The following is a 120,938-nucleotide window of genomic DNA, read 5'->3' on the forward strand; positions in this document are numbered from 1 at the left end:
TACCAAGTGACAACATTGCAATAAGCTTTCACATGTTTAAACAACTACACTAACACGGCAGCAGCACAATGAGAAGGGTTTGCATTTTTCTATATGTTATTCCTGCGGTTTTTGCCACAAACACAATTTTCTCCAAGTTAAGAATCCATTTACAAGAGCTCACTGATGTCAAAGTCTTTTTTACTCACTCGGATTCCTAAGCTGCCAACCCTCAGCTGTGTATGTCTCCCTACTGAAAAAGTAACAGTCTGGATATGTCTGCTGAACACTTGCAACATTTGCTAACTCTAATAAATTTACTTTGGGGGGAGTTGGAATATATTTGTCAGCACTTGTAACATATACTATCACGAGACATAAAACTAATTGGATACTTAGAATCTTATGTGCCAGACGTGCCTTTTGCTCCTGTGTGTTTAGCCTCCAAATGAGTATTGTGTAAACATGAGAAAATGATTAATCCAGACCATTAATCTGTTAGGTGTATTCTGGATTGAATTCTGTTCGAAATCGTCTTACGTAATGTAAAATAAAAACAAAAAATTGGAAGTATGCTCAGATTACACTGCATGCTTGCATTCACTGGAATTCAAACAATGCATGTACCTTGCTATTACGACTTGTCAGTGCCTTTTTTGGCACAGTGCAAACTTACGAGTAGTCATTCTATTCTTGATGTGTCACTGAGATAATAACCCAGAGCCTTATGGTGTTTCTTCGTGCATACAAGGTTTGACCATCATCTCCCCCCCCCCCACCTATTCAAAGGACTGAAGAAAAGACAAGTCATTTTAAGTTAGGCAAAATGAAAGACAAAAGAATAACTGATAATGGGAGGGCAATTGTTGTGAAACTGCTGATAAAATCCTGCAGAAGTAATTAGCTGATGGAAATCAAATGAGTCTTGTGTGAGGCAGGCAGGGATCATAGCGTACATGCTGTGGATGCCAACAAACAGCAATGCCATTCGACAGATGGATCAGAGCACTCCTGACCTAAACTGGGCTAAAAGCTCATGGTCACGTGACTAATGGATTAGTGTTAGCCCAGCTGAAGGAGGAGGTGGTTAGCAAGCATGTCACCACATGCTTCCTGATCACTTCCCTTTGAATGTGTTTCCCCTTTCTCTTTCACACTAAATCTCCCCTCATCCCTGTTTGTCTGTAACTGTTATTACTACATTACTAAATGGCTGGGGTCACGTTCATTGACACACAGTTGGATCACAAGCAAATGAACTTCTTACCCTCTTTCCATTCACGTAATTCTTCGGCGCACTTTCTTCCTCTGTTCATAGTGACAAGAAGCTCCACGCTTATCACAATCATTAGTGTATAATTGACATCTTTGACACCTCAGCTCTGACTCACCAACTCAAATCAAAACCACTGCCCTATTATTCTCATTTCCAGCCACTCATGAGGTCAATGCTTAGAACAAATCCTTTGTGATATCCTTCCTAACTAACCTCACTACTTACGTTAATGTTTTTTCTATACTTGTATGAAAGTGGGGATGGAAAAAGGGAGAGGCAAAGACAAGCTTAAGGATGCTTTGACCACACAGCACAGTTGGCTTACAGGACAAAACACTGAGTTTTCCTGTCTCCCCTGCTGCCATCCCTCTTGCATCAGGGGTTCCTGTCAGGGACGGCGTGTACCAGCCAACTCATGCCTGGCCAACATGCCATATTTCCATGTCAACTGAATGTCTTCCTTTCCAAAGAAACTTAGGAAAAACTTCCATTCCTATGCACAATGCACAGGAGCAATGTAGGGAGCAGGCAGCATAGCACAGTTCTTGCCAACAGGGTTAAAGGCTAAAAATACTGACCACTATTTCCTGCAGACTGATTGAATTTTTTTCCATGACTGAAAGAGCAGAAATGGAAAAATGGCTAAAAATATTACAATTAATAGAAATAATAATAATAATAATAATAAAACTAAAACTGACAAGGAAAATAGTCTTGAGTCATACACTGAGAGGTGTAAACATCAACAACATATGAAATACCAAAACACCCACAAATTATAAACATAAACAATTCATATCTCCACTTCCCTGCCTTTAGGGTTATGTTTTGAAATTGTTCTTTCCCAAATGCAAAGGAGCTAAAACGAGCTAAACAATTATGACAACAGCTGCTCTTTCACCAACTGATTCTAAAAAAATCACCTCGAGCCAATTTCTAAATTAAAATGAGGCACAAGCTACCAACTCCTGCTGCTGTATTGAGATGAGAGAAGTCAAAGAGAAGTCAAAGAGTAGTCATAGCGTCTTCCAGAAGACATTATCACAGAAGGATGGTGGCATTATCACAAGGCTCAATTACTCCGAGCCACAAGAAGCAAAGGCAATGTCATCCAAGTTGTCAAGAAAAAAAATGTTACAGGTTTATCGAAGGCAAATATTATGAGGTCTTACTGGAGCAACAAAGTGACAAAAGATAAGGGGATGGTATAATCTTTGCAGCTAAGCTCATCTGCAGTTCTTGAAAATGACACAAATACAACAAAGAAACAGTGATATTTTAATGTTGTTTGTAAGACGCACAAACTGTAGACTTGGTACAGAAGGCATTCCTTTAGCAGCTTTGTTTTGACCTTTAAGCACTATCCTTTCATGCTTTTGGGAAATTAAATATCAACAGGAAAAGCAAACAGTGACAAAATGTTCTGTTTGACAGCAACAATTGGGAGAGCTGAAATGAATTATGGAGGCACGCTCAAAATGTCCTTGCACCTTTTAAATTTGTAACTCAATTTTTATGTGAATATGGCAGTTAGTACAAAGCTGGCATAGAGCACTTATGTTACAGAGCAGCTCTTTCACCTATTTTCAATCTAGTCCTTGCATCTGACCATTTTCAAAGTAATGTGTTGTTGTTTTTTTTTGTTTTTTAAGCCACTTAACACTGACCTATTAATCATTCAAGCATAAAAAGGCACCTAACTCAAGGGATGAACCAGTGTTGCATCTACACATAACAAACAACTTAGTTAAATTATACCTTTGGGTACTTTGTTACTAGCAAAGTGCCTAAAGTTTAATCCCACTTTTTTCTTTCTTCAACACCAACAAGTTGATTCCCAAAGAGCTATTAGCTATAAACTTGGTATATCTCTATGTGGTGTGCAGTGTGTCTTAAAAAAATTTGAGGAAAACAGATAAGTGCAAGATAAAAGGCATGACAGGCGTAAAAAAAATTACTGAAAGCAGATGATGTGTGAAGTGTCCACAGACATCAGGAAAGCACGGTGGAGGATAAGTCATGGTTTGGCACTGCATTTAAACCAGTGGTGCTGGGGATCTTGTCAAAATTAATGGGAATTATGTCATCATCAGATTTTGATCCACTATGCAATACCATCTGGATTGCATCTGACTGGAAAATGCTTCATTTTTGAACATGACAATGATCCCAAATACACTGCCAATGCAGTAAAAGCATACCTGAATAGAAAACACACACACACACACACACACACACACACACAGTGGAACACTATCAGTCATGGATTGGAATCCCGAGATCGTGGACATCAACATTATTTACGCAGTGTGGGATCATCTTCTAAGAGAATGGAACAAAAAGGCAGCCAACATTCAAAGAAAAGCTTTGGAATAGTCTTCGAGAAGCTTGGAGAATTACTCCTCAATACTATGTAAAGAAATAAAAAGAAAGCTGCTTAAGAGAGTTCAGGCTGTGTTGACGAATAAAGATGATCATACCAAATATTGACTTTCAAACTCAGAACTGTTTTTGCTGGGGGGGGGGTTGTTTTCTTTTTGCCTTATGTCTTATGCACTGTGATTCCATTTATGTTTGCACGTTTCAGGAAATTGCTTCACCCATTTCCTTAAAAAAAAAAAAAACAACAACAACAACAACAACAACTTAAAGAAATGAGGGGTAGCTCAAGACTTTTTTTTTTTTGCTCAGTAATATATGCGAGGCTGGAAGAGATAGTTGACCATAGACAAAACTTAAAGCTAACCATGACCGCGCGTCAAAGCCTGCCATTACAGCAGCGAAGATGAAATGGTTGCTTGCCATAAATAGAGCTTTACACCTTTAACAATATACAGGCATCAAAAAGAAAGGGGGGGGGGGGGGGCAGAGATAATATGCTGAGTAGTAGGTCAAGATGACAGCAAACTCACTGGCTCGACAGAGACGCTGTCAGCCCGAATTTAGAAATATTACTGGGAATGTTCGCGCGCGCAGGGGGACCTGCCTGTTGATTCATCCGCGTTAATAAAGCCCCAAAAATTAAAAAAAAAAAAAAATGTGGAAAAGTAGCCTACTCCAGCACAATTCATATCACTGCCATCCAAATTGATTCACAACGTCTGCAGACGGAGAAGCGCTGCCGCACTCGCAGTTTGTTTACAAAGCGCTGTCACAATATTCTTTCGCAACGGGCACCTTCAGTGGGACAAGGCGAGGACATTCACCTCTTCGGGGGGAGAAAAAGAAGCACATTCAAGCGAATTAAACTGTCACACTCACCTCTGTGGATCGACTGAAGTTGCTGTCCTTTTTCATAAAATGTGGGGTGAGGCTGCAGAGACGTGTGCAACCTACAACATGGACCTCTCCGTCAGTCAGTTCCCAACAGTTCGCTTCACAGTTCACTGCGCGCTCTCTCTCTCTTTCTATCTCTCCCTCTGTGTGTGTGTGTGTGTGTGTGTGTGTGTGCGTATTTCTCGCTCGCTGACAAACCACCCACTTCCGGCGGTTCTTGCACGTCTGTCAAGAGTAACAGTTTCTACTGATTTCTGCCCTGATGACGGATTTCGGGAGGTTCTGAAAGCGTTTTGACATTTAGTAAATACACACATAAAATAAATCAGTTACAGCTGTGTTCTCCATGTTGAAACTTCAGATTTGTTATTTTATGTGCATGTTTCATCGAGTCCGATTTTATAGCTAGGGTACTCAACACGGCGTTTAATTTCAACTTTGGAACAATGCTTTGGGTCACGGTACATATTGGATGTAAAGATCGCCTGCCTAAGAACCAAAAATACCAAAGGAAATAACAATAATAATCAGAGCTCTTCTCTGCTGCACATTATACGTGCAGATCCGTTGGTTAGATTTTGCTTAATCTCCCACACGATAATAAGTCTCCCACAAATTGAAGAATGGCGACACCTGCTGGTGAGAATTTAGCATAACGTTCTAAAAACAGCAACAACAAAGCGAAAGAAACTTAAAAAAAAAACCCCGTATATATTGTTTGCATCATTCATAGCTGTCTGTATTTTTAGTATAAGGGCTTAAATGAATATTTAAATGTACTTTTCTGAAACTAAACTGCCCCGTACTTGACTAAATGTTTCTTTATTATCAATTTAACAGGCTGTGGTCTGAGAGGCTGAGACAAACAGGAGGTGGCAGAGACCAAAGATAAACCTGCCACAAATAATTAGAGGACAGTGTGGCCTCGGGGAGCCATCTAACAGAGAGCCACACATTATTGTGTGACACTAAATAAAGAATACGGTAACATCAAGTGAACAGTTGCTCATCACTGAAGAACAAACACTTGTTCATTTTAAGTGTATCATAGCTACTTTATTTATCTCATAGATAAATAAGAAGTACCAAAATCCATATATTCATAGGTTACTGCATGTGAAATACTGTCTTTCAACTACTGGTCTGAAAATGCTGTGAAAATAATGTAGAAAAACCTTTAACATTTAAGTCATTCAGTTCTTTCCGTGTTTTTAATTCAAACAAAAAAAATAAAAGAAGAAGAAGGAGGAACTATCAGATAGTCTATCAGCTATACATTGATGAATACTTCCTTCTTAAACATGATTTTTTTTTTAAATCCAGTACATTAATTGTAAAGATGTATTCTTTACCTATGACTTAATTTGAAAAATTCCAGAGTTTGCTTTTCAGTTGTAGCTGAATATAATCTGAGAAATCCCCTGTGATGCTGTAGAAATTAATGGCTTCATTTTTTCACCTGCTTGTCAGAGTGTCATCATTTTTAGCACTCTCTCTCTCTCAGACACACACAGCAGCCACCACACATACAGCTTCATTGATTCTCCAGATTGACTGGCTGCGGTCCAGAATTGAAGGGTGACAGTTGCTTCCTGAGACAGCTGAGTCAGCAGCTGCTGTCGGTAATAGCTCTACATCGTAACACCCCCTCATCTCCTCAAACCAGCCTGTGTTCATTTCCTATCCTCAAGGCTAACCAAATATACACAAGACAGAAAGTAACCGAGTGTGACAGCATGGCAGAGACTTAGTGATCTAGAATATACCTCCTTCCTTTGTTTGTTTTGCCGTCTCTCTCTGTTGTCATGTATTTGCAATTGGGCCCTTGGGAATCCAGGCGGCGGCAGGGCTGTTGTTCACATTGGTATTGTTACACTTGAAGATGCAAACAAAACAATGTGGGGTTTCCAGGCAGGGAAATCCAGCAATCATGTGCCGAGAGATCGTTCATCAAAGACAGAGTGAAAAACTCTCATATTGAAAATGGGAAGTAAAATAACAGCTCATCTCTCATGAATTCACAGAAGTCTTTTTTTATGGCTGTATAAATGTACAATAGGTTGCTGTTTGTCACAACTGTTAAAACCTACCTTGGCACAGTTTCATTAAAATATGTTCAGCCCTTTTTAGAATGGTTGCCTAAGTTTTGTCTTATTTATTCATAGTGACAAGCAAATAAATACATCTAAAAGAAGGAAAGAAACATAAGTTTAAATATTTTGTACAGCCTAATGGTTGTTTCGGATTTATTCATGTACACTAACCTACTTACACTCAATAAAAGAGTTCATCAAATGCACTTCGTTGTGTTTTTTTTTCTTCATCAGAAGAGGGTTCAGCTGTTTCGTGGAAATTTAAAACACTTATTTATTGTCTTTTTTTATCTGGAGTTTGTCTTTGTTTCCTATGTTATTCTTGGTTTTCCTTTAATACTGGTACACTTTGAGTATATTTTCTGCAATGACGTCTCACTTGTTTGTGGGCCTGAAGCAGTTCCTGGAATTTTAAAGCCAAACTTATTGGACATTGAAATTGACTCGTAAACATGTTTTACACGTTTCCACTGTGTTGGGTGAGTTTTCTCTCTTTATCTGTAGTAGCTGGACTCATCAACTTTGGCTTGTGACTGTTTGAGTTGAGTTGAACACCATTAATCTAAACCATTGATAAATAATGTTTATATCAGAGTCTGTCCCTACCATGTGAAAGTTTCAGCAGTAAACAAGACTCATCAGGCCAATCTTCTGTTGCCCGAATTGTAGCCATGCTTCCCTGTTTTTCATGGGCAGGAGTGGCACTCAGTCTAGTCTTCTACTGTTGTGGCCCATCTGCCTCCAAGTTTGATGTGTTATGTGTTATGCATCGCTTGATTTGGTGATCACTTGAGTTGCCATCGCCTTCCTATTAGCTCAATGTATTGAGGGTATTCTCCCGTGACGTCTGGTATCAACAAGATATTTTTGCCCACAGAACTGCTGCTCAGTGGATATTTTCTCTTTTTCAGACCGCTCTGTCTAAACTCTCGAGATGAGTGTGTGTGAAAAATCCCAATAGATCAGCAGTTTCTGAAATACTCACATCAGCATCTCCTGCAGCAGCAACCAAGAAACATTCAAATTTACTTCCTTCCCCAATCTTACGCTTGATTAACTAACTTAACTTTAGTAGGTCATCTTGATCATGTATATCTGCCTAAATATACTAAGTTGCTACCATCTGATGAGCTGATTAGATACTTGCATTAACGAGCAGCTGAACAGGTGTACATAACAAGGTGGCCAGTGAGTGTGTACAGCAATAAGAAAACTAAAAACAATACACAATTCTATAATGAAGGGTCTCTTTCATTTTCACAGCAGAAATATGCTTACCAAGGTAGAGAGAAATCATATTTGTTAGTAATTATAATAAGATTGAACTCTGTTCTCTTGAAATGTCCCAAGTTAGAAAACTCTGACCTACAACCAATACACACAATAGTAGTACAGTGAAACACACACAATTCAGTGGAAGTCAGCAGTTACTAACGCCTGCTTTTTTATTACACACATCTGTGTGTACTCCACATTCCTTCAGTCCTTCAAGATTGCTTTTATAGCTTACCCAGTCGATGCAGCATATACGTCTTTGTAAGTGCCCCAGTAAACTTATTACAAGCAGTTTAGTTCATGATTAAAAAACCTAAAGTTTAATTACAGAACAAACCTTTACAAAACACTAAACTATCAGTATTTCTGAATCTGTCATGGTCATGGGTCTGTGACCCAGTGTTTATGTGTTTTTTGGTTTAATTCATATTCTTTGATTTAGTGTTATTCGTGGTTCTGTTTCCTCACTCTTCCTAGTTTAGTCATTTGCATTTCTAGTTTTTAGGTTCTTGCTCATTGAGTCTGTTCCCTTTTGTGCTCTGGTTGTCCCGTCTGTGTTCTCCCCAGCCCGTCATGTCTCTTGCCCTTTCTGTCTCTTCAGTCTGTCTTGTACCCATGCCTGTTTCTCCCTCGGTCCCAGTGTCAAGCCCTTGTCTCTTACTCTGTAATTCAGTGTGTTTCCTGTTTTATTTTGACAGTCTCTCATCCTGTGTTCAGTGAGTTCAGTTTCGCTTCCTCCCTCGCTCATTGTGTCTGATTACTTCCAGCTGTGTCCCCTCCTGTTTTCCATTCTTTCCTTATCCTCTGCGTAATTATGTCCTCCGCCTTGCTCTGCTTGTTGTCGTGTTGCTCACGTTGCTGTGTGTCTCCATATCTATCTACATATATATATATATATATATATATATATATATATATATATATATATATATATATATATATATATATATATATATATATATATATATATAACTCGCTTATGCACACTCGGGGGCGTCTCCCATTTCGACCTCGGGACTTCCAGGCCATACTCGGCACAGATATTTTTGTATACTATGACAGCCACATTGTTTTGGGGTTCCATGTATGCCCCGCCTGCTAGCATCTTGCACCCTGCTTTTATGTGCTGGACTGTCTCAGGAGCATCTTTACACAGCCTGTCTTGAGGCGCCGGTATATATTAGGTTATTTAGCAACAGATAAGTAAGCTTTGAAAAGAGCATCATAGAAAGGCAGAATGCCTCAGAAGCAAAGACGGGAAGAGGTGTACAAATCTGCAGAAAAGAGCGTCAAACAATTTTTGAAATTGTCAATTTCAGAATAATTTCCCTGGATGTGAAATTGTGAATACTTTTAATATCTTCATAAGATTGCAAGAATCTGGATAAATTTGCATACCAGATTCAGTTTTGGATCCCTCTGATCTTCAGGCCCTCAGGCAGTACTGCAATAAAAACAGACAAAATTCTGTGTTGTAATCACTGGAATAAGTCCAGAAATCATTGTCTGTGAACACAGTTCACCACAACATCCATCTTTTTGGAACGAAGTCTCATTTAAAATAGACTGAGACAAAGTGGGAAATTGCTCTGTGGTCAGATAAATCAAAATCTGGAATTGTTTTTGGAAAAGAACGTCATATACTTGAGGAGAAGGATCATCTAGTTTTTTATCAGCGCTCAGTCCAAAAGGATACAGTTTTGATGGTAGCGGAGTAAAAGGTATAGACGGGTTTTAAAGCAACATACGTTCCCATCCAGACACTGGTTTTTAGAGAAAGCCTTACATATTTCTAGGTGTTTGTAGGTGCTGAAATGGCCTGTGTCCAGATGTTTCACCAAGTGAAAAAAGTGATGTTTTATATATTCTACTGTGAATAAAATGACTTTAAAAGATTGAATTGTTACTTACAATTTACACAGCAACCCAATGTTTTTGGAATTGGAGTTGCAGAACTGATCTGACTTTATTGGACAGATCAAAGTGAAAAGTATCCTTTCAAGTCTATGGTTATATTACTTGACTGTTTTTAGCGCCAACCTTTCTTTATGATCTTTTTTAGAAAACCTCTGATATTTCAGCAAGGACAAAGTGCCAAGTGCTTCATTTTTGGCACAATAACTGTGTGGACTTCTCAAGTGTAAGTGTTATTTTAGTTCAGGCAGGTGTGTGATGTGTAAAAAGGAGTTGGTGAAGGTTAAGCATAAAAATATCAGCTACAGAGATACCTGCAGCACTTCTCCAGGATATTAAACACCTGTCTGAAGCATTGTTCACACGCAATATAAAACATAAATAAAAGTAAAAATAGGGTAATGACACCATCCATTGTTACTGGCTTCCTCAATTAGTCTTATGCAATTAAGATGGTGCTTTAATGAAATGAAGGAGCTTTCCATGAACTATAAAGCAACTGTGGACAACTTACACTCATTTATAGATCAGCGTAGGCTGTTTTACTGGCATTCCTCCTTCAAACACAAACAACACTACTGGCTGAGGAGTAATTCATTAAAATGGTTTATTTACATTTTGAGCACAACGCCGTTTTCTAGTTCTGTAACTCTTGCTGATAAAACTGCCAAACTGACAGCAGATTTACACTGTGGCAATAACAGGTGCAGTTTTGAGTTGTCTATTCCACTAAAAATACCACGCCAAATACTTAATGACCCCACCACGCATTGCACCCTGTGGTCTGACACCAAAATATCACAGTTACACAAAGCAAAATCATGTTGTGAAGGTCTACAGAGGGATTGCTGCTTGTGCTAGTCTTTCTGGCACCATTAATAGGAGCCTTCACTACAAGACAAAGAAACATGTGGCTTAAATTGTACAATATTAAAACGAAACATTTCAAACCGTGAGCTGACAAAAACTGCATTTCATAACTTCTCACAATGCTAAAGGAGGAAAAAAAACTTTACATGAAAATAATTTCACAATTGTCAGAAATTTCTTGTCTCTTTACACACCTCGATTGGCTGAAACAAATACAAGAAATATTCCAATTTGTGTAAAAAGCATAATGAAAGAGAAACCGTTTTATACAATCAAGATAGGGTGAAACAACGACACCATGCTGTGTTTGGCAGGGACACTGAAAAAGCCTAGCTTATACAACAATTACTCTCATTACATTTTGTCATTCAAATAAAAGAAGACATTATTCATAATTTTTCTAAAAGTAAACAACCTATAACTCGTGCTTAAATGTTTAATGTACTTGAAAAAAAAAGAAAAAAGATCTATTAATTATAAGGAGAACCATTAAAAAAAAGAGTAAGTGCCAATTCTGTTTCAAAAGAAAACCTTCCAAGACCAACTGCCTTCCCTATTGTGTGAAAGTGAGAAATTTTTTTACATAGAAAAAGAAACAAACTGTACAGGCACACTATGTGTGGAGAGAAAAATGAATCAAGAAATTCTCTAACATAATATGAAACCCAACAAAGAAGGAAGTGGCTGAAGTACTCGATGACTCTTTTCACATAGGCGATGCTACATCCATTTCCAAAGTGAGTGAATCTGCAGATTAAATAAATAAACAAGAATAAAGCAATTAATATTTCAGCCGAATGAAGTACATTTATGCTTAACGATTAGGTCTTATAGTAAGAACATCTTTTGAACATAAAGACATTTTGGCAAGTCCTTTCAAAGGGTCTGACACATGGTTGTAAAGATAAATAAGTGTTTGGGGGAGGAGGTAAAGCCCTGGAAATGTACAAATACAAATGTGTGTGTTTGTAGTACATGTAAGTAGACTCACCCATATGCCCTGGAGTAGCTTCTGCTTCGTTGTGCATCAGGGAGTCAAGGGTCCGGGGTGACATGGGGAACAGGTCACTGGTGTTTCCAGAGTTTGTGCTGTGAAAAACAAACAGAGTAAAGAGCATAATATTAAGTACTATGCCTGGCGATGGCTACACAAATCAAATATGAAATACTATCTGTGGTAAGAAAAGTGATGAGGAAATGTGATGCAGCTATCAGAAGTTAAAAAAAGGAGCTGTGATTCTGCTTTGATAAACAAAAGATTGGTTATTGAGTAAATAAGTCACTCCTGTCTCATCTCACTCTGGCAGATGATTTAGCATTGCCTGTGCACACAATCACTGCAAAAGAGCAGGGCAAGGGATTTTGTTTTTAAATGTATATAAACAGCATAGGTCATTAAATGCATTTTTTTTTTTTGCTTTAAATCAGGCAGTACTGTGCTCAACTGAACAGAAGGCAAACTGAACGGATGTTAATGACAACTAAGGATCAAGTGGATCGAACAGGCCAGAGTCTTTTGTTAAGGCTTCACAAAAAACAAAGTCCCCTTTTTGTCTTTTTTCTCCCACCAAACTCACTTCAGCCGTGTCCATTTTATCATGGAACTGATTTTGAATGTTTTACCTTTTTATATTATTTGAATCACTTGTCACTCAAACTATTATGACATCTAATTCGGACCGTTTAAGCCCCACAAAATAATGTGGATGAGGAATGATAAAGAAATGCCTGCAGGAAACAAGAGTATGGGGTGAAATAAGTGAAAGACTAATGAAAGGCAGGGAGCTACTTTTGTATTAGAACTAGGAACAATGTCTGTATGTTGGACTCAAAAATAGGAATTATGTAGGTGAAATTACTACCCATCAAACACACAAAGTGACAAAATGCACACACAGCCCTACATGCCAACTCCCCCCGAGTGGCCTACCCTGGGAATCCGTTCCCAAGCAGTTCACTGTCCGGCAAGTCCATGAAGACGGAGGGACACCTACGGAGACAGGTCAGGATCTCACTGAGCAAACCTCACCATCAAACCTACTAATACAAGGCGGATGACCCGTTTCTACATTCCCCTCGTGTCAGTCAACCTCACTCTATAAAACTCACCTGCAGCTAACGTCCAACTCCTCTGCCTTTCTCATTTGTGCTCATCTCAGACATTCAGGAAAGATTTGATGATCGTCAATAAATATTAATCGTGAATACCAAAAATTCTAAAATGGGAATTCCGTTCATGTTGTTTCCCTGCTAACTGGTAGAATTACAAATTTAGAAGTTTAAAATGCTTCTTTGTGCTTCCTTTCGTTCATCCTTAAGACTTTAATGTATATTTTGAGGTCTAAATATGGTCTAATAAACAGCAACATCAGTTGTGATTAGGGATGGGTATTGTTTAGATTTTGCCCCACTGTTATCAGTACAGTGAACACCTCTTTGAAGCGAATGCTCTAAACCCTAACCATTTGAGATTAATATTAATAAACAAATCTACGATTACACAGTTAGCTGGGTTGTGGTTCCTTTTTACAACTTCTCCATTATTCTATACTGAGTTATAATGAACTCTATATGTGAGCTCTTTGCTGCTGATGTATTGGCATATCTGCTTTCTTGTACTTACGGTAATGAGCACTTTCCATATCATTTCTAGTGAAAACGAATGCTTACATTTCCCACCCCCATCACTAATACTCTATCTGTGGGTGTGTGTGCACAGTTCTGGGGCTTCCCCTGCCCTTCATTTATAGATTCCAAGGAAGAGAGCTCTCTTCTCGCTTGGGACTACAACACATGATAATCTCTCCAGAGAGAAGAACTGACAACATTACAGGTTGTTGATACTTTACGCTCAGCACTGGTGCCCATTTAATACCATATTTTGGTACCCATCCCTATATATGATAAGAGAAAAATCCATACTAAATATTTGGAAATGGCCAGTGAGTCAGATGATGGCGTACAGAAAGAGTGAGACATGGCTATTCGCATGTCGAAAATGAAAATAAATTACTTTCACATGTGCTCAGTGAATACACAGCCAGATGGCCCATGTACAAAGTCAGTCTAAGCCAGTTCCCTACAGAATCTAATACCTGGGTTCACAACCCTTTTCCTGAACATTATGATTCCTCCTTCCTCCTTCTCACACTGAGAGTTAAAACCTCTATGTTGTTTTTTTTTCCTGAACATTTGATTAACATTTGCCACATGAAACAGTCTGAATCTGTGTCTTAATCAGGAACACTCAGTCTTCACAAAAGAAAACATCAACAGGAAGTACAAAGAACTAATATAAGCGTTGGCCACTGTTTGGCATGCGACCATCCTGTAAATATTATCATTCTGAGATACGGAAGAAGGGAGTGGAAGATACTTACGGGGTAACGCAGATGAACTTTGTCTTCAAATAAGGCTGAATAGCTGTTAGGGAAAAAAATTGGAGAAAATAATGAGTACTATTAAAAACAAAACAAATAAAAAAAAAACCTAAAAAACACTTGCAATGCTGTTATAAACATACTGAGCAATATGTTTGAGTTTCTTTTTAACTAAATAAAGACTATGAAGAACAAGGCAGTAACTTACTGCTTGTTGAGTCTCCTCCCATCTCGGCTTCAGGAGCTGCTTCTGGCCTGCAGTATTTCCCAAAGGCTTCCTCTTTGGGAATCTCAGGATATAGGTAGACAAGAGGTGAAACCAGGATATTGGTGGCATCCATAATCTTGTAGCCCATGATGATGTCAGCAAACGACATGCTGTTGAGCTGCTGCTTGGTGTAAGGCTCCACTGACTGGATCTGGGTCTTTCCTATATAAACACAAAAAAGTTCAACATCACAACAAAAAGAGCACATGAAAAAAAAAAAAGATCATCAAAACAGCATGAAGTTCTGAAATACTCACCACTGATGTCTTTCTCTACCCATGTAAAGGTGATGCCCCCCTCCTTGCTGCTCTCGCTGAAGCGCAGCAGAAAGGTACCGGGAGGTTTTGGACTCAGAATAGCTCTCTCTCTCTCCTTACTGATAAAACCCATGATATACCTGTAGACATATGAAGAAATGAAAATACTCTTAACCCTGTAACACCAAGTTTGTAATATTTAAAACATGAGTTTTTCAGATTTCTTTTTGTCAGAAAAACCTAAATAAATTGCACAAAAACACCAGCTATATTAAAAAAAGATACCAATTAAAACATGTATGCACTAATTTATAATTAATATTTTTGTTTAAATGTGTCATAAGGTTAAATGATACACTCCAGTATCAAACATTTTGAATTTTCTGGCAATTATTTCATGGTTCAGGCTTTACGGCTAAAAGAAAGTCTCTTCCATGTCAAGAAATTTTCTAATATGAAAGGAAGGTAAAAGGCTTGACTGTAAACAAAGCATGACCTCTCACCCTTCATTCCACAGTGCAAGAATGTACTTTTTCACCAGGTCAATAATGTTGTCAAGCCACACCCAGAAGGAGAAGCCTTTGCCTGCCATGTTTTCCTGTGAAGTGGAAGAAAGAAAAAAAAAACTCATACAAAACAATAAAATATCACTAACAATAACGCTGAACAATTTAGTGCCATTTGTTGTAGTACCTTGCAGAACTTGGCCCAGGTGATTTGGCATCCAGAGTAGTTGACACATGGTCCTATATAGATAATTAAAGAATTAAATCAGATTCATAAAGAATCGTGAAAAACTAAAAAGACTTTGATATTTTAGGGCTTGTCATCAAACCTAGTAATTTCTCAGCCAATGTGGTGAGCTGTTCAATGGTCAGGCCTCTCTTGGTGGTGGAAGAGAACTGCCAGCTCAACACCTCAGCCACCTGGTCCCATGTCCCCACTGGAGGTTTGGTGAAGAAGTTCACGTTCTGTGCAAAGAACCACCAAGGCAAAATGTTATGAAAACATACACATTTCCTACTTTCTACTCAAACAGATCTTCAACTCCATTGAGTTAAGATCCACCTCATGCAGAGTTTAGTCCCTTTCCACCAGAGGGTGCTGTCTTACCTTTGGGTGGTTAGTGAGCATGTTGTACCACAGGATTGAAGCCCAGGCATTTGGCATCTGGCAGATGTTTGATATAACTACCACAGGCAGGGAATGGGTCTGCAAAAACATGGTGTGTGTAACAAAAAAAACAACATCCATCATCCAAATGTTATTTATAGATGATATTGTTTGTCATATATTTTATTAGCTATTAAAAAAAAAAATAGACTTAAAAGTTAATTTAATTTTAAATTAGGATTAACGCATTACTAAAGGAGCTGCAAATTCAAATATTATGATTCTCTAACAAATCACCATTTGCATCAGCGTAAATCTTCAGTGCCAGTGACCCTGCCATTAACTGTGGGCAGGTCAAAAAAAGGGCAAACAGAAGAAATTTTGTGTTTTCAGAATCAGTCCCTGTAGAAGCAGTGTTGATGAAGGTGACTGGAGGCGGACGACTTCATAAATGACTAACTTGTCTGGTGACTAACTTTGTATTGGGTGTCATATAACGAAACTGCATTGTGCTTCGGGAGTGTTTCGAATTTTGCGGATTATTAGTGTTGCTTGGGTTAATAACGAAAGCAGAAATATGCTCCATTTCATGACACACAGTGGCAGTACTCACCTCCAGATCTATCTTCAGGCCCTGGTGATAGACCTCTGTTTCAAACGTGATAAGATGCAGTTCCTCAGTGACAATCAGAGAGGCCTAGAAAACAAAAAACAACCTACTTAAATCTCTTTATAAAACTATATGTATACGAGATAAAGAGGCCTGTTAATTACAGGTTAAAGCAGAATTTTTCACATGCTAAATACAGTTAAGATTCTGTAACGAGCGGTTTGTTCACTACATTACACAAGTCCAACAAGAAATAGGACTTACGTCGCTATTGGTCCGTCCACCATTACCACACCTTTGTTCTCGCAGGGTCTGCAACAAACAGGAAGTCAGTGCTCCGCAGAAGGCCTTTATCAGATTACTTCATAGCTTTCAACCGGTAAAACGTTTGACTCACCAAGTGTTTAAACTCTGCTGACAGGCTACCATTGTTGGACTCCTCCATGTTCATAACTTTTGTGTTAGTACCGAGGATGTTAAACTTTCGTGATCTAGTAAAATCATAGTAGAGCACAAAGTAAGAACCTTTTCTAAAATACTACACATTAAAAGCTCTGAGGTTTGAAAGTTTGTTTTTAAAGTCTTACCCTCGAATTGCAGCCACATCACCAGATTCCCTGAAAAATAGAGATGCAATGAGTAAAGCAGTACATTTGCTTTGTCTTTCTATCCAAGTGATCAAAACTTAACAGAAATGTTGGATGGTAAAAATATATAAATAAACTCACTTATCAATGCAAACTTTAATTTTCAGCTGGTAATTGAGCTCAGGAAACTTTACCAGTAACCTTTAAAATTTTGAGAAAAGAGACAAGACAGAACAAATTCATCCACTCATTAAAATGACTGTTCCACTTCCCGTTATACAGGACACAAAAAATGTTGCAATAAAATGTATAATCCCAAGTATAAAAATGTACAATCCGGTGTTGTAATCCTGATTCTCACCTGACTTTATTTGTGAACTGCACGCCTGTTTTGATAACCAGAGGTCTGTCCGGATGCATGGGCATGCAAGGCTGTCTTTCAACCACAAAAGCACTATGACACAAAAGCATCACATCAATACATGATGAGCAGTGTTAAAGGTATAAGTTCCCTAAGTAGTAATTTTAAATGTTTCTGAAATTTCACATTTACAATATAAAAACTGTGAGAGACTATGGGAAGCCTTAAACAAGTCAATAACTTAAATCCATGCAGATCAAGTTAAGACAAAAATCTAAGTAGATAAACATCAAATGTACCTCTTCATTAGGTTTCTGAACAAGTCCACAATTTTCTCCTCAAGTGCGGGCCGGTGCTGAATGATGGGGTCTCCTTTGTAGGACACCTTCTGTTGGAGCTCTTCCAGCTTCTTGATTTGCTGACGAATTTGGAGCTGGGACTCAGCCAAGGATGTAATCCTGATTAAAGTAATAATACAAATTGCAAATCAGACACTTGTCTATATGAAGGGAGTAAGAAGAGCAGAGACCAAAGTCCACAGTCACTTGGCCAGAATCATTAATTTATGATGTGAAACCTACTGTGAACATATCTAATAATAGACAGTCAATGATTAATCTCTGCACCAGTTTCCAAGTTTACCAAGTTTCAAGGCGATCGAGACAGATGTTTGGAGGGCCTCCAATACAAGCAATCTGCTGTCTCCTCTTCCAGTCAGCCAGTTCTTCATCTGTCAGGTTCTTCTGTACATAGTCCATGGCAGTCAACAAGCCTCCCATCTCCGTAACAATTTGCTATAACAAAGCAAACACAGCACACATTAAACATTGACATAAAGAGTTATAATCCATCTGTGGTCCAAACTTTGTACCACTGTTAAAGATTCAAACAATGGCTGTGTTAATATTCAGGTTTAAGACCAAGATTATTCTTTACTATCATTCAGCTAAACATTTAGATGTTTCCAACTATTTATTTATAAGTGACTTATGTATGTATGTATGTATGTATGTATGTATGTATGTATGTATGTATGTATATATATGTATATATTGTACTATTCTTAGTTAGCGTATTGTCTGTCTTGTCTTAATGTTGGTTTAAAATGGAGCACTGTAACAAAAAATAATTTCCCCCAGGGATCAATAAAGTATTCTGATTCTGATTTATCAATCTTGCATTTATAATTTTTAGCCAAATTTCTATTTTCGCCATTGATGAATGTAACTAGCAGTAGTTGCTTGTTCAGTACACTGCTGTCTGGCAAAATTTAATGGTCAACATATGTGCAGCATGCACAACTAAGGGACATTTGGTTTCACAGATGCAATGCCACATCTATTGCTTTTTGTGCTAGCCAGCAAACTTAAACTGGGTGTGCCAGCTTAAGTCCAGAGGTGTTGTTTCATTTCGATCTAATTACTTCCTAAAATGCCTCTTTATACATTTTTGCACGCCCTGAAATGTACAAATACAAAGGTTTCCCTTTATAAGGCATTATAATGTGTTTCGAATATCCTTGTTTTATAGATGTTACCTAAAGCACTTGACATAACACATGCTTAAAATCAATAAAGTTTAAAAACCCACCCTCCTGAGCTGATCCAGGGCGCTCAGCATCTGCTCGAGCTGGGCCATCTTCTGCCTCGTTGCAGCTGCCTGGCTATTTCCATTTAGATCCTGGGACAACTCTGGGAAGAAGGTGAACAGGTCACCGTTAAATTAACTTTTAGCTGTTAATACAGGCAACACAGCTAAGAAAATTACATCAAAAACATAATAAGGTAATTATACCTCCTTGGCTTTTTAGGGTCTTGTAATTGAAATCAAAGTCATCTTGCAAGTTTTCAAGCATTTTCATCTTCTGTTCCATATCCTGTGGAGAAATGGGTGATAATGTACATACATTTATGCCAAGAAAGACCAATTACGTAAATATGCAGTAAGTGACTCTTTAATGAGAACTAACCTGGACCCGCTTCCTGATGTCTTGAAGATTGTGCTCCAGTATCTGCTGCTTCTCTGTCACTACTGTTCCAGTGGGATGGGCTGCCTGGCCATCCTGCAAGAGAATAAAAGATATACTACGTAGAGCCATTGTACTAACTATATACACCATAAAGTCTGAAGCTAGGTCAATATTGCTGTATGAACCTGTGTAGCAGAGGTGGCAGTCTGCAGCAGCCTCTGTTCTTCCCACAAACAGCGGGCAACAATGCGAGCAATATCCATCGGTTTCTCCAAGTACTTGCTCTGCAGATGCTGTTTAATCCTGCGGAGGTTATGCTGGTAGAGCACGTTGTTCTCCTGCAGGAAACGGCTGTACTGCTGATCTATTTCTCCCAAGAGGTTGTGGAACACCAGTGTAGCATGTGACTCCTTATTGGCAGCGTAAGCCCTTGTAAACGACAGGTAAAGTGATCAGTATGTGCTCATTTCTAATTTTTCCTCATACATTTAGGTCAAACTCATCCCCATTTGCCACAAGAATGAGTACTCGGGTTAACAAGCATACTGACACATTATATCAGAGTGCCCCGATTCCTGTGGTGGTGTTATAAGGAAAGAAGAGGGTGATAATGAATAAATAAAAACATTTTTAAAGCCAAAAAACATTTTGGAAATCATAATGAGTGGCCATCTCCCAATCCAAAGGGAGAGAAAATTACATGAATTAAAATGTAATTTCACAACAGAGCCTAGAAATTTAATTTTTATTTATTTATTAACCTTTATTTAACCAGGAAGATCCCATTGAGATTAAAAACCTCTTTTTCAAGGGAGACCTGGCCAAGATAGGCAGCAGCAGATGTCTCACAGTTACAGAAATTACTCAAACACAGGCAGCAACAACACACATGCAACAATAAGTGAAAGAATACAATTATTTCTTACCAGTCCTGACTCTCAATCCAAGGCGCAAGAAACTGTCGTAACTCCATGGGGAAGCTGTCACTGTACAAGTGGTAGAGTTGCTCCAGGTACCTGGTCTCCAGCTGCTGTAACTGGTTCCACTGGGCCATCTTGACACTCACCTCCTTTGGCCTACATAAAAAATATGAGTGAGACAACATAAATTCTCCAAAAATTCTATGAAAATACAAACTGATAATACATACTGCCACAGTTCCTGATAGAATCAGGAAAAATTAACTGTAGGGAAATAGCTAAATATCAAGTTTTCTCTGAAAACGATGTCAGGCCCATACAAGCTTCCTATTCAGTACAGTCACTTCCTGTTCACCGAAACACTACGCCTCCACCAAGAAATTTAGGCCAACATGAACAGCTGTCAACTCCCCGAGCAGACAGGAGTTAATGATCTTTGGTGGTAATTTTGTCTCGAAGGTATGTCACTGCGCTTTCTGTACTTTGCAATTTGAGTAATAGTGTTTCATTTATTTTCAATCAATCACCTGATATCAGATAACTCTTATCTAGGTTATGTAACTATAACTTTTCCATCAGATCCACTTGAGCGGTTCTCCTAGCCTTCTCACATTTTCAGCTAAAGGTTACACCATTCCCTGAAGAATTTTCTACTGTACACTAACAATAACCAGACATTCAATAAATCAAAAAGGAAGCCATTTCCTTTGTTTAATCCTTACATAACATGTTGGATAGTGTTGCAGTAACATCATTCCACTGAATGTGTGTACTGTGTTCTCTAATACACCTAAAGTTCGACTTTAAATATAGGCAGAGACGTTTAACAAAGCTTTCATGCTTGGTAGCTGCTGACACAGAAATGTACTTGACAAAAAACAAAACTTCACTTTCTGTTTCCAAATGTAAAGATTTTCTCCTGCTGACAAAGCATAGCACCGAAATAATGCTGTTCATGTCTGAACAGGTTAAAACACGGACCTGAATTTCCATCTGTCAAGGTATTAGCATTATTCAAATCAACACTACATAGGTTCCATATTCATACACATGGAGGTGAGTGCCTTCTCAAAAGCGTCATTTTAAAACACCAACAGAAAGTGGATTTCCCAACATTCACTGAAATTAGTGTTCAAGGAAAGCCACTAGTTTCGGTAAAACCCCCCAAAAAACAAAATCACTAATATGCTCACTAACGCTCACTAATATTGTGTTGCTATTTTAAGCAGTGAAGGCACATAATTAACTGTCCCACAAATGTTGCATTTTTCATATGACCAATGTTCCTCTTCCCACATCATATGAAAAAGATGCATTCATCCATGGTGTAGATTTCTGGGCATGTAAAAACCCTGAGAGAATCAAACCAAAGAATAGGCAAGTCTTTATCAGCTCAATAAACAACAACAACAACAATAAAACAGTATTTCAAGTTAACCATGACCCTTAGGCACAGTTGTAAGTTTATTGTGTAACCTACTTATCCTGTTTCTCCTGAAATGGCTGGACTATTTTGACATTTACTAAGCCCTTCTGTGAGATCTCTGCAGAATTATACGTGTGCAGTTACAGAAATAGTTGTGTTTTATTTTTAATCAAGAGTAACTTTAGACAAGCAGCTTGTTTATGTCAGATGAAAGGAATCCATAAAGTCTAAACAACTCATCTGTTGGTTGCATAACTTAGACATTTTGCTTAGGTCTCACACATTTTGTGTTCCTTTTCTTTTCACACCTCTATCAATGTCTGAGCTTTAAAACTAAATCTAAAGCTCTCAAATTAAAATCCACAACTCAGAATTAGTTATCATAAATAAACCTGTCTACCCAGCTTGTCCACTGCCCTATGCTCGGAAGTAAGTGGCACAAACAGTGCCAAGCAAAGTGCCATTCATTAAAACTCATACCTATGATATTCCAGGAAGCACTTCCTTGAGACAACAACGAGAAACAGTAAGCATGTCAACCTTCACTGGCAGTGGATGAAAACAATAGTACAACTACATGTGTTATTAGGCAAAAATAAATAAATAAAAATACTGATTGATTATGATGTGCGTCCATATTCAAAACTCGTCAAAAGTTAATAATCTGCTAACTCACTGTCCCCAATTAAAGCCTAATTTATTGAATGCAAGCCTTGAATCATAAGGCTAGGTAGTGGGTGTGCTGTCCAACTGATGGCATGGTGATGGGCGTGACAGCTTAAAGAAAACAGAAAGAACTGAACTGAATTTTCCTCGGTCCAAAGGGGCATCCCGTTAAAGCCCACCTTCCCTTTTTAAAGCATATCAGATGTACTCCCATTATTAAACGAGGCGTTAGAGAGTAGACGAGAAAAACAGAGCACACAAACACAAAAACTCTTAAATATTACGTCTGTAATATACATTTTACAAGAAACGAGCAGAACTGTAACACACTTAAAAACGTTATTACCACTTTAATAAATTATATATCACTGTGAGCAGAGGGGGTTTCTCCAACGTGAATAACTAAGAACCTATAAAGTACTGCAAGTCTACCCCAGCAGCGTTATCGATATTAGAAGTAGACGTGCATTAACATTACGTTAAAAATATAAAATTTACACCAAAAGCAGAAGTCGATTTATATTTGCTTACCTGGCTCGATGCCACTTATTTAGAAAGTTTCTCCGCCAAAACAGTAACCCTTCTCATAAAACACACTGACGATAACGGTCAGTGGCAACTTTCGTAAAGATTTTACCCACAAAAACGAGGGAAAGAGCTCGAAAAAAACCCCGTAAGTCTTTATATTCTCTTCCCAACACGAGAAACGCTTCTTCGTCGCGAGTACGGATCTTTCAGTCAACCCATCCCCTACATTGCAGACTTTCCAGCCAGCCAAACTCCTTAAACTATTTTACTGACATTTCCAGCCGCCAATAGTGGTCTTCAACTCTGCTGTCACCAATCACAATGCAGCTTATAAGCAAAGGAGGCGGGACACTAGCTTGAGGTTGGTTGAGGAGGTCCGCTGTATCGCTGTCGCAACTGAGCTGTTCTTCTGTGAACACCCTCCCCCGGGTAAGCCATAGAGTTGACGTTTACGCTGGGTAGCACCGGAGGGAGCACAAACATTTTCACGGAACAGCCAGCCTAGAAGTCATCTGAATTACCGGCAGTGCCGACGTCATCGAGAGTTTAATAACACAAGAGCGCTTCATTATTTACCTTTAGTTATAATTCAACCCTCTGGTCACGGCAGGTGAAGGAACACAAATAAACTTATAAACTGACAAACAAGACAACATTATCAGCCAGGTTCGTAAGAATGATGCCAGGCACTAAATATTATTTAGTAAGGCGTTTATTTATATTGAATTTGTTAGGCATAAAAAGCCTTAAACACAACATAATCAGTCAAGCGTCATTATTTGAATATAAATCAGTAACACCAAGCGTAATATTATGTCACATAAGGTTGCAGTAATGTTGAAGCTCATTTTCTGAATAACCAGCAGCTTAAAACAAGACAAAATAAACAGGGTGACAAAAACACACATTTCTTCTAAAGGAACCAGCGAGTATTATGGATAAAGCACAGGTTGTCTTTGCCAATAAAATAAAATAAAATACAAAAAAATAAAAAGTAAAATAAACAAAAGGCTAATGCTATGAAAATAACATGCCCATGTGAATTCACAGGCCAACGGCTGATTTCTTTATTGTTTTTTGTGATTTCAGCTTCATGCTTGAGTACGTGACATGCACATACGTGTCACCATTTAGTAGTCTCTCCCTTCCTTACATAGACACCCCCCCCTTTGTCTTTCCCAATGTTCTCTGGTTTGTGCAGTGCTCTGACCAAGCACTCTCCTTAATTGTATTTCCCCGCCCATTGATTACTTTAATGGTGGTCGATGCTACACAGTAGGCCTCTGCGTGTGTGTCTGCACCACATCAAGGTCATTCAAGTCTCCAGGGAGGCAAAATGGAAGACATACATTCACCTTGTTGTTGTCTGGAGAGCGATATGCTCGGCCTTACAAAATCAGAAGACTGACTGTGCATTGCCATACCAGTTTACATTCATTACTGCTTGGTTGTTTTCTCCATCTTATGCCAACCAAATTGTATAATTTACGACCAGATTTTCGTAGTTTTTTGCTTTGGATGTTCCTGTAATAGTTCAGCTTCTCCATATTACATACAGCGGTCATTAAACTGTCATCTCGCGTCTCTCTAGACCATCTTTTTTTCTGTCTGTAATTACTTTGAGAAATTTTAATAGTGTGATGAGCTGTGACCATGGTGATACAGTCTTTTTCATCTCCCCTTTGCGCAGCAGTGCAATATGTGCAGCTTAGTGAGAACGTGTTCAGATACACCAAACGCCGTATCCTCATTAAACACTGTTTTTACTATTGCAAAAGTGACATTCCGAATCTTATTAATATTTTCATTCAGTTATTCATTTTTCAATATTAATGAAAGCTGAAAATTCAGCTGAAAAATTTACCACCCCACATATACAACAGTATATTTTGCTTTTTAGTGTGGTGTTATGCATTTAAACATTGTAATAGTTGAATTTGTCACAGGTTCATGGTTCCTAGTATATATTAATAGAAACTGCACATCTATTTCCAGCCATTCACACTTAAGTGCTTAACAATGAGAAACACTGTATTGTAACATTTGGGAAAATGTTTGTAATCTTACGAAATATGGAGTACAGTTTAGTTAAACGCCTTAGTTTAAGTCCAGTGCAACAGATCTTTTCTTCACCTGTTAATTCTTCTGTAGAAGAATCCGTCTACAACTTTTACATTTATTTTTCTTTACACATTCACATCACTTCACCCGTCCATTACAACACAAACATTGCCAAGAACTTCATTTTTCCATATTTGTTAAGGCAAATGCCACACTAAATATTGTCTCTTAATCACAACAATTTTTTTGTTTTTCTTTTAGCCACACAACTAATCAAACCAACAACAAACAACAAATACTCTAATTTCTAAGTGTAGCATATCCAGTCAGCCTGTAACATAACTCCTGTTTTTGTCTTTCTTTCTATTATTTGAGTGCTAAATATGAACAAATATGAAAGTTATCCCTGTTGGGAACAATACAAAGAGAACAGAAAAATAAGATGTCATAGATTGTAATCATCTATAAAGTCCCTACTGTGTCTTTGTGATTATATTCATTTATCAGTATTCTGTTTCCTTCTTCATCTTAATATAATTTCTTTCACAGCCCCGTGGAGCTACGAGACTCTATTCACTTTGGGCTTTCTTTAGGTGGTCTGTATCCACCCTGACCAGGTCAGAGTCTTCAGTCACCTCCAACAGAGTATCTATTTCGGGGCTGTCTACACTGACAAGCTCCCCTTCCTCCACCTCCACGTGCACACCCATCCCGTTCTCCTCTCCCCCTGGCTGAACCTCGGCTTCGCTCACTTCTACCATCTCCGTGTTCTGCACCACCTCCTCCTCCCCTTCCCGGATCTTCTTAACATGGAAGGTAAAAGGGGGAACGCGGTACACGGAGGTCTTGGAACGAGCATACATCTTGTGGTCAGGGGTGAGTGACTTCTTCATCTTCTCTTTGGAACTCTTTATCTTTGCCCTGCGCTCCTGGTTGGGAGTCATGCGGGTCCCGAGCTTGCCCATCTTCTTCTCAAGACTGTGCTTAGTTTTCTCCAGGTTGTCACGGGTTCTCTGTCTTGTCTTCTCCAAGTTTTCACGGGTTCTCTGCTTGGTCTTCTCCAAGTTTTCCTTGGTTTTTAGTTTGGTCTTCTCAATTTTCTCTTTGGAGAAGGCTTTCTTTATGTTATCGACTTGCTCTTTTGTGGTGCGTTGGAGGCGCTTTGTACGAGTCTCTATGAGCTCCTCTTCAATCACCACCTCTTCATCTGAATTAAGATTGTCTGGGAGTCCCTCCTGTCCCTCTTCAGGGATTTGCTCAAGGGCCTCCGCTGTTTTACTTTCTACCGCCTCTGCTGTCTTGGATTTGGATGCCTTTGGTGGCTTCACTTGGTCCTAAGGGACAAAATAGAAAAGAAAGAAAGAGAGAAGAGCATTAAGCCACTGTAGCAGAGTAAGCGAGACTGAGTTAAACACGCTTTACAACAATTTTTACAAACATTTCAATGGACATGATGTTTCATTAATTGTATTATATGAATAATGTAAAAATAGCATATGTTTCAATATGTTTTCAAATGTACCACCTATACAAAATTAAGATAATGGGCAACGGAATTGCAAATATCACCCTGAAACTCTGCAGAGTCATGCCTCATCAAGTAGTCAGTGTAAACATGTCACTGTGTGCAGCTGGTGCGGAGTGCCATCTAGTGGTGTCACTTATATGCTGAAAATTGTGCAAACAAAATGGTTTTAAATTTTTAGTTATGAAAGATAAAAGAATGTAGCCTGGCATATTTATAGGTATTATATGGCATGTCTTTAAAACACTAGTAAAACCTGAAAGGAATCCTATATTATCTGCAACTTTAGTCATAATGAAACTGAAGCTCACAATTTGTTCATCTAACCACAGGTTTATTTCCTGCCACTTACATATCATTTCTGTATAAAAGTCTGAAGACCTAATCTTCAGTTAAATCTCTCAGTAGACAATTTCAGCTTGTGTTTGGTCGGCAAAAGTGTTGATAATAAAATGCAGAATAAAGACTGGTGGTTAAATTTCACTGGAAATACTTAGTGGTTAGAATAGTTTCGGTTTAGCACATAATGCAAAGTGCAGCAGTTTCAGAGATGACCAGAAATTGCTGCATACATAAGCCCAGAAGCAGGACCATAGTATTTGTTCTATGCAAAGCTACACGGGAAGGTATCACCCTGTCAAACCACTTGGATGTGCATCTATTTGAATACCCCCCTACAAGTTACAATAAAACTAAAATAAAACCTTAAATCAAAGCACTTAAATTTTTTCATTTTACATCTGTCAACAAAGTAGACCACATTTCCATGTTGTTTGGCAGGACAGTGTCATTCCAGATATCCACAAAGGGAGGAGCAGTACTATGATAGAAATGTGATTCCCCCAACTGTCAGTTACTGATAGAGGGATCAGTCGACCCACCCTGCTGAACCACACCTCAGTACACCATCACTATAGTCACTGACTTTGTAGATACACATGAAAAAAATCAGTAATTCATGAGACCAACCTAGATATTTAGGAATATTTAGGATGTTCACAGTCTGACATCTAGGTTCAAATACCAATGAGTGTTTACATCTGAAGTTAATTTAAGAGGCATAAAAGGCCTCATATCTATTTTGTCTAATATCAGTCCGCTAAAGAGCCACAATCAGACAAATAATTATCCTGCAGAACACGGACTCAGATGAAACAGACACAGCGCTGCTCGCATGTAGCAAAGGTTTGTTTATCATCTCCACTATGAGGGACGACACATCTTTATTTGAAAATTGTAAAAAGAAACATTTCAATAAGGTGGGAATAATTTGTCAGCCACTGTTATTATAAGCTGCTATAATTACAATGCATACACCTAAATGCGAATACTGCCTAGGCAGTAGTCACCCTTTCACACTTTAAATGACAATTTAGGTAACTTGATGGTGGAGTAAATAGCATTTCAGTCATTTCACAGCAAGAATACTCATTGTTCTTTCTTGCTTTTTGCATGTTCTCCCTGTACCTGTGTGGGTTTCCTAAGTTAACTTGTGATTCTAAACTGACTGCTGATGTGATGTAGATAAAGTGCTTCAAGTACATAGGACAAATGCTGCATAAATGTGACATCTAAAGCAGCGGTTCCCAACCTTTTTTGCACCATGGACCGGTTTATGCCCGACAATATTTTCACGGACCGGCCTTTAAGGTGCCTTTAAGGCGCCTTTAAGACGGATAAATACAACAAAATAAAACTAGTACCGGTACTGAAAAAAAGAAGATTTATTCATAACACACGTGAAAAGACCCAGGAAAACCGAGTTAACGATAAAAACGATAACAAAATAACGCTGAAAACCGATAAAAACCCTGAAAACCATACATTTCACACCTGAACCTCAACTCTCGCGGCCCGGTACCAAACGACTCACGGACTGGTACCGGTCTGAGGCCCCGGGGTTGGGGACCGCTGATCTAAAGTACATTGAGGGGTCAGTAAGACTTTAAAAGCTGAATTACACTGCATCAGCATTAGCTACCAGCATAAACCGCCATTCTGAAACAACACATTACAAACACAGGGGCTTTTTTTCTTGTGTGGCCCTAAATTGTGTTTTGGTTCCTTTACTTGTCACATGGTCATCAAAATTTTAAGAATCCCTGCTCTAAGTTGGCTTAAGGTTTGAAAGTTATAGTTTTTTGATAATTAATAGTTTCCTACTGTAATATAACAACTGTAATATCACTAGTATAACACTAAATATTACGTGACCTGTATTATCAGCTCTTATTCCTAACTTGTAAAAGACAAACAGCTGTCAGATCACATCAGTAGCACATATCTCTGCACCATTCAAATACTGCCACGCGATCCTATCATAAAATGGACATTGCAACCATATTCAGCACTGTATATAGTATAAACCTGCTCGACCCACTCTGTGTGGGTTTATTTTAGGCTGGCCTTTCCCGCTCTCTGGATTCCATGTACTGTTCTCTGGCTGCTGACTACTGCACCACTAAGAAGCTCCCTCCCTTCCCCTCCCACACAGCAACGGATAAACACAACGCTCTATCACCATAGCAACCACCCCCTCATGCTGTCTCTGGTGGGTAGTGAGGTGAAGTTTAGCTGGACAAACAACTGACATGTCTACAACAATATATTGGCACATGTTCGGCAGTTGCTGAGCATATTCCTCTTAAACTAAAATATATACTGCAAATGTTTTGCAGGTTAGCTCAGTGAGCACAGTAGGGCTGAGTAATGAGATGATAATTAAATATATTTTTGAACGCATAAACACATAATACTGCAACAGATTCCCATTTGCTGTTGTAAAATGTGACCTCATATATAAGACAACTTCTATATACACACTTCATGATAGCCACACACAGAATTAAATGTGTTCATTTAATTAAATTCATTTAATTTATTTAGGTGACCTTAGAAAGTATACACCAGCTCCTCCTCCCCTTCTCAGATTTTCCTGCAGAATTTTTATGTGCAAATATATACATTATATTATTTGTGTCTTGTGCTTTTGACATAACACAAAGAAAAGGCATGAAAATGGCGTAACTGAGAGCAAGTATGAGCAATGTAAGCCGACAGAAACAGAGACACTGTTATTCGCAGTTTTTCCCATGAAGCTATACTGAGCGCTTGAAAAGAAAGTGTGGAGCCAATGGAAAACAGCAGTGCCTGGCAGGAAACAGGTGAAATCATACATAACATGGTGAAAGAGCCTGTTTGTTATACTGCACCTCACTAGAGCTATGTAATGCAAATCAAATCATTGGCCGAAATACTTTTGTGAGAAAAATGACAAACGTTTTACTTAAAACTGATGAAGAAAAAAAGCATTGCTCCTTCAGCATTTTCTATTCTCTTTTATTCATTTTTGTCTCGTTCTGTCCTAAATATTTACCGTAAAAGCTGCTTTTTTTAAAACTAGAAAGTGTATCTCGACCAGTTCCATTTTGGCCAACACTGCAATCCATGATTGTCTGTTTTAAGATAGTTCCTAAACATAAATATATGACAAACAAAGAAAAAAACCCTTTATATGGATGCCTCTTTTTTGCGATATAGCCTATAAGTCTAGTTGCAACATGTTAGAGTGTAGAGATCAACATTTCAGTATTTAAGGCTATTCCTCAAACCTAGTCTACGACTTAAACACATGCTATATACAAATCTATTTGTCACAAGCTTACGTGAGCTCTAAGAATAACTCTGTTAGAAATTATAATGATGAATCTGAGTACTGCGTCGCACTTCACATTTATAAAATTTTCAATTAGCCTTTCTAGGCTCATGGGAAAGTTTCACTGTTTACATTCTGAAAACCTGATACAGCCCACTCTATGGAAACTGTGATAAACCCTGTCTGGGTTTAAGAGCGAGATTACAAGTTGAGAGATTAACACTGATTTACATAAAAAGCGAATCACTCAACACGAAACACTCCACTGCAGCAAAGTTTTTGTACAGGACTTTGAGTGATTTCCTTAACAGTTGCAGCATTGCCGTTTGTCTCTTCCTGTGTGCACGCCCCTTAAGAGCTTGAGGACAAATATAGTAATTCCATTTGCGTCCCTGTGTTACCTTCCTTACTCCTTCCACTTTAATCGCTGTGGAAAAGTGAGCACTGTATTTCTGTGTGCGTTTGCTAACAAGCTCCAGGGGAAAAGTGACGGAGTAAGTGCGCTCTACTCAACGAATGGCGTGAATCCTAGAAAAAGAAAAAGGTGGAAAACAGCTAAATCAATTATGGAAAAACAGTTGAACCAGAAAAGTGAAGCAGGAAAAGATTAAAACACTGAGAATCATTACACCTGTGGGAGATCAAACCCTCTGGCTTTGAGGAAATTGGTTTTTAATGAAAAATTCAACAACAATGTTTCTAATCAAGGTTAAAAACCTGCCTGAAATATAATTTAATTAAAACTCTTTACAGCAGCACCTTTTAATTGTCAGAGGCTTAATGTTACTAGTCTGACTCATACAGTCTGTTACCAAGGACAACAGAGGAAACAGTGTCCTCAATTAGCACTATACTGAGACAACAGACGTTCTGACTAAAGCTGCTGGCATGTCGCTGTCTCTCTATCTGCTAAAAGACCCTTACTAACCCACTGTGTTGAACATTCTTGCATACTTATTGTGTCGCTGACAAGATTTTAGCATCATTTTGTCAAGCCAAGATGATTAAAAGTCAGAAGTGTTGCACATGCACAACACAGTGACTGTGTTCTCTGCTCAGCACGTGTCTAGAAGGTGGTTGCGCAGCTTTCAGTTTGTGGTATGTGTAATCATAATGTAAAGGTGTTTGTGGCTTTGTTCTGCTTTGATTAACTGCAAACATTTGGTTTTTTTTTATTCCCTACTTGCACCTATGATAAATGTCAGATTTAAAAAACCAACGCAGTTCATTAATTACTGATGTTGCCTTTGGTACGTAGCAAGCCGGACTATTGTTAGATAATCAACCCGTGCCAATAAAACAGACAACCCTGATCCACCTACTCAAGTGAAAAACAGACACACACCAATCCTTTTGAGGCAGTGTGATGAAAGGCCTCTCCAGTGAGTCACAGGAGCAGCTGTCTGATCCTTAGCAGTCCTTGCAGCTGTGCACTTAGCTTTCACAATGAGTGATCTCATTGACCCGTATGCCCCCCCCCCGAGAACTGAAAAAGGCTAAATGAAAGATTGACAAGAAGCAGAGTAGAAGGTTTGTGTGTTAGAGCGTTGCAATGGCCTGAATCACGATGCTTTGATCCCCAACGAGTGTGTGGAGGTTAAAATAAGGACATTAATGTACTCTGGTCATTAATATTGAGGCCTCCCACGCTTTCCCAAATAAGGCTCAAGCAATGCACAGATGACTAGATTAGCTGCGTTCTACTTCAGGCAGTTTGGGGTTTGCGACTAAGAATACAATGTTTCATGAAGCTCCCCTATTCGTTTTACACAAATTGCCCTGACGGCATCTTGTTAAAGTGTCCTGTGGGTTATGGGGCAAAAACAGCCACTTCAGCTGTCTGTAGTCACATTCATTGCAAAAAAGAGGACTTCTTTATACCACGCAGTCAATACGGCAATGCCATGTTATATTTTATACCACAGGAAGGGAGTTTCTTGTTTTTTTTCTCTTGCAGTAATTTGTTATTTTATAAATGGGGAAGCCCTTTTCCCCAGCCCAGCCTTCCCACATCCATTACTGTGAAACCACTGGAATCCCAGCTGGGTTAGTTTCATGCAAAGATGGAAAATTTACTTTTCCATTTACGTCCCTGTCCGAGCTAAAAGCCAGAGTGCTGGAAACGTATTATATAACATGGTATTATATCCAAATGTATTATATCCAAGGTAAGAATAGGATGTAGTTTTAGAAATGATCAAATCTCACATTTTAAAATGTTCAGTGTGTGTATGCATGCATTTGCATAATCTACTATGAACATGTCTTCTTTAAGGGACAGTGTTATTATTGTAACCTTGTTCTTTTCTGCAAAAAAAAAATGCCAATTACTGCTTTATAATATTATGTAATGTTATAATCAAGTAAGTGCATTTTACTCATGTTAACGCAACACTCAACCAAATCAGTAACTGACTCTAGTATTAATTCACAGCAAATTAATGATGATGATGACATATTAAAAATGGGATTGCCGTCAATTCAGTAACTCATCAATGTTATTGTACACTTAGTCTTAATAATGTACTTATATGTGAGCTTACAAGCACATTTCACCTTCAAAGTTTGCCTCTTACACTGTTAACATAATTTAAGAACTGTTTCCATTATTTATAGATTAATCATCCAAAACATCCATGTGCATGCAAAATCTAATGCCAAGGGTACACAAAACCCACGGTGTCCTGGCACACGCTGAGTGACAGCCTATAATTCACATGCCAGTGACAAGAAGAGCAAGCCGTCACAGCAGCAGCGAAACATACCACTGGGAAACCTGACTGTAGCACTTTAGACTGTCGGCTTGCACAGTCCAGATCTTACTTTCACATGCACTCATGTTAAATTACAAGAATAACATTTGGTCATATTAATAGTAAACATATCTATATGTCTTTAAGAGACACCTATATATGCAGGGAGTCGTGAAGTGTCCACTTACAGTAAAGATGTGTGAATGATATTCAACAGGAAAGCTTTCGATTGAACAAATCTTATATACAATTGACAGCATATACACAATTACAAGAAATACAAAGAGAAACATCCACATTTGCCATTTGTAATTCAATTTATCAATCAAATGGTACTCCACATTGTTAAACTCACACCCACTCAATGAAATAGGACACTATGGCATTTCGTTGCATTGCTACTGGTGTATTTATAGCAACAGGCAACATAACAGTTTCCTTAAATATACCAAGTCATATCATTTGGCCAACTTTATTTTTTTTTGGCTGTGCTCTTGTAGATGAAGGGTGTGCCTAGTGCCTACAAATCTTGGAATAAACAGCCCAGAGAGTATCAGAAGCTTCCACCAAGTTGTGATGTGGTATGAGGACACATGTCTGTTAGCTGGCCAAGAAGCTGGATGACAACTACAAATGACAAAATTGAGGGGTGGCCCGATCAGTGCCCCAGCTGGTAAATCATGTCTGCTGCTGTGGGATGGGGATGTTTGGTGAGATGGGAAGGCAGCTGTGGCTTGAATTCAGGACACATGAAATATGGTTATTTTAAAATACGCACCACAGAATGATCTCTTGCAGAGCAAGGCAAACAGCTCACACGAAAACATTAGATATAAAGATAATGCTGATACATACACACACTGATGTCGCAGGTAATGGTGAGGGTTTTTTGGTTTTCATGCGTAACACAACACTAGCCCCATTTCCTTTAAACAACATCTCTATGCACTATGTCAAAATCTCCCTAGTGCACTACATCCTGTCAATCACATATTCTCTGTAAGTGCTGTGTAAGACTGAGCTGACACAGTGGCTAACTTAAGCAATCACAGGCAAAATTATCAGCCATATTTAATATATTAATTCAAAAATATATATACACATGTACACTGTTTTCACGTGTTGAAGTAGCAAGGGGTCCTCTTTCTGCTGTATAAACTGTATACTTTAGCGTGAGAAGCACAGGAAGGGATAGAGTAACACTCTCAGCAAATCCAACCTCAGCTTCTGGTGAAACCACACCGTGCTGTACACTTGATCTGAAAAAGTAGATCAGAGAGGAAATGTCCTGTATGCTTGTTTGTCAAACATTTATCCAATTATCCTACCCAACCTCTGGTCCTTAGCCAGTCTTAACTGTTCTAAATAACTGTCTTTTTCAACACAATCTTGTATATTTATGTTGTTTCCTGCAAAATAAACCAAAGCAAAGAAAACAGAAAGACAACCCGAACAATAGCAGAGGACGGCAGCTGATACACAGATGACAAAGCAGTATTTTTGCCGCAAAAGGATAATGGCTTAGGACGCTCAAAAATAAAAAGGAGTTCCAAACAGAATGAAAAAGGGCTACTGTTACTCATTGGGTTGAGCTCAGTTGTTCCCTGTTGTCAACGAAATATGTGAGAGAAGGAAAGAGAGAGTGATTAGAGGAGTACATCCAAATTTGGCAAAGAAAAGCTTAAAGCAAGAGCATTTTGACTCCATGAAGTCACAAAAGGGAAACTACCAACATGAGCATTTTGAATACCGTATCCACACAGAGTTCATCTTTGTAGCTAAGTTGTAACACTTAAACGTAGAGTCGGCAGGATCTTTCAGGGTAGAGGAGTACAGAAAGACCAACCGAAGAGAGGCTGAGAGGAGTGAATGACGTTTAAATGTGGATTAGAAGTCTGAGTGGGAGTAAAAAGGGCTAATGCAGAGTTGATGGGGAGTGATAAGGGAGGAGAACAAGTGAGTATGCTGGCAGGAGGGGCAGAGAGATGCCAGCAGGATGAATCACAACACTAACTTTGTGCTGCCGGTTGAGTGCTTTTTGGTAGAGTTTGTTGCTATTGCCTGCAAGAGTCTGCTAAGTACTTCACAACAACCCTGTATTTAATGAGCCTGAGACCCACTTTCTACCTAGAAACAAAGATTTATTGAGCTGAAAGAGCAAAAGAGCTTTGGTTGAATCGCTATGTTTGGAATAAATTGAACTGGGTTATTAAACAGTCTGGGCATGGTGAAAAGCTATAAGAGAAAAGTAGGCTTATGCTGGTGGTGAGGCTTGTTGGCTGCGATTTGAGCTCTGGAAGGTCTGTGGGGCTAGTGTGGAATAAGCAGCCTGTAACCGAGAAGCTTACATCTCCCTGATAGAGTTGACCACATGGATATCACTGTCCTTGAGCTGCAGCCAAACACACCCTAATTCCAGACACACAGCAGTACTGTCTCACACTCTGACTGACATACCCATATCATATTGCATAAACTAGATTAATCCACATAATTACATAGATAATGAGCATTACAAAACACAGAGAGATCTGATTGGTTGAATTACAGCAATTTAAAATTCATGGTTACTTTTCACATTTAAAGTAAAACTTTGCAAAATGTTGGATACCTACTAGTACATGTCATGTTTTCCTGGGTCAATCTTTGGGAGTGACCATGCACATATGCATGATCGGTCCATTCCATTAACATTAAACTGTATGTACTTGATAGATGCCAGAGCGCTCATTAATAATGATTGGTTTGCTGTGCATGTAGATATGCTAATTATTCTTTTCCCTCAAATGACACTAAATCCACTGAAGTTGACACAGCAGGACCCCGTCTTTGATACTTGTCCTCTAGTATTGCCTAGGCAGACCATATAGGATATAGTGTAGGGCTAAGTCAGTGGTAGGACCTTTTAAGGGTTTTGAAAAGCAACTGTTTAAGCCAGGAGTGGGCAATTTCCCAAGGGCCCCAAACTTAGTAGAACTAAGTTCAGTTTAAGTTCTTATGTGGTCCCTTGGTAAAATAAACTACACACCCTTGACTAAGCTAACTAAAGGCCTATAAAACTGACATAGCTGTGCCTGCTCTGTTTGGTTATGACCAATCTTTTATAATTGTCATAGAGCTGGGAAAAAAGCAGGAAGCTAAGAAAGCTCTTTGTTAGTAATCATGCTTGGGAAAGGCTAATTTCTTTTTGTGTTTCAAAAAGTAAAACTCCATCATTACTGGAATCCACCAAAAAATCCACCAAAAAAATTGAGAATATTTACAGCTCTAACATTACAGCTACCATAAAGCTTTAATTAAGAAGCTGCAGTCTAGATTTATCAAATTATCTCTTGGCTCTGGGTTTATTTCCTCTGACAGCTACTGCAATCAGCAAACAAAAAACAGGAAGTGTGCCTTGGTTGGAAGCACTAAAATAGTCAAATGCCTGCTGCATGAGATTAATGGGGATGAGGAAATAAACCTGGGCTCACAGTTGCTCCTCTTGATATGACATGCGATCCACAAATGGCAGCAATACCGAACGCAACAGTCAGAAAGGGTGTTAAAGACAGAGGCTCATTGAAAACACTGGTCATCTGAAGCCTACAGATTAACCAGGCGTGTCTTGTGCTGAGAGAAAAGGAAGACCCTCACAGACATGGATCTAAAACAACCTCAGAATTGTGCATAAGTTGTCCATGGGATATAGTTTAAATTGTAAACTAAAAAAAAGAAAGTGCTGTTTTTTAATTAGAGCAATTCTGGAGTTAATGAGGACTTTTTGTGATTTATTTGCTCAGGTGTGTTGTTACAAGAAACTTCATCAACAGAAATATATTTAGGCCTAAATACTTTATTATTATATTTATTATTAAATATTTGTGATATGCAATATTGTACCTTTATAACTTTGGGCTCGGTATCATGCACAAGGATACTTGGGCATGCAGACTTGAGCAGCCAGAGATCAAACCACCAACCTTTTAATTAGTAGATGACCAGCTCTACTCCTTAACGACAGCCAACCCAAGCAGGAAGCACTGAGCTCTTTAATCAAGTAAAGAGCTGAATGCTTCCCCACCCCTCTGGTTTCACCGTCACGCCCTTCTGTTACCAGGGTATCCTGAAAGCTATCGCCTTTGCAGGTTTAATTTTAAAGCATCCCTGTCAAAGCCTTTTGGGCCAAGAACTCCTAGACTATGTGGCTATTCGCATAACAAACAGCAAAAACAGACACAAGAAAAATAACCTGTAGTTAATGCAAGTAAGTAAAGTACAAAATCCTACATTGAAAAAGTTTCATTTATCTCATTCACGTTCTGCCTTCACTGACAGTGTTGAAAGCCAACATTAGCGAGGATATTGGCACAGACGCACACACACCAACACTTACACACACTCACCCGCTGGTACACTACCTGACACTAATTCCACAGATACCTAACTTAACCTCTACATAGTTTACAGTAATCCTTACCTTATCCTTAACCTAGTTCTAATCTTAAACTTTTCCCACTCTAACACATTAACACACATGGAGATGGTGGAAAGTGGTGAAACTTGACTGTGAGCCAGCTTTAAATTTGCACTGCTGCCAATATCTGTCAGTCAATTAAACTGGACACAGTGCAACCATTCACTGGCAATAAATAGACTGCGTGAGCCCAAAACAGCTACTGCAACATGGGATCACCAGCTCCTACAACTGCTTTGAAAATATCACAACGATCAAGTGCAGCCAGCGATAAGTGCGTCACAGGTGAGAAAATAGCAAGAGGTGATTCATGCTCTGTCTGCAATCATAAGTAAACAAAAATAAATTACTTAAATCTGATTTGAAAAGTTTAGTAGCTCCTTAAAAGAAAACTGCACATTTACAAACACATTTAAATAAAGAACCTGCAACATAGACAACCAAATTTACACACTGGCTTGCAGTACAACATGTAGTGTCAAAAACAGCAGGAGGCACCTGCTTTGCAGTGTAATTTAAAGGTCTAGGATCTATGATTGGATTTCTGCAAGATGCCAGTAGTGTAACCTGCTCCCACAGTGGACATCCCGGGAGGCTGATGTGAAAACGTTGTGCCTGCCAATATAGAGCCTGAAGTAAGCTCTACTCACGCGAGGCTTGCAGCCCTCAGATTCACTATTACTAATGTTTTTTAAGCAGATGCTCTGGTGTTGTGTGCATAAAGTGACTGCTGCTGAATCAATTTTCTTATGCTGTCATGAGATTTATTCCAGCACAAGAGCACAAGAAAATGCCTTGCTAAAAAAGAGTTGGTCAGTGTCACATGTCATATTTTCTGACACTTGCCACGTGAAATAAAACTGAGCCTGGCCCAGTGCTCACACTCAACCACTTATGTGGTCAAGTGTGAACTTGTACAGCGTGAATGCATGAATGTTAAGTGTGCTGCTCTTCTGGGAAATCTTCACAATAAAAACGACATCTTCATCTTACATGGGAGCAGCCTGCCAACTATGTGTCTGCTGGGCACTTAGGGGTGGGGCGTTGGTTCTGTCTCAAGTAGCCCTTCATGCCATATTTCATGGGCATTATATTTTTATTTACACCCACTCATCTTTATATGGTTTCACTGGATAATCGCATGGAGTGGGAGAGGTCACTACCTGTCTTTATTTTCCATGGCAGCTACTGGCTTTCACTTCACTTGTGGAAGGACAAATGCACCTCTGACTACTCAACGGCTTCTAAGTAGTGGAAAGCAAAGCTGATGAATAGTTGGTAAACATCACAGCCTGATTTAGGGTTTAGGAAAAAGTGATTCAGACATTTATGTCATGGAAACCACAGAGCGAGCCATCCTGCATCCCCCCAAAAAACTGTTAGTCCGCTTTTCATTTTCCCAACAAGGGTCAACTCATGCTGCAGTGTGAGTCTCTCTCCCTCTGGTGAGATGAGGTCTAAAGGTAGTTCTGAGAGCCTTTCAAGTGAATTTCACACTTCTTCCCAACCTTTGTTTGTGATGTGGGAAATGCAACACATCTCTAACAAGTACATATTTATATTTATAACAGCCAGATCTAATAGATTAATCATTTAATTTTCATTACTTTATGACCTACACACATAGATGCCATTTCACCTGATAGATGAGGACTTTGAAGTTGCGTCTCTTGAGCAGCTCAGACTCGTTGCTCTCCAGCTTCTTGATCTGGCCCGCCTGCTTCTCGAGGTTGCTGCGTACTGTCTTGACGTTGACGCTGACCTTGCGTACCTTCTCCAGCATTTTGTTGACAGTGTTGGCGGTGTCGATGTGATTCTTGGACAACTTAGACAGCTCCCCTTGGATGGTTGACACTGACTTCTCCATGCCTTCTTGCCGGGCCTCCAGCCCATTCTGGGTCTGCTGGATCTGGTCTACCACCCCGATAATCTTGTCGAGCAGAGACAGAATCATGACCCCATTCATCTGCGCTTCACTCTTCCCCCCCGAGCCAGTTGCCAGCACCGGATCGGTCGCCTCAGCTGGATCATCGTCATCTACTGCCGGCTCTGTGGCGGCACCCACCAGAGCGACCTCTTCATCATCGTAAGACACTTCTGCAAGGGCTCCATGCTCCTTCTTGACACCTGTATCAGCCATTGCTCTCAATTCCAAATACAAACTGCTTGCACGCTCACTACAGATAAAAATACCCTGGTGAAAAGTAATCTAGAGGAGCCACGCTGAACTCAACTTAGTCCCTTATTCTCTTTCCTACCGCTTAGACAACTTTCTTTACCACTTGTTTCCCTCTTTGTAGTTTGCTTTACAGTTAAAATTCTCTTCACCCTCAGTCTTTCGCATTCAACTTTCTCTGTCTCTCTCTGCCTCTGCTCCGGGATGCCAGCCAGCCAAGGGGAGTAGGGCCTCTCACAGCTCAAGCATGTGTACCCTGAGTCAAATGCCTCTGCTCCCTGTGAAAGCACCCAGTCACAGATTTCCCTTCTCACACCCAGCCTCCACCCATAGCTCCCCCTGCTGCTGCGGCTCCACCCTATTCTGTCCCCAAGTACAAGGCAGAACTTCCAGACTCCACCTCTTGCAGTGACATAACAGTGCTCTCAGGGAAAAAGGAAAGGTGAGTGCCACTAGGTGTGATATCACAAAAAAAGAAACATTTGGTCAACACGGGGAAATGTGACACAGTTGAAAGAGTTTTAAATCACAGCTACACTGAACAGAGTAAGTAAGTAAAGCTTATATAGAATTTTTTCAAGAACAGAAGTGCTTCAAAAACAAAAATGCAATTTAGGAAAAACTTAAGATACAACTATTTAAATGGTATAAACAGATAAAACTAAATGTAAACAAGCCTGCACACTCTCATTATTAACTTAGACTACTTCACTCCCAGTAAGTTCCATAGATTGCAAGCCACAGTCCCATAAGCGGTCTCTTTTTGTCCTTAGGGCAGACTTAGATATCCCCAACAAGCACTGATCAGCTGTTCTAAGAGATCGATGGCTCTTGTAGTTCACTAATAGAAAGCGGTATAAATTGAAACCTAAACTTTATAGGGAGCCAATGTAAGGAGGACAGAGAAGCCTCGAAATTAGAGGACTTTTTTTTTTGACAGTTTTGGCGACTTAAACTTGGTCCTAAACGTTATATTTAATCAAAAAACACAAATACTATTAACTTAACTATTAAGATAATCATTTACTAACGTGGTTCACTTTCACTTCCCTCCAGTGGTCTCCGGGAGGAACAACAGTTGTACGCTACTGTTGTCATTTCACGTGCAATAGCGCAGTAGTACTTCCGGTTGGTTTGTTCAAAGTAAGAGCTGAGATTTAGAGTCTCTTTGACCACCAGAGGTCAGGATGAAGTTCATGCAAATGAACCTTTCCCCTTTCATTTTCTGCTTGTGTTATATATTGCTGAATATATTTTGTACACATATAAATGTATATATTGCAAAAGGTACTTAAACTCTTCCACCTTCACTACCTTTACCCATTGTAGGTTCATCATTAGACCTGCCTTCCTCTCATTCACACACATGTATTCTATATTACTATTCTATAATGACTTAAATTCTTCTTGTCTCCAGAGTATGGCTCCACCTCTCCAGGCTGTCTTCCGATTGATCTCTACTATCACTAAAGATCACAATGTCTAAAATCTATACAATTTGAATCCATCTGCCACTCCTACCACACAGCTCACCACATCAATATAGACTTCCCCATGCAACACCGCAGTTCCTCTCTTGGTACCCCATCAGATACTTTCTCTCTGTTCACAAAGGCGGGTGCAACTTCTTCTGAACCTCTTTAAAATCATCAATTACAACAATTTTGGTCTTGTTTAGGCAGCGAAATTAAATTACATTCTTAGAACTTCATTTACTGTAACTTTTTTTTATGATAAATGGAAAATATATCTTTAAAAAACAATAATATGTATTGATAAAAAATGAAAAAATGTCTCTCCTAAGAAGCTCTTTTAGAACAGATGTAGTTGTGATGGAGGCCTTACTAAACAACAATGTATTAAAACAGACAACAGCAGATTGATACTTCTGCAAGGCATGAATGCCAAAATTACTTCTTTACAGGGGTTCTGATGTCTGTTCATCCATCCATCTCTTACTCGGTTAACTTGGTTAAGGACATTGACTGAAAAACAATTAGGTCTTTGCCACAAGAAAAAACAAAACAAAACAAACAAACAAACAAAACCATTCCAAACAAACTCAATGGGGTTTATTTGAAGAACTTATAGATTTTATCCTGGAAAACAACAACAACAAACAAACAAAGAAAAAACTGTGAGTACCTAGTGTGGGTTTACAGCTTCTTCACACAGTACAAAAACATGCATGTTATGTTAATAGGTGATTCTAAATTGCCCATGAATGAGAGGTAGATAAAGTGCTTATAGCATATAGAATATAGTGCTGCAAGAATGGATAGTTACAGTGTGACTTAAAAACAATGTGAGCAGTCAGTAAGAAGAGAAAAATGATGTGTACATAATGTGTATAAATGTGAGTACATTATGTGGCTATCTACAAGCACAAATGCCTGGAATATAAAAAAATAATGCAACAATAAAACAGAATCCATTTATCCATTTAATTCATTTAGAATTTAGATTAAAAGAGAGCTCAAAAGAAGGGTTGGGACAGGGGTGGGGGTGGGGGCCACTGGCTTTTCAGAGTGTGGAAAACAGAGCTGACACATGCAAGAATTCTTGTCATTGCTTTGAATGTATATACTAGTTTGGAATGAGTGTTGATTGATCCTGAAATAGATAATTATACAAAAATGGGGACAGTGTTTAACAGTTTTAATGGTTATTCATGGTTATATATACATATACATATTCTAAATAGGTCTACAGTTCAAAATTCTGTAGAAATATTATGGAGAAATCCACCATAGTGTGATGAATAAAATCTGAGTGGGTTTAAGGATTTTGTCATAATTTCTATGTCATTTGATGTCTCTGTTACACGTTTGTAAAGTAAGTCTGTCTTTTGGTTTTCTTGATGTGCAGGCTATCATTTTTTTGTATTATAATTGTGTACTCTCAATTCATATATTTTGGAATTTGTCAAAAAAAGTCAATACTTCCGGCGAGGGCATTCAAAATAAAAGTTTCAAAAAGATTTAAGAACGAAGTCCTGGTGGTTGTATAGTGATCACGTGGTTATGGTTCGTCGGCGTCGTCGATCGTCATAGGTTTCCGGGACACTTCCGCTTCGAAAGTCGAGGAGTAACCCTGTCAAACGGCCGAGCAGTCCACAACAAACAGCAAAGAGGCAACTGTAAGATAAAAAGGAAGAGACGATCTCCACGTAAACAGTAAGGACAACTATTTGTAAGGTTATAAGCAATTTTGTTAATATTACGCTAACACTAATGTATTAATTTGTGGGCTAAGTAAGTGAAGCTAATTGCTGAACAACAGGTGTGCCAAATTAGCGTTAGCTCGGCTGCTCATTCGGCTAATTGTTATCCAAGTTAAGACAGCCCGATTTCAGTAGATAATAGTAAAATAGCATGTCGTTGCACTAATGTTAAAGTTCGCCTCTAACCAGTAACGCTGTTTACTCTAAGCACTGCTGTCAGCTCGTGTTTGCATTGCTCCACCATCGCTAATTGGCTCTTCTGTTATGGTAGTGTTGCTGGATCAATACCTTGTAAAAATGACAAAGGTTTTGTTTATTCTAAGCAGCTACTTGTAGGCTTTCTGACTTGTTTGGCTGTAATGGGTGAAGCCTCTGTAGTCAGGTGATTGTACCACCTGTCTGACGTGTTTGAGCGCCTCTGCTGTTAATTATTGAGCTAAATGCAAGGCGTTTAAAAGGTGTAGTTGCTTATGCTTCCAAACCTGCTTTAGTTACATGTACACTCAGTGGTGATGGAGGTCTTGTAGTCGGTGAAGCTTACTACAGCTACAGGTCACATGCTCCCCTTTAATCCAAACATAAGCCTTGTGTGGTAGTTTTTTACAGCAGGGGGTTATTATACTGCTTAGCTGCAAAGCATAAAATCTATACCTTTTAGTTTTAGCTAAACGCTCTTTAAGAGGTGCTTTCTCATGGCCTTGGCTCTTAACCTGTGTTTTATATTTACAGCAGAAATGAGGTCCTCTTATTGTGTTGCAGTAGCCCAGATCAAACTCTTTGACCATAAGTGCATTCTTGCACTGATCATGAGATCAGCATGAGGCCTGGCTTTTTTATTTCTTCTTTCTTAAAAAAAAAAAAAAAAAAACTTGGTACACTGGTGTTAAACTAACACCTCACTGTTAAAGGCTTCCTCATTAGTGACAGAGAAAAGTGCAGAATGTAGAACTGTTAAGGTCCACTACATTTTTTTTTTTTTTTTTTTTTTTCGCTTTAGCGTTCTCTAATCTTTTATATTTGTTGAGGTGATTTGTGGATTCACGGGTGCTGAGTGCTCACATCTTGAAGCAACATGGGAGAGCTCTTCAGAAGTGAAGAGATGACGCTGGCTCAGCTCTTCCTCCAGTCGGAAGCTGCCTACTGTTGTGTCAGTGAACTGGGAGAGATTGGGATGGTCCAGTTTCGTGACGTAAGTCTGTTTTTTTTAATCAAACTTCTAAAGCATTACTTTTTATTATCTTCTACTATCTGAAAGTCGCATTAATTAATTATTACGGTCATGCATGTGGTGACGTAAACAACATCATTAGTGGCACTATTGAGAGAGTGGATGCCTTCTGCATCATGTGCTCACAGCTGACCCTCATACGTGCATGAGAAAAGCCATTCCTGACAAGTCCTGAGGGAAGCTTTGTTCTTGAGCGTAAGATGGACAGTAACACAGAAGCTCTGTGCATCAGCATGTCTTGTATCATCAAATTGTTTCCATTAGTTTAAGAAACTATACCCATTACAGAGTTTAGACTTAACAGAATATATTAAGTCTAAATGGTGTTTACAAAAACCTGCATTATGGCAGCTATTGGTTATATTCTTTTAATTGAATTGTTTATATTCGTTGAACCTTGTGTGTTTTTCCTTTGCAGCTGAATCCTGATGTGAATGTGTTCCAGAGAAAGTTTGTCAATGAAGTACGACGATGTGAGGAGATGGATCGTAAACTCAGTGAGCGCTCTTAAATGTTCATTTTTCTATACCAAACTGCATTAGTTAAGTTTCCACCCCTTAAAGTATTAAAATACAGTTATATGAAGATGGTAGTTCATTATCCAAGCTTTACCATTCACTTGTATGCCTTTTTTTAAACACCTTCTGAAAACCTTCTTTTACATTTCTCTCATAGGGTTTGTGGAAAAAGAAATTAAGAAGGCTAACATCCCAATACTCGATACAGGAGAGAACCCAGAAGTTCCTTTTCCAAGGGACATGATTGACTTGGAGGTGATTTTTGTTTCTTAAAGATAAGTGTAAGTGCTGTCATCTGCTACTTCAGTCAGCTCATAATCCCTCTCATTGTTTCTCCATAGGCCACATTTGAGAAACTGGAGAATGAACTGAAGGAAATAAACACCAACCAAGAAGCGCTAAAGAAGAACTTCCTGGAACTGACCGAGCTCAAGCACATTCTGCGTCGCACACAACAATTTTTTGATGAGGTCAGCTTAACTGCACACAGGCCTATAAAACAGCAGCACTCCAGCCTGTCGGTATAACACTGCCATAGCCAGAAAGGGAATTGTGACTTTTACATTTACAATCTCCAACTGTAAATCAAAAAGAAGCAAATATTTAACTAGTAACATCGGAAGAAGCAAATTGTTAAATGGCTTTTGTTTTGTATCCAAGAACAGGCTATAGTGAAAACAATACTTAACTTTTAGAAATGTATTTATTGTGGCAATTGGGAAGTCATTGATGGCTTACAGTCTGCTGATAGGCTGCCTGGTATGGTCTTTGTTTCATACAGACGGAAGCACTTATTGCTGTTATTGACGCTTTGGTAAAGCAGTGTTTGCACTCATGTCTTTTTATGGCTGTTCACATGCTGACCCATTTACACAGGTTATTCACAGTAGTTCCTGTACATTAAACGCCCTGCTGTTTAGTACTTGACACTGATTTCATTCCAGGCACTTTGTTCATTTGCCAGACTTAATCCTTGCTTTTTCACCTTTGGCCAGCACCTATTTCACTTCACTGCCTTTGAAAGCAAACCTGGCTGTTGACTTACCACGTTAGGTCATCTTTTACAAGTTATTATGAGGTTTGATGAAGGTGAATCATTAAGCCAGATAAAAAGATGTTCAGCCATTAACTGGAGTGAGAAACTTTTTTTTTTTTTATTAAGCTCCCATCTGAATGTCAACGTTGCTGTAAATAAAAGCAGTTTGAGACATTTCATGGCAGTTTCCGTGTGTCTGTGTGTGTGTGTGTACACTGTAGAGAAATGATTATGTTGCTATTGTTACTAATGATTTGTTGTCTGTCCTGTAGATGGAGGATCCCAGTTTACTTGAAGAGTCATCCATTCTCCTGGACCCAAATGAGCCCGTTAGAGTGGCTCCTCTCAGGCTAGGGTGAGTCTGTTTTGAAGTACTGCACAATTTAAATACCTCCCACAGATGAGCTCTGATTGCCCCTCTTAGTCAGGCATCCAAGGTCACCTAAAGCAGAAATCCATGCAAAATCTATCTGCAGTTCAGAATTCCTTCAGTCCACACCCAAAAGTGATTGTTTTAGCTTTCTTGTCTTTGAAGTTAATCAGAGGGTGTTTATATTCCTTTATTTATCTTTCTAACATATTCTATAGATTTGTTGCTGGAGTCATTGGCAGGGAGCGGATTCCCAACTTTGAGAGGATGCTATGGAGAGTTTGCAGAGGTAATGTGTTCCTGAGACAGGCAGATATTGAAGATCCTTTGGAAGACCCAACTACGGTAAGTGCTGCTCACAAATGAAACAATTGTGAAAGTAGTTGAGATGTTTGTGTTTTCTAACTTAACTTGGTGATGTTTCCACAGGGTGATCAAGTCCACAAATCTGTCTTCATCATATTTTTCCAAGGAGACCAGCTGAAGAATCGAGTGAAGAAAATCTGTGAGGGGTAGGTGAATTTGCATTTCTACTGTTAATGAAGTGTCGTTGACCAATAGATTTTTTTTTGCTTACTTATTAATGTGTTTCTAGATTCAGAGCGACACTGTACCCATGTCCAGAAACCTCACAGGAGAGGAAAGAGATGCTTGCTGGGGTGAATGCTCGCATTGATGACCTGCAAATGGTAAATACACATACTCAGAACTGTCTTACTAACACTGAAAAGCAAGCTTCATTTGGTTGTTTCCTTTTTTTAAATTTTTTCTCATTTTTGCTCTGTCAGCAAGACATTTTTTCTTTGTCATGAAGACGTTACCACATTTCCTCCTCTTGCTCATGAGGATGTGAGTTATTTTCTGTGCAGAGACATGTCCTTTAACAGGAAACCACGTTTTTGTTTTTCTTGTGCGAGTAGTGCAGTGTGTTTCCTAACTCCTCATAACAGTTGTCTACTCCCAAAGTGGCTCAAGGGAATCCCTCCTTCCTTTTGCTTTGCACATGTTACAGCAGGTAAAAGAAGTGTTGAACACAAATCAGTTTTCATTTTCTAAGTAAATGTATATCTAAAGGGGTTATTGACATGAAATTCTCACCAGATGTCAGTAACAACCTATCCATTTTATACATAAAAAGAAATGAAACCATAGATGTCCATAAAGTGTAATAATGAGAAATGAAACAGTAGAAAAGGTTTTGAGTACATGAAGAAAGAAAGGTATAAAAAAAAAAAAAAAGCATGGAAACTTATCTTAGAGTTGGAAAACAATCCTGCCACTTAGTTCAAATTAATGTTAGCTAGTTCAATCCCAGCTGATGACCTAAAAGACGTTGTCTCATTACCAAGATGCCAACATGTCATGATGGGTAAATCCAGTGAGCTCTCTCAAAACCTTTGCAGCCTTATTGTTGCAAAACATACTGGCGCCATTGATTACAGAAGAATTTCTAAACTAGTGAAGGTTGCAGTGAGCACTGTTGGGGCCATAAAGTAAAAAGCATAATTAGAAGAGTTGTCCAAGAGCCAAGGACCACTTGTGGAGAGCTATACAAAGACCTGGAATCAGCAGGTACAATTGTTTCAAAGAAAACGATAAATAATGCACTTGACTATCGTGGCCTGTCTGCATGCTCACCACAGAAGACTACATTGCTAAAGAAAATAAGCCTGTGAAATACTGACAGAATGCAGTCTGGCCAGATGAGACCAAAGCTGAACTCTTTGGATGCCATAATACACACCATGTTTGGAGGTCAAAAGGCACCGCTTACCATCCCAAAAACACCATACTAACAGCGAAATTTATATTATTAAAGGAAGGATTAATGGGAAAATGTACAGAGACTTTTTTGATAAAATCCTACCTGAGCAATTCATGTGACCAGTTTCTCGATATGAAATATTCAACAAATCTCAGTTCAAGCATGTTCAATACTTTTATTTTTCCCTGTGTTATTTTTTTAATTATTACACCATTTTATGTTTATTTTTAGTACTTATTTTACCCACTGTACATGCAGTGCTATGGGGATTTTACATCATGTTACACAGACTCTGGTATCACTGAGGTCCCACATGCTACTTCACTCTGTCAACCTGATGTGTCAGCACAGTTCAAGTGTCATGTACTTGGATATTGATGAAACAATGACAGTTTAAACCACAGGAAGTTAAAAAACAAAACAAAAAAAAACTTGCACAAGACAGTTGCTTGATACTCAACATGCCCTGTGCATGACAAATCAATGGATACTTCTTTGCTCCTCTGCATGCTGGGGGAATGTGAATCTCTGTGTTTGTGGATTATGCTTGTTGCTACTTGGGCATGAGATCCACGTAACAGAACGGCATGTCAGTGTTGTCTCAATAGCAGGCAAGAATTTGGGTGTGGGAGACAACAGAGATAGATATGAGCCTTCTCTTTGCTAGTCATGGGCTGGGCTTTTAATCTCAGTCATAGAGCAACATACCTGTGAATATTCTGTCTCCCTTATGGGAATCCCTTAATGGATTAGACACCCTGTTGCTCTTTAGCATGACCTTTTTTGCTCACCATTTATGCCAGTAAAAGGAACGTCTGATTCATTTATACTATTTTTGTTTTCTTTCGATTCTGTTTAATATTACACAGCCCTAATGTTAGATTTTTACCTTCAAGGTCATCAAAAACAATTATAGTAATATTGTGATAGATATAGAAACTTGAAAAAAATTATTAAAATGAATCAGTAGTTTCATTAACCGTGTCCTTGGTTTTAGTAAAATGATTGCATTCGAACTTGAAACTAAATGAAAATAAATGTGTATTGAGGTGCAGAGATGTGTGTAACCTTTACTGTACAAAACCATACGCACATTTACACTGTCTAGTTGCAAGGTATTATATTTCACACACCTGTTATTGTATTTTTATGAATGGTAAATGTCAGTGAAGAACATGACAGTTTCTAACAATTATATTCAGAAGTTTTAATAATGGGTCTGATTTGGAGAAAGGCACCACCATTACACTGATGCAGTTTCTGCTGAAACATGATGGCAGGAATGGCTATTGGCTTTCTGTGTGACTTGTTTTTAGAGAGTCTCATTGACATTCATAGATTTATTTATTTATGTGGCCAAAAGAATTCTTCATGATCTCACTGATCATGTCAAAAAAAATGTATTGCTACTGTGGCCATCACTGCTCTTGTTTGTCATTAAAGGTGCTTAACCAGACTGAGGACCACAGGCAGAGGGTCCTGCAGGCTGCAGCCAAGACAATAAGAGTTTGGTTTATCAAGGTGAGGAAGATGAAGGCCATCTACCACACCCTCAACCTGTGCAACATCGATGTCACTCAGAAGTGTCTGATTGCTGAGGTGTGGTGTCCCATCTCAGACCTGGACTCCATTCAGTTTGCCCTGCGTAGGGGGACGGTGAGTAACAGAGGAGCAGTTTATATTTGGTGTAAACTAGCCAGTCAGGTTTTTACAAGGAAGATGATTTCATGTTTGAAAAAAATCAGTTTCTACTAAATGTTTTGGGTTTTTTTTTTTTTTTGTTTGTTTTATGGTTGAGTCCTTTTTGCTATATTGTCTAGTTCTACATGTGGTGTAACAATAACAAGAACTCGTTATGGCTCTCAGCACATGATCCGATTCTTGGAATAGCTAGTTTTGCATTGTTCCAGGCTTGATGATCTAAAGTTAGGACTTTTGTTGCATGACATTCATATTTTTTTTATTTTATTTTTTGGTTTTAGGAGAAGAGCGGCTCTACTGTGCCTTCAATCCTCAATAGAATGCAGACCAAACAGACCCCTCCAACCTACAACAAGACAAACAAGTTCACCTCAGGCTTCCAAAACATTGTGGACGCTTATGGAATTGGCAGCTACCGTGAGATTAACCCAGGTAAGCAAACTATGAATTCTGTGTGTTAATGCCCAGCTGGTTTGTGTGGACCTTTTTGTATAATGTGGCAGTAGGTTTCTATAATCTGTTTACTCAGCTGCCTTAAGTATTGAGTTACAGACAATTAAAAGGCTTTTACTTCAGCTCCCTCATCAACCATTATCACCATGTTGGAACATTGTGCATGTTTCATTCATTTCTTTCTTTCTTTATTGACATACTACACCACCCTCCACCCTTGTATGATGCCTGCCTCCTTGTCTCCAGCACCATACACCATCATTACGTTCCCCTTCCTATTTGCGGTTATGTTTGGTGATCTGGGCCATGGGACACTCATGACCTGTGCTGCTCTATACCTTGTGTTAAGAGAAAGCAGACTGATGTCACAGAAGAATGATAATGAGGTATGGATCCCATCATTACCATCTCATTAGTCCTAAACCATCCCTTGTCGATGACACACAAGCACCGATTCCACAGGACATCGTGCATTTTATTTTCACAGTTTCCTTATGAAAGTTCAATATCTTTTTGTGACAGATATTCAACATGATGTTTGGGGGGCGCTACATAATTCTGCTGATGGGAGTCTTCTCAATGTACACTGGCATTATTTACAATGACTGCTTCTCAAAGTCCCTAAATGTGTTTGGGTCTGGATGGAGTGTCAGACCAATGTTCAATTCCAGAGCTGGAGGCAACTGGACGTAAGTGTCACTGGTAATAATTGACAAGAGCTTTAACACAGGGACTTCTTTTTTTGTTCAGTATGTAAGCTCAAAAATCTGATCTCTGTCCTCATTCTGTTCAGGGATGGTACACTTAATAGCAGTACAGTTTTGCAGTTGGACCCAGCAGTTGATGGAGTCTTCAATGGGCCGTACCCCATTGGCATTGATCCAGTAAATCATTTTGTTTTTAATCTTTTGGAGCTCCATATTTATACATCTATGTCAGCTATTTTGTCTGGCAGTTACAAAAAAAATCCACAAAAGTCAGCAGTCATTGGCAGACATAAACTAACCTGAATACTCGCATAGTTTATAATTCGTAATTGCATTATGTCTCAGATATGGAGCATTTCTGTCAACAAGCTGTCATTCCTCAACTCCTTCAAGATGAAGATGTCTGTTATCCTGGGGGTAATTCACATGCTGTTTGGAGTCACGCTAAGTCTCTTCAACCACCTGTGAGATTTCCATACCTATGTATAATTATGCATTGATTCTTATGTTTTTCTTTTTGAATTTGTGGACTTCTAATATTCTTTTTGTGGTTTTCCTCAGGTATTTCAACAAGCCCCTGAATATTTACTTGGGTTTCATTCCAGAGATTATCTTCATGGCCAGCCTGTTTGGCTACCTAGTCATTCTGATCTTTTATAAGTGGGTCTCCTATGGTGCACGCAATTCCAGGGATGCTCCCAGTCTCCTTATTGCCTTTATTAACATGTTCCTGTTCAATTACAATGACCCCAATAATAAACTATTCTACAGAGGACAGGTGAGATCAGCATACTTGCAACTTTCTTTTTGTCATGAATGAAGAGATCCATCTAACTGTCCTTATTTTTTTTCTCTTGTACTTACTTTCCACCTTTTTTTTGTAGATGGCCATACAATCCCTTTTGGTGGTAATTGCCTTGGCATGTGTCCCCTGTATGTTAATAGTAAAAACTCTGGTTATGCGAAGACAGTATTTGTGGCGGAAGCATCTGGTAAGATAAAACAGTCCGCGCTCACAGTCACTCAATATACTTTTATAATAGATTTAAATAGATTACCTCATTACGTTTCACTGTGTTACAGGGTACACAGAACTTTGGAGGAATCAGGGTGGGCAATGGGCCCACTGAGGATGAGGCTGAAATCATCCAGCATGACCAGCTCGCACAGCAATCTGAGGATGAACCTGAGGTAAAAGATGTGTTCCCACAATAACACTGAAGTCAAACATCAAAAGTTAATGTCTTTTTGTATTACAATAATTGCATACAGAGCATAAGTAACAACAGGACAGCAGCTTGCTGGAGTAACTCGGGAGAAGCACAAGTTAAAGGATCTTTTCACATCTTTGAATAATTTAGTCTTTCAACCTTAGTTGGAGACAGAAACTTGATGCCTTGTTTTTCCATTTCCACCCTTACTGTCAACATCAATAATGAATACAGACATTATGGATCCATTTTCTTGTAATTCCTGCACAGATTTAACACAACCATGAACAGATGGCGAGTAGTGAGTTATTTTACCTGGACTTCATAATTTTACTTATGTAATCTGATTACTCGTTTTATTTTAAGATGATCTGAAAGTACAGTGTGCTCATTCGCTAATGTTGGTTTCACTCGATTCTCCTTTTAAATAATTAACTGGTTTCTCTTGTTACTTTCCTGTTTATTGACGTTTGCCTGTCCGTGTGTGTGATGTCAATAACCAAGCGTTGCCTTTTGTCACCTGCTTTCAAGGCCTGTGAGGAGGAAGAGGTAGGACAGGAGCTCATGCTGCACATCCACCTGCACCCTATCCCCTCATGTTAATATACATGTCTTCAAAGTCTTTCCTTTACTGCCCCTGCTTTGTTGTCAACCATTGCCTGCTGCTACTAGTTGCGTCTGAATGTTTGTCATTGTATGGTCCGGTCAGGGACTTCTAAATGTATTCTATTGAAAATGGGCAGGGATTCGTCATGTGGCGGGTGCCAGTAGGCCAGTGCTTCCCTATGGTCTTGGTGATGTGCATGAGGCATCAGGAGGGCAGCTGACTCTTTGGGTTCACAGGTTCTTATGATGATGATACCTCTTTTTATTTTCGGGGTTGATGATCTACAACAAAAAATGGCTTTTCTGTCAATTCCCTCAATCATTGGTGACACATTAAAGCTGACTTCTCCTCTGTGGACCTCAGGACCTGTTGTAGAGATGTTGTTTTCTACTTTTTTTTTTTTTTTTTTTATGCTGAGTAAATGAAACCACTAACTTTTACCCACAGTTTAACTTTGCGGATGTAGCAGTGCATCAGGCCATTCACACCATAGAGTATTGCCTGGGTTGTATCTCCAACACTGCTTCCTATCTGAGGCTTTGGGCCCTCAGTCTGGCTCATGCACGTAAGTCACTTCACCTGCAGTATTCAGTTATTTAGTAAGAGAAATGGCTCACTGTATTAACACCTAAATGCTTTGACTCTCAAAGGAATCAGAATAGTAAAGTTGGTGTGTATGTGCTTTCTTATTCACAGAGCTGTCAGAGGTGCTGTGGTCCATGGTGATGCGCATAGGCCTTTATTCTCGCAGCCTTGGAGGCTTCATCCTTCTGGCCATAGTATTTTACGTCTTCGCTGTTCTCACAGTTGTTATTCTTCTCATTATGGAAGGGCTGTCAGCGTTTCTGCACGCATTGCGACTGCATTGGTAAGTTTAGTTTTAATGTTGTTTTTTAGGATTTGTATATGTATTTGCTTGGGTTTGATATTAAACATACACTAATACCTTTGTGAAAACTTGTTAGTGTTGAAGGATAGGACTCCTTAAGGCAAATTACTGTCATTGCTACAAAAGCAAAGCTCTAGCTCCACCTGCAGGCTACAATTAATGTCTCAGTGACCATCCCAAGTGCTCAAGTTAACAAACTGGTTTTCCAATCATCTCTCCTGGCCTCTGTCCTGGAATAAGTCTGCTCTTGTCAGTGTGGTGCTGTTCATTTATGCTCTATGTGTGGCATGCATAACAGTCTGTGGCTCGGCACCGATGAGCCTTTGTTGCCTCCTCATAAATGTCTTTGTCTGGCTTTGCTGAATGTCACGCTGGTTTTATAGTTCACCGGCACATTCACAGAGCACGTCTGTGTTGCAGCCGGCCTTCACGAAATTGTCCTTTCCACAGGAATGCTGGCTGAGCGTGCTTTCACAAATTGTCTTCATGGACAGTCTGTTTACATTTTAAGCGAGGGAAACTAAACGACCCCTCCCCCAATCAAAATATTTTTATTTCCAGTGATATCTGGAAACCATGTAATTACTGAACATCAAACTGACAAAACTGATACGCACAATGTGCAATATGTAATACTACATATTTCTTCTTGCCACACCAGACGGGCTTTGGAATGAATGCTATCCATGGCAGCTCAGCTAAAAGGTCATCCAGCCATCACTTAGCATTGGCCTTTTTTTAAAAATAGACCCTGATCATTTTCCTGAAGGGAAGAGGCTTAGGTGTCTGTCCCAGGATGTAGACATGAGCTTATGCAGGTGTGTGCAGACTGTGGAATGAAGAGCAGGGGGCATCAGCCGCTACTGCTCTGCTCAGCATTAACCAAGCTGCCAACTATCGTCACTGTATGCACGACAAGGTTATTGTATGAAAGTATATATGTCTTTTTTTCAGACTGATTTTTATTGATTTCTTTAATCGTAGGGTGGAGTTCCAAAACAAGTTTTACTCAGGCAACGGCTTTAAGTTCCTACCTTTCAACTTTGAAAGCATCCTGGACGGCAGAGCTGAAGACTGAACAAATCCTCTTCCTCTGTTCATGCCTCTAATCTGTTGAATTTGTGTGGTGGTGAATAGTGATATTTTTTTGTGTGATGCAGTTTCCACCTACTTGTTACCATAGCTACATAACTACTACATACTATTTACTTAGTCACTCGTCATCGTGTCTTGTGTTTTAAACTTCCCACTAGAATTGGTATCTGGAATATGTATTCAAACATAATTATTTATTCATTCCTTAATAGCCTTGATTCTAATCTGTTGTCTTCTTTTAGTCGGGCCTTTTTATTTTATGTTTTATTTAGTTAAATGTTATTTATGCATTTGGGTTTTTTTCTCCCTTTATTGCACTGCAACTTATGTACCATATACACCATGTTTAAAGTTCATATCTGCTGCTGATGGATTTAGGGGATGACAGACTTGTTTTCTGATTTTCTTGTATGTCTTTGTATTGTTATATTCTAATTTTCTTTGCTTTTCAGAATCATTTCTCAGTCAAAACCTTGTGCACTGCACAGCTCATCTATTTGGTTTAATAAGAAAGAAAATGCATACTAACCTCACACAGAGCTCTATAGCTCTGAAGGGAATGTTAACCAGTTCTTTGCAAATGAAAAGACTTTTTCATCCATTTGAGCCATTGATATGTTTTGTCTCTGTTCTCTCTGACGATCTACGTGACAACAGGGGAATCTATAGGTGTCCTAGTAGGTGGATTTTCTGTAGAAATGTTGCACTGAAATCATTGCACATTATCAGTCTCACTTTAGATTTTGGGTCCTGTATTATGTTTTCATTTATGCTCAGTTGTTTTTGATTTGACACAGTTAGAAAGCAGTAAGAACCACATACAGCAGACATGATCTTGTCAGAAAGGATTAAGCATCACACGAACAATAAAGTGGGAAAGGCTTTAAAATGTGGTGTTTGGCTTGATTTTTGCTTATCTTACTTTCTGCTGCAGCAGTAGAGCAAAAACAAAAAGGTAGCACTTTATTAAGTTTGTTAGTAAGTGCTTAGGTCATCATTTATATATCATTACTCATCCTTAATATGCTATTTATGTATGTTTATCCATCTGTTACTGTTACACGATATACAGCTATAGCTATCACTGCTGCTACATCACTGCTAGTATAATCATATCAGTCATAATACATCTTAATGAATGGCATAACAAGAGGGAATAATGCTATATAAATGACGAATTAACCATTTGCTAATACCGTAATAATGCCCTAATAGAGTGAAATTATTATAAAGTGCTACATACAAAAGTTACCTTTTTTAAATGTGTATTTAGAAATACATTTTGACTTTTTTTTTTCTCAATCATGCCAAACTTAATGTATGGACTTTAAAGTTTTTAGAAACACTTTACATAAAATCTCAAACTATATGTATAATGATTTGTTTTACTTTAAACCTCCTCTAGGTGGCACTATTGGGTAGTATATGCAGCTGAGATGGTTCATAAAAAAGGAGAATTGATTTGATCACTCTAGAGCTAATAAAGACCCCTAAAGTTGCTTTTGACTAAATATTTGGACAGCTGGTTTTATTATAGTACTTTCTGACCAATGATGCTACCTGTCATAAGGAAATGTATCTGCTAGTGCACTGATGAACTGAAAACATATGTTTTAACTGGCCCCTTCTTAAACACAACCATGATGATTTAAAGGATGTTATTCTATAATGAGTCCAAAAAGAAGTATCCACTTGTGTCCTGACCCATTTTGAAAGATTTTGTTTAACTTTATCTGAAGCAAATATCTGTGATATGTAGAAGTCATCCTTTTTAAAATCGTACTCAAAGTAAAAAAGTATTGACATCAAAATAACGAGTACTTTATGTAAAATAGCCTGTTAATCATATAGTTACTGAGTGCACTTGTGAATTTTTTGAGGTAAAGGTGGTATAATTTTGTTGATCTTTGGTAGAATATCTTGGAAATCCAAGTCTTAATGTATAATAATGACTTTTGATTATGCTTTCTGTTAATTGTGGCAACTGGCTGCAGTGTGGTGGAAGTATGAAGTTCTATTTAAACCACATTTTTTTTTTATTTTAGTGGTTGATAAATGTACTTAGTTACTTTTGACCAATTTAGTTTGACTTGCCAAGACAAAGTCTAAGACATCCTTTTGGCAACGTGAGCAGCCTGACTACAAACATCGTCCACCACTCTGGGTTGAGGAACATAATGTTCTCTATTCACATGCTTTCGTTGTATAAAGGGGGAGCAGGGGGCTTCAACAGCCCAGGGTAATAATAGAACTCTTTATTTGTCTTTGTCTCTTTTTTTCTTCTTCTTAGAAAAACTCATTTAATTTGATATTTCCCAGTGTGTCCTGTATAACCAGGGGTGAAAGTGAACTTGCATAAGAGCCCCAGATATCTTGCTGTGTTTACACATCCAGTGAATTTAACTCTGCTGTTTCAAAGCTAGAATCGCAGTGAGACTGAGCTTATGACTTTGCTCCTTTATCTAAAGCAAACGTGAACAAATAAGTGTACTTTAGTTTGGCAGGAAACAAGTATTCAGGAATTTTGTGTTTCTTCTCGAGCTGTAGTAGAGTTTTCTTGAGGATACCGGAGATGCTTTTTCAGCTGTTCTAGGACTTGGTGTCCTCTGGATGCAGGCAGAGAAAAACAGGTTGATGATATTGTCAGGAAAAGACAGCTACAACAACAGCAACTAAAGATCTTACAGCACAAAATCAGTTTTCTGTACTGCAAAGGCCTAGCTACACTTTAGTATTTTTTTTAATTACTGGGCAGATTCTCTGCAGACTGAACAAGTCCAAACTACATAATATTGCACATTTGCTGTATGACTGTTCTCGCAGGAATGGCTCTCAGCACCTTCGGCGTCTTTATGGGGTGACTCACTGTACCTTTTTGGTACACTGCAGCTGCAATAATATTGATACTGTCATTTGGTCTTCTGTTTTCCAACCACACAAGTTCATGCATTGTGTTAGAATTCCAGATAATTAATAAAAGTCAAACCTCTCATATAGTTTACTATTGTATTCTTAAGAACACAAAGATCCAAGTTCATTCAGACAAAGGAACACAATTTTATTACTCTTAGGCTGCTGTTACACATTTCCATCACTTACAACGATTAAATTAGCGAGTTATTTATTGCTACCCTAATACTGCTTACTAAATCCTATCCCTAGTCATGGCTTTTGTACTAAAATATGATTTAAAGGAACTTAAGTAAACACTGAGAAAATTATCCACTTAGCTAAATATCATTATCATGAAGATGTTGTCTTTAACACCATAAAGACTTAGATGGCTGTGATAAAAAGTACTGTGTATTTTATTTGAGGATATCAGCACAAAACATGCTATTAGCACTCAGCAGCTTCTCCACTTTTAGAACTGTTCATAAACCATAGGACAGGGATAGAAAAATGGTCAATATTATTACTATAGTCAGAGGTTCTCATCAAACCACCAGGGGGCTTAACTGTCGTGCAGACAGTCAGTGTAATGACTTAAAGAAATTAATTTTATGCAATTTTTCCTTAATTTAGATGCAGCAGAGGCGGCAAATTAGAAAGTAGAACAGACTGGGGCTGACAGTCTGACACATGGCACCGGTACAGGAGCCAGACCAGGGACTCAGTTAGTAAAAATACCAACCAAGAATAAGTTCTGTGCTCTAAGCATTCAGTCATTGAATGTCCTTCACCAGTCATAAATGATGGACTAAGAAGACTGACACTCCTGCACAGATAACATGGCAAATGTAAAGACTTTCAAACTTAGTTTCTTTGCACCTGATCCTTCTGAAGGGCTGAAACAATCTGTTCTACCATGTAAGTGTAGGTTTTGTTCTGTCTTGACAGGACTACAAATAGGTCCATGAGGTCAGTAGGAGGCCTAGGTGAGTCTGGGAACCTGTTTTTGCTTTTGTGCACTACTGGGACTTTATTACCAGCTCTCCAGATCACATTGTTCTCTAAGCAGTTTTCCATGGCCTGTCTGGCCTCCACCTATTGTTTCCAGGCACTTTTTTATACACTGATTTGGCCGGAAGCTTTATACAATAAAAAAACGAAACGCATAAATGACAATGTTGAGCACAAGGGCAACTTACAAATACGCTCCATACCTTTGTGCAAAAGAGTTGCGTAACACAAAAAGCCAGAAGAGATGGAAAACGAGAGGGGGATAGAACGTGTCGGTTGCATAAAAAGATATGACAGCTGACTTTTTGACTAATTGATTGCTGTGGAAACCCTGAAAATATTCCTGGAGGCAGTAAGTTCAACTAAAATGTCACCAAGTTCCAGAAGAGGACACATTTTCTTCTCTTTTACCCTCAAACTCTTTTGCAACACCCACAGAACTCATAAAAGTTACCAGTCATAAAGAAAGCCGAACCAAAACAAACAAAATTAGCCTTAAAATGCCAGTGGCTGCTCCCAAAGTCTTTAATATGAATGAAAAAATGTCTCCAGTTTGAAAAGCTTGATCATAGCCAGAATCTCTAACCTATTGTCTGTGTGATAGTATATGTTTATGGTGATTTTTTTGGTACTGAAAGAAAAGACAACTTTTTTTTTACTTTTTTGATAATATTTGAGAAATGTCTTAGCTTTATGCATGATGGCTGGAAGTATCACTAAAGTCTTGCTTGAAAGAGAGCCATGTTTGACATGAAATATAACCAAACAATTTGTATGTATTGTATTTGTGTGCTGAATGTACAGTACCTTGCTGATCAAGGACCATAGTAAATGCAGAGAGTGCTGTTGGTTGAAAATCAAAAGCTCAAAAAGATCCAGACCACCAGAATCTGTTCCCGGACAGTTTGAAATCTGGACTTCCTCCCAACTCGTAGTGAGTCAGAGGACAGAGTTCATTGTGGGTACTCTCGTGAGTGCGTGTGTGTGTGTATAACTACAGTCTAAGTACATGTGAGTGGGCATTCATGCGCACCGGGCCCTGCAAATCCAAACAACAGAATTGGCAATGTTTTTGTTTCTTTCCAAGCGCTTACCCACACTGAAACTGAGCCTGAAGGATCAACTTAGCAGTGTTTCTTCTCCAGCTTTACAGTTGAAAAGTTCTCTTTGAGTTGAACGTGCCTATTGTGTGGCTTTTTGAGTATGATGTGTGCCAGTAGTGCCCCCATTTCGTAGAAGGACAGTCACCGCAGACGGGAGGAAAACAGGCAGCAGCATCAGGTCGTGCTACTCTTTGTTGAGAATACTTTTGTTGTTCTTCAGCTGTTTCCAGGGACAGAATAAATAGCTCCGCTTAACCAAAGGCATTTGCCTCCCTTGCTGCTATGAATGCATCACCATGAGAAACATATTACCAGCGGTTACGAGTGTTTTGCCTCTTTTGGAAATTTTTCTCTGTTTCTTTTTTCGTTTGGAAGCACCTCCGGGACACGTGAAAGAAATGTTCTCTATGTTTGTCCTGGTCAACATCTAGAATGGGAACATTTAGGCTTTCATTTTTCATGGCTGCCTTTATGTCTGGGAAGTGCTGCATGATTCTGGGGTTAAGACTAACTTTGTTCGGTGACTGTCATCAACTTCAACTGACTGTATGAGTCAGGGAGTCAAGAGCTATGGGTCAACATAGAAATTAGAAATAGAAAACAGTTGTAGTCAAAGGTTTACATTCACTCATCATGGGCATGAATGTCATGCTAATTTAATGTCTCTTAGTAGATTGGACATTGACCAGACACTTTTGTTTATTTGACCACTCATCTTGGCAGAATCAGTAGAGTTCATTGGTTTGTTTTCCTGGCAAAGTCCCGGCTTTAAAGAATAGTTCACAAATTTTCAGTACGGTTGAGATGGGGGCTTGGGGAAGGACATCCCAGAAGCTCAAAAACAGTATTCGTGTGTTTTCATGTTGGAACAGTTAACTGTGTCCAAGTTTCAACCATCTGCCTGTTGATTAAGGAGAAGTTGAAGATTTTACTATTCATTGCACTAACCATTTGTGCAAAACAGCCCCAGGGGATGATGCTACCACCACCACGCTTGACAGCTGTTACAGTGTTCTTAGGTTTGAAAGGTTCACCTTTACTCCTCCAAACACATCCCTTGTCATAGTGGCCAAAACACTGAATCCTTTTCTTGTCTGACCATGATGTTTGAATTTGCTATTGTTCAAAAATGAATCTATAATTCTTTCTTGGATTTTTCCACCGTTTTGAGTATCGGTCAGTCCAACCAAAATCAAACAAATCCTTTTTTATGCTGGCAAAGAGAAACCACCAGTTGCAGTGATCATGATCACTAACAAGTTAACAAGCCTTGTCCTTGTCAGGGTAAAAGACATTGTAGTATTATATTTAAATAAATGTATGTATAATAATTGAGCCTGTATATATACTTTGATTATGCTCAAACACATACACACCGCCACACTAGCCTACCTATGTTTTGTGTTTTTTTGACAGTGTTGAACTTTCTATAATAGCAGAGTAATCGGGAACATAAGCATAAAGGAATTTCCCCCTTATGTAAGGTGGTAGGATAACGTGTTCTGAGAAAATGGTTCACTGAAAGAGATCTAGAGATAGTGAGACGGAGTGAGACAGTGAGAGAGAAAGCATGGCATTTCCAGGGGACATAAAGAGACAACCAGAGAAGGACTTCAGGGGGATTAAGAGAGTTTAATGCCTCATGAGGTGCAGGGGACGCTCCTCTTCTTGTGATGGAAACGTACACCTAAGGGGCTGGCCAAGAAAATTAGCTTTCAATGGAAATCTGTTGGTAAAACCAAGAAGAGCGAATGCTTTGCGAAAACGCAGCTCTAGGCAACAAAGTCCTGCACTGTACTGTGGTTGTAGTCTTTGCAGTATGACATCTAAATATATATAAATACTGGTCGCTGTAATCTCTGTAATTAGTCAGGACAAATGGACTTGTGTACCAAACAGGCTTTGTAATAAAAGACAGACAATGTCAGTTCAAAACTTGTTGGTTCTGTTGCACATTTACAGCATATTTAAGGAAATTGCATGATGGATAATGTGCACACTCAGAATACCCATATTAGTGGTGCAAGCAAGACTCAGAGAGTCAGAAAAAAATGCCGCAACATTAAAACCACACACTTCTGTGTGACCTGCATGGACAGATATGGACAGTGGGGCTCTGTGGTGTTTTCAACTCTAACGTTGTACGTGGATTCTTTAAGAGGAGTATGGAGACTGGATCAACACCTTGTGTTCCTGGTTGCGTTCGTAAAGCCATCCTCAGTATTTGTGGTTTGGTGTTTTGCAGTATGTATCCTGCTATAGGAGTGCTTGGCCTGTAATAATGTTTACTGCATATGCCAAAGTAACATCCACATGACTTCCAAGAGACAAACTTTCCCAACAAAATATTGAGCATTTCAACAAGATCAGAAATGTCGTTCACAACCGCACATCTTTCACTGGTTGTTGTGGCTCGTTGTTGTGTAGCTCAGTCCTGCAAAAATCCCCCATTTGTAGTTCTCTGCAGTGCTGTTGTTTTACTTTTCTGCTATTCTGTGTCTATTTTTAGTACCTGGCTCTGTGCGCAAGTATGGAAATTAACAGCACTCCTTTAAAAGTTAGCAAATTGTCTCTTGTTTTAGATAAGCTATTTTAGGATATTCCTCAGCATGCTGCCATCATCCATCCAGATAACTTAAAATATTTGACTATGTCAGAGAAAAATGTTTTACATAAACAAATAGTGATTCTAAATTGGCTGCAGGTGTGGATGTGGGCGTCTATGTTAGCCCTGTAATGGACTGGTGATCAGTCCAGGGGGTACCCGCCTCTCACCCTATGACAGCTGGGACGGGCTCCAGCGCCTCCACCTCCCTGCTCCACCTCCCAAATGCCAGTTTTGTAATGTGTTCCTAAGCTGTCAGTTGCAGATGGATGGGAATGCCACAGTCAAAATACCATGCTGTCAACAATTCTTTCTCATATAACTGATTATTGGGACCGTTACAGTAGAATGCAACATTTTCAGCTTTCCATTTACGATTTGCAAATCCCAGTCTTGGATTTTTGCAGACCTCAAGGGAAAAATATGACAGTGGGTGGCACTGACAGACATGTCTTAAGGATATGCAGCTGGTTACCATTAAATCAAACCCCTGCTTAATGGCAACAAAATCATGTGTAGTCAAAGTTTGTATAATGCAAGCAAAAACAGTATTTGTTATTTTAATGTTATCTTTTTTGGCTGGTTGACTTAAGATAGATAAATGAATTTTGCTTAGACTCGGTGTTTCAAAGCAACATTTGCTGCCTGATATCATTTAAAACCATTAAGCAAGACCGTGACAGTCCACAGAGACTGCTGAAAGCAGGTTATCTGGATTCCATAGTAAGCTTTGGTCAGCTTTTCATATTTGTTTGGATTTGTAGGAACTAAGTTCTTGTTTGCCACACGGTAAGATTTTGGAGTGCACTCAAAGTTAGAAGACAGTACAAACTGTCTCCACATCTGCCTTAAATCATCTCCTAATGGTCACCGCAAATATCAAAGTCACATGAACTGAACCTGATTTTTTTCTGGGAAACAGCCACTTAATCAGTGACTTCTAGTAAGTGCGTGTGTTTATGTGTGTGCGTTGTGGTATGGAAACAAATTCATAAGGAAGATGAAAGGGAAGAGATGCATAAAAGACAGTTTTGGAAGGACAATGTTGAAAGCAGGCCAGTTAGAGACATTTCTGGCATTCCTCAGCTCCATGTAGAAGAAGGATTTTCTTTAAGGGTAACAGCAGATGCAGCCAAGAGCCACCAGACCAGGACCATGGAGATGAACTGGCTCAATGCCAACAACAAGAGGAAGAAGACATTAAAGCAAGAATTCGGGATATTGGCAGGCACGGATATTGTTTGAACTGACACAAGTAAACAATCACAGGGGTGAGAAAAAAAGGGAAAGAAGCTATATTACACTGGAACGGATTGCTCTCTGTTCCTCTTTACATAATCCTGGCATTTCCTGTTCACAGCGGCTGCAGGATATTTAAGGAAGACTAGCCTGAGGGGGCTTCTTTTTTTGTAAATTTATGATGCTGCATGCAGAAAGACATATTGAGAAGAAAAACAGATGCTTTCAGAGGAAATCTGCTCTTAGCTAATGTAATTGTGTTGGTATGCTTTTCTAAGGACACACAGGTGAACTACTGACAGCAGCTCAACAGAAAGCATGAAACGGGCTGTTGTTCAGCAGCAGCATGCAAAATACGAAATGGGATGATAACAAAGTATGATAGCCTCACAAAGACTGAGTGCTGTTCCCAAACTGGGAATCAAGAAGAAAATATACCTTATTTTTTAATCACAAATGTTAAAGGCTGGTCACTGCTGTTCTACGTAGGATTGTTTTGTATGCATTGTTAGATACAAGTGATTGTAACTAAGCAACAACAGTGCAAACAAGCAGAGAGATCCATAGGACGTGCTAATAGTGTCTATATCAGGGGTGTCCAACTCCAGGCCTCAAGGGCGGGTATCCTGCAGGTTTTAGATCTCACCCTGGGTCAACACACCTGAATCAAATGATTAGTTCATTACCAGGCCTGTGGAGAACTTCAAGACATGAGGTCATTTAGCCATTTAAATCAGCTGTGCTGGATCAAGGACACATCTAAAACCTGCAGGACACCGGCCCTCGAGGCCTGGAGTTGGACACCCCTGGTGTAGATAGTCATGAAATATTTGATATTTAAACTTTTTCACAAATATATCATATCTATGTTTAGATATGTAGCTCTGTATCATAATAAATCCAAGTGATTCATGTCAAGACAAAAAAAAATAACTAGCAATTTAAATTCTATTGACTGACAAAACAGCTTTAGTGGACCTTCCTTTTGCTTAAGTTCTTTAATTTCAGTTTGGAAAGCATTGATTTCCCTCACCACCCAACCCAGTTTTATTTGAAAGCTGGAATGAAGAAAAGAAACGGCCATTAAACTACAATCAGGCACCGTGCCAGTACCTGTATGTAACATGCTGACGTCATACTGTGACGTTCTTATTTTAGTTCAGTGTGTTAGCATCCTAACATTTGTAGAATAGCGGAAAAAGAAAAAACAAGCAACAGATCAAAATATCGCTCATTTTACTAAGATACTGGAAAAATGTAAAAACTTTGACGTCATGATGATGGTTCTAAGAGGAAAAGATAGATTTATAAAGATCGATTGTCTGGAATTCATGAATGTTTATTTTTAGTCAGCCTTCTCGGAAGAGCTCATGCCCACTAACTGGATCTCATTGAATTACATCATAAACATGTTATTACATTTTTTAGTTTTTCCAGAAAGCATATTCTCTTATTGCTGCTACGATAAAGAAAAAAAGGAAAGGGAGGAGGAAAAACTCACCACAACCAGACTCAATATTTTGTTACAAAATTCAAATGTATTTCTCATGATTGTTAAATTTCATAATGCAAGCCATCAACATTTATTTATTTTAACATAACGTCCACAAGGACAAGTGCAAACCTTCCTGAAATTCGAGAGGCGAAACACAGTAATACATAAAAGTTAACAAAGTTACCAAATACAATATAATGACATTAACATCTATACAATGATAAAACAAAACGACAACAAAAAAAAAAATATTACAAACTCAATATACATTTTCAGTACTTTCTTTTGAGAAAATGTCAATTCTCTGCTCCCGAGCATCTAAAGGCAAACATCACATATTCAAAGACATCTTGGGCTTCAGTTTTCCGTGACATTATATTTTATTCTGTTCCATATTTAAAAAAAAAAAAAAAAAAAAAAAAAAAATCCAGCCCCTGCGATTCCCTCTTTCCAAGGCTGATGTCACAAAATTTGTCGAGCATGATATCTAATGGCAACCTTGCAGCAAAACAAAAACAAAAACCAAAATGTGCAACTTGTGCAAAGGTCAACAAAACCGACAGAAAAAAAAAAAAAAAAAAAGTAAAAATTTCAACTGTAACATTAACAGAAGTGAGGTTAAAAGAGTGGCACTTAATGAAAAAGAAAAAAAAACGGGTCACGTGACAAAAACAGAGGGTGTTGCAGACTGGTTAATATGTACAGTACATCGTGTGACACCTAACTGTGCTTGATGAGCCTTTGGTTTTACACAAAAGTCCAATAACAAAATAAAAGTGCTCATGATTGTCCTCAATAATAACAATGCTACCATATCCATCTTAACCTCAGGCATCGATGTGGCTTTGACCGTTTGAGGGGCTAAAATGGTACAAGACACATTAATAAACAATACAGTTAACGTCTGGCTTTCGCATAGGGCGCTGCTCATTGCTTTCCATTCTTTTTTCTTAAGTAGATCCACCTGTCAGAATGCTTTACTTTCTTCAACTCGTCACAGAAGGTCTGTCTGGGTCACTGAAACGTAACTTGTTTAGATGAGAGCACACACTGAGTGAAGTCATCCAAAGAAGTGGGAGGCCATCTCTCCTCTGAAACCCCGTCCGAAGGCTAATTGGGGATAAAGCAGTATGTGTGCAGGGGTGAACTAGCCAGTGTTCAGCTGAGCAAAGTTCAGATTTATCACATAAGGCAGCAGTGCAGTCCTCAACAAAGTCCTTGTTTTCTCCCACTCCTTTGTCCTGCATCTTCAAGCCCTCTCATATTCCTCCTGTACAATCATTCTAACTAGCACTGAGTAGCGTGTATTATTTAACATATACACAGTGACACACACAGGCGCAGGCAGAGGTATCAAGCTCACAGACGTCGCAGCAGTAGGAGCAGGCGGGCAAACTGCAGCCACTCAAACACGGTCCTGGTTCCGATCAAAACCAAGCACCTCAAGGCTTAAAGGTTTTCAGGTTCTGCTCCATGGAGTTTCAATTTACTGAGTCCCTTTCCAACTGTGAAACATCAGTCAGCAAATGAGCTCCTGCTGGATTTCGGGTCTTGTGCAGAAAGGGGGCTCACTGAAAGAGAAGGCGCCACGGCCCGCCTTCAGCTCACCTTGGCCTGGGCACCTGAGAAATGATCCAATCACGTCTAGCTCAGGGGACGGAGCTGGACTCTCTGGTTCCGATTCGGACTGACTCGTCTCCGGCTCATCCAAAGAGGACGGCGACCTGTTGTGGAGGTGTGGGTGGGAGTGAGGACAGGAGTTCAGCCAGGGGTGATTGAGACATTCCTCTGCTGTGGCCCTCTTCCTGTATACACAAACACAATAACACTGTGCATAAGTGGAAAAATCCCAGAGACATTACATAACAGATTGATTGCCTAGATCTTCAGATTCACTCAAGACATTTTCTTACAAGTTGGCTTTTCAACATTGGGCACGAAAAGCCACAAAGACGACGCCATTTGCTGTCAAGATTTTTTCCCCTCCGTCTCTAACCGATTACTCAGACGGTGAAATATCTGCCTTTTTCCAGTGCTGCCACTGTACTCCTGCAATTAAATGATACTGACTGGAGATTGTGTGTCTGCATCTGCTGATGCTTTTCTAAACACATTAAGGTATCTTTTTTAAAGATCTTTGAGAGGTTCCGCTGAATTTAACGAAATGGTAATGCAGGGAAAAGGTAAGACGTGCATCAGTGTTTGATCTAACGTCAATCCAAAAATGCTGAACTAAAAGTTTGCTAAATGAGTAAAATTCACAACCAGCATTTGCAAGAAAGGAAACGACTTCTCGCCCAAGTGACGCAAATCTTGTTACCACAAACGCTCATTTAGACGTGTGCCGACGTGTGCTTTCGTGCCGGTGTGAACCTGACTCACATCCTTGGTGTGTTAATCTGCTCAAAGTGATGCTGATGGAAACTCTCCACATTAAGCCATAACATCTATTCATCTTCACCTTTACTGTTTAAAAAGAGCCTCACCTTGGGTTTTTAACCAACAAAGATTTGATGAAGTCAACAGCCAGCGAGGAGATGCCCTCGAATGTATCCGGTGAATAGTCTATGTTGACTTGAGAGATGTTGAGGAATGTCTCCTGTTTGTCAGCACCCAGAAAAGGAGACTCGCCCGTGAGCATGACATAAGTCAGAACCCCAATACTCCTGGTAAAGAGGAAGGAGAAAGGAGAAGGTGTTTATGGGGCAAGTCATTGTCGTTTATGGTTACACAGTGTATTGCAAAGCCCCACACATCTGGCTGGCTTCCACTATTCTATGATGAGCCAATTAAATGCAAGTATGTAGCAAGGTTTGTCTTGTGGTCAAAGGTCTAGACACAAAATTGTCTTTTGCACGTTAGGGAGGTGATGTCATTGTCTTGAATATTTATCTAGATTAAATTAGCTGTGTGTGGCGTCCTCTAACATGAGTGGAAATACTATCTAAAGTAGCACACTTACCACATATCTGTAGAAGTGCTAATGGGTTCATAGTTCAGGATCTCTGGGGCTGCAACAGAAACACATGACCAAAGTTAGTCACCTTAAAATGTGCTCACATTTTAAAAAAAGAAAAAGAGACATGTAGTTTTGGGTAATTTGTAGCTGAAAGCAGGACTTACCCACATACTCTGGGGTACCCAGGATCTCCCTGACTTCTGTGATGTTGTCCATTCGTCTAGACAAGCCAAAGTCCACAATACGAATGTCCCCTAGAGGTGTGGCACTGGTCAGCAAGACGTTCTGAGGCTGGAGAGGGCACACATGCGGATTAGGCAAAGGTTACATAAGGAGATAAAGACTGATTATTTGAGCAGCCTGAGGTAATTAATTACGCATCTACGAGTCAAAGCATTTGGGAAAACTGATCCTGACAGGATTAGGGGTCTAGGTCATCAGTCAACTTGCTAACTGGGCCTTTGAGCCCAGATCATCCAATAAGCCTATCAGACAATTCTGAAGAGAGGTAAAGGCATTTCTGCCAAACACTTAAATGGCTCTATGGTTAGTCTATGTAAATACTGTAGTGTACATACAACCTAAATCCGGGCCAGGCTGGCCTAATGCCAGATTTAGCTGGAACAATGGGATACATACAAGAAAGAGAAATCCAAATATCAGACTTGAGCCAGCAAAGCCTGAGGAACCACAGGAATGCTTCGATAATGAATGATTTCTCTTTTGAAAACAGTTTGACACAAGATCTCAAACATTTGAAAGCCCTTCTAAAACAATTTAGTGCATCTCAACGGATAATTTTATCTAGAACACATTGTGTAATGTGTAACCAGAAGCCCGACGCATCAAGAAAGAAAAGAAAGTCTCAGTGACGGCTGCTTTGTTACCTCAAGACACATCAAAGAAAACATGATAGTTAGGTCAGATGCTTTTATAAAGTGATTCCTCACGGGAACAAAGTCGTGGCACGCTGAATGAGCTGTGGTTGCATAAGAGAAATAATATCTTCCCCATTCTGACTCTTGAGAGAACGCACCGTCCTATATTTGTCATTAACATTTCTTGTGCATTTACCTTCAGATCCAGATGCACCACATTATTCCGATGCAGAAAGGCCACCCCGTTCAGGATCTGCCTGGCCAGTCGTATCACATCTTTCTCTGTAAAGGCTTCGTCGTTGTCCGCAACACACTGGTTGAAGATTTCGCCACCGGCGGCACTGGAAGAAAAACACAGGAAGGAAAACTGAATAAAAAGAAACTAAGGATAAGATGAGAAGAACATAACTTTGAGTGGATAACCACCCAGTGAAGTTTAGCTTGGCTCACTTTCATTTGCACTTGTAATAATAAATTGCTCCTCGAAAGTTACAAACACACCCTTCCACTCAGTTTCAGTCACATAAGTTGGCAATGCAAATTATCAACCTATCGCACAAAAAGGGAAAAAATATAAAGCCATTACTGCTTTCTTTACAATTATATAACCATTTCCCCCTCATTTGTGTTAGAGAAACAAAGTTCATCCACATCTACACACTGCAAGCGAGTCCAACATAAATCAGTACAGTGTTAGGTACCCCGCCTGTGTGAGTACTTTCCTCTTGTCAGGAATATTGCAGAGATAAGAATGGTCATATCAGCAGCTTCAGATAAGCTCCTTCACAACCTCATATACTGAAATAAATTCACTAAAACAGGGGAAGGAAATAGACAAAAAATAAAAACACCCGCCACCTAACCACTTTGTAAAAATATTTTAACAGAAAGAAAGAAGCAGCGAAGTGTGAAGTTTGTACCCGCTCTGTATGAGCCCCAGCATGCATCGTTTTCTACTCCTTTACTCGAAACAAACTGCTTGCTCATTTTTGAGTAATAGTAAGATTCCTGCATAGCCCTGCTGTGCTTGTATAACAACGTTAAGTAATGTGGAGACATGGTGGATTTATGTTAGGTGCTGCGTCAGTTCTAGCAATGCACGAAGCTGACAGTCGACTCCCTCCAAAAAACACTGCAACCATATGTGGGGGATTTAGAAAGCAGACATGCTTTTTATCTTCAGAGGAAATTTTTTTTTGTTCCAGCCCTGGGCACAAATGTTACATAAGCTGCACCTTCCAGTCCCCGTTAGGTCCTGGGCATGACTGTTATACAAGCAGCACCTTAAAATCCCCGTTAGCCTTCTCAACCTGCCAACTTCAATAACCTGAGCAGTAAAAATAGAAAGCATTTTGTTTTGGGTTTGGGCACTCTACCTCTCTCAGACCTAATTCTTTTTTTAAACTCTTAGCAATAAATACTTGCTTGCTGTAAACACAGTCAATCCCAGCTGATGACCCCCAGAGTACTTAAGAGCAGTGGCTCAATAGGTTTACGCTGATCTGCACATGTAAACCAAATGAATGCAAGCTGGCTATTGATGCTTTCATGTGGGTGAAGGAACTGAAGGAATAAGTTGGTCTGATGGATACTTTAATGATCCTTGCTTTCAAATCCTAATAAAGACCATTTGCATATATTGTGGCCAAGAATGACAGGCTAATTCCCTGAAGTCTGAATATTGTTGCTGTGCTTTGGAAGTTGATGCATTCCCTACTTTAGAATGCAGGCAGACATCCTCCCTACAACAGTCCAAAAGAACAAACCTATCACAACCACACTGTTTGAGCTAAATAATTGGTTTAAGACAAGAGTTAAGAACAGCTGACTCCCACCCAAACTCTGAATGCATAGATAAGAAAGCAAAAGGGGCAAAACAAGTCAATCCTCTGTTTGATTAGTAATCATTCTTTTTGGCTCATTACTACATGATAGCCCTCTGTCACCTAGAGCATGTTTCAGTTAAAGTCCAGTACAGCCTGGGTTATGTTGCATAGCATTTAGGAAGAACTTTGCCCCCCCCCATGGATAACCTATCTCACTGATTACCTCAAGTTACTCTCCACAAAAAGAACTTAGAGGCGATTTGGTTTTCATGAAAGTGATCATGTCTAAAACTAGTCATTACCCTGGGGGTTTCTTTGGTACTGACGCATGCTGGAGCTGTATTTTTGAAGATGATTAGACTTTGACTTCATTTCTCTAACATTGACAAGGAAGTGGTTGTGGCTACAAAAAGTGTGTGTGCACACGACATTTTACCGGCATGGCTGTGTGCTACTTTTGGGAGCTGCGCTTTGCTTGCTGCTTACATTTAAACCCACAGGAAATGGAAAATGGTTTGCAATTCTTGAAACTCATGCCGAGGTCAGACGGTTTGTGAATGCAGTTTTTCATTCGCTTGCTGTTAGTTCTTCTGTAGCTTTTAGGACATGCAGCAGAAAATAACTGACATTTAAAAAAAAAAAAAAAAGAAAAAAGAAAAAAAAAAGAAGCTTTGTCAGAGCTAAGATGTCGTGCATGCATACTCTGCTTCAAATCCCAGCGCACCAACAACTCCCAGCGTAACTTCTTTGGCGGCTGAAGAGGAAATGTGGGCCACTGTAGACTGACCTCCTGCTATGTTTTCTCTGCAGGCATGCAGGGGTGAACTATGGTGCTACTTCCCCTTTCGCACTTTAGTCAAGAGGTCAAACATAGCCTTCCCCATAGAGAAGCTTTTGTTCTACAGAAGCATTCCATGTCTGGGAAGGGAATAACTGGAGTGGATCCTGAGCAGGAGAAGGATTTCTGCCTGAGAAGTGAGCAGTTGTGGAACAGGGTCCCTGGAACATAATTCAAGGACAAACTCCTTTGTGTAATGAGGGAAGTGAGGTGGTTAAGATGCTAAGGGATCTTTCTAAATCCTAATTAAAGTGTTTCATGAAAGGAGTTTGATGACACTCGCTAGATACCTAAAGATTTTTAAATCTGAACCACAGTATTAAAAGCCAAATGCTGAATTGACCTTGTTAGGGAACTGAATCAGCAGTGTGAACCACCTGCTGTGTTCACATGCATGTTTGAGAGTCATCACTGCCTTAACCAGATTCAAGCGGTAGCATCTAAATGAGTAATCCATAGCTTAATGTTGTCATTTTTACACAGTAAGCATGCTGCAGTTTTACTGTGGCATTTAAAGTGACACTTCATCACAATCAGTAAGCGTAACAAGAAACTGAGGTGTTCACGCTACAGCGAGACGAGCAACTAACCACAGACACAGAGAATTTCCATTTAAGGTAGAGACCATGTTAAACTAGTGCAAGCCTGTGCATTTCACACGTGGGTGTTTTTTTTTTTTTTTTAAGAACTAGCAACTTGCCTAGAACTATGCCAGGAAATACTTCCTTTTTTTTTTTATTATTATTCTTGCAAATCAGCCGACCATACTGCATAAAATCTAATTATTCACACAGAAGCACCAAGCTCTGACGTTCTTATCTTGCAAAACACAGGATGTTGCATGACGTATGTAAGATTTGAGGCTTTTCCAACTAAACCTGTGCTTATGAAAAAGAATTATTTGTAAGGTACACCTGGGAAACCTGCGCAGAGCCTACCCCACCTTTCTCTTCACCAATACCTGGTGACCTAATCACCCCCCTCAAGTTCTCTGCTATGGCTCAAACACTTAGATTCAGGAAGAATTATTTAGATTACTGCTGTATGATGCCATTAGCTATCCAAACCACTGCTAGTTTGGGAAAGAGAGTTGAATATTTGTGATGTAGAACATTAGTGACTTACCACTCAAGAACGAGAATGATCTCAGTGCTGGTTTCATAGACTTCATGCAGTGTCACCACAAAGGGGTTTGCCTTGGCCAGCTCCAGCACAGCAATCTCATTTAAGATGTCCATGCGGCAGTCTTGGCCCTTCCGTCGCTTTCGCAGGAACTTGGCAGCATACTGCTTCCCTGTCACCTTCTCAATGCACTTCTTCACAACTGCAAACTTTCCCCTGGGAAACAACAACAACAAAAAGAGCAACAGAGTGTTTAGCCATGAAGAAAAATCACAACCACCTTCCTGTGTTTTTTTTATTTTATTTTATTTTTTATTTTATTTTTTTTAATTTGTTTAGACATGGGTCCATTTCCTTTTCACATTGTTACTGGGTTAAATGTAGGTCACTTAAAATGCATACAATCCACTCAATATTTGACTGTTAAGAAGACATGAGGCATTTTGGAAAGGCAACCCAATTGGCTACAAGTGCAACAGCGAGGGTGCGGTTATGGAAAAGTCCAGAGATAAGGTGCTTATGTGGCATCATTTGAAAAATTTAGACCGTTATTCACCACTGATATGCTGTGCAAAGGAGGCATTCGTTGAGAGATCCCCCTTCTTTCTCCTGTTCCTCTAGCCTTCAGGAGGGTCTGAAGGAGAGCAGATAAGGCTGACACTTTTGGCAAGAGCGGCAGAATAGAGGGCAGGGCTCTGATAAGGGTATTGCGACTTTGTAGGTCAAGCAAAAACAAAGAGATGTGACAGCTTGGTTGCATAATGTCACTGGTAAAACACAGCATTAAGACTATCTACGTTTAATTTTAATAAACATTGACTCCCCCCCCGAATGTACATTAATAGAGTCATAAAAGGTGCTAAGGGTCAGCTGTGGGTGAGGGCAGGATGTCCGATGTATTCAGAACTGCATTTGGGTCAAACCAACACAATCACCAGCCGTCTCTCCCAGGCTGAAAATGAGGCCTTGTGCACCACTTCCCTTTCTTCACAGCTGACAGCAGCAGGGACAAATGGAATTGTGTTGACACCTCCACCCAGACCCTCAGCCAGAGACTGCTTCTGCATTGACAGTTGTACAAAAGCTGACCAGTCAGCTAAACACAGCAGTCCTGAGACCAAGACCACCCACATGAATGTGACTGAGCAGGCCACACGCTGGGGGGGATGTCACAGTTTGACAGTCGAGTTAGAACCCAAGCAACATGAAGACAGTCACTGTAATCTTAACATCTACACCTAACTAACATCTCAGTGTTTTCTTAAGCTACACTTTAGACACAACACACAAGGCTTGGGGAAAGTGAGCAAAATATGCTAGAAGATAACTAAATAAATGAAGCTATTTTTCCTCCCACACAGTATTGCTTAAAGCTGACTGTGCTGCTGACCAAAAAACAGCTACTGTTCTGGATGGAGTCTGGTTGTGTGCTGGCTGCCACCCCATTTCCCAGTCTCGCAGTGTAGTGACGAGTCATTGTTCAGACTGAAAAGGCAAAAGCCATCAGGGGCTTTTCATCCTTAATTAGCCAAGTTCAGAGCTGTGGGCTGGGTGCTACATATTAGAGTGAAAAGAAATGACTAGTGGTTATTGAAAAGGGCAGCCCGGGGGGGTCCGTTCAAAGGCTGACAACAGGTCAGAGGTTACTAAACAAGGCCATCTTGTAGCCGGCCATGTTCACCAGGAAGATGAAAAGAATATTTTTGTTATTAAAAAAAAAAAAAAAAAAAAGAAAGAAAGAAAGAAAAAAATATCACGCTATAATTTAACATTTTAAAAAATACATTTTTGCTTTTTTGGATTAAAAATACCAACATCTCACTGTTAACACAGAAAGGTCTTAACATACTCTGGCTAATGATGAGAAGTGCTTTCTCAAATAATCAGCAATTGCGGTTATATAGTTCAAACAGTTCTCTTCAGGAACCTGTCTGAAACTCATCTGCTATCAATCACCAAATTTACTGTGACACAAAACATTCCTTTGCGCAAGATGGCGATAATTTGATTAAGAAACTGGTTTCCTGTGCAGTTTGCATTTTGTCTTCCCCAGAGGCTCACTGACTCATGTCTGAAGCGTAATGAAAAATGACAGCTCTTATTTGCCTTTTTCACAGACAGTCTGACACACAACCTGAGTTCCTCTTCCTGCTTTCAGGTTGCCCACAACATATTTTGTGCCATTTCTGCAGGAAACCATGCAGAGCGTGATAATGAGGAGGCTTTAAAAAAAGGGTCAGGAGGCATTTTTTTTTCTGCAAACGCTGAATTATTGCCTGGTATTTACAGTTGAAATGTTCGGCATTCAAATGTACAATAAAGCTAATCTCCTGCCATGCGGCACTTACGTACATTCCTGCACCTAATGTGATTATGAAGCCTGATCTCAGGATGTTGTTGATCTGAAGTCATGGGAAAGGGAGTAAAAAAAAAAAAAAAAAAAAACGGGGGGGGGGGGGGGGGGGGTGAAAGTTGATCTATGGTAGTGAAGGGAAAGAAAAAAGTTTATAGGATGCTGTAGACTACACTGGTAGCCTAAAGCCAGCACGACAGGTCATGCTACTCTCCCTCATGTCCCAGGGTGTCTTATAAAAGGTAATTGGCTACTTACTAGGACATTACTGAGCATGTGCAAAAGAACAAACCTGAAGTTAGGGTTAGGGGTGTGCAACCAGCTGCTGAATTGAGTGAAACCCAAGGAGCGAAACACAGCTCATCTTCTTTATTCATGCTGCAGTGCTTACTAGAGAAAGTCATTGTAATTTGGCACATTGGGGAATCCCCAGTTAAATACAGCGGGAATCTGGAATTTCAGCTGGCATCCACAAACCAGCAACTGGGAGACATAAATATATATGTGGCTAAAGAAAGAGGAAGCCAGAGCAAAACAAAAAAAAAGGCACTGTTGGTAGACAGGATATTTAACTTGTGGGAAAGCAGGTACATGAAACAGGAAAATAGTCAAGAAAGCAGCAAGAATGAACTATATAGGCCAGGATTAGAAAGTCTTGCTTTGTGTTTTCGCATGTTTGATCATTAGTTGTTGCACGTATGTTTCTTGATGTCAGTGTAGATCGCCGCGCATTCAGAACGATTACTCCAAGTCCATTCTTAAGCACTCTTGACATTTGAGGTTTTTCATTTTCAGTACCACTTACACCAGGATATAATGGATCGTGCACGCGGGACCTCAGCAGAAATAATAAGCAAGTCGAAAACCTTTCTTCCTTAAATCGCAAAGATAATGTATAAGAACAGTCCATGCATTTCCACACAACTCGTTATTGTCACTGTTTAGAATTTAAAAATGTTTCAGAGTCTCAAAACTATTTAGCAACTTCCAGCCAGGACTCACAGAAGCGCATTACCATTACGCGTTGCGTGTGCCAAAGCGCTGCTCCGCGCCAGCAGATGGAAAGCGCAATTGGAAATATTCAATTAGCAGGCTTCCCAGTAACACGTGCAGAGAGTAACTCTAATATGATTAAGCGATTTGCCTAAATCTGTTCAGACATTGTTGCAACGTCCAGCCAACGCACGAAGGTATTAGGATTTTTGTCAATGACTGCTTGGAGGAAAAAAAACGAAAACCTTCAGGCAACAAACAAACTTACCTGCCCAGTTCTTTGCCCACCAGCTCGTAGCTGCCAGCGAACGGGTCAGTCCTTATCCTGGTGTTGATTTTTGTAACCATTCCGCTTTTGTTCATGGTTGTTGAAGGTGGCATTGAAGTCGTGCCGTGTAATGAAACAGTTCTTTCTCGCCAAATAAATACAAAAAAGGAGACGACTTTCTTGTAAGCTCAAGTAAAAATTCGCATAATATTAATTATTAAATAAAAAAGGTCAGTTAGAGGCTACAGAAGCTGTTCGAAACCACCGGTATGTAATCCAGCTTAAGTGCGTCCCAAACATAAAGGTGATGTCTGCAGCAGCGCGACACAGTCAGTGGGGTTTTAGTGCTACTATGCATTCCTGACAGCAAAGTCCTCATCAGAGCCCAGCCCCCTGCGCTGACGCTAAGCAGCAGAGGCCAATGAATTTGCAGAGCAGGACTTCTCAAGGTGCAAGCCAGCTGGTTGGCATGCGGTAGTGAGTGACCCGATCTTAACACGGCAGGTACGTATAAATAGACACTTATAGCATTAGTTTTGCTTTGATTGGTATAAGTATAACTTTAGCTGATAACAATCACTCGGTTAAACGGTAGCCTGTTGTAAAATACACGAGTATAAGGAAAAATAAACATATAAACAGAAACCTATTTTATATCCCCACATAAGGCCATTTAGATGAGTCTGTCAATCGTAGGATACCATACCAGCTTTAGACTTAAAATAAAGGTAAACTCTAAAAGAAAGATAAGCGTCCAAGTACACAAGGGCAAATTAATAAGACATAAACCTAGGTGTTTACAAACCACTTACTTCTATTAAAACTTCCAAAACGGACTCCCAGAGCAAACAATAGGTACAACAAGCCAAATAGTTTAAAACTACAAACATACAAAAAAACTCTCACGCTCAAAAATATTTAAAGTATGCTTGATATCGTTGGTATTTGTTTTCCCGATACTTGCTCTGGGCTTGGCTGTGGAACAGGTGAGATTGACTGTTGTCACATTTAAGCTCAGTCATGAACATGATGCTACCCTGAGGGTTTGAGAGCCTTCCGCATTCTCCCCCCCCCCCCCCGTTGTCTGGTCATTGAACCTTTATGTCATCCAACAAGAATTCAAAGCATCTCATTAGATAACACATCAGGTCATGTGGCACAACCGAAAGTTGGAAAGTCCACTAATTTTAATGTGCGTGCATCCTGCAAGTTTTCCATATATAGCTTTTAAAGGTCAAGGTCTATGCCAATCATAAGTAAACAAAACGGCGCACAGATAAAAAAAACAAAAAACAACCAACTTCTCCATCTGATACTAGTAGAACTAGTAGTGGATTTTGTGTTTCTGGTCTCAGTTTCTACTACGTGAAATAAAAGCATGATATCAAACACTGTGAGGTGTTTGCTTTTATCAAAGCGATTGGTGTTCTTTCCAGTAGATGGTAAGACTTCATAACCATGGGAGTTTGATGGTACCATTACTTATACAATCAATTAATATTTTGGTTATTATTTTAGATTTTAGATATGCAAATATAGGACCTACGTATTAAAAAAGCTATTGATAAAATAAATGATGAAAGCAATTTTGTCAGTGCTTTGTCCTCTCTAAAAGTCCTTGAAAGACTCCTACCAGCCTACATTTCTAATGTTTCAGTGAAGAAATTAATAGCTGCTCTGCCTTGAGGGAATATCAGCGACAGAGTTAAAAAAAAAAATGACAGTATGAACGTTTTTCTGTACTGGTTTTATGGCCTGTGGCTGATTACTTTTCCAGTGGTGGGTCACATGCCCTACATAGCTCTTATCTAGCACACAGAGCAGGATTTGTCCAATCTTACCATACCAAAGCTAATTTTGTTTCCACAAACAGAAACTGATGTAAAAGACACCTATTGAAAGACCACATTCCTCAGGCTCTGCCGAGTCATTAGTGTGTAGCGACAGGGTTACATAACATGTTATGCCTCCTCAAATTGTTACCTTAACTCTAAGTGGACCTACTGAAGTCTTGACCCCCCTTTAACCCCACCTTCTGTGCCAGGCTTCCCATTAAAGCCAGGGTCAAAGTTCAGAGGAACCACGTTAGCGAAGGAGCTTTACTCGGCCCCAGAGACCTAATGAAAACACATACCAGCAAATTAGACTGCCAGCCTTCAGTTTGACAAACATAAATATGAGAAGTTCAACCATGACCTGGGAAACGCAAAAAACCCCTCTCAGAGCCACTGTAACAAATAGGCCCAGTCAGGACTTGATAGGGCACAAGGGTATGTGATCATGTTCCAGTCTTTCCCCTGAGTTCGTATTCTCTCTGGTGGTGGTGGTGGGGCATTCACTGCCATTCATTTCTTAAAATCACAGTAGCGCCGACACAATACAAGCATTCATTTACAAGTTCCACACTTATGGGGCAATAGTGTTATGATTCGTTTCATCTGCTAGATGTACATTAGATACTCAATTTTAGCTCTGCTTTTAGTCTCGGCCAACTTTTGATCTGCTTCTTTAGCGGATATGTGCTCAATTATGTTCAATAGCAAGTAACTGAGTGCACTTATTGTCCATTTTGTTCTGATCGGGGAGTCAAATTTGGCTTTTGGAACTTTTCTGGTTATTAATGATGCTTTGAGATTGGCAAGAGTTGCATGCTAGATAGCTTAACTCTGAGCTGCAGCATGCTAGCTCTGTAAAGTTGAGGTGAGCTGCCGATTCAGTGACACACTCTCTGACCAACTTAACTTGTCATTTTAAAAATGCACTTTTATATAAATCCCAGGTGGCAGTCATCCTCAAACAGGGATGTGATAGCAGAAGTTGTGATTCTTACAGGAGCTCCTGGACACCCAGAGAAATAAAAGGATGTTTACAAAGATGTGAACATTTAAGAATCGGGGTAAGCTTTATTTATGCCTTCATTAGGTAAATGTGTTAGAGAGACAGACTGTCTTTTGTCAGAATTTTCAAAGATGTCCTTTGTCTCCTCTTTTTGTTGCCTATGGCATCGTTTAAAGGGGGATTCTCATTACATAAATGCTTTTCACCAGTGACTCAGCGACACAATGCTATTGAATATTTTCTGCTGCTCCCTTATGAGACCGCTCGGAGGGCAGTACAGTTATATAAAGATCTCATACTCTGATAAGATCCCAGACTTTTCCTTTCTGTTTGAATGACCACAATAACCTGTTTCCACCCTTAGCTTGTAATGCAGAGATGACTTGAGTGAGGAATGCCGTGACGTGGCAGAGGGAAATGTCTGACTGATGCATTATCCCTGTTTTTGGTTTTGTCATAGAGCTCTCAATCATGCACCGTTTGCTGACTATTTGATTTCCTTTCTTTGCTTATTTGCCTTCACTTGTGAATGAAAAAAAGTCTGATGGCTGATGATAACCTCTTTCCTAGAACAAGCAGTTCATGAGAATCAAACTTTCGTAGGAAATTAGCTTTCTTAACAAGAACTAACGGAGTATATGTGGGCTGCAAAATGTCAAATCCATAGATAAAAACTGCTTATTGCCTAAATTCTCTGTTTATGGTTCTTAGTTCTAACCCATTGTTTATGCAGAGAGAGGTTTCCATATAATGAATGGCTTCAGAATCAGGCGGGTAATCTCGCCCCAGTCTATAGGCGTTCCCTGTCTTCTTTGGTTACTTATGCAGGGCTTCACTATGTATCGGATCAGTTGTGCAATTTGTCCTTAGCGAGCAACTTGTGTTTTGTCCCAGGAGTTTAATAGCAGGCATCACTTTGCTTGGGTAGAGAGCTAATCACTAGCAGGGTGAGGGCAGGCTAGCAGCAGTCCCATTTAACACATGACATCATACTTTTATTAACTTTTTCATTTGTACAGTAGCGTGATGGTGTTGATCATAGATCACAGTTTGGTGCGATCTTCCATCTCTTCGCAGTGAGCTCAGTGTGAACGGAACAGCAAAGGTCTCACACTTCATAAAACTAAATAGTCCAAAACCGCTGCATGATTTAGTTGCTTAACGCGTTACCCACTGTGGTTAATATAAAATGCAAACATCTCCTCACAGGGATGAATCGGTGGTTTCCCAGACGCTGGTGCTGGAAGTCAATCACCTCAGGACTGCAGGATGACGTGCACAGTTGACGTTCGAGCGGTATTAAAAGATAGGTTCTTAATCCTTTTGGCAACTGAGAAAAACACTGAAGGGGGATAAAAATAAGGCATCGGGATAGGATCAAGAGCTCATTGCGGTGGTTGTAGTCGAAGTTCAACACTAAGAAAACAGGCCTGTAGGAGAAATAGTGTGTGGCCTTATCAAAAACTACTCAGTTATCGTGTTACTCTATAATGATAGATTACTGTAGGCAGACGTAGGTTAGTTGGCTGTTTGCTCCTTGTTGTAAAGCCGATAAGTTCTTTTTTTTAACAAACAAATAATTCCTTAATGTTATGTTAAGTTGAACAGGCAGTCCCTTGGGTGCTGCAAATAAGCAGAGTTGTTGCAAACCATATACACAGTATATTATTCTGGTGTATCATAATTCTAAATTATCTTGTTTGGCAGCAAAATAAACAATTTCCCAGTCTCGTTCCCTCCAGGACCAAAGGTTTTAAACCTCTAAGACTTACGCTTACTGCTTCTTTAGGTACACCTCTTCAACAGTTCAATAATGCAGCATGGCAGCAACTTAATGCATTTAGACATGGTCAAGACAACCTTCAAACTGGGCACAACAAAATGGGGAAAAAGGGGATTTAGATGACTTTGAATGCGGCATGGTTGTTGGTACCAAATGAGCTGCTCTAATTGTTTCAGAAACTGCTTAAAAACTGGTATTTTTCTGCACGGCCATCTCTAGGGTTTACAGAGAGTGGTGTGGAAGAGAGAAAGCATCCAGCAAGTGGCACTTCTTTGGGCAGTAAAGTCTTGTTGATGCTAGCGGTCAAAGGAGAACGACCAGAATGCTTTCAGTTGACAGGAAGACAACATTAAGTCCAACAACATCTTGTTATGACCAAAATATCCAGAAGAGCATATCTGAACAGGCAACATGTGAATTCTTAAAGTGGCTGTGCTACAGCAGCAGACGAACAGCAGAAAACTAAGGCTACAGCTTACATGTGCTCACCAAAATTGGACAACAGAAAATTAAAAACCATTGTTGGTATGTCTCAATTTCTGCTGCGACATCTTTTGATTTGTCCTGCGACACTTGGATGGTTGGGTAAGAATTTGGCATAAACAACACAAATGCATGCATCAATCCTGCAATGTATCTGCGGGTATTGTAATGCTGTAAAGAATATTTTGTTATGCCTCATTTACACCGTGACTATTGTTGTTGACCATGTCCATCCCTTCATGTTCACTGTGTCCATCTTCTGATGGAGGATAATGTGCAATGTCACAAAGCTCAAATAGCCTCTAACTGATTTCTGGAGCATGAGAATGAGTTCACTGTACTCAAATGCCCTCCACAGTCACCAGATTTCAATCCAATAGAGTACCTTTTTGGATGTGGTGGAATGGGAGATTTGTATAAATTTGCAGCAGCTGCATGATGTCATTACACCAATATGGTTGAAGAATTAAGGCAGTTCTAAAAGCAAAAGGTCATCTAACCTGGTACTAGGAAGGTGTAACTAATGAAGGGACCAGGAATATATATATGTCTCATGCAGTGCATGCATGAGACATATATTTAATTGTTATTTAATAAGCAAAAAGCACCATATACTGTGAATCTTACTACAAATAACACACAAATATTTAAAATCATTTTTATGTCTGTTTCTTTCATATTTCTGGATTTTAGCAGAGCTTCATATACTAAATCCCTCTTTCCATGCTTGGATGCATATTTTGCTCTTCAGTGTTGCAGTTAGCAACAAGGGTAAAGTGCATTTAGCAAACTTCCTACTCTCAAACAAACTTATTCATTCAATGAACTCAGATTTTTTAGAAGGGGCAACACATATGGGTTCTAGCTTTAGCACATCTCTCCTGACCAGAAGAGGGAAAAACTGACACGATGTTAAGGCACGAGGGTAGAGCTGGTGTTTAAATTGTAGATCCAAAGATTGCAGTGGAAAACTTGAGTGTGAAATGCATCTTTTATCCCCACAAATATGCAGTTGGCTCTTTGCAGACTGGTTGTGGCAACTGATTTGTTTTCTTTGAAAGCGTGCTCTGCTCTGTGTGGGTTTCTGCAAAACAGCAGTACAGGAAGAGCAGGCAGAGACACAGACAAGATGAAAGCTGTTCTCAGGTATGAAGATGAAAATCTCTTGCCACATCTGCTAAAGGATTGCAACTATAGCTGTGCACAGTCTACTGTTCACACGTAAAGACAGTGATTGTGGCAAACAGTTGATTTTCTTATGCAGGCAGATGAATTAAAAAAGACCTGTATGTGATGGTCAGACAAAATCAAAAATCATTGCTGTATTCACAGTAGTGGCTTTTTTTCTCCCTCTCAAAAAGTATAGAATAGATGCAACCTAAACCCCCATGAAAATTGCTGCAAGCAGTTTAACAATGCCAGTCTAGTTTGGTCAAAATAGCTACATACAGATTTAGATATTACACCACCCTAAGGCTATTGGGGTGTGGGCGTTAACAGATGCTGCCAGAGTTAACCATAGGTAGCAACACAGCACAGACAGACCAACTTAGAAACTGAAAATGCTTTCTCAGCTGTTGCTTCTTTCTCTGGTCTCGATCATCCCCCCTCGCTGCCACATCATTGTCTCATTAATCTAAAAACAGGGACATAAATCCTGTCAAAGCTCAATTTACTGAACCTTCTTTTTCCAAACACCACTTCCTTTGTTTGATAAAGGATTAAACATAACTTTAGAGAATTCAATATTAAACATCTTCATGGACCAGATAAAATATTAGTCATCAAAGCTCTGCAGCCATGGTCATCCATCAGAAGCCTATCTGAGTGGGTTCTAAGCAAAACAAATAGCTGTTTTCTCAGTTGGGACTTCATGACATTAAAAAAAAATAACAGTCACAGTCTGACAAACGTGATTTCCGAGCAATGGAAGATAAAAATGGTGTCGGAAATTTGGTTTGATTTGAGAACGATAAAACTAGAAGGAGGTTATGAGAACTATAGGTGACATAAATGTCAGAATCTGAGTAGAAGAAGATGCCGATAGAAGACACAGCAAACCAAGGAAACATGGAAGCAAAATGTCAGAATGTCTGACTTAGGAGAGAAATGGAAAAATGTATTTTATCTGGCAACTGAGCATAGGAGGAGAGGGTGGCGGTGGTAGTTTGTGGTCTGGGATATTAAAAAATGAGGGTAGTGCTCGTCAAACGTGCAGAGACATCAGTAAAGAAAAACAGAATCTAAAAGAGAAAATAAGCACAGAAAAAGTGTCTTTTAAATCCATAAACCTCTAAACTACAAATTCTAAATAAGCACTTGGATGTTTTTGTAGACAGAAAATTGTCTATAAGGGAATCAGCAACTAACTTTTGTTGACGTTTGTCTGTTTCTGCAAACTCATGCAGAGGGAATTTCCTGACATGTTTGTAGTGCATTTGTTTCATGTAAAGAAATATTTCCCAGCCTAGAAGATACACAAAGACAACTGATGAGAAATATACGGCAGATCAGAGCTATTTTATTTTGTACCTAAATCTGCTGCCCTGTCAGTGTAGCCACAGTCTACAAACTGCTGCTCACACAGCTCAGTGACTCCCGTGACAGCAGGTAGTTGTGACCATATGTCATCCGAGCCAAGGGAGGGGTCAAAGGTCAGCTTAGTGTTAGTGATTACCTGGTGAAGCGTGCCAGCTCTCTGTGTTTGTTTGCATATCCATGGTGACAGCCCAACAATCTCCTTCCTTAAAAGCTCACGCACGCACACTTCCCGACAGCATCGCCACAGCCCTGTTCGTCACCTGAAGAGGTGATGAGGTCAGCCAGTAAATAACATTCAGTGTAAAACTATATGGGGACTTGCCAAACTCTGCTCAAATCTAATAAGCACCCTTTTTGCTTTCTTGTCCGTGGAAAATGTGTGTGGGAGGAGAAAAATGCTTTGAACCTCAGCTAAGTAAATCTTTAAAGAGGTTAGCCTCTTGGCCTTACATCCATCCCACCACAATGCCATTGGGGAGAGAGTTTGTGGTTTTAGTTTATGGGAATACTTTATCTTTAAAAGGTGAAACATAAGCAAAAATGATGACAGACACCATAAAATAGTCAAAAAACTTTAAGGGTGAAGGTATGCTTATACATATTACTGATTTGTTCGCTCTTGCATACGTGTTTCCATATGTACATATGTATTTTGTTTGTTTATTTTTATCACATGACCTAGAAACCAGTATTTTATGCTGCCTCGTTGTGTCTTGCGTGATGAACACGATAAGGGAATCAAAGGTCAGACGATATTTAATCTTTGTTTTCTGCAAATGCCACGCATGCCACTTTTATAACTATCGATTACAGCCATAGTAGTATCAAGGGAAGCATCATATCTCTGACTCGGGGATACAAAATAACTGAAGTAGGATCCTGAATTCTCCACTAGTTTCTTGGCAATTGCTTTGGGTTAACAAATAGTCTCTCCATATTAATATAGAGTGTATATTGTACTTAGATTTTGTTTTACTACCAGCCTCAATCTTTACCTGAGGTACACTAAGGGATATTTTGCCATTTTGCCATTTTGCCATTTTGTCTTTCTGTATAAAAGTCAGATAAGACAGTGGACCTAAAAGCAGTAAGCACAGTAACAAAAATGTCAAACAATAATTGCAATCAGCCCATCTTCCGTCTCATAGTTTTGGTCATGCTACTTTTTTATGAACAATTGTGCTAAAAATGTTTCTGAAGGACTTTGATAAAAACAAAAGCCACTGGGCCATTAAAGTCAAAAGGATTTATAGCTGTAAGGAAAAGGATAAGAACATTTTTCCTAAAGTTAAAGTACCAAATGGAAAATTGACTGTTAGATTGGGATTTTTCTTCTCTGTGTGTTTGGCATCATGGTAAGTACAGAAGAAGCATAAGTGAACCATCAAAATGAATCTAATGAATCTATATCTACATATAGAGCACATTTCATGGACAACAGGTCATGTGATTTTTAGCTCTATATGGGTCTGGCAATCTCACAAGAGATACTCAAGTCTTCTATGGAAAAGAGTTGGCATTTATAATAAGCAAAACACACAAAAAATACATTGGATTCATGCAACAAAAATGCCGGTGCTTCTTCATATAAACTGTGCTGCAGGAACCTGATCCACAGCTCATAAATCTATTTTTTCACTTTCTGCCAAGTCTCAGATGGACTAAATCAAGATGAAGAGGGTTTGGACCACTTCCTCCTTTTCTACGAAGATCATTCATCTCTTTTTGTTGTAGCGAGCTACTGTTTCCTGTGTTTTGTTCTCATTCATACGACCAAAACTTTTTCAGTTTTGCTGAATTCACAATTTGGCTCAAGAACCTTGTAGACTTGAGAATCCAGCTGCATAATTTAATATTCTGTTCGCACTATCTTTCTTTGGCTTTTTTACTTCTACAAGACCTCCCAGCGAGGCATGTACTCTAAAGTGCATGTACGCTGTGAATGTTTCCATCGGCCATCAGCTTAGCACTTAAGGACCCCACAACTATGACTTACAGCTCATGTCGACAGCCAGATATTTATGTGTCTCCTCTGGCCTTTGTGTTCTTTATTTACCACCTCAGCTTTAGTTGACCACGTAACAAATCAGACAAGAAGTCGGTCACTAATGAATGAAACGTTTCCCAAAATAAGTAACGATCTAATTTTCCACAGGAAGGAATAGGGTTTGTGTGCCGTTTCACTAAAGTGCTCAGGTGAAGCTCTAGTTTTACAATCCTGTGAAGGATTAGAAGTGAAATATTTAACTGACTGAAACTGGCAAAAGAAAATGTAAAACGAATGGCCCTCCTAACAATATGCACAGAGTTGGAGAGTGTCCAGTGGTCTACAGCTCCTTCCTCAGACTGAATAGGAACATAAAGCATTCTGCCAGAGAGTCAGACTGATTTAACCACCCTCGAGCCAACGTCTGTGGCCATACTGAGGGCGTGCCCTTACATTGATGGAACACCCACCCATGACAATCCCTCTTCTAATTCAAAACCACTGAAACCCCACAGATGAAGACAGGGATTAGTGCCATCTGTTGGGTTTTAACATAACCTTGCTAATTAATTCTAGTGATTTAAGCACAGTATATATGTTGTGTTAGTGATCTCTCCACCTGTTTCTTCTATTCCAGAAATTTCATGTTTTTATTGCACGCCTTCTTATCTTCATTCACAACTTAGGATTTGTTATAGACAGCGACTCTTGTGTTATTAGAAACTGAATTGCTCTTTTGTCGCTCCTCCTCCTCATCTACTGAGCGAAACGTCTGTCAGAGAAGACACCATTGTCACTTTGAGGTTTTTTTTTTGGCTCTGTGCTGACATTCGCCTCGCTGGCCATAACTCTGAGCTCAGTGAGCATTTTTCTCACACCCCCTGGGGGACAGGAAACAACTCAGTCTGTGACTGCAGCTTTCGAATATTTGTGTCACATGAACGTTGCGATAGCAATATGGAGGGTCGATAAGAATGCAGAACCCATGTGCTGGATTTTAAGGAATCTCTGCTGACGCAAAGCCATGGTCAAGCTAAAACTTGACTGAAACTAGAAGCACAATACATCAGCACTGAAGACAGATGAGTTATTTGAAAACAAAAACTCTATTTTATTTGTTTACTGTAAAAACAAGCTCACGGTTTCTTTGCTTTTTTTGCAGTTACATAAGAAGTCTTTTTAATATATCATGTTGTATTTAAAACAATAACCATTTAAATGAGGAGTGTGAACCTGTGAAAGATTATTTGCCTTAGGTTGCACGAAGAAATTTAAGGTTTCAAACAATACATGAAAAACATGACATTCTCAAATCAGACAAGAGACAAGAGCTTTTCGGTCCATTTAGTGTCATTTTCACCTTTGTCCAAAGCGGAAGATTAATGAGGAGAACAACATGTCTGCTACTGTTTGTGAACCAAAGCACTGATCAAAGACTGCGGAGACAGACTAGTCATATGATCTGGCTAAGCCTTGAGAGTCAGACAGCCAAGATAGTCATGAATTGAACTAATTCAAAGCTCACATGGATAAGGCCCAGAGGTGTATTTACTCTTTGCTTTGATCAACTTTATCTCTTCTGAATCTCGAGCTGAAATGATTCGAATAATTTTTTCTAAAAAGTGCAAGAACATCCTGATACAATCAGATAAGTATCAAAGATTCTGTCATTCCAACATCAGTTTGTTGACCAATAAAATACATGACTCATAATACAGTACATACAGCATATACATGGACTCGCTGGCCACTTTGTTTGGTGTGACCCTTCTCAACTGCTTGCTGGGACAAGTATCTAATCAGCTAATCACACTCCAGCAACTCAATACACTTACGCACATAGAAATGGTCAAGATGCTGTTGAGGTTCTAAACAATCACAAGAATGGGGGAAAAAAGGTTATTTAATGGACTTTGAACTGCTAATGGTATCTGGGGAAAAACACAAGCGAAAGATAAAAATAAGATACCAGGATAGGCTTAAGAGCTCAATGTGCTGACAAACCAACATTCTGCTGATCTACTGGTATTTCCCTACAGAGCCATCCTTGGGTTTGCAGAGAATAGCCCGAAAAGAGAAAGTACCCAGTGATTACCTGCTCTCTGGGTGAAATACCCTGCTCAAGTCAGAAACAATGGCAGGAATGTTTCGAGCTGATAGGAAGATGACGTTAACTCAAATAACTACTCGTTGCAACCAAGGTATGAAGAAGAGCATCTTTGAATGCACAGCATGCAAAACCTTAAAGCACATGGGATAGCAACGAACGCCTCGGTGCTACTCCTAAGAGCTAAAAACTCGCTGCTTCTAGCAGGATTGTGCACCATGTTGCAAAACTCACATCATCTCAATCTGGCAATTTCCAGCATGGATATACAGCCAGCAAATCCACAGCAACTGCATTATAGCACTATGTCAATGTGGACCAATGTTTCCATCACCTTGTTGAATCTATGCCATGAGAAAGTAGAACAGGCAAAAAGGGATCCAGCTTGATATTAGCAAGGTGTACCTATCAAAGTGACCAGCGACTGTACATGCAAACTGATGTATCCTTGGGTTAAAAATATATAATGAGGTCCTATATAATCAATTTCATATATTTATAAGTCACAAGGACCATTTAATTCCAGGAACTGGGTACGTTTACATAATGATGGTACTTTACTGTAGAAATTATAGTCACTCTGTTGTGATTGAAGTTCTTTTATACAGAAGGAATGAAAGGAACCTCTCAAGTCAGGAAACACAGGTGTTAACCAAGCCGTTTACTGTAAGTATGCAAGGGTGTGAAGGACGCGATCACCACCCATGTTTTCAGACACTTTAATCCTGTTACCATCCTTAAATGAGCAGTAAATATAGAAAGAATGTGAAAGGGAGTTCATAGTGTTCCACACAATAGAAACTGGAAGCTGGGACTTTACTGAGCACAGTATAGCTCATTATTATGCCCTTATTAGGTTGTGGCATTCCAAACATGCCCACGATGAAAGAATGCCATGCGTGTCAGTTAAAACCCACTTTGTTAGGTGTGGTAAGTCGTGAAAAACAAACACCTCATACACCGTAAGCAACAAAGTTTAATATCTTTGGGCTTCTCTCCTCTATCTTCTATATTATCTGCTGCTTCCATAGAAGTCGTCTTTCCAAACCTAAATTATAGGCCAGAAATTCTTATGTAATAATTACTAAGTAAGATAGACTGTCAGCAAAAATATTTGTCCCAGATATAATTGAGTGATCTGCTCATGTTAGATGAGTTTTACAGTTCTCAGAGGATCATGCAGCACAGCACGTTTCCCAGAGCTTTTTTTGACCTTTGGTCTCTCCTCACATTAACTACAAGACATATTCAACCGCTGTCTACAACAAGGGTGTGTGAAAAATTCACCAGCATGTCACAGTGACCCCTTGTATCACTGTCAAATTGTACCTCAGCCTTTGACTCCAGCTAAACTAATTTTTCAATCATGGATAAAATATTAGGAGGAGTAGAAAAGATTAACATTAGTAATAATATTAGTTTCCACTGACATGACATAATAGAGAGTTATGTGTGATAGGCACGTAGCACCATTTACAGTAAGCACAAACATACTTTAGGGACTTGGCTCCTGGTCATTTATGAGGAGGAAATGATGCTGAAGAGGTGATAAGACCCAGATGTTCTTTGGGAATGTTTTCTAAATGCATCCTTCGCTCAGGCAAAAAATAACAAACACGTCTAATCAACTCGGTTTCTTTGACATACAAACATTCATTTAGGGAGGTTTTTTTGGTCATAAAAGGCACAATATTATTCTTCAGATTCCTATTTTTAGTCCAAGGTTTGGATTTTAATGTTAATTACAGTCTTTTGTTTGACAAGACATCAGATTCTTCTCAGTTTTTAGGCTAAGTCCAGGGTTCACAAGGAGCAGCCCACAGGTATGTGATGATGTTATACAGTAATTTCAGCTCTTCTCAACAAATACACGTTAAATAAAGCAACACTACTGGGTAAAAAAATAGTACACTGGCACTCAGACGTCAAAACTTTGAGGAACAATAGACCAGATTAAAAAAGAAAGTTCTAAATGCATATAACAGAACATGCATATTAGCATTAAAAAAATATTTATACACATGATTATTTGTAGGGTTTGTGAGGTACTTCTTTTGTGCATAAACTGATTTATTTTATATATAAAACTAACTTTTATAACATTAAAAAAAATATCCTGACAAGGATGAAGCAAATTATGAGAGGAGGCAAAACAGGAAGTGAACAGAAAAAAAATAGTTGCATATAGAAAAACAAATTTCACCCTTATACTCTAAGCAACTGGGATTCTGTGAGTCATTTGGGAATGGATTAATCTGTTTTCATTGGAGGGCATGACTATCTCTGATTCACTGAATCCTTTTCTCAAATATGGCATAAACAAACCAGGCAAGGACCACACCAAAAAAGAGAACCATGGCGACAAGAAAAACACTAAACCAGAATTGGTATGTTAAAAATGAGGTTAGACAGCATTTCTCCCTATTCTCTTAATAACAAGAAGTAGTTTGCATGCAAGGGACAGAGAGAATGTGACAAAGGGTGGTGAGAAAACACGATCATTTAAATATGTTAATTAGAAAAAGAATAGATAACGTTCTCACGCTGATAGTTAAGAGGTTTGCATGCCACAGGTGCATGAAATTTGGCTCCCGGGAACTGAAAGCCTACAAAAAAATATTATATAACCTTGGCGTGTCCTGGGGAGTGTTATTATAATTCTTAGCACAACAGTTATTGTCTCCATGCCAAAGTTTTACTAGAGCTTACGTAAAACGTTAACGGTTGTCGCTCAGAAAAGGACCCCCTTTACACGCAAACAGACACTAAAACAAACTTTGCGATTAAACTTCAATAAAAAAATCTAAAGACTGCCCATCTTGACAGCTGAGAACTATGTGAACTGTGCATTTGAGAGTTAGGGGAAGTGGGTTTGTTAAGCATTTGCACACAGACAGGAAAGGGCTTCGGAAAAAGAAAGGCAGAGTGTGAGTGCAAAATGCAAAAACACATTTGCAGTTTCAGAGAAAAGGAGTGTACTGTGATAGTTGTGTGCATGTCTATCTCTGCGAATGAGCTGTTACTTGTTAACACAATGCATTATGCAATGCCTGCATTCCTGGTTACAGTGTTTCTAAGCTAACTGTAAACAAAGTGCGTCCAGGTAACCAGGTGTGGGGTGGGTGTGCTCCTGATTTCATCAGTGCGTGTGGGAAGGGTGATAACAATGCTAATAGAGAAGCATTATTTAGAAATGATTCAGACAAAAAAAAAAAGTGAATCACTCAAAGAAATTAGAAGAAAGAGGAAGTGCAGACTGAAGGAAAAAGGAAGCATCTGTGCCAAGTGAGAGTGGTAGTATTACTCTCTGCTTGCCTTACTGCTGCAAACTCTTTTTGCACAGTATCAGAGATACACCTGCATACCTGAGTCACTTACATGCCTTGACACACCAGACATCACTTTATATCACCACATCACAGAGAAACACTGATGCATGGACTGCTTGCTGTTTCTCACCAGCTGCACCTGGAACAAAGACACCGCAAGCTGAACAAGAATTTAAAACTCTGAAATATCTGCTGCAGGGCATTCTCACTATATCCACCAAATATTTATGAAATGATTCATTTCTAAGGCTTTAGTCTGATGTTTGATGAGCTCCACTAAGCTGGATATGGAGTTTCTCTTAAAAACTCTTTTTTGATCAAAATCTACATTTTGATGGTCCATATTTTCTTGTGTATGTTATCTAAAGAGTTCGATCTCACAACAGAGAAAGCTTTTGATACTAAGTCAGATAGATTTGTGTCTGTCGACCAAACAATTTTTTTTATGATGGTGCAGCTGCAGGAGGCACAGCGTACATGCTAACACTGTGCTGTTTTGACATTTTGCTCAAGATGCGACTAAGATATCAGTCCACTGCCAGGTCTAGTCCCAAGACAGACTCCAGTGCTTAAAGGCCCAGAAGAGAACAGGATGTCCTCAATGTCATGACGGAAAAGAATGTCTAGAAAAGTTAATCCAAGGCAAGAAGACATTTCCCATGACACAATGCTTGACATTTCCTGGACTGCAGAGGTTTTGTACACAAATGGGTCCCGTGGAATGCCAAACCGGCAGGTCAAGCAATGGCCATCTGGGTTACGGCTGACGTAGAGCCTTGTGTCAAGCACGGTACTTTAAAAAAATAACCCTGAAAGATCTCTGATATCAAAATATCTGAGAAAAATAAAAAACGTGTATAAAATATAATGTCCTCCCATGCAACTTATACATGACCTTTGCTTTAATGGCCTTCACCCGAAATACTGACGTCTATATTTGTTTCCTCGACTCACAGCAAGCACACTGAATTATGAAAGTACAGCTTGTTTGCGAGTAATGCTTTAAGATTGTTTGGATTTCTTAAGAATAAAACTTTTACAACAGTATACATTTTTAAAGGATAGTAAATAATGAGCTTTTGTGTTAAAATCGTTTACCTTCTGTACATCAGAAAATACAAAAATGTGTTGATTCAGCCTCAGTACATGTGAGCTCAAAACCCTTCATACTTTCCACTTATCCTCTCCTGTTTCACTTATGATGATTTTACCAGGACCGAGTAAGCCCCACTGCTTCTACAGTATGTTACCATGTGAAGAACTGTGAAAAACTGATCTTTACAGAAGTAAACCTGCCATGAGCTCCAAGGTTGTCAGAACGAAACAATTTGCAAAAGCCACATCTCTCAACAGTTGGCAGTTTTTAAGCAGGCATGCGATATAAAGACTCGGTTTGGGTTTTATCTTCCTGGATGAATTCTCAGAACGGGGAATACATTTGATCTCTCGCTTGGGTCCGAGTTGTGCAGTAGGTTTCACAGGACAGGGGATACCTTCTATTTTTTTCCTGTAACATATGAGTAAATAAAGCCAACTGCAACAGACAGAAGCCCAGAATGACTCCCACACACAGACAGTTTACTTATTTTTGTAGTTTACACGTGCACATTTTATTGAGTGAAATAAAAGCTTTCAGGTGGCTGGACGGGAATTAAAGTTCAAATCAAATCAAAACAAAGTCACATTATCTACTGGCATGTAGACAACACGAGACACACCAATCAAATTATACCATTTGTGTGGCATTTCTGTCTTCAAAGGAACAGCATCCGTTTTATTATCTGCATCAACTGTGCAAAGACTTTTTAGTGACTGCAGTTTTTATTAGACGACATGACACAGAAAACCCTGACCTATATAAGAATCAGAGTCACAGCAGGTTTGCATGTCCTTAAAACCTACAGAGAAGCAAACAAAAAAAGAAATGTAATAATTTTAGAGCGCCTTAATATCATCAATGAATATTTACCAAGTATCAGCTTCGAGACAACTTCATAAGACTTTTGTCTTACTGTTGTTTTGGAGAACTATTGTGATAACATTATCTCATAGAAAGGCATGACAGATAAGGAAGCTCTGATATACCTGCGTAGAAATGGTTTTTTGTTGTACTACACGTATACAAAGAGGAAAAAGTGTCGAGAACGCTACTTAGTTTACTTTAAACGCCCCCAGTGAAGCCTCATTTAACCTTGTTATCAGGTATAGCGTGACATTTAAGTTTCACCACAACCACCACTACACGTCTTCAGCTCTTTCACTTCTGCTCATTACTCTCACATGGGATATCCTGTTGAGCCCATCTGGTTCTGAAGCCGCTCACTGCTGTTGAAACCCTGCTGGGTCTACATCACATGGGTCTGTTTTGGAACAGCAAAGTTCAATGTGACTCTCAGTCCACCGCAGGGGGAGCACATGAACAGACAGACAGGAGCAAGCTGGCATGCTTTTCCCCCCTTAAGTACTATATACAGTAGCTCTTTCACTATTTGCCCTGTGATCTCAGTGCAGAAGGCCAGCCTTATCTACTTAGCACTTTAATTCTTATTCTTATTTTTATTTTCATGTCTATTTAAGCGTAATTTTTGACAGTATGTTTGCACTGAAGCACCGCAGCAATTTCCTAATGTTGTAAACCTGCTCAACATTTGGCAATAAAACCCTTTCTGATTCTGATTCTGATTCTGCAACCTCAACGGCAAACTCTCCATCAAGCACTTTACTTGTCTCCGAAAAATGCCACAAAGACACAGCTCTGTATGTGTGATATCCTTGTTTTTTTTCATCAGCAGCTGTGAGATCTGCAGAAGTCTGTTTAATTTGAGTGCTGGGAGCTGGTCCTGCTTAACAGGCATTTTAAAGGCTTTTCCAGGCCAGCGTGCACCTCCACTAGACCTTGTCTTGATAATTATTGGGCCAAAGGGAGCCTGCAGGCCATGTGGAGCAGGAACCTCCCATGGGAGATAGCCTAAAGACACCTAATGGAGGACGTGCAGCCTGTGCATTTCGGATTAAAGGAGACAGAAAAAGATGCATGCATAATCAGTTTTCATTTTCCAGCGGCATTTGCGCATAGCAGCCACAGAAAGTCCCATGCTTCTCATCACCTTTTATTCAACAACTATAACAACGTACATATGAACATATGTGCATACGGCATGAATAAAACATACAGCAAAATAAAACCTGTTAAATTTCTGAGGTCAACCAGTACAAGAGTTTGAACAATGCTTGGGAGTTTAAGATATTTGAAAGAGGTTCAAGGCCTGCTGTTATCTGTCCCACAGACTCTGGGACAGCAGCCAAGCTGATGCCATCTCAAGGAGAGGAACGCAACAAAATGGCAGGAAATTCCTACTTGGTTTGGTCCCATCAACATAAGAAATTCTTTTTAAATCCGCCTGCTGAAATGTTCCATAGAGATGCAAGTTATTTTGACTTACCAGAAACACTCAGCTGTAAAAGAATGCAAATGTTATGATAACAGCACAGGGAGAGATTAAAGAAATAGTAGAATAGAATACACTGTATGATTCTTAATAACAATCTTTTGCTGGTTCTGAATAGAAAGAAAATTTACGTTAATTTTATTGTAAATTCTGACCGTTCACGATCGCTAAATGGTTGCTAAATTTTTATTATTTCTTATCTATACTTTCTTGGGAGCCTATTTAAAACTCACTCCTATGCAAATATTAACTTAATTTAATCATCATCATTAAGAACTTGCACGATAAAACACCTGAACAGAATCCTTGTTGAAATTGAAATATACGTACGTCCTCGTTTATTTCCTCCCAGCATTAAAAACCCATTTAGTTTGCAGTTTTTATTTTGGAAATGCTTCTTTTCCAAACACGTGTGATCAAAGGTGACAAGACTGAGGATTACGTTAGACTGGTTTTACACCTTTGCATGAAAACACTCAATTTTTTCCCTTGTGCTTGAATTTAACTCAGCTTCTAATTATAGAAGCTCATCCTTAAATTTGCGAACAGTACAAAAGAAAACTAATCTCTCTCAAAGGGTCATTTAATACCATTTTTAGAGAGTTTTTTTATCAGCTGGTGTAGCATATGGAGCACAGAATACGTAGACCTTCACCCAATACAAATCTGTAAACAGGATGTGAGTCAACGACCTTATGAGAACAGCACTTAATGAACAAAACTTAAACTTGATGACTTGATGTCCTAAAATAAAATCCATTGTTCCCTTTCTCACTATTGTGAGATGTTTCTTTTCCTCGATCAAGCCCCCAGAGGTCAGTGTGGCTTTAGTTGTGTGGTACAAGTCCAGTACAGGGTTTTGCTGCCACCTGGTGCTCATGTCATCGGTGCCAATTAAAAATGTAGCCAATGCACAGACACATTGTTAATATGTTAAAAAAACAATGTTGTTCTTTCTCTAAACTAATATTTTTCTGAAATGCACACACATTATATTTCCACAGCCAGCCTATATAAACGTGCATGCACTTATATTGCTGGAAAATTCATCAACCACTCAAAAACATGACAATCTGTTTCCCACGCATCTCAGGTGGAAGGAATGAAACTATATCAACAAGGACATGAGAAAAAAATAGAAGGACTCCAGCTGGCTGATAATGGGCAGATGTTTAGTCTTAAATGTCCTTGTGATAGCGTAAGATGTAAAAACAGTTTTAACATGCCTCCATTTTATTCCGTGGCTCATTTTGCAGTATCCTCCTCGCTTTGCTCCACCGGCTCTTTTAATGTAGGTGAGTTAGGCTCCATGGATAAAAAGGTGGTGCTTATCACAGGCTGCTCCTCGGGGATCGGTCTCAGCTTGGCTGTCCGGCTTGCCTCAGACCCAGACAAAACATTCAAAGGTAACCACAGCTGTGTATGTGTCAATCTTCTCTTTGAGAATATACATTACATTAAAGACTGGCTTTTAAGAACCAGTAAAACCACTAAGATGATGTACACTGTGCAATTTTATGTGACCTACACAAATAACTTAGCAGATGAATCTTCCATGTACATTGTTAATTAAATGTTGTGTGAAAACCATTTACCTCCTTGGGGGTCAACTCTGTAAATTCCTTTTTACATACACATTCAAACTCGTCATTAACTGAAGCTTTCTGTTCAGTGTATGCAACAATGAGAAACTTGTCTAAAAAGGAGCGTCTTTTGGAGAGCGTGAAAGGCCTGCACAGGGATACTTTGGACATACTCCAAATGGATGTGACCGATCGGCAGTCCATCCTGGATGCAAGAGATAGGATTGTGGAAAAACGCATAAACATTCTGGGTATGGACCCGTGCCAGTGTGTTCCGATTAGGATTGGAAAATGTGATTTGAGTGGGTTAATGTGCTTATCCTTGCTATTTGCAGTGTGTAATGCTGGTGTGGGTTTGATGGGGCCACTGGAGGTGCAGTCTTTGAACTCAATGAGGCACATCCTGGAGGTTAACCTCCTAGGTACCATCCAGACCATCCAGGCATTCCTGCCACAGATGAAGGCTCAGAGCCAGGGACGCATTCTGGTCACTGGCAGCACCGGAGGCCTTCATGGTGAGAAGTGCAGATGGTTGAGGAATGTCAACAATGTTCTGCATGTGCAGTTTTTGTAGTGATTTGATGGAAACCCTATAATTAGATCATGTTGATACTTGTTACCATGCATAGAATTTCCAAAATAAGCTTTTAGAGTTTCTTATAGGGCTCCCATTTAACGAGGTCTACTGTGCCAGTAAATTTGCAATAGAGGGAGCATGTGAGAGTTTGGCTATTCTCCTGAAACACTTCAACATTCAGTAAGTTTCATAAGTTGGCTGCATGTTGTCTCGTTAGTTCAAAGACTACTTGTGTGTATAAAATTAAGACGCAAATATGAATTAAGATACACCATTGTCCAAATGCTACATCCTACAGTGTGAGTCTCATTGAGTGTGGTCCAGTCAACACTGACTTCTTGGTCAACCTGAAGAAGACGGAGCTTGGGGATACGTCTCTCCAACAGGTTGACACCCAGACACAAAGGCTGTATGAAAAATACCTGCAGCATTGTAGATCTGTTTTCCAAAATGCTGCACAAGACACTGAGGATATTGTGAAGGTATGTTCCATGTTTACAGAAAATCATAACTTCATTAATTTCTATTTGAGGTTTTAAACAATGGCAACATTTAATTACATTTGCTTAATTTTATAGGGACAATGCATTTTAAGTATGACAATTGTTGTCCATAGTTGACCTTTTACATCCACAATACACAGCCTGAAATAACATATTATGTCTGCAGGCTGGCATGCAAAATAAGAAAGGAGTTAAGTAATATTAAATCATTTTAAAATACACTGAATCATTTTCTTTTTTCTGTTAAAATAAAATTAATACATCCCTCAACACTAATCATTCAGTGATTTAACCCAGACATTGATCATTTTAGAGCTCAAATAAATGAGTGAGCTTTCATGTGCTAACCACACACATATGTATAAAATTTATTTAAATCTCTAAATGTGTCTACTATTATGTGTTTGGTTTTTTCCTGAAGGTATTTCTAGATGCCATCCAGTCACCCAGCCCTGCCTTCAGATACTTCACCAGCACTACTGGGCCACCTGTAACCCAACTGAAGGTCACAGAACCAGATGACTCATACATCAGTGCTATGAGCAAAATCATTTTCTCACCTGAGGAGCAATAATTTTGTAACGACTGCATCACTTCGTGTGTAAATGTTGTTCCTGATTTACTTTATGTACACGGGTTAATGTTTTGCTCAAATACCCTTGACTCCTGAAACACAGTCTAGAGTAGAGTTCACAGGATTCACTCCATGTTCTATTTTTGTGTAAGGCCTAAACATAGTACTCCTTATCATAAGACAAAAATGTAAAAATAGACTCTGTTCTAGTTGGTGGAGACATTTTTGATAAGCATTATTCCTGATGCTTGAGCGATAGAGCAGTTTCTGCATTCCTCTAGTTCCACCCACACTAGCTTGCATATTTTTTACTTTGAGCTATCGTGCTTCAAATCACTGCATTCATTATAAAAGTCAAAACACTGCGTGCAGAATTTTCGTAGACAATTTTTGATTTGCTGTTTTAAGCACAAATGGTCATATAGGGGACTTCTGTATGAATGACAGACACTATATGTTTCTTTTCTATAGCTTGCTTGAATGCTTGCTTTAAATTTCCCATTCTGGCATAAATATGTAAAGAATATATCAATAAATGAAGTTTTTAAATACCTGAAATAACTTGAATAATTTGGCTTGTATACTTTTTGTGAATTTATCTACAGGTGCTATTGTGGCCCCTGCACAGTATCTCTGTCTGCAGTAAGGGAAAACTGCTATGACTATTTGATAATGCAGATAAAGTATCATAAAGCATATTTCATAAGTATTCATTGTTATGTAAGGGATTATGTGAAACAGTGAAATTGTGCAACAGTTTCCATTTATACAGCTAGTTCTATAATAATAATAATAATAAATTTTATTTATGAGCGCCTTTCAAGTCACCCAAGGACACTTTACAATAGGATAAAACAATTAGTAAAACAATGGCAGAATAAGAACAATAAAATAAAGCACAAGATAAAATGAACAAACAGTGTATTCACAGTGAATATGCAGATTTGAACAGATGAGTTTTGAGTTGGGATTTAAACTGGGGGAGAGAACCAATATTTCTTATTTCAGGGGGCAGAGAATTCCACAGCCTGGGAGCAGAGCAGCTGAAAGCTCTGCTTCCCATGGTGGTGAGGCGGAAGGAAGGTACAGTAAGCTGGACAGAAGAAGAAGAACGAAGTGAACGGGCAGAACAAGTGGTGGTTAACAGGTCAGAAAGGTAAGAAGGAGCGAGGTTATGAAGGGCCTTGAAGGTGAACAGAAGAAGTTTGAAAATTATCCGGAATTTCACAGGGAGCCAGTGAAGTTCCTGAAGAACAGTAGTTCTGACTACTAACTCTGTCCACTGATCATATATATTCCCACAGAAAACAAACAAATGACCTAATTTATAGATAATTACATAATAACACTGGAAATTTAACAAGTGTGTTTTATCCCAGAAGCCTGCATGTTGTAGGCAAATTTTCTTATGTACCCATTACAAAGGGTGTATGATGATATCTATCAGCTGATCGACTACAGGCCTGTCAACGATTATATGTAGCTACTAAGATGCAAGTACAAAAAATACTATTTCAGTGACATCTTTACACAACAGTGACATTAAAAAAGACAAAGGCTAATAGAGATTATGATTCAAGATCAGAGAAACAAAGAACGGCCTTGAGTGGCTTTCCATTTTAAATGAAATCTAAGGAGTTTTAAATACTAAGGAAAGTAAAGAAATCTTGTTGTGTTATAATAGATTACAGGGATAATCTTAACATACTGACGTTTAGCTTTTAAAGCAATGAACTCTGTAAAGTTAAATGTATAAAGACTGAAGGAGGGCCAGCTGGCACAGCATCCGTTCCTTGTGTCTGGCTCAGTCTGGGGTTGTTGAGCCCATGAGTAGTTCCTATTCTAACATGAGACAGGTTATCTTGTCTGCACCTAGAAGTTTCTGACCTGTCCTTAATAAGACTAATGGTGCTTCTTAAACCCTTCCCTTCTCAAGTGCCCTAATTCCACTCTCGAAGATACTTAAATGGATCTTGCACCGCCTCTTCTCGCTGTGTTACCTCATAGCCACTTAATTCAGCAACACTTAAAGGCATGCTGACTTTCAAGTGTCAGCTGTATTACGGAGATCTGTGTAGTAAGAATTAGGCAACAGCTGTTGTATAATGTATGAAAACTAAATCTAGTTTTTCTCCTGTCCCAAAGCTAGCCTACTTCTACATTAAACATTACCTCTACAGTCACTGTGAACTTTATCTTTATTACTCTGTATTCAAGTCCAAGTTCATCATGTGCACACATCATGTGCTTTCCTGGACTCAAGTTGGCTTGATCTTTGAAACCTTAAAAAGTTCTTTGAACTTGGTTGTCAAACACTTTAATTCAGTCACAAATTAATCCTAGGGTTCATGCAGCTGACTGAACGTGGACCTGCCTTTTCAACATGTGGGTTATATATAAGGCTATGCAACTATAGTTGGTCCTAGTATCACTTCATAAATACACACTAAACGATACAAAATCTACTTCTTAGGCCTTTTTCACACATTTTTGAGGAAACACGTGGTTCAACCCGGAAACCGTAATAAGAAAGAGCAAAACAGAAATCCACTGAGAATATAGATCCTATTGCCCAACATTTTTGTCTATCTGTGTAAATTTATCTTTTGAGACACAAACAAACAAACAAACAAACAAACAAACAAACAAACAAAAAACTCCACATTTTGAGAGTAGCCTAGCTATTTTTTGCTCTAATTTAGGAAGTATTGCTGTCTTAATCGCCGGTGATTTAAAGTTCACCTCAAAGTGACCTGATTGGCCAAAGGCTGCCGCGCTTCCCGTTACGTCACTGCTCTTTTATTAGATAAGCGGTGCGTCTCTTCATTCGGAACAAAGCCCGGTTATTATAGTTGGTTTGATCACTCTAGTACGCGTCACCACAAACTAGGGGGAAAAATGACCAACAAGACGACTCCTGTTCTCCTCAAAGCGCTGCTGGAGCTATATGAAGCCCACTCTTCAAAGGTTGTCCGGGGAAACACTAAAAGAGCAAATTTCAGGTGAGTCAAAGGAATTTTAAAACCAAGGTTTGCCCAGGTGGGTGTTTGAGTAACGGGCATTTGCAGTTGCGCTTGTTTTATTGGTCACAGGATAATTCAAATATAGTTTAATCTTGTACATTTTTTTTTTTTTTACGAATGGTAGGTTTAATTTGTAGTATATGAAAAAAGTAAGTAAACCAACGCTTAAGATGCACATTTAACAGATATGGCCCTCTTGCTTTTCTGATACTACATACAATGAATGTTAGCATACATGTTTGGCATTGCCTTTGGGGAAAAATACTGTGTTGATGGCCATACATTAAAATATTGTGGGATTTTTATATAATAGCATAGTGATTGAACAGATGATTAAAGAGCTCACAAATATGATTTCCTCTCCTCAGGATCTTGGGTTCTTCTGGGATCCTGGAAGCAAGAAGGGCAAGCCTCCAGTTCTCCCCTAGCACCTGTGTAAGCACGCCAAGCAGAAGCTTCATTAACCTGGCAGCTCCCATCAGTAACCGCAGGATGGAGTACACTGAGTGTCGGATGTTGGGGTGAGTGCCCCCTTGCAAAAGGACTAAAATAATTATGTGAAATGTAAACAAAATAACAGATAATGGCTTATTTGAAGAAATGCTAAAAACTTGAGTCTTGTCTGAGTACCTTTTACTATGTACAATGAGTTTTAAAGTGAACAGTGTTTTTGGGGTCATATTTCAGGCAGAGTTGATGAGCGTTAGTTTAATCCTCTTATCTTGTATAGCAGTCTACAGAATTTCTTTGGGTTCTGGATAAACCTGAAAAAATGGATGCAGAGGATAGAAACTGAAGTGTTTCTGGTTTTATGTGACTGTGTGTTCAGGTATACTCCAGAGCAGATGTACAGTGTGGTGGCCAGTGTGGACCAGTATCAGCACTTTGTTCCCTGGTGCAAGAAGTCTCGGGTCATGAGGGGGCGAAACGGTGGCCTCCTGGCAGAGCTAGAAATCGGTTTCCCCCCTCTTGTCGAGCGATACATCTCTGAGGTCACTATTGTTCCAAACTACCAAGTCAGGGTAAGTATCTGGTCTCTTACTTTTTAATCAACACCTACCGAAACACACATATAAAAACATTTATGACATGTGGAAAGCTCTTTTTACTGTAGGCCACCAGTTAAGATGAAACGAATCACCATTTCATGATGGAAGGAAAATATGACTGTCTTAATGCCATCATTACATTAAAGTATACATGTTTTTTACAGATCTGGGGGTTTAATATTAGACTTGTTCGACTATCACTTAACAAAAATGTGCTTTTGCATAAAATTATTTGTAAAACTTTCATTATTAATCGGTATATTCCACATTTTGCACAGCACTGTAGACAGTTTCTATCGGCATAATGCTTTATTTGTGATTTTTATGAGTTTGATGCCTTGTTGCAATCCTTGATGAAGAATCAACTGTTTTCAAACAGGCTGTATGTACTGATGGATCTCTCTTCAGCCATCTTGAAACAATATGGAGGTTTTCCCCTGGAGACGGAAACGCAGCAGACTCGTGCAAAGTGGAATTCTATGTAAGTGTTTGTGGTACACTTAATATTTGACACTGGAAGCCATCTGGTTGTGCAGCAGTACACTGGCATAAAACTACACTGACAGTGACCTTTTGCATTAATGATTAACCCTTGGATGCACAACCTACCAATACCTACACTCTTCCACGGTTGGGGTCAAAAATGACCCCAAATAGAAACAATGCATTTTGCTATAAACTCTGTTGTTCTTCAAAATCTTTAAAACAAAGATTTGTAATATTTTCATATTTGGGTTTTTCCTCATATAACATGATTGTGACATGAGGCCCTTTGCATTTTTATTTATTTTTTCATTAATTTTAAGAAATTGCTGTTTTTGTATCCTTGTATCACTTTTGTATGCTTGCTCTGCATATACTGCAGAAGCTGGGTCTTTCCTCTGAAAGGCACAAGTTGTTCATCCACTGTAACGCAATCCCTGAGGATGAATTTCTGCCTGCAGTTGACCAGGAACAGGCCCCATATGTAGCGGAAAACTGCCATGTGGTTTGTTTTCAGTCTGTAGGCTCTGGTCCTCTTGTCATCAAAGTGCAAGAAACGGCGAATATGTTCAAAACTTTGAATTGACATAGTGGCCTTGTACAATGGGTTATGCAGATGACTCCCAAAAAACACACCGACTGGTACATCCCAGTTCTTCTCACTTCCTGCAAGAATGGTCAATCAAATGAAGGCCAGGAGCTTAAGTTTGATTACATTTTTCCACTCTTTTCCCTGTTTGTGGCTTCTCTTCATGCCTCCATGTTTGTGTATGACAGCACCTCTTCTATTAAATTATCAAACATGAACATCTTCCATGCATCTATTGGGGAGACAGTACTAAACCCAGGTGCAAGCCCTGGCCGACTAATTCAGAATATTGTGGGGGGTCATTTTTCACCCCACGTGTGCATCTAAGGGTTAAAGGAATTGCAAAATTAGATAACATACTTGGCTGAGACTAATTTCTTGTTGTAAGTTCTTGTACGGCTCTCAAGTGGATTATCAGCAAAGAGGAAGTATTGCGTAAAACCCTATTATCGTCTAAATTTAGTCTTGAGTATCACACCGGTGTCCCTTGAGGCCTGAAATAGCCATCAGAGAACAGTGTTAAGGAGCTGCTAACAGGAGCACAGATTATCTGATTACCAACTTTAAAACGCCTCTGCTAAAGATGTGCTTGATTTCTATTTTTAGTTTGATCTTTTTCTTTCTTTTAAGTAAGTCTCACAGAAGAGCATCTCCTCAGCAGTTTCCTAACAAACCTGTCCCCATTCTGCAGGTATCATTTGAGTTCAAGTCTCTTCTGCACTCTCAGCTGGCCAGCGTCTTCTTCGATGAAGTGGTTAAGCAGATGGTTAGTGCCTTTGAGTCACGGGCAGCAAAACTTTACACAAACCAGGAGGAGGTACCGCTGAGGAGGCGGTCGGCATGAGGCGACACCTTTGACCTTTCATCCATCCAGGTGCTTTTGGAGCCCCACCAGCCCACTGTTTTACCTGTTATTGACACTTACACAGGAGACTGGATCTTCTCTTTGCACCCATAGTATATTTTTGAATTAACATGCACAAGGAATACACCTAAAGCTATTTATTTGTAAAGCGCAAGCTGATTTCTTTACCTTGCCCTGCATTTATTTATTTTTGTGGATTCAAATAAAGTTATAGTTTTAAGGCTCATGTGGACACTTTGAAAATTTTTAGTTAATGTTCTGAAAAGTGACTTCTACTGAAAGCTCAAATGTGGTTGAAGACCTCGTCCTGTGCAGTATTTATCAGTGGAATTAAAATGTCTTGTTTTTGGTAAACTCTCTGCTCTGTTTGTGTCATTTGTAGCATTTAAATTTTCTTAATGTTTCCATGTACTGAGCAACATCTGCTGCAAGAAAAGATTTCCAGTGTAGCAGACTAGTAACTGCTTACTCCTCATGTTTGGGTAAGCGTTCTGGATAAATAGCACTGTCAACCTTGATGGCTGATACTGGCAAACAAAGTGATAGCTACCAATGTCGTCCGCTGATATTGGTTATTTTGCATGATTTCTAAAACAGACGAAAAAGCGGTGCGTGGAATTTTTTTTTGCAAAGTCATATCTGGTCGTTCCTCTATGCACCTGTTTTATGAAATGGAGCTGCAAAGTGGATTTTCAGTTACCCATAACATGCGCTGGCTTTTTGATAACAAGCTGCATGTTCCTCCTCTTTAGCCCGAAGGACACTGCTTTTCCAAACTTCAGTATTTTCATTATTTTTAACACAGTTTGGACAGTTTGTCTGCTTTGTCTGTCCTTTTAATATGCTTAATTTGCATGTTTTAAAGTTGTTTTTTGTCTTTTAAACTGTACCACACTTTGAAAACCTCTTTCAGTGGAGTTAACAGATGTAGTTCTGAATCTGTGCAATAATTTCAAGTACTTGAATTTCTGTTTTGATGTGGTGCCACCTGCCGGTCAAATCCCTTCAGTGCTGATTTTTAGCCATGTAGCTCTGTGCAGAAATGTCTCCCAATTCTCTGAATCTGTTAATATTATGGTTTAACCTTGGTTGGGGAAAAGCCAATTTAACTCATATATATATATATACTTTGAGGATATAATTGCAATTTCAATTTTAGAAATGTTCTGAAATTGTGCAATGGTCTCTTATCCTTAAATGTCATTCTGCCTGTGGGTTTTTGTTTTATTTTTAATTTTATTTTATTTTAAACCAAAAAAAAAATTAAAGGTTTTCTTACTGAACATTTCTGTGTTATTCACTTTGATCGTGGGGAACTACATAGCTTCCTGCTTATTCACTAACCGAGGTCCCTCCCCGTTTGCCACAGTTCAGTGACACTTTGAAACATTGTATTTATAACATCTGTCTGTCAGAAAAAAATGAGTTTTTCATGTGCAGTGGTCATTTCCTTATTTTTTTTTTTCTTTTTCTTATTTTAACAAAACAAAAATCTGATTACAGCACACTAGAACAGCAATGGAATTAAAAGAAAAGAAAGCCCCGCCCCCAAAGTTTTTTTTTTTTTTTTTTAAATGCTACAACAACCAAGGCTCATACAGCCTAGCATTTGTAAATGCAAACGTACATGCATTAAAAAACGACATTTCTTCTGAGCTTTCAGGCCTTTTCCATCATGGTAAAGAGGTAATGAAAATACTCCATTAATTCATGGTAAACCTTCAAATGAGCTACAATTGTAAATAACTTCAAGACCTTGTTAAGAAGAGCATTTGCATGATGTTCAAATGCATGATTGCATGATGGGGGGCTTCCTTGTAGATCTATGCAGCAAAAGAGTCTGTCAGGCATGGATTCCCCTCAGGACAGAGCAGAGTGCATGCAGTCGAAATGTGGTGAACAATATTCATTATTGACAAACCAGCAAATTAAACCCAAACCACAAACTTTAAACACACAACTGGTGAGAGTGCAAACTCTTTTTCTTCAGGCCAATTTAAACCTCAACAACATACAACCCAATTAGTTTCCTTTATGATGCATATTTTAGCACACTGCTCCAGAAAAGGACAAACCACCTGTGTTAATTAGACTCCCTCACCCTGGTTGCAGTCCGTAAATAAAGCTCCGCTACCACAATGTGATTTTACAGCGTGAGAGTGAAAAAACAAAGAATCAGACCTACATTGGTATCCGTTTATTTGGGTTGTGAGGAAGGTATCAAGTAAATATGACCATGACAAACACGAGTTAAATTCACAAATACTCTATATTTTAGTAAAGCAGGTGGACGGCTTTACCGAAGTGTCGGGCTGAAGGTCCTGATGGTATTGTTTGAAATTCAACCAGCAGACAGAGACAAAAAGATTTTGACAAAATATATTTGTTATGGACACATTTCCTGAGGTCGAACAGAGAGCTAGAAACTCACACAAGCAGCAAAAACTGTTACTGTCATTTATGTTTTCAGATATCAAACTGCATGCTGAGACTAAGGATAGTGTTTACCGGGGGATATTTCCATCTGTTTATTTGGTCTACTAATGTTTGTGTGTGAAGAAATGCAGTATTTACAACAGTAGGAGGTGTGTATGTACTATGTAGGAGTATGTTGGACCCTGTCAAAATAAACCTATCTAGGTGCATTTCACTAAAAGAACATGAGATTTTGTGCAAGAGTGGTTTAATTTAGAAACGAAAATAAAGCTCTTTGGCACTAAGCATTGAATTAGGCTTAGGCTATAAATAACATTTATTGTAAGTTTTTTTTAATGGGACGCTTTGGAATTGCAATTTGAATGTTCACAATGCAAATTAATCAGGATATTTTCAGACCCGCCTGCTTTTCAGAATGGAAATCGCAATTACAAACTGATAGGGCTGAAGGGGAATCTTCACAATGAGCCAATATAACAGACAGATTCATGGTTTTACGTAAAAACATCATTTTCAACATAGCGTGGAAGCCATATCTGAATGCCATAAAAATATAAATCTATGTACGTAACTCTGTAACAATATTTATTTGACTCATCAGAAGCCACAAACAACAATGTACAACACAGCTGGTCAAGGCAACAAGAAAATTCTACTTATACTTGTTATTTCTGCATACACACTATGATATGATGAATCTATTTTTGGACAGTTAATTTGGCTGAGCAAAATGCCTCCCCGTGGTCATTAGTGGCCCTACAGGTATACACATTGCCGTCCTCTGGGCCAACTTTGGCTAGAACCAGCGTACACTGGCCATCTTCCTCATACTCTATTTGCACAGTGGGGGACTCCTCAATAGGCTCATCACCACACAGCCACAGCACCTCCGGGTCAGGGTAACCTGGCAAGATAAACAGAAATGTGAGATCAGGAGGGAAAAGAACACAACTTTTGAAACGCTATCAAAGAAAAGATGTTTTTACATGTTCAAGATTGAATTTTCAAGCCTGCTACAGTAAGTCTGACTTGAATCCAAGATAAGAAGTTGCTTTGTACCTGTGAGGTGACACGAGAGACGGGCACTGGATCCCTGAGTTACAGTCCGGTCTTTCAACCTCTTTGTGAACACCGGGGGTTCCTGCAGCTTAAGCTCCAGGGAGGTCAACGCTTCCTCTGCCTCTGGGCTCAGGGGTGATTCTAGGAGATATATATCAATAAGATGGGAAACCCACTAAACCAAAATGCGTGCAATGTGATGAGTAAAGGTATGCAAGATTTTCACCTCCTCCAGGAGTTGTAGGAGATGCAGAGCCTTCCGCCTTAGAGAGCAGAGCCATTCTCTTCAGTGCTAACATGGCCTTGCCAGCTTTCTATGAGACAAATGTGTATGAGAACAAAATGTACATTTTAAATTTTAAATAATAAATAAATAAAGAGTAATTTGGTGCTTACCTTCCACTTCTGTCTAGCCAAAAACCTCTTCATCTTCTCTTTGGACAGACTCTTGGTGAGAGTGAGCTCTTTAGACTTAAATGCTGCCATCCAGGGATGGGCAAGGGCCTGTTCACAGGTCATCCTACGCCTGATCAACAATTACAGTTACAGATGGTTAAGTAAGGAGGTAAAGTAGGGTACTTTACAGTTGTAAATCTATGAAATCACCTCAGGTCTTTGCTGAGCAGGGAGCTTATGAAATTTTTAGCCTCCTCTGTTATCTCGTCAAAGCTCTCCTCGTCAAACTCCCACTGAGCAGCTGTGACCAAGGCCAGGGTCTCTGCATCACTGTTTCCCTGGAACGGAGATTCCCCACTGAGCCTGGAAACCACAGAAAAAAAGTGGAGAAGATTAGTGTTGAATATACATCCTTTACATGTGGTTTCAATCTATACCCACTAGGTGGCACAATAAGGCTAAAACTCTAAATTTCAGTTTTGATTGTATGAGCTAAAGAATTTTAGACAAAAATCTTGTTTGAAAAATACTAAACTATCTCTTGAATATAGAAAGAGACAGTTAGACTCACAGTATGTAGCAGATCACCCCAATGCTCCACATATCAGTCCCCAAACCCACAGGCTCATAGTTGATCACTTCCGGGGCCACAAATTCTGGAGTCCCGTGCATCACCTTCAGAGGTGTGTTTTGATCTGTTCAATGGAAATCCCATAATGTAGGTATTAAGACGCACACGAGGTAGACAAGCATAAAAGTAGAGTATTGTTCCACATACCTATTCTACTGGCTAAGCCAAAGTCGATGATCTTTATGGAGGTGCCTGTGGTGTCAACACATACGATGTTTTCAGGTTTGAGGTCCAGATGGACAATGTTTTGCTGATGCATGTAGGCAATCCCCTCCAGGATCTGCTGCATGTAGTGCACACTTGAAGGCTCCGTGTGCTCAAAGTTGTCATCCACAATACGTTCAAAGAGTTCGCCACCTGCAATACTGCAGACAAACAAAACAGCAGTGACACACCAGAAAATACTAGGAATTTTGCTTTGCCTTTTGCTCTGATAAGGATACTTACAACTCCATCACCATGACCATTTCAGACTTGTGATCATATGCTGCCAGACACTGAACCAGTTTGGGGTGGTGGAGGTAATTCATCAGCTCTATTTCCTTACGAGCGGCTTCCCTCTCCTTGGCACGGCGTCCTTTGTAGAACTTCCCAGCACACACACGTCCTGTCTCTTTGTGGATGAGCTTGTACACCATCCCAAATTTTCCCCTTATGAAGAAAGTTTAGTCATTTCTATCTCTGGATATTAGGAATGAATAGTTAATGGTTACACCATCATGGCCTATCACAATAAGTAGTTCATGTTAATGGCTGATTTCCATCTGATTCTTGTTCACCTATCACTAATACGGTAACGTCACCGTACATTCCTTGTCATGGATAAAACACGACTACAGGTGTTTTCAAGCTGGAATGCATGCCTCTACTTGAAAGCATTTTTATTTTCTTGGCAGAATTTCAACCTGGAATTCCCACTCACACACTTCCTTGGAATTGGAAATGTCAAAACGTTCTCAACTTGTTGTAATTATAGTTTCTGACAAACTTCTTGTTTCTACTTGGAAAGATTATTATTGGAAAATTGGGATTTGACATATCTGATACTCACATTCCAAGTTTCTCCTGCATATCGTAGTGTTCCGTAACTTTGTGGGAAGAGTCAACAGACACAGTGGTATACATCTGAGGGGCTTCTTCTTCTTTTATCTTGTCTGAATGTATGCACAGAGCCACAACAGCTTTAATCTAATGCTTATTATACCTGCCTTTATTACAAATGTGCTGTCAAAATCCCAGTATCACCTCACCTCTTTCCTCCATTCTCACCACTGGTGACACTGGGCCTGGCTCGCTTAGTCCTACTACGTTATAGGCCTTTACTCTGAAGCAGTGTTCCTGTTGTGGCTGAAGCCCAGAACAAACTTTGTATGAGGTACTCTTACACTCGCTTGTTAGCTCTCTCCAAACCTCAGGCTCAGCACTTCCTTGGTTATTTACTTCAACGACATAACCAAGGATGGCACTGCCGCCATCATAGCAGGGGCCTGACCAGGATAGCACAAGACTGGATGAGGAGACAAGGGAGATCACTGGACTGGAGGCAGGAGGTTGTGGTCTCTCTGGTGGGAGGATGATTAAAATAAGTCTCCAAGGAACTGCTTTACTTGATTTGGTTCTGACTCTTTAGAATAGACTCACCTATAACAGAAAGGGTGATTGTGTGTTCTGCTGAGCTCTTTCGGTCTTTTACTACAATGGTGTAGCGACCTGTGTGCTGGGGTTTAGCCTCTTCTATAACCAGCGTACTACTCCGATTAGTATTTTCTGTCCTTAGCTCTAGGCCGTCCACTATCTGCACAGAAAAACAGGAAAAATAGATATAATGTGGAGTCAAATACATTTGAGATGGCAGAAGCAGATGTCTTGTTTTTGCTATTTATCCTTTTTATTGCTGCACCTGTTCTTTGTTTCTGATCCAACAAGATGCTACAGGAGGGCTTCCAGTAAAACTACACGTCAGCCTGGCGCTTTGTCCCACCTTCACCTCCACGTGCTGCGGTGGGTTTTCAAAACATAACGATCGGCCTGCCAAATAAAATAAAAAAAAAATGAGAAAAGTGACTCAAAGTGAACTGCAGCATCTGCACTTCCTCAGTTCACAATAGGGTTAAAAATATCTGCTGAATGCCTGAAAACTAATGTGTGTGAGCATGAGATAAAGACTAAGAAATAGCTAACTGATACCCTTCTTATTATGGTATTTAGCAGGACCTTGTGCCTCAAGTGAAAACACAATGCAATACAGATGACCTATCGCCCACAAGGACAACAAGTCTTTGTGTAATCAAGTTTGTTGAAATATTTCACCAGCTTTTTGAAAATACACATTCCCAGCTGTTTACCCTTAAAGGAAGTAAAGAGAAAATGTTTTTATAGCCATACATTATACAGTATCCAGGGATTATAATCTGCCCTGCTTTGTGCTGCACACACACACAAAAAAATCCATATATGAGCTGAAGTCATGTCATCTCTCTCGCTGTCAATATTCAAATCTTGTGGCGTCAGAATGGTGAATTTGACTAAAGTAGATCTGATAATATTAAGTTTAAGTGGCTTTAATGTGCACAGTTTTACCTTCTGAGTACAAGCTGTTGCCATTACAAGCCAATATTTCATTCCTAAAAATAAAAACCATGAATAAATGATGAAATGTCCTGTGCTCTCAAAATAAACAACCAGACCTCATTATGGGAGTATTTCACATATTTGCTTTTGCAGCCTAAACCCTAAGGTTGATTCAGTCAACTCAGTAGAGCACATTAAAGCGTAAGGAGAGCATTATGAGACCAAAGGTGACATGAAGAAAGTACAGCTCCAGCAACAGATCCGCCTACGCACAAACAAACTCTACAATAAGTCACATTTTTTCATAGAAGAAAAATAACAGCAGACAGAAGAAGTTATCAAGCACTTAATAAGAAGCACATGGATGCTGGAGAGGTGGGTAAATTTCTCAGTATGTGGGAAAAAAAAAAGAAGAAAAAAAAAAAAGAGCGTTTTTCTCACCTATCCTTGAGTTGGCTCGCTTCTTTGGGACGACTTCTGCAAAGACAGATCAGGTGCAGGTAGGTTTTAGCCAGAAGGATAGAGGTGTGGCTCTTCTATCTATGGCTATCAGTTTGCACTATTTTACTGTACTTTGCTCTATCCACTACCCTACATGGTGTATACTTGGTACAGAGAAATTTCAGTGGGTGTATCGGAGAGCTGCATAATTGTGTTATATATGTTTTGCCTAACGGCCAATCACACAAGGACTGGAAGTGCGTTTCCTTTTATAAACATAACATGGATTTCCTGAAGAAACTGAAACAGAGGCCAAGAAATTGTACATCAAAACACATCAGTACTGTTTCTATACTAAGAAACCGATCAGTGTGCAAGAGAAAAGAAGAAATTGCATTATATCTGTGCTAACTATAGTTCATTAAATGGGAATTAATTTACATTTGTTTTTTGACTAGAAATTAACCAGCACTGTCTAATCAAATAATTCTGGTTTACCTTTTGGAGATGAGACTGGGCTCTGCCTATCAGAGCCTGTAGGAGACATACAAATAGATCCTTTGAATTTGTGTAGCTCATCTTTTGGAGTCTGCGGTAACGTTCCATTTCCCATTACACTTTTGGATGGAGAAGTGGGAGTCTTTAAAGCGCGATTCTGCACGCCACAGATACTTTCAAAGTCTAATTTGGTCAGAAGAGAAAAACGAGAAGAGACTACATCAGAAATAAAACTCTGGCTTTGTTTTGAGTAATGAACACACTGAACGTTCCATTTATTGTAGACTTAAAGTTGCAAGAGGTAAATTGTCCAATTAGCTGAATATTTCATGAGTTCCCAGTTGCTCACCTCTTACAACCACAGCAGCACTGCAAGATGTCTTCCCTGCGCTGCTTTCTGCCAAGCAGGTGTAGGCACCGGCGTCTTCTGGTAAGCACTCCCTCACAACAAAACTGGCCTCCCTGCCATTGAAGGAAGCCTTCCCGAAACGGGCCACTTCACCTGCCAACAGGTGAGGTAAACAAGCAACCCATCAGCATGCTCTTGCACTACTTTTGGCTTCTTGATTCTCTATGTGGCATTTTTAATTGAATGCATAAAAAACGGAAAGTCAAAAACATGTTTGTTTTGAATAATTATCTGCTCTTTAGCGTTCTTTGGTTGACCACACCCACAGCTGAAAAGTATATGCAGTGTAAACTGAGATGCATTGTAAACTGTCTCTTCTCACCATTGTGCAGCCACGATATTTTGATCGGTCGACTTCCTTTGAGAACTCCACGTAACCTAATGTCAGTCCCTTCATCTACACAGCAGTCCTCCAGAGGCTGTATGAAGACAGGTGGATCCAGATGTTTAGACCCTGGATTTGGAGGAGATACAGAATTACAATACAATTAATACAAAAGTGACAAAGTCTTATTGTATTAAATTATGTAATCTATCCTTAGAACTGCATTTTTGCCCATATACAGTACACTAGTTACAGTTTAACAAAAAAGTGTTTAAATTAAGCAAGGGACCCTAATTTGCCCCAAGGTGAATTACTGCTTGAAACGTGGAGCATAAAGTAGTAATACACAATTTCATGTCATTACAGACTCCCAGGTCGTTTCTTAGGCAGTGTAACTTAGAAACCTAGAAAGAAGAACCACATATTATTGCCCATTGTAAACCCATATACAGCATACTAGTTATGATTTAACAAAACGGTGCTTTTCTATGAACCTTTAACCAGTGTTTACAGTACTGAATGGTTCAGTTAGCACACTGGTGTTTCTGAAAAGGAACTGAATGCTGCAACAACTCTGAGCAACACTTCTGCACACAGACACGCTCAGAGGTGGCTCATAGCAGCTATTTTATCAAATAGCTGGTATGTGTTGTTAGTTTAGTGGAAAGATTAATTTTAGTAACTCTATATTTCACTTGACACTCTTTAAAACCTTTGATTTGAACAGCAGCCAAAGACATGCCTGTTCCTGAACTTTTGACTTGATTTTGACTTTGAAGGTTTTGTACAAAGTTGCCATTTGCCCAACAGATCGATGACATGGAAGCAACAGCGACATATAATATATGGAAATATGGAAGAGCAAACTAATGACCATGAGAAATACAGCACATGTGACTTGCTGGTTATAACAAAAAAACAAAATTTTGAGGACATAGGAAATGAGATGTCAGCTGTGGACTGACATGAAAGTGAAAGGCTTCCAAGTCAATAAACAAGCACACTACTGGACGGCTAAACTCAAAATAAACATGAAACTGAATATTAATTTTAAGTGTAGCAAACTGTTTGTGTTGCATGCGTGAGCGCTATTAGTTTAGGCAAACAATCTGTTTTTACAAGTGAATATTAAAGAATATGTTGGAGTCCGCTCTGGATGGTCGCCAACTTGTTATCAAGAAGCACTGCCGTGCTCAGACTTGCCTGTTCAAACGCTGACATCCATAAATGTCACCAGTTGTGTGTTTTCTTCTTGAAAGCAGCTCTTACCTGCATCAGTACATTTTACTGAGGTCCTTGTGCCGACAACTCCTGGCCCGTTCTCAGGTGCAGGTGATGGACCGGGGGCCTTGATGCGCATTTTAAAGGTCGACACAAAACGCTGTTTGCTGCCATCACTATTCATGTCTGTTTCAGGAAACCAACAAATGAAAAAAGAATTACAAAGTCATGCCTCAAACTGATTATCAAACTTCCTCTCTCTGTCACTGTGGTGTTGGCCTCTGTGGCTTGCTCACTATCTTTTTCATAAAATTAACAAGCCTCTGTGTGTCCCTCTCACCCTGTGCTAAACCACTGAAGCTCTGCCCTCAGTCCTCACACTTTACTGCACGTTCTAGTCCCTTTTACTCACCCTCCTATTATCTACATCTAGCTCCACCTACATGACAAATCATGTTGTTTCACTTTGGCCATATCAGGCGCGGCGGACGTCTCATATGCTTTCAAAATCACTGTAACAGCAAAAACCCACTACTCTGACTCCTTTTTGTCATGCCTTGTAAACACTACATTTAAACATGGAACGATATAAAGCGGGAGAGTGGGAGCGAATGAGGGGGACTTATCTACTTATCCAGGCAAAGGTCGCTTTGTGTTCTGTTTGGTGAATGCAGTCTTGTTCACCGGTTTCTCTGTTTGCTTTCTCACTTATCAATGCTACAACTGAACTTTGTGATGCCAGTGACATCACCATTGCAAAGGTTTACTTCATCCCTGCGGACTCTAAATCCTCTGACTGTAGCAACAGTCAAATCTGAGCCCCTTCCCCTGGTACAATATATCCCAACACAAGAACGATGGCCTTTTTGAACGGCAGCAGCGTCACTTTGACTTCCACGTGCTAATATAGTAACCAGGAGACGTCTGTGCAGGAGAACTGCTCTTGGTAAAACATACATGTTTGAGGCATTCATCTCAACGGAGAACAGCAGTGCTCTCTGCCAGGTTGAATGAAGTTTGTATTATTTATTACAGGTTTCAGCCACAAGTAAACAACAATTATCAACACGAGTGCATCTTGGTGTAGCAGTTTCAATTAGGTGAATTAACTACACTACAAATGCTGGATTGATAGTCAGAGAATTCTACAGAAACCTGCTGAAGTGGTGATAACATCTCTCTCCACTCCACCCCCATCCCAGCTTCCCAAATTCCACATCAATGATCACACAAAAAGGGACTGCAAGGGGCTTGTTTTAGTTTCCGTGGGAGAATTCCTATCTCGTTTACCAAAAAGCTGCCAACACAGACATCCTTGTTGGGATTTTTTAGAACAAAGACATTATTACACATGTTAAAAGCCCAATGTCTGAAAAAATCGTATTCTTATTACTGTTGTTGTTGCTTTTATTAAGATTTTTTTTAAATAGCATAACGATCCAGGCCTAGTTTTGTCTCTAAAGCTTGGGTTGGGATGAAACCACTGAAATTCAACACAAAATTGCCTCAGCAGGTTAATAATAACATACAAAAGTTCAGGTAAGACAGATTAGACCCATTTACATTGTTAAGCTACATTTGCTGGAAACTATTTTCGCCTTTTTAGTCAGTCAGGCAACACACCCAGAACCTGACTGCCTTACTATTGTAATTCCCTGGGTACCAGGGAATTTCTACATAGTGACACACACTGAATGAAAGTTTAAGTTATTCACCCAGGGTCTGCAACGTCTCCAGGTGAAGCTAACAACTACTGCAATACTGAAAAGGAATGTCGCAGTACAGAAACAAATCACCACGGCTGAACAACCTTGCACAGTATGACAGAAATAGTATCTAATAAGGTCGGACATAAAGCGTTTAATAAGACGTGACATCAAAGACAAAACACGCACAGAAAGTTGGCACAAACTCTCTAGCTACAGGGCTGCTCATTAAAAAGGAAACAGAATGATTATGCTGCATTTGTCTCACAGTGTCTTCGCTCGTGCCAATGCAAGTCAATGCAAGTAACATAATTTATTAGGGACCTGGGGCGCCTCTGTCAGTGCGCCCCAGGGTGGCTGTGGCTACAATGTAGCTTGCCATCACCAGTGTGTGAATGTGTGTGTGAATGGGTGGATGACTGGATATGTAAAGCGCTTTGGGGTCCTTAGGGACTAGTAAAGCGCTATATAAATACAGGCCATTTACCTTTTACCATTTACCTTTTTAAAATAAATAAATAAATTGAGGTCATTGTATGTACAAATGATACCTAGAACCCCAGATCTTGGGCTTCAGACATCTCTAAACATTTTCTCATTGACTGTCCTACTATTGGATCTGTATATTACATAGACTGGATATTATGGGTATATGTTAAGTTGATGCATACAGCTCTTGTTGTGCACGGAGAAGCCCCGCTCACCTCCTCGGACTAAGACTTACGTAAGACAGACAAAGATGAAAAGTGGAGATAGTCACAGCACAGTCAAAACGATTGCATCTACAGATGAAAATCTTTGACATGCTTAAAAAAAGTGAAACGGGTGCATTGCCGGTGAGCAGAAAACCTTGGCCTCATAATTTAAAATGAAAAAGTAAACAAAGGCTTCTTTTCACACGAAGCATAGCGTCAGAAAAAGAATGTAAGATAGGAAAACCCACTGGATTAATCCGATGAAGTTTAGATCCTTTTCATTTACACAAGTTCCTCAATGGCTAATTTTCATGCTTCTATTTTATGCTTTATTGCTGAATCATCATATAGCATTTTTAAATCACCTAGTGAACAAAAGACCTAGAATATAACATTATGATTTCAATAGATGATATTGTTTTACATTCTTTGCTTTCTCAAGTGCATTTAACACTACTCAAGTCACTTTTCAACCAAGGAAGCTGCTACCAAGGAAGAATCTACAGTAAACACATCCACACCTTGGCTTTCATTACAACTCCAGATCACTACAGAAATACATAATTCTGCAGCAGTTGCTATATAAATAATGGTAAGGAGGAGCACCAGGGGGTGCTCTGTAGATGCCAACTATTTGTGTAAAAATTAAGGGAAAAGAAGAGTTTCCCAAATCTGGAACCTAACCTTTATTTATTTTCTTATCTTCTACTTTCTGCTGCCCCCTCCAGGCTTCTCCACATCAGCTCACCGAGCTCCATCACTATGTCCATGAATATTCTCTATGATATTCCTCTTTTCCTCCTGCCTGGCAGCACCATTTATAACATAAATAGCCCAATATATGTCTACGATGCCTCCACAGTACATGCCCAGACCATCTCAGCCTTGCCTCACTATCTTCTGTCTCCAAACTGCTCAACCTGAGTTGTTCCTGTAAAGTACTCATTTCTAATCTTGTGCATTCTGGATACTCCCAACCAAAATCTTTGTAAATTCAACTCTGCTACCTCCAGTCTCCTATATTTTTTTTTTGTCAGTGCCACCATCTCAAAACCATACATCACAGTAGGTCTCACTAGCATCTTAAAAACCTTCCCTTTTACTCCTGCTGCTATCCTTCTGTCACAAATGACCCAAGACACTCATCTCCAACGACTTAAACTGCCTTTGTTCACCTCACTTGCTTTAAATTCTTTAAACTCACTTCCTCAGCCTTCAGAACAAGAACAGACTGCAGCACACTGCATCAGTGTGCTCTAAAATCATTGGCCTGCCTGTCAGAACTCTGGCACAGGTTTTCAGCCAACAGGCCCTTAGACAGGAAGCCAAAATCTCTCACATTCTTCACCCGCATTTCAATGGCTCCCCTCTGGGCGACACCACTGCTGCATTTCCTGCAGGACTGAGAGGAGCAGAGCCACATTTGTCCCCAAAGCCACTCTGCTTTTTAACTCCAGCCGATAAGATCATTTCCCACACCAGAAACATAAACTACCCTCTTCTACTACCAACACTTTATTCACTTTTCAGTCAGTTTAATTTTAAAACTGTATATACTGTATATTCTGTGTATTTATTATTTCACTCTTATTGCCTGTTCTTATTGTCCTTATCTTCAATGTTATGCTGCTCTGTTGTTTGTTATTTATCCCCAAGGGGCAATTAAAGTCTTCTGATTCTGATCTACCTCCACTATGTCCAACATCTCAGGCTGTCTTTCACCTGCTCCCTACTCTCACTACTGATTACAGTGTCATCTGTCCAACGAGACCCATCTGTTATCCTATCTATCCATATAGCATTACAAACAAGCAGGGGCTAAGAACCAACCACTGATGTAATCGCATGCCCTTAAACTATTTTATCATGAAATGCACACCTCACCAATATGTCATTAAGCAGATCCGCACCACCCTCAACTACAGTACTTCTCTGTCACCCCTGACTTCCTCATATAGTAGAGTACCACAGTTCCTCTCTTGGCACTCCATCATAAACTTTCTATACTTTGTTTTCTTACATTTGTTTAATCTTTTTATAATAATTATTATTATTGTTATTATTATTGACTATCATACAGAGAATTAGGCTGTATTTTTAAGTTTAAGTTGACCTGGTCAGCCATATCATCCGCTCACCATAAAATGAAAAATCCAAGACATTTTCTTTGGATTCTAATAACAGACTTGACTGAAAAATACCCGAACCTACATCACCTGATTTTAACATCTTCTGTCTTCAGCTGATTCAAAGTCATCATGTCTAGCAGTAGTAGCTCACTCTTCCAGCAAAGCTCGGCATATTGGCGGCATGTATGGGGTTACTTGTATCTTCCTTTGACTTGCCAAAGCCCGGAAACGCATTTAAAGAATTAATAAATAATAACCCAACCGTCTTCTAGAGAAACTCGGAAAGTCATGCTCAGCTGTTAACACCTCTTTGCTGTTGTGTTTTCTACAGTCATTGCTACTAACAGATGCCACTTCCTTTCGCCATCCTTTTGACTGAATGAGAACACTGGCGCCATCTAGAGGTGGACTACATTTCCTCAAGCACTACAAGCTTCCGTTTTGAATTGTCGGCGTTGCTATTATTAGTTGACCTTACATGTAAGTACACAGTCAGATCCATATGAGGATTTGCACACTGACACAATTCACCATAGTTGATTTTAAACCACAGAGTCTTTCATCTTTAGAGTTTTAACACTGCATTAACTTGTTATGAATTAAAGCCATTTTCATACCCTCCCCACCCTTGTTAGAGGCTTAAATGTAATTGGAGAATTAACTATAAGGACTGGTTTTCGTAACTGATTGAAACTGATCTGGAGTCAATGACTACCTGAAGTTTAAAATCCATGGACATCACCAAATACGTTTTTTCCTTTGAGATGCTCAGCGAGGCCTTTACTGCAGCCACCTGCAGTTTCTGCTTATTTGTGCGTCAATCTGCCCGCAGTTTTCCATGCTGTGGGGTTTGCTTTTTGCTGCTTTTTGCTGTCTCTCTGATAGGTTTATTTGGCTTTTTTGTTGTTGTTGTTGTTGTTGTTGCATCAGCATTTCTCTAAACTTTATATTGAACATTCCAGTTAAAAGATATCAAATGCAAGTCCAATATTTGGAATCAACTCCAGATCATTTATCCATTTAATTTGTCTTTGAATAATGAGGGAATGTGCCTCACCTGGCCATCAAACTGTTCATCAGCCCAGTGTCCAATTACAATACTCAAACAAAAAAAATGTCATTGTCTAAATATTCATGTAACTGACTGTGTGGTGGTACTTCTTCAGATGGACATTTTATTTTTCTATTCTTCTCTCCCAGTGGGCTGTAACATAGTGGACTATTGCTTATATTACCTCACGTCTATATTTGCTGTGGGAAATGGGCCTAGTTTGAGAGTGGTTTTGTGTGTCACAGTTGTTGTGAGCCAGTGGCTATGATTGGGTTGTGCTCATTTAAGGCAGGTGTATTTGATTAAACTCACACTCTGGTCTGCTGCCGTCTGAATTATACAATTAAGATGCAATTGAGTACATTTTTTCTCTGTGTGCAGGCCAAGGCCTACTATACGCCCTAGCCTAAAGGCAGAGTTGGTTTGCTGAGGTCGGGGTGATTGCCAGCCTACTACTTACAGGGTGGTGGGTCTTGTAGAAAAACTGCTGTTCCCTGTTAAAGTTGTTGGTGTGTGAAGTGTAACTGACTTGTGGCATCGCTGGTCCTGGCCTTGGACTGTGTGTTTTATCCCTTTTTGTAAGTGGGTCATAGCACTGTTTTATGTCTTTGTTTTTTTTATGATCACTGTACTAATAAATTATCTTTTAAAATTTTATTGATTTTCATTTTTTGCCCATGGCTGAGATGGTTGGTCAAATTAACAGGGCACTAAATGGCTGTCTAATTTGCTGCAGATAGACAATTTCATCATGTTTTAACTGTTGGTTAATTTTGACTTCTGTTTTGTAGCGGTGTATGAACAGCAGGGGGTGGTATTCACCAAAAATTTATAAAATTATCCATGAACCAATCACTAAATAAAAGGGTTTAATCTTGTGATATCAGGAGTATTTTTACTCTTTACATATTTTGACATGTACCCTAAAATATTTGGTCTCCTAGCAGGAGTTTTTGCACATAACAATAATCTCCACAGGAAATATGTTGAGCAGAGGTATCCTTACATGCTGACCCTGCTGTGCAGAAGGCCCTGTTGTTTTCCGCTCTGTTGGTTTCACACATTGTCCGTGAGTGGTCCTCAGCAGCCCTCAGGGCATTCCTGGACAATGATTTAACTTGTGTGGCAGAAGCCACCACAAAAAACTAACAGGATGCAAAAGAAAACCACAAAATTTCTTAATACCGCTAAAGGAAATTGCTAATGAGCATAAACTGGCAAATGACTTCCTGCAATTTCACAAATTGAAAGACTGGAATACTAAGATTTTATCTGAGTTGGTCTGAGACACCCAGCATTTGTGGTTTTATATGTCAAAGAAAAAAATATCTATTTTCTGTATCTGTTTATATACGAACAACTTACACCACAAATAACTACAGCGACGCTCAAGCAAATGGAGGCCAAATCTTCTCTGCTGTCTGACACTTCGGTGAGACGGGACTTGACAATCTTATGTGTGAAAGCATTTGTGAGCCCATATGTGTCTGCGTTTCACTCCCACCTTTGCAACGGGCCCCTTCAACACTCTGTTGTTGGAGAGGGCCCACATGGAAGTGATTATGCTGAGCAGAGAGTGAAATTACAGAGAGAACCTACAGAACTGGAGCCTTCCAACAGCCACTCATTCACACAGATTTACTCACATATTCACAAGCACAATAGTGAACACATGTACAGTGAAAGAATTAACTTCAGCTGTGAGGCTCAAAATATGCTTGTTTTGTGCTTTAAGGTTTAAAAGTATCCCTTCCTTTTCACATATTGGACTGACTGGCATCAAAAGCTGTATACTTGAGAGGGTCTAAATTGCAATCTTTTTGGTTTT

General features: G+C 39.4%; 7 protein-coding genes across 13 annotated transcripts; 3 read left to right on the forward strand and 4 right to left on the reverse strand.

Annotated features, from left to right (window-relative positions):
• Window positions 1–10,396: 10,396 nt before the first annotated feature.
• On the reverse strand, window positions 10,397–23,002 carry stat3 (signal transducer and activator of transcription 3 (acute-phase response factor)). Of its 2 annotated transcripts, XM_026164384.2 has the most exons (24): window positions 22,772–23,002; window positions 20,155–20,304; window positions 19,414–19,657; window positions 19,229–19,321; window positions 19,054–19,135; window positions 18,850–18,950; window positions 17,902–18,053; window positions 17,559–17,717; window positions 17,260–17,352; window positions 17,040–17,099; window positions 16,899–16,928; window positions 16,709–16,802; window positions 16,576–16,623; window positions 16,315–16,398; window positions 15,702–15,800; window positions 15,424–15,559; window positions 15,282–15,334; window positions 15,092–15,186; window positions 14,589–14,728; window positions 14,272–14,493; window positions 14,064–14,106; window positions 12,614–12,673; window positions 11,675–11,772; window positions 10,397–11,430 (listed from the first exon to the last, which is right to left on the reverse strand). In XM_026164384.2, the coding sequence occupies exons 2-24, from the start codon at window positions 20,280–20,282 to the stop codon at window positions 11,390–11,392; spliced, it is 2,355 nt and encodes a 784-aa protein (XP_026020169.1). In that variant the 5' UTR covers window positions 20,283–20,304; window positions 22,772–23,002; the 3' UTR covers window positions 10,397–11,389. The 2 variants fall into 2 exon arrangements, with proteins under 2 accessions (XP_026020169.1, XP_026020170.1); XM_026164385.2 differs by lacking the exon at window positions 12,614–12,673.
• A 460-nt stretch (window positions 23,003–23,462) lies between these two features.
• Window positions 23,463–39,994, reverse strand: cavin1a (caveolae associated protein 1a). The gene is made up of 2 exons (XM_026164386.2): window positions 38,858–39,994; window positions 23,463–26,163 (listed from the first exon to the last, which is right to left on the reverse strand). Exons 1-2 carry the CDS (start codon window positions 39,356–39,358, stop codon window positions 25,399–25,401), a joined length of 1,266 nt encoding a protein of 421 aa, XP_026020171.1. The 5' UTR covers window positions 39,359–39,994; the 3' UTR covers window positions 23,463–25,398.
• Window positions 39,995–42,432: 2,438 nt separating this feature from the next.
• atp6v0a1a (ATPase H+ transporting V0 subunit a1a) lies at window positions 42,433–55,086 on the forward strand. 3 transcript variants are annotated; one of them, XM_026164387.2, is made up of 22 exons: window positions 42,433–42,570; window positions 43,643–43,806; window positions 44,264–44,342; window positions 44,521–44,618; window positions 44,705–44,833; window positions 45,672–45,754; window positions 45,988–46,114; window positions 46,199–46,281; window positions 46,365–46,458; window positions 48,978–49,190; window positions 49,517–49,667; window positions 49,935–50,074; window positions 50,211–50,377; window positions 50,482–50,572; window positions 50,741–50,859; window positions 50,957–51,173; window positions 51,280–51,387; window positions 51,479–51,586; window positions 52,111–52,155; window positions 52,661–52,778; window positions 52,910–53,081; window positions 54,087–55,086. In XM_026164387.2, exons 2-22 carry the CDS (start codon window positions 43,690–43,692, stop codon window positions 54,178–54,180), a joined length of 2,553 nt encoding a protein of 850 aa, XP_026020172.2. In that variant the 5' UTR covers window positions 42,433–42,570; window positions 43,643–43,689; the 3' UTR covers window positions 54,181–55,086. The 3 variants fall into 3 exon arrangements, with proteins under 3 accessions (XP_026020172.2, XP_026020174.2, XP_026020175.2); XM_026164389.2 differs by having other exon boundaries at window positions 52,138–52,155; XM_026164390.2 differs by lacking the exon at window positions 52,111–52,155.
• A 9,479-nt stretch (window positions 55,087–64,565) lies between these two features.
• On the reverse strand, window positions 64,566–75,913 carry stk17al (serine/threonine kinase 17a like). Its single transcript, XM_026164391.2, has 7 exons — window positions 75,780–75,913; window positions 72,169–72,381; window positions 68,576–68,720; window positions 67,666–67,792; window positions 67,505–67,553; window positions 67,029–67,208; window positions 64,566–66,347 (listed from the first exon to the last, which is right to left on the reverse strand). Exons 1-7 carry the CDS (start codon window positions 75,890–75,892, stop codon window positions 66,062–66,064), a joined length of 1,113 nt encoding a protein of 370 aa, XP_026020176.2. The 5' UTR covers window positions 75,893–75,913; the 3' UTR covers window positions 64,566–66,061.
• A 232-nt stretch (window positions 75,914–76,145) lies between these two features.
• Window positions 76,146–98,103, forward strand: hsd17b1 (hydroxysteroid (17-beta) dehydrogenase 1). 2 transcript variants are annotated; one of them, XM_080300776.1, is made up of 6 exons: window positions 76,146–76,283; window positions 95,969–96,130; window positions 96,215–96,394; window positions 96,543–96,636; window positions 96,755–96,938; window positions 97,381–98,103. In XM_080300776.1, the coding sequence occupies exons 2-6, from the start codon at window positions 95,980–95,982 to the stop codon at window positions 97,531–97,533; spliced, it is 762 nt and encodes a 253-aa protein (XP_080156902.1). In that variant the 5' UTR covers window positions 76,146–76,283; window positions 95,969–95,979; the 3' UTR covers window positions 97,534–98,103. The 2 variants fall into 2 exon arrangements, with proteins under 2 accessions (XP_080156902.1, XP_026019446.2); XM_026163661.2 differs by lacking the exon at window positions 76,146–76,283 and adding an exon at window positions 95,180–95,702.
• Window positions 98,104–100,325: 2,222 nt separating this feature from the next.
• LOC113019992 (coenzyme Q-binding protein COQ10 homolog, mitochondrial) lies at window positions 100,326–103,896 on the forward strand. Its single transcript, XM_026163662.2, has 5 exons — window positions 100,326–100,535; window positions 100,925–101,077; window positions 101,386–101,578; window positions 101,985–102,086; window positions 103,369–103,896. Exons 1-5 carry the CDS (start codon window positions 100,432–100,434, stop codon window positions 103,519–103,521), a joined length of 705 nt encoding a protein of 234 aa, XP_026019447.2. The 5' UTR covers window positions 100,326–100,431; the 3' UTR covers window positions 103,522–103,896.
• Window positions 103,897–105,724: 1,828 nt separating this feature from the next.
• Window positions 105,725–118,793, reverse strand: mylk5 (myosin, light chain kinase 5). Of its 3 annotated transcripts, none has more exons than XM_026164394.2 (18): window positions 118,775–118,793; window positions 113,578–113,715; window positions 112,306–112,437; window positions 111,924–112,076; window positions 111,575–111,757; window positions 111,077–111,112; window positions 109,965–110,092; window positions 109,706–109,859; window positions 109,315–109,626; window positions 109,116–109,218; window positions 108,512–108,715; window positions 108,212–108,429; window positions 108,005–108,128; window positions 107,644–107,796; window positions 107,434–107,563; window positions 107,264–107,351; window positions 107,038–107,178; window positions 105,725–106,882 (listed from the first exon to the last, which is right to left on the reverse strand). In XM_026164394.2, the coding sequence occupies exons 2-18, from the start codon at window positions 113,711–113,713 to the stop codon at window positions 106,677–106,679; spliced, it is 2,601 nt and encodes an 866-aa protein (XP_026020179.2). In that variant the 5' UTR covers window positions 113,714–113,715; window positions 118,775–118,793; the 3' UTR covers window positions 105,725–106,676. The 3 variants fall into 3 exon arrangements, with proteins under 3 accessions (XP_026020179.2, XP_026020177.2, XP_026020178.2); XM_026164392.2 differs by lacking the exon at window positions 118,775–118,793 and adding an exon at window positions 118,147–118,436; XM_026164393.2 differs by lacking the exon at window positions 118,775–118,793 and adding an exon at window positions 113,870–113,920.
• Between the last annotated feature and the right edge of the window lie 2,145 nt (window positions 118,794–120,938).

Source organism: Astatotilapia calliptera, chromosome 4 (genome assembly GCF_964374335.1).
Source record: "Astatotilapia calliptera chromosome 4, fAstCal68.1, whole genome shotgun sequence".
NCBI classification, from domain to species: Eukaryota; Metazoa; Chordata; class Actinopteri; order Cichliformes; family Cichlidae; genus Astatotilapia; species Astatotilapia calliptera.

Bases quoted from the DNA above. Each gene is read 5' to 3' on its own strand.
- stat3 (XM_026164384.2), bottom strand. From the start codon at position 20,282: ATGGCCCAGTGGAACCAGTTACAGCAGCTGGAGACCAGGTACCTGGAG. The intron at 18,951-19,053 runs GTATAATTACCT...CCTTCTTCCCAG, and splicing joins GACCCTAAAAAGCCAAGGAG to AGTTGTCCCAGGATCTAAAT. The intron at 12,674-14,063 runs GTAAGTATCTTC...CTGTCTCCGTAG, and splicing joins AAGTTCATCTGCGTTACCCC to GTGTCCCTCCGTCTTCATGG.
- cavin1a (XM_026164386.2), bottom strand. From the start codon at position 39,358: ATGGCTGATACAGGTGTCAAGAAGGAGCATGGAGCCCTTGCAGAAGTG. The intron at 26,164-38,857 runs GTGAAATGGCAT...TTTGTCCCTTAG, and splicing joins TCAAAGTCCTCATCTATCAG to GACCAAGTGAAGCCACCAAA.
- atp6v0a1a (XM_026164387.2), top strand. From the start codon at position 43,690: ATGGGAGAGCTCTTCAGAAGTGAAGAGATGACGCTGGCTCAGCTCTTC. The intron at 44,834-45,671 runs GTCAGCTTAACT...TCTGTCCTGTAG, and splicing joins CACAACAATTTTTTGATGAG to ATGGAGGATCCCAGTTTACT. The intron at 51,587-52,110 runs GTAAAAGATGTG...TCAATAACCAAG, and splicing joins AATCTGAGGATGAACCTGAG to CGTTGCCTTTTGTCACCTGC.
- stk17al (XM_026164391.2), bottom strand. From the start codon at position 75,892: ATGCCACCTTCAACAACCATGAACAAAAGCGGAATGGTTACAAAAATC. The intron at 72,382-75,779 runs GTAAGTTTGTTT...GTTGTTTCCCAG, and splicing joins GTGGGCAAAGAACTGGGCAG to GGGAAAGTTTGCAGTTGTGA. The intron at 67,793-68,575 runs GTAAATGCACAA...TGCCCTCTCCAG, and splicing joins TGGTGCATCTGGATCTGAAG to CCTCAGAACGTCTTGCTGAC.
- hsd17b1 (XM_026163661.2), top strand. From the start codon at position 95,399: ATGAAACTATATCAACAAGGACATGAGAAAAAAATAGAAGGACTCCAG. The intron at 96,131-96,214 runs GTATGGACCCGT...TGCTATTTGCAG, and splicing joins AAAACGCATAAACATTCTGG to TGTGTAATGCTGGTGTGGGT. The intron at 96,939-97,380 runs GTATGTTCCATG...TTTTTCCTGAAG, and splicing joins ACACTGAGGATATTGTGAAG to GTATTTCTAGATGCCATCCA.
- LOC113019992 (XM_026163662.2), top strand. From the start codon at position 100,432: ATGACCAACAAGACGACTCCTGTTCTCCTCAAAGCGCTGCTGGAGCTA. The intron at 101,078-101,385 runs GTGAGTGCCCCC...CTGTGTGTTCAG, and splicing joins ACTGAGTGTCGGATGTTGGG to GTATACTCCAGAGCAGATGT. The intron at 102,087-103,368 runs GTAAGTGTTTGT...CCCATTCTGCAG, and splicing joins CGTGCAAAGTGGAATTCTAT to GTATCATTTGAGTTCAAGTC.
- mylk5 (XM_026164392.2), bottom strand. The intron at 109,219-109,314 runs GTGAGGTGATAC...GCATACATTCAG, and splicing joins GGTGAGAATGGAGGAAAGAG to ACAAGATAAAAGAAGAAGAA. The intron at 108,716-109,115 runs GTGAGTATCAGA...TTTCTTCATAAG, and splicing joins ATGCAGGAGAAACTTGGAAT to GGGAAAATTTGGGATGGTGT.